The 144,179-nt window shown below is 48.5% G+C and overlaps 1 protein-coding gene, 2 non-coding genes and 1 pseudogene across 3 annotated transcripts; all 4 read left to right on the top strand.

Moving 5' to 3' along the window:
- The first annotated feature begins 36,438 nt into the window (after window positions 1-36,438).
- PAXBP1 (PAX3 and PAX7 binding protein 1) lies at window positions 36,439-136,653 on the top strand. The gene is made up of 18 exons (XM_063956452.1): window positions 36,439-36,794; window positions 55,122-55,247; window positions 55,581-55,751; window positions 55,996-56,217; window positions 87,775-87,878; window positions 88,806-89,026; window positions 90,666-90,855; window positions 98,872-98,995; window positions 101,858-101,960; window positions 102,630-102,745; window positions 104,676-104,875; window positions 112,504-112,645; window positions 112,861-112,982; window positions 113,697-113,773; window positions 114,064-114,130; window positions 116,499-116,645; window positions 122,953-123,107; window positions 136,031-136,653. The coding sequence occupies exons 1-18, from the start codon at window positions 36,557-36,559 to the stop codon at window positions 136,152-136,154; spliced, it is 2,649 nt and encodes an 882-aa protein (XP_063812522.1). The 5' UTR covers window positions 36,439-36,556; the 3' UTR covers window positions 136,155-136,653.
- On the top strand, window positions 59,514-59,704 carry LOC135052838 (U2 spliceosomal RNA). Its single transcript, XR_010242298.1, has one exon. It is a non-coding gene; the product is annotated as a U2 spliceosomal RNA (small nuclear RNA).
- Window positions 74,433-74,554, top strand: LOC135054181 (U5 spliceosomal RNA; annotated as a pseudogene).
- Window positions 93,111-93,231, top strand: LOC135054167 (U5 spliceosomal RNA). Its single transcript, XR_010243404.1, has one exon. It is a non-coding gene; the product is annotated as a U5 spliceosomal RNA (small nuclear RNA).
- Window positions 136,654-144,179: the final 7,526 nt, after the last annotated feature.

The raw sequence follows: 144,179 nt of genomic DNA, 5'->3' as shown, positions 1-144,179 counted from the left end.
TTTATTATTTACTGGTCACATTTCTTTTCTGAAGGTCCCCACTACTTACTATGAGAGAACTTATTTATTTATTATTTATTTATTAAGAGTTTCTTATATAGCGCAGCATATTCCGTTGCGCTTTACAATTAGAACAACAGTAATAGAACAAAACTGGGTAAAAACAGACAGACATAGAGGTAGGAAGGCCCTGCTCGCAAGCTTACAATCTATAGGGAACTTATCCCCCAATGTGTGTATTGTATAATAACAATGGACCCTTTGGGATAATTGTCATTATTTTAGGCATTTCCCATGTCCTCAGTAGTTAGAGTAACATATTATATAGAGATTTTTCTCTCTACACAACCACACCACTGTCTGCAGTTCATCTCTCTGCTTGTTCTTCCACTAACAATGATTTTTCATCTCTTTCTTTTCGTCTACACGTAGTGGGTGATCCCTGAATAGCTGCCCTGGGAGGAGAGCTGCGGACACATGCTCCAAATGTTGGGACATATGGATTACCTATTAGGAGATGCGGTAAAGATGCCGGCTGTCGGGTTTACGGCAGTCAGAATACTGACACTGGGATCCCGACACTCTTCAGAATCCCGACGTTGGAACTCCGAATGGGCAAGGATGCCGACGCCCGTATCCCTATGATCATAGGTTTATGGCTGGTCAAGGGGGGCTAGGTTTAGGCATCAGGCATGGGGGGAAGGGGGGGTTAGGCTGCGTAGGATGAAGGGTTAGGTTTGTGCGTCAGGCGGGGGGGTTAGGTTTAGGCGTCAGGCAGGGGGTTAGGGTTAGGCCGCAAGTGGGGGGAGATTAGGGTTAGGCTATGGATAGGGTTGGTTAGGCACCCATGGGGGAGGTTAGGCTGCGTGGGAGGGAGGGTTAGGTTTAGGCATCAGGCGGGAGGGTTAGGTTTAGGCGTTAGGCGAGGGGATTAAGTTTAGGCTGCGGGTGGGGGGATCTTAGGGTTAGGCACCCCCGGGGGTGGTTAGACTGCGGGGAGGGAGGGTTAGGTTTAGGCATCAGGTGGGGGATTAGGTTTAGGTGTCAGGCGCTGGGTTAGGTCTAGGCTGCGTGTTAGGCACCCCCGGGAGTGGTTAGGCTGCGAGGGATGGAGGTTTAAGTGTAGGCAGCAGGGACAGAGGGGGGGTGGTTGGGCTGCGGGGGAGGGAGGGTTAGGTTTAGGCATCAGGCGGGGGATTAGGTTTAGGTGTCAGGCGCTGGGTTAGGGTTAGGCTGCGGGTGGGAGGAGGATAGGGTTAGGCTGCGGGTAGGGTGGGTTAGGGACCCCTGGGGGTGGTTAGGCTGTGGGGGAGGATAGGGTTAGGTTTGGGCATCAGGTGGGGAGATTAGGTTTAGGCGTCAGGCGGGGGGGTTAGGTTTAGGCTGTGGGTGGGGGGAGGTTAGGTTTAGACAGTGGGTAGGGTTGGTTAGGGTTAGGCACCCCCGGGGGTGGTTAGGCTGCCGGGAAGGGAGGGTTAGGTTTAGGGCATCAGGCGGGGGCGTTAGGATTAGGCTGCGGGTGGGTGGAGGATAGGGTTAGGCTCCGGGTGGGGGGGTGGGAGTTAGGGTTAGACTGCGGGTGGGTGGAGGATAGGGTTAGGTAGCGGGTGGAGGGGAAGATAGGGTTAGGCTGCGGGTGGGGGGGGGGGGAGTTAGGGTTAGGCGGTGGGTAGGGTGTGTTAGACACCCCCGGGAGTGGTTAGGCTGCGGGGAAGGGAGGGTTAGGTTTAGGCGGCAGGGACGGAGGTTAGGATTAGGCATCTCCATGGGAGGGTTAGGCACAAAGGGGGGAGGTTAAGGTTAGACTGCGGACAGGCAGGGTTAGGGGGGGTGGGGAAAGGGGAGAACACCCCTTACTCACCCCTGTCGGTCTTTTCTGTACTGGGATCCCGGCATCGGTATGACAACCACCGGGATCCCATGCGCTGGGATAGCATACTGGCCCCTCTATTAGTACACCTCTTAATGCCCAGAGGGAAGGGCGATCCTGAGGCCATGGTTCCCCAGAGGTTTCCCCCCAAGGGGGTTTTCCTCTCCTGAGTGCTGAAGGATGACTCTTTGTGAGTCCAGAGGTGTAGCTTTTATGCCATAATGAGTACCAATCTCATGCCCGTCCCTGCAATGTATAAGAAGTAAAATAATTGCTAATGCGATCACTTTACTTCTGGGTTTAGGCCCCGGCTGCGCTAGTTCACATGTGCATTCGTCAGACTGCGTATGTGAGAGCAGACAGTAATGCAGGGGGAAGCCATTTAGAAATGGCATTAGCTGCCGGGCCAAGCTCAGAAATGCTTTGCATTCTGGAGTTTGGTGAGTGTCACAGTTTACCATCTGCCGTAGAAACTTTTGGTGGCTGCTTTTGTGTTCAAAATAGGAGGAACGCAATAGATATCTCAAATATCCATTGCAGTCCCCAATACATACATTCAGGTGCTGGTTAATATTTGTGGGCAGCCCCCAAAACCGACTGTTTTTGGAGATGTCTCACAAATATTATTTATTAAATATTCCACTTAATAAACTTTTTATATTTTAACATAAACTAAAAATTGTTTTATGTATTCATTGACTGAGGCTCCGTTCTTTATTGCATGCTAATTTCACAGGATCCACAAATTATTACTGATATGACTGTTACTCTACTGTCCTGCCGGTGCTCCTGCCCTGCTGTATAGCAGCCAGACATATATTTTATATACAGCAGTCTTGGGGAGATGTTTCAAGCCTTGGAGAGAGATAAAGTATAGATGTCCAAAGCACCCAATCATCTTCTGTCACTTATCTAGTACAGTACATGAAATGATACCTGTAGTTAGAAGCTTCATTTGATTTGGGCAAATACTCAACTTTATCTCTCTCCACGCCTTGATACATCTCCCGGAAAATATCATGTCTTCCTTTCACTTAATTAACAAGTTAAATTAATTAATTGTCTTGGAAACAGGGTAAGAAATTCACAGTATAAGATAATGTTATAAAGGCTTGTCAATACCTCCTGGTACATTTACATTGATTTATCATTCACATTTCTTCCATGCCAGACAGGGGTGGATTGGGAATGTAAAGTGGCCCTGGAAATATATGAAAAGTGGCCTCATGTAGGTTGGAGTAAGTCAGCAATAAGCGGGGCCCAACACAAACTGGGCTTAAGCAAACTGTTAGCATTACCCACAGTGGCAGTAAGGAAGACTAATGCAGCATGGTAGGCAGTCACAGAACCAGCAGTAGGATCGTGTAACAGGAGGTGGAGATCACACCAGTAGGTGGGGCATTGCACTGGTAGGCAGTCACAGCACCAACAGTAGGATTGTGTAACAGGAGGTGGAGATCACACCAGTAGGTGAGGCATTGTACTGGTAGGTAGTCACAGCACCTGCAGGAGGATCCTGTCCAGTGGCGCACCCAGGGGGGGTTTCCGGGCACCCAGAAACCTCCCTCCAGCAGAAAAATAAATAAAATATATATATATTTTTATTTTTTTTAGCCGCATGAGTATTATTAATGGCTGTCTAGCGTCCTCTGCAGCCTGCTGTCTTCCTGGTGGCACTTGTAAGTGCTTAATAAAAGTTTACTTTATTTTAATTATAGTACATATATATCTTAGAGATGTGCACTTGAAATTTTTCGGGTTTTGTGTTTTGGTTTTGGGTTCGGTTCCGCGGCCGTGTTTTGGGTTCGACCGCGTTTTGGCAAAACCTCACCGAATTTTTTTTGTCGGATTCGGGTGTGTTTTGGATTCGGGTGTTTTTTTCAAAAAACACTAAAAAACAGCTTAAATCATAGAATTTGGGGGTCATTTTGATCCCAAAGTATTATTAACCTCAAAAACCATAATTTCCACTCATTTTCAGTCTATTCTGAATACCTCACACCTCACAATATTATTTTTAGTCCTAAAATTTGCACCGAGGTCGCTGGATGACTAAGCTAAGCGACCCTAGTGGCCGACACAAACACCTGGCCCATCTAGGAGTGGCACTGCAGTGTCAGGCAGGATGGCCCTTCCAAAAAACACTCCCCAAACAGCACATGACGCAAAGAAGAAAAAAAGAGGCGCAATGAGGTAGCTGTGTGAGTAAGATAAGCGACCCTAGTGGCCGACACAAACACCTGGCCCATCTAGGAGTGGCACTGCAGTGTCACGCAGGATGGCCCTTCCAAAAAACACTCCCCAAACAGCACATGACGCAAAGAAGAAAAAAAGAGGCGCAATGAGGTAGCTGTGTGAGTAAGATAAGCGACCCTAGTGGCCGACACAAACACCTGGCCCATCTAGGAGTGGCACTGCAGTGTCACGCAGGATGGCCCTTCCAAAAAACACTCCCCAAACAGCACATGACGCAAAGAAGAAAAAAAGAGGCGCAATGAGGTAGCTGTGTGAGTAAGATAAGCGACCCTAGTGGCCGACACAAACACCTGGCCCATCTAGGAGTGGCACTGCAGTGTCACGCAGGATGGCCCTTCCAAAAAACACTCCCCAAACAGCACATGACGCAAAGAAGAAAAAAAGAGGCGCAATGAGGTAGCTGTGTGAGTAAGATAAGCGACCCTAGTGGCCGACACAAACACCTGGCCCATCTAGGAGTGGCACTGCAGTGTCACGCAGGATGGCCCTTCCAAAAAACACTCCCCAAACAGCACATGACGCAAAGAAGAAAAAAAGAGGCGCAATGAGGTAGCTGTGTGAGTAAGATAAGCGACCCTAGTGGCCGACACAAACACCTGGCCCATCTAGGAGTGGCACTGCAGTGGCACGCAGGATGGCCCTTCCAAAAAACACTCCCCAAACAGCACATGACGCAAAGAAGAAAAAAAGAGGCGCAATGAGGTAGCTGTGTGAGTAAGATAAGCGACCCTAGTGGCCGACACAAACACCTGGCCCATCTAGGAGTGGCACTGCAGTGTCACGCAGGATGGCCCTTCCAAAAAACACTCCCCAAACAGCACATGACGCAAAGAAGAAAAAAAGAGGCGCAATGAGGTAGCTGTGTGAGTAAGATAAGCGACCCTAGTGGCCGACACAAACACCTGGCCCATCTAGGAGTGGCACTGCAGTGTCACGCAGGATGGCCCTTCCAAAAAACACTCCCCAAACAGCACATGACGCAAAGAAGAAAAAAAGAGGCGCAATGAGGTAGCTGTGTGAGTAAGATAAGCGACCCTAGTGGCCGACACAAACACCTGGCCCATCTAGGAGTGGCACTGCAGTGTCACGCAGGATGGCCCTTCCAAAAAACACTCCCCAAACAGCACATGACGCAAAGAAGAAAAAAAGAGGCGCAATGAGGTAGCTGTGTGAGTAAGATAAGCGACCCTAGTGGCCGACACAAACACCTGGCCCATCTAGGAGTGGCACTGCAGTGGCACGCAGGATGGCCCTTCCAAAAAACACTCCCCAAACAGCACATGACGCAAAGAAAAAAAGAGGCGCAATGAGGTAGCTGTGTGAGTAAGATAAGCGACCCTAGTGGCCGACACAAACACCTGGCCCATCTAGGAGTGGCACTGCAGTGGCACGCAGGATGGCCCTTCCAAAAAACACTCCCCAAACAGCACATGACGCAAAGAAAAATGAAAGAAAAAAGAGGTGCAAGATGGAATTGTCCTTGGGCCCTCCCACCCACCCTTATGTTGTATAAACAGGACATGCACACTTTAACCAACCCATCATTTCAGTGACAGGGTCTGCCACACGACTGTGACTGAAATGACGGGTTGGTTTGGACCCCCACCGAAAAAGAAGCAATTAATCTCTCCTTGCACAAACTGGCTCTACAGAGGCAAGATGTCCACCTCATCATCATCCTCCGATATATCACCGTGTACATCCCGCTCCTCACAGATTATCAATTCGTCCCCACTGGAATCCACCATCTCAGCTCCCTGTGTACTACTTTGTGGAGGCAATTGCTGCTGGTCAATGTCTCCACGGAGGAATTGATTATAATTCATTTTAATGAACATCATCTTCTCCACATTTTCTGGAAGTAACCTCGTACGCCGATTGCTGACAAGGTGAGCGGCGGCACTAAACACTCTTTCGGAGTACACACTTGTGGGAGGGCAACTTAGGTAGAATAAAGCCAGTTTGTGCAAGGGCCTCCAAATTGCCTCTTTTTCCTGCCAGTATAAGTACGGACTGTCTGACGTGCCTACTTGGATGCGTTCACTCATATAATCCTCCACCATTCTTTCAATGGGGAGAGAATCATATGCAGTGACAGTAGACGACATGTCCGTAATCGTTGTCAGGTCCTTCAGTCCGGACCAGATGTCAGCATCAGCAGTCGCTCCAGACTGCCCTGCATCACCGCCAGCGGGTGGGCTCGGAATTCTGAGCCTTTTCCTCGCACCCCCAGTTGCGGGAGAATGTGAAGGAGGAGATGTTGACAGGTCGCGTTCCGCTTGACTTGACAATTTTGTCACCAGCAGGTCTTTGAACCCCAGCAGACTTGTGTCTGCCGGAAAGAGAGATCCAAGGTAGGTTTTAAATCTAGGATCGAGCACGGTGGCCAAAATGTAGTGCTCTGATTTCAACAGATTGACCACCCGTGAATCCTTGTTAAGCGAATTAAGGGCTCCATCCACAAGTCCCACATGCCTAGCGGAATCGCTCCCTTTTAGCTCCTCCTTCAATGCCTCCAGCTTCTTCTGCAAAAGCCTGATGAGGGGAATGACCTGACTCAGGCTGGCAGTGTCTGAACTGACTTCACGTGTGGCAAGTTCAAAAGGTTGCAGAACCTTGCACAACGTTGAAATCATTCTCCACTGCGCTTGAGACAGGTACATTCCACCTCCTATATCGTGCTCAATTGTATAGGCTTGAATGGCCTTTTGCTGCTCCTCCAACCTCTGAAGCATATATAGGGTTGAATTCCACCTCGTTACCACTTCTTGCTTCAGATGATGGCAGGGCAGGTTCAGGCGTTTTTGGTGGTGCTCCAGTCTTCTGTAGGTGGTGCCTGTCCTCCGAAAGTGTCCCGCAATTCTTCTGGCCACCGACAGCATCTCTTGCACGCCCCTGTCGTTTTTTAAAAAATTCTGCACCACCAAATTCAAGGTATGTGCAAAACATGGGACGTGCTGGAATTTGCCCATATTTAATGCACACACAATATTGCTGGCGTTGTCCGATGCCACAAATCCACAGGAGAGTCCAATTGGGGTAAGCCATTCCGCGATGATCTTCCTCAGTTGCCGTAAGAGGTTTTCAGCTGTGTGCGTATTCTGGAAACCGGTGATACAAAGCGTAGCCTGCCTAGGAAAGAGTTGGCGTTTGCGAGATGCTGCTATTGGTGCCGCCGCTGCTGTTCTTGCGGCGGGCGTCCATACATCTACCCAGTGGGCTGTCACAGTCATATAGTCCTGACCCTGCCCTGCTCCACTTGTCCACATGTCCGTGGTTAAGTGGACATTGGGTACAACTGCATTTTTTAGGACACTGGTGAGTCTTTTTCTGACGTCCGTGTACATTCTCGGTATCGCCTGCCTAGAGAAGTGGAACCTAGATGGTATTTGGTAACGGGGGCACACTACCTCAACAAATTGTCTAGTTCCCTGTGAACTAACGGCGGATACCGGACGCACGTCTAACACCAACATAGTTGTCAAGGCCTCAGTTATCCGCTTTGCAACAGGATGACTGCTGTGATATTTCATCTTCCTCGCAAAGGACTGTTGGACAGTCAATTGCTTGGTGGAAGTAGTAAAAGTGGGCTTACGACTTCCCCTCTGGGATGACCATCGACTCCCAGCAGCAACAACAGCAGCGCCAGCAGCAGTAGGCGTTACACGCAAGGATGCATCGGAGGAATCCCAGGCAGGAGAGGACTCGTCAGAATTGCCAGTGACATGGCCTGCAGGACTATTGGCATTCCTGGGGAAGGAGGAAATTGACACTGAGGGAGTTGGCGGGGTGGTTTGCGTGAGCTTGGTTACAAGAGGAAGGGATTTACTGGTCAGTGGACTGCTTCCGCTGTCGCCCAAAGTTTTTGAACTTGTCACTGACTTATTATGAATGCGCTGCAGGTGACGTATAAGGGAGGATGTTCCGAGGTGGTTAACGTCCTTACCCCTACTTATTACAGCTTGACAAAGGCAACACACGGCTTGACAAATGTTGTCCGCATTTCTGGTGAAATACTTCCACACCGAAGAGCTGATTTTTTTGGTATTTTCACCAGGCATGTCAACGGCCCTATTCCTCCCACGGACAACAGGTGTCTCCCCGGGTGCCTGACTTAAACAAACCACCTCACCATCAGAATCCTCCTGGTCAATTTCCTCCCCAGCGCCAGCAACACCCATATCCTCCTCATCCTGGTGTACTTCAACACTGACATCTTCAATCTGACTATCAGGAACTGGACTGCGGGTGCTCCTTCCAGCACTTGCAGGGGGCGTGCAAATGGTGGAAGGCGCATGCTCTTCACGTCCAGTGTTGGGAAGGTCAGGCATCGCAACCGACACAATTGGACTCTCCTTGTGGATTTGGGATTTCGAAGAACGCACAGTTCTTTGCGGTGCTTTTGCCAGCTTGAGTCTTTTCAGTTTTCTAGCGAGAGGCTGAGTGCTTCCATCCTCATGTGAAGCTGAACCACTAGCCATGAACATAGGCCAGGGCCTCAGCCGTTCCTTGCCACTCCGTGTGGTAAATGGCATATTGGCAAGTTTACGCTTCTCCTCCGACAATTTTATTTTAGATTTTGGAGTCCTTTTTTTACTGATATTTGGTGTTTTGGATTTTACATGCTCTGTACTATGACATTGGGCATCGGCCTTGGCAGACGACGTTGCTGGCATTTCATCGTCTCGGCCATGACTAGTGGCAGCAGCTTCAGCACGAGGTGGAAGTGGATCTTGATCTTTCCCTAATTTTGGAACCTCAACATTTTTGTTCTCCATATTTTAATAGGCACAACTAAAAGGCACCTCAGGTAAACAATGGAGATGGATGGATACTAGTATACTTATGGATGGACCAGCGACTGCCGACACAGAGGTAGCTACAGCCGTGGACTACCGTACTGTGTCTGCTGCTAATATAGACTGGATGATAATGAGATGAAATTAATATATATATATATATATAATATCACTAGTACTGCAGCCGGACAGGTATATATATTTATTATGTAATGACTGATGACAGACCTGCTGGACACTGTCAGCTCAGCAGCACCGCAGACTGCTACAGTAAGCTACTATAGTAGTATGTATCAAGAAGAAAGAAAAAAAAAAAAAAACACGGGTAGGTGGTATACAATTATGGATGGACCAGCGACTGCCGACACAGAGGTAGCTACAGCCGTGGACTACCGTACTGTGTCTGCTGCTAATATAGACTGGATGATAATGAGATGAAATTAATATATATATATATATATATATAATATCACTAGTACTGCAGCCGGACAGGTATATATATTTATTATGTAATGACTGATGACGGACCTGCTGGACACTGTCAGCTCAGCAGCACCGCAGAATGCTACAGTAAGCTACTATAGTAGTATGTATCAAGAAGAAAGAAAAGAAAAAAAAAACACGGGTAGGTGGTATACAATTATGGATGGACCAGCGACTGCCGACACAGAGGTAGCTACAGCCGTGGACTACCGTACTGTGTCTGCTGCTAATATAGACTGGATGATAATGAGATGAAATTAATATATATATATATATATATATATAATATCACTAGTACTGCAGCCGGACAGGTATATATATTTATTATGTAATGACTGATGACGGACCTGCTGGACACTGTCAGCTCAGCAGCACCGCAGACTGCTACAGTAAGCTACTATAGTAGTATGTATCAAGAAGAAAGAAAAAAAAAAAACACGGGTAGGTGGTATACAATTATGGATGGACCAGCGACTGCCGACACAGAGGTAGCTACAGCCGTGGACTACCGTACTGTGTCTGCTGCTAATATAGACTGGATGATAATGAGATGAAATTAATATATATATATATATATATAATATCACTAGTACTGCAGCCGGACAGGTATATATATTTATTATGTAATGACTGATGACGGACCTGCTGGACACTGTCAGCTCAGCAGCACCGCAGACTGCTACAGTAAGCTACTATAGTAGTATGTATAAAGAAGAAGAAAGAAAAAAAAAAAACACGGGTAGGTGGTATACAATATTATATATATATATTATATACAATTATATATATATATATATATATATATTAAACTGGTGGTGATTATTAAACTGGTGGTCAGGTCACTGGTCACACTATCAGCAACTTGCAAGTAGTACTCCTAAGCAGACAATCACAATATATATTATACTGGTGGTCAGTGTGGTCACAATGGCAGTGTGGCACTCTGGCAGCAAAAGTGTGCACTGTACGTTATGTACGTATGTACTCTGAGTCCTGCTCTCAGACTCTAACTGCTCCCCACTGTCAGTGTCTCCCCCACAAGTCAGATATACATTATACAGTCACACTATCTATCTATCTATCTATCACTTCAGCAAGTAGTAGTACTCCTCCTTAATGCTCCCCAAAATTACTACTGTGTCTCTCTCTACTCTAGTCTCACTCTCTTCTTCTCTTCTCTATAAACGGAGAGGACGCCAGCCACGTCCTCTCCCTATGAATTTCAATGCACGTGTGAAAATGGCGGCGACGCGCGGCTCCTTATATAGAATCCGAGTCTCGCGATAGAATCCGAGCCTCGCGAGAATCCGACAGCGGGATGATGACGTTCGGGCGCGCTCGGGTTAACCGAGCAAGGCGGGAAGATCCGAGTCGCTCGGACCCGTGTAAAAAAACATGAAGTTCGGGCGGGTTCGGATTCCGAGGAACCGAACCCGCTCATCTCTAATATCCATGTGCATACATACATATAAACACACACACATATGATATATATACATGCGTATATACATGTACTGTATGTATATATATATATATATATATATATGTATGCATGTTTAATATGCTATGTGTATATGTATATATGTATTGTGTGTATATATATATGTGTGTGTGTGTGTGTGTGTGTGTGTGTGTGTGTGTGTGTGTGTGTGTGTGTGTGTGTGTGTGTGTATATACAGTATATATATGTGTGTGTAGAGATAGATATATATATATATATATATATAGGTAGCATGCCTTTCCCACCTGTGGCTCAGGTATATCTGGAAGGGACAGAGGCGGCACTCCAAGGACTTTGAAAATACTTTATGTGCAAAGCATGGCAAATCCAAAAAAACTGTGCAAACAATCAAAACATGGAAGTCTTACAACGTTTCAAGGCAAAGCCTTTTCTTCAGGTAAGTTAACCCATGTAGAGCGTGTAGTGAGGAACAGCAAGAACCAAAACATACCAAGAGAGAGACTCACCTTTTAAAGCCGTGCAGAGACAGGTGTTCCCGGCGTCCGTGTTCGGTGCTTCCGGGTGCGGCGCCCGAGTGGCGCATGGATGACGTCATCGTTGCTAAGCAACGTGAATGCGCACAGCCGCCGGGGAGACCCGTCAGATCTAAGAAAAATGTAAATAAGAGTGATACTAAATAAGAATGTACGACACCCAGACAGGGTGAATAATGCTAGTGAAAGTGAACAAGCAATTAAAACCAATTAAGAAGTTAAAAACTGAAGCTCCGCTGCAGATGCACTAGAGAAATGTAGCATGGAAAGGAAATTTAAAGAAAAACACCATATGGTCAACCAATATAGGTACATGCAAGATAATGATGCAATTGGCCCAAAGGGGCTAGCAGACTGTGGTGTAATCAAGATGGGTCCCCACAGGGCTACAGCACCCAGAATTAAGGAAAAACGGGGGTGAGGGTATGGGGGTCATGGAGGGGGATAGGTGGGTATAACAAATGGAAGAGAAAGGGGGGGGGGGGGGGGGGGGAAGGGGGGTTGGTGCGGGGGAGGAAAAGAGGGGGGTAGGGGGGGGGGAAAGGGGGGGGGGGTTGGGGGGAGGGAGGTAAGGATCAAGATTGGTGGGTATGGTGTTATAAGAACACCTTTCAAGTAGATTGTTTACAAGAACACATTCAAGTGAATTTTTCATTAAGTCCTTTTGGTGACAGAGTGTCCAACAAGAAAATCCACTTCGATTCACATCTGGATAATGCTGTATGGCGGTCACCCCCTCTCACAGGGTTAGGGATGTGGTCGATGATCTTGTATCGCAAGCTGGCAAGTGAATGGCCTTGAGACTTGAAATGACGTGCAACCGGTTGATCCACAGGTTTGCCCATAAGAGATGCCTTTGCCTTGATGGCCGATCTATGCAATGCCATCCTATCCTGAGGTTCCGGATTGTCTGTCCAACGTATAGTAAGCCACATGGGCAGATGATAATGTATACGATAAACGGTGTCGTACAGGTGACCACATGTCTGATTTTAAATTGTTTGCCTGTATGTGGGTTGTTGAAGATGTGGCCTGTTTCCAGATATTTGCAGGTAGTGCAAGCTGCACACCGGTAGCATCCTGGTCTCTTAACTTGCATTGAAGCCTTAGGGTTGGAGTGATGTTGGTTTTTACTAATAAATCCTGAGGTTAGGGCCCCTCTTGTAGCTAGGCATCAGAGAGGTATTTCTGAAACAGGGTAGGTCCTTGTCTCCAGACACAATGGGCCATAGGCCTTTGGTGGCGCGTGGAAGTACTATACTAGCTGTGGAAAACTGGGTAACAAAAGGAATCCGGGATTGTGCTGGCTTTTGAGGAACTTTATATAGCAATTGTTCTCTAGGGATTTGAAGCACTTCATTCTTGGCCTGTTGGAGCTCCAACAGGCCAAGAATGAAGTGCTTCAAATCCCTAGAGAACAATTGCTATATAAAGTTCCTCAAAAGCCAGCACAATCCCGGATTCCTTTTGTTACCCAGTTTTCCACAGCTAGTATAGTACTTCCACGCGCCACCAAAGGCCTATGGCCCATTGTGTCTGGAGACAAGGACCTACCCTGTTTCAGAAATACCTCTCTGATGCCTAGCTACAAGAGGGGGCCCTAACCTCAGGGATTTATTAGTAAAAACCAACATCACTCCAACCCCTAAGGCTTCAATGCAAGTTAAGAGACCAGGATGCTACCGGTGTGCAGCTTGCACTACCTGCAAATATCTGGAAACAGGCCACATCTTCAACAACCCACATACAGGCAAACAATTTAAAATCAGACATGTGGTCACCTGTACGACACCGTTTATCGTATACATTATCATCTGCCCATGTGGCTTACTATACGTTGGACAGACAATCCGGAACCTCAGGGATAGGATGGCATTGCATAGATCGGCCATCAAGGCATCTCTTATGGGCAAACCTGTGGATCAACCGGTTGCACGTCATTTCAAGTCTCAAGGCCATTCACTTGCCAGCTTGCGATACAAGATCATCGACCACATCCCTAACCCTGTGAGAGGGGGTGACCGCCATACAGCATTATCCAGATGTGAATCGAAGTGGATTTTCTTGTTGGACACTCTGTCACCAAAAGGACTTAATGAAAAATTCACTTGGAATGTGTTCTTGTAAACAATCTACTTGAAAGGTGTTCTTATAACACCATACCCACCAATCTTGATCCTTACCTCCCTCCCCCAACCCCCCCCCCCTTTCCCCCCCCCTACCCCTCCCCCCCTCTTTTCCTCCCCCGCACCAACCCCCCTTCCCCCCCCCCTTTCTCTTCCCATTTGTTATACCCACCTATCCCCCTCCATGACCCCCATACCCTCACCCCGTTTTTCCTTAATTCTGGGTGCTGTAGCCTGTGGGGACCCATCTTGATTACACCACAGTCTGCTAGCCCCTTTGGGCCAATTGCATCATTATCTTGCATGTACCTATATTGGTTGACCATATGGTGTTTTTCTTTAAATTTCCTTTCATGCTACATTTCTCTAGTGCATCTGCAGCGGAGCTTCAGTTTTTAACTTCTTAATTGGTTTTAATTGCTTGTTCACTTTCACTAGCATTATTCACCCTGTCTGGGTGTCGTACATTCTTATTTAGTATCACTCTTATTTACATTTTTCTTAGATCTGACGGGTCTCCCCGGCGGCTGTGCGCATTCACGTTGCTTAGCAACGATGACGTCATCCATGCGCCACTCGGGCGCCGCACCCGGAAGCACCGATCACGGACGCCGGGAACACCTGTCTCTGCACGGCTTTAAAAGGTGAGTCTCTCTCTTGGTATGTTTTGGTTCTTGCTGTTCCTCACTACACGCTCTACATGGGTTAACTTACCTGAAGAAAAGGCTTTGCCTTGAAACGTTGTAAGACTTCCATGTTTTGATTGTTTGCACAGTTTTTTTGGATTTGCCATGCTTTGCACATAAAGTATTTTCAAAGTCCTTGGAGTGCCGCCTCTGTCCCTTCCAGATATACCTGAGCCACAGGTGGGAAAGGCATGCTACCTGCATTAATTTAAGGAGGGCACCCAGGCATATCCTTTTTTCCATACTGAGTGCCGGATGTATACATCGATATATAATATTGGGAATTGGCTATATTTCCTAAGTATCAAGGCACCTTAGTTACACCCCAAGCAGGGTGACTATATAAGACTCTCATATTTTTTGTTCATCATTTGTTCTTTTTTTGCGACTACTGAACCTACCAGTGACTTTTACCAATCGGTCGCTCCAGCTGCAGTGAACATAGCAGCTGTATCCAGTAATCAGTTGGTATCCCCACACAGGCCGATATGACATCACCCACTACAGCTGGATCTCTGTCATTTATCGAACTTAAACAACATCTGGCAGAGACACTTAGTTATAATGAAACACAAGCCTCGCAGATCCTGTTTGGTACTGACCTCAACGTCCAACCAGAACCACTCTCTACGGAGGAGATCTTCCAAAAACTCCTTAAATTGCGAAACAAAGAGACCGATTATCTCCTACATGGCACATCATTATCCGACTACTATCGAGCCAAAATGATTCCACGTGGCTTCAGAATAAGAAACATGCCAACCATCGGGCGCAACAGTGCCGATTTTTGCCATAAATGGATCTCCATCCTTAATAAATGCAGCTCGGATCTAATGCTATTGGTCATCGATGAGGCTCGCACTATTCTAACCGAGACCAGATCTAAATTTGCGGAGGCTACCCTGAAATTCAAATCTCAATTAGATGACAAGAAATTACAAGCGCAATGGGACCGACTGGAACAACAGTGTAATACCTACAGACAAGATCTTGTAAAATTTAAACAGAAGAAACTCACAACGGTCCAAGCTGATTATGAAGACCAAAGGGTATATCGGTGGTTGAACGGTACAGATCCACCACCCCGCTCTAGATCTCGGATTTCTTGGAAAGATAGAAATCCACCAAATAGGAGAAATAGGTCACAATCCAATAGTGACAGTGATTTTCTAGTCACCGACTCGGAAGACCCCCAGACAACACGGACGGTCCCTTTAGCAAGGGCCACACGTTCAAAAGTCGACATGCGCGACCAGGAAGAACGCGACGTGGGGGCCAAAACCAAAGGATCTTCCAAGCCTCCCATCAACAGAGGGAGGAAGTAACCTTTAATTTATCTTCCCGTACCTTTTCACCCATTGAATTAGATGTGCTAAACAAAGGTTTATCCTTTGTCCCTACCCACCCCCATCGGGATCTAGATTGGAAGATTGATTTATATGGCCTTCACAGGTCTTTAAAAACCAAAGAATTTTTCCAACACCAACGTGACCAAGTGCCCTTTCACCAAACACCGGCAGTGTATAAAAAAAACAAGTTTGATCCTGTCTCGACAAATGCCTCTTTGAAGACATTTAATCGCCTGCTAGATACAGCAGTTACCAAATTCCACGCAGCTCAACCTACTGTTCATACCAACTTGTCTCGAGCTGAGCAGAAAGCACTACAGGATTTGTCGAAGTACCAGGATGTCATCTTCCGCCCCGCCGACAAGGGGGGCGGCATCGTTATACAGGATTCTGAAAAATACATTTCCAACATTGATCTTTTATTACAAGATTCCTCCACGTACCATCGGCTCCCCAAGAATCCCACGGAAGGGTTCAAACGAGACTTGGACTCTGTCCTGTTGGAAGCTCACCAAGCTGGACACCTCGATAAGAAAACATACAATTCACTACTCACTCCTTTTCCCATCACTCCGGTGTTATACACTATTCCCAAACTTCACAAAAACCCAGTGGATCCACCCCCCAGACCAATTATTTCAGCACGGGGGTCACTTCTTCAGCCTATTTCACAGTTCCTGGATCAGCTTATCCAACCATACATCATGGATCAGCCGACCTTCCTCAAGGACACTACACAACTTCTTACTAAACTCCATCATTTCACAACCATTCCTAGCAATTTGTTGCTATGCACTCTAGATGTCAAGAATCTTTATACTGTAATTCCACATGACAGCGGCCTTGCCGCCATGGAACTATTCTTGTTCAGACACCACTTTGACGCCATCCCCATTCCGTTGTCTCTGTCTTTGTTGTCGAAAACTTTAAAACAAAATTATTTCTTACACAATGGACAGTACTTCATCCAAACAACTGGGTGTGCGATGGGGTCCTCAGTGGCCCCATCGTTCGCTAATGTATTCATGTTTCTACAAGAGGAGGAATTCTTTTTCTCATCACGAGAGATAACCAATAAAATAGCACTCTACTCACGGTACATTGATGATTTACTGATCCTCTGGACGGGAACTGAACTTGAACTCATCACTCTCATCGAGCACATTAACTCACGTAATTCACCTATCAAATTCACATACCAGACCAGTTCCACAAGCATTAACTATCTGGACGTCACTATTGAAATCAAGAATAATGCCATTCATACTCAATTATTTTCCAAACCCACGGATCGCAACACGCTTTTACATCACAGCAGCTGCCATCCCCCAGCACTTAAACGTGGATTACCCAGATCACAAATGCTCCGTGCAGCCAGAATTTCTAGTGACCGTACTACTCTAGCTACGACCCTGGAACAGATGATCCTAAAATTCGCCCATAGAGGATATAAACTAAGGGAGCTCCAACAGGCCAAGAATGAAGTGCTTCAAATCCCTAGAGAACAATTGCTATATAAAGTTCCTCAAAAGCCAGCACAATCCCGGATTCCTTTTGTTACCCAGTTTTCCACAGCTAGTATAGTACTTCCACGCGCCACCAAAGGCCTATGGCCCATTGTGTCTGGAGACAAGGACCTACCCTGTTTCAGAAATACCTCTCTGATGCCTAGCTACAAGAGGGGCCCTAACCTCAGGGATTTATTAGTAAAAACCAACATCACTCCAACCCCTAAGGCTTCAATGCAAGTTAAGAGACCAGGATGCTACCGGTGTGCAGCTTGCACTACCTGCAAATATCTGGAAACAGGCCACATCTTCAACAACCCACATACAGGCAAACAATTTAAAATCAGACATGTGGTCACCTGTACGACACCGTTTATCGTATACATTATCATCTGCCCATGTGGCTTACTATACGTTGGACAGACAATCCGGAACCTCAGGGATAGGATGGCATTGCATAGATCGGCCATCAAGGCATCTCTTATGGGCAAACCTGTGGATCAACCGGTTGCACGTCATTTCAAGTCTCAAGGCCATTCACTTGCCAGCTTGCGATACAAGATCATCGACCACATCCCTAACCCTGTGAGAGGGGGTGACCGCCATACAGCATTATCCAGATGTGAATCGAAGTGGATTTTCTTGTTGGACACTCTGTCACCAAAAGGACTTAATGAAAAATTCACTTGGAATGTGTTCTTGTAAACAATCTACTTGAAAGGTGTTCTTATAACACCATACCCACCAATCTTGATCCTTACCTCCCTCCCCCCAACCCCCCCCCCTTTCCCCCCCCCTACCCCCCTCTTTTCCTCCCCCGCACCAACCCCCCTCCCCCCCCCCCCCCTTTCTCTTCCCATTTGTTATACCCACCTATCCCCCTCCATGACCCCCATACCCTCACCCCGTTTTTCCTTAATTCTGGGTGCTGTAGCCCTGTGGGGACCCATCTTGATTACACCACAGTCTGCTAGCCCCTTTGGGCCACTTGCATCATTATCTTGCATGTACCTATATTGGTTGACCATATGGTGTTTTTCTTTAAATTTCCTTTCCATGCTACATTTCTCTAGTGCATCTGCAGCGGAGCTTCAGTTTTTAACTTCTTAATTGGTTTTAATTGCTTGTTCACTTTCACTAGCATTATTCACCCTGTCTGGGTGTCGTACATTCTTATTTAGTATCACTCTTATTTACATTTTTCTTAGATCTGACGGGTCTCCCCGGCGGCTGTGCGCATTCACGTTGCTTAGCAACGATGACGTCATCCATGCGCCACTCGGGCGCCGCACCCGGAAGCACCGAACACGGACGCCGGGAACACCTGTCTCTGCACGGCTTTAAAAGGTGAGTCTCTCTCTTGGTATGTTTTGGTTCTTGCTGTTCCTCACTACACGCTCTACATGGGTTAACTTACCTGAAGAAAAGGCTTTGCCTTGAAACGTTGTAAGACTTCCATGTTTTGATTGTTTGCACAGTTTTTTTGGATTTGCCATGCTTTGCACATAAAGTATTTTCAAAGTCCTTGGAGTGCCGCCTCTGTCCCTTCCAGATATACCTGAGCCACAGGTGGGAAAGGCATGCTACCTGCATTAATTTAAGGAGGGCACCCAGGCATATCCTTTTTTCCATACTGAGTGCCGGATGTATACATCGATATCTCCTATATAATAGCCCAGATCTGTGACTTTGTGATTCATTTGCTAACGCTGGGCGGAGTCACAACAGTGGGCGGAGTTAGTTAAATGAGTCACAGATCTGGCCAAATCTACAGGAGACTAGGAGCAGAAGCAGATAGTATGGGCATGGCACAGGCAGGGCTGCATACCTCCCAGCTTTCTGCAGGAGCTTTCTTCAGACAGAAGGAGGGACACACACTCGGCGAAAAGGGGGCGTGGCTTCACAGGAGGGCCCCGTTTTCGTCAATGAGGGGGCATGCCCAGCGCTCTGTGAGCTGCTGGCATGCTCCCAGGGGCTGATTATGAGTCCGGGGGGGCCAGGGCACTTGAGACAGGGGAGCCCTGTCTCATTGCTGTGCCTGCTGTGGGTTGGGGGCGTGGCCTAATCGCGGGACGCGAGGCCACGCCCCCTTACGCAAATTCCGTGTTTTTTTTTTAAATGGAATTTTGGCCGCTCAGCTAGGGGTAAATCCAGAGGAGGTGGTCGCTCCCACCTACACACCCGCACAGGCAGAAGAAAGCAGGGAGACTGCTGCCTCCCTGCAACACCACAAACCTGCCAACATGCAGCAGCGTGTGCTGACAGTAGCACAATGCTGCCGTTGTTGCTGGCAGGACGGGGGGGGGGCTTCTGAGCTGGGACAGAGCTACTCGAGCCGGGGGGCCCCCTAAAACGGTGGGGCCAACGGTACGTGCCCCCTGCCCCCCCCCCTTAATCCGGCTCTGCTGCTGGAACCCCCCCTTAATCCATACCCCCTGATGCCCCCTCTCCCTCTGTCTCCACTATTCACCGCTGCTCTGCTAAGCAGAACAGCGAGTACAGGAGCTTTCCAACTGACCTCCCCGTTACCGCGGGACACTGCGACCCGCGGGTGGGACAGCGGGACAGACCCAAAAAAATGGGACTGTCCCGCGAAAATCAGGACATTTGGGAGGTATGGGTGTGTGTGAGGGGGTATGCCATACAGACAGACGGGCACCGGCTCACTGTGTGCTTGACCCCCCCCCCCTCTCTGGCGCGGAGGAGCGTCACTTTCAGGCACACTCCACGCTTCTTAGCTGCAGTTTTGTGGGGCACCTGCCGCTGTGCAGGTTCCGTACTGCCTCTGTTATCTCCAGCCCCGGCAACCCCACCGCTAGCTGCAGCGCTGCCACCCACAGTGAGGTGCGCCCAGCTCCTTCACACACTTTAGCCGGCGGGTAACGCTGCAGAAGTCCGAGCTGCTTGCAGGCTCCGACCCCCTCCTCCCTCCAGCCGCAGCATCTCCTGGGGGCTAACCAGTCACTCCCAGTCTCCCCTTACCACAGTGCCCAGCAGCTGCGCGAGGTCTGCGGTGTGTGACTGAGGAGGGGGGGAGGGATGCGGACGGGCAGAGGAAGCAGGACTCCAGCCTAAGAGTCAGCCATGCCAAGTCTCCACCAGCAGCAGATCCCAACAGGTTGGAGTGGAACAGCAGCAGCAGTGACTCCGGTAAGACACATCTGTCTGTCACCACTGTTTTGTCCCTAATACCAATCTCTCCCGTGCCCTGTGTTCTGTCATGTCCCTGTCACCCCTGGCCTTGCCCTGCCACCCTTATCCTGGCCCTGTCACCCTTATCCTGGCCCTGTCACCCTTATGCTGGCCCTGTCACCCTTATGCTGGCCCTCTTACCCCTATCCTGGCCCTCTTACCCCTGTGCTTGCCCTGTCAACCCTATACTGGCCCTGTCACCCCTGTCCTGTTCCTGCCACCCCTACCCTGGCCTGTCACCCCTATCCTGTCCCTGTTATTTCTGTCCTGGCCCCGTCGCCCCTGTCCTGGCCCCGTCACCCCTTTTCTGACCCTGTCACCCCTGTCCTGGCCCCGTCAACCCTGTTCTGACCCTGTCACCCCTGTCCTGGCCCTGTCAACCCTGTTCTGACCCCGTCACCCCTGTCCTGGCCCTGTTACTGCATACCCTCCAACTACCTTTTTGGCAGGTACAGTACCCGCAGTGCCTGCAGACCTCTCCCCAATGCACCACACCTCCGCACCTTCCCCTCCACCCCTCCCCCACACGCTGTGCCTCCAGACCCCCTACACCACCCGCGGCTCCCACTCCTCCGCCCCTTCACCACCCACAGCACCTCCAGGCCCCCTCCACCATCCACCCCCTTTATATGTCTCCCCCCACACCTGCCCCCCTCCACCCGCAGCATCTGCAGACACCCTCCTCCATCCGCGGTCCCCCCCTCACCCACCCCTCCCCCACCAATGGCACCACAGCACCTGCCCCTCCACCACCAGCAGCACCTCCGGACCTCCTTCCCTATGCGCCGCACCACCCGTACCTGCCCCTCCCCTACCCATGGCGCCTGCGGACCCCTACCCCACCCCCGGCACTCCCGCCCCTTCCCATCCCACAGCACCTCCGGAACCCTTCACCCATCCACAACATCCCCACACCTGCCCCTCTCCCACCCATGGCACCCCTGCCCCTCCCCCACCTGCAGTGCCTCCGGACCCCTCCCCAATCTGCATCCCCCACTCCTCTGCCCCTCCCCCACCCGCAGCACCTCCCGACTCTTCCCCATCCGGGCCCCACCCCCACTTCTGCCCCCCCTCCACCTGCAGCATCTACAGACACCATCCGCAGTCCCCCCCGCACCCGCTACATTCTGTACATCGTGCCCTGCAGGTGCTGTTCACGCCGTCGCAAGGGGCTGCGCCTCCTTCATCATCGCACGCCCTTTCATTGTGCAATATTTAACCACTAACAAAGGAATGCAGGTAATACTTTATATAATACAAATATTGAACCCCAGAAAGGCATGCAAGGGTTAAGGGGGCGTAGCCCCTTGCGACGGTGTGAAGAGCGCCCGCAGGGCGCGATGAAGCACCTAGTATATATATATATATATGCATACCTGCCAACTCTCCCGATTTTTGCGGGACAGTCCCATTTTTTGGGGACTGTCCCGCTGTCCCACCCGCGGGCCGCAGTGTCCCGCGGTGGGGGGTGGCAGTTGGGAGGCTCTGTCTCTCACTGCCCTGCTTAGCAGAGCAGCGGTGAATAGACGCTGTGCGCATGCGCACAGCATCTATTCACTGGAGTCAGAGGGAGAGGGGGCATGCCAGTGGCTCACAGAGCGCTGGGCATGCCCCCTTAGTGACGAAAATGGGGGGGGTGGCTCGCGATCGCGGGTCCTCCCTTGAAGCCACGCCCCCTTTTCTTAGGTCACACCCCTTTTCCGGGAGCGCACGCGTGTGTCCCTCCTACCAGATATGAAAAGTTGGGAGGTATGTATATATACACACAGACACACTAGTTTTACGGACCCAGCATACACTGGGTCACCTCAGTCCCCACCCCCGTGCTTGGCTCCACCCAGTTCTGGAAACCCCCCCATGCAAATCCTGCGTTTGCCACTGCTGTCACAGGAGGTGGAGATCACACCAGTAGGTGGGGCATTGCACTGGTAGGCAGTCACAGCACCAACAGTAGGATCGTGTCACAGGAGGTGGAGATCACACCAGTAGGTGAGGCATTGCACTGGTAGGCAGTCACAGCACCAACAGTAGGATCGTGTCGCAGGAGGTGGAGATCACACCAGTAGGTGAGGCATTGCACTGGTAGGCAGTCACAGCACCAGCAGAAGGATCCTGTCGCAGGAGGTGGAGATCACACCAGTAGGTGAGGCAATACACTGGTAGGCAGTTACAGCACCAGCAGGAGGATCTTGTCACAGGAGGTGGAGATCACACCAGTAGGTGAGGCATTACACTGGTAGGCAGTCACAGCACCAGCAGAAGGATCCTGTCACAGGAGGTGGAGATCACACCAGTGGGTGAGGCATTGCACTGGTAGGCAGTCACAGCACCTGCAGGAGGATCCTGTCACAGGAGGTGGAGATCACACCAGTGGGTGAGGCATTGCACTGGTAGGCAGTCACAGCACCAGCAGGAGGATCTTGTCACAGGAGGTGGAGATCACAGCAGTAGGTGAGGCAATACACTGGTAGGCAGTTACAGCACCAGCAGGAGGATCTTGTCACAGGAGGTGGAGATCACACCAGTAGGTGAGGCATTACACTGGTAGGCAGTCACAGCACCAGCAGAAGGATCCTGTCACAGGAGGTGGAGATCACACCAGTGGGTGAGGCATTGCACTGGTAGGCAGTCACAGCACCTGCAGGAGGATCCTGTCACAGGAGGTGGAGATCACACCAGTGGGTGAGGTATTGCACTGGTAGGCAGTTACAGCACCAGCAGGAGGATCCTGTCACAGGAGGTGGAGATCACACCAGTGGGTGAGGCATTGCACTGGTAGGCAGTTACAGCACCAGCAGGAGGATCCTGTCACAGGAGGTGGAGATCATACCAGTGGGTGAGGCATTGCACTGGTAGGCAGTCACAGCACCTGCAGGAGGATCCTGTCACAGGAGGTGGAGATCACACCAGTGGGTGAGGTATTGCACTGGTAGGCAGTTACAGCACCAGCAGGAGGATCCTGTCACAGGAGGTGGAGATCACACCAGTGGGTGAGGCATTGCACTGGTAGGCAGTCACAGCACCTGCAGGAGGATCCTGTCACAGGAGGTGGAGATCACACCAGTGGGTGAGGTATTACACTGGTAGGCAGTTACAGTACCAGCAGGAGGATCCTGTCACAGGAGGTGGAGATCACACCAGTGGGTGAGGCATTGCACTGGTAGGCAGTCACAGCACCTGCAGGAGGATCCTGTCACAGGAGGTGGAGATCACACCAGTGGGTGAGGTATTGCACTGGTAGGCAGTTACAGCACCAGCAGGAGGATCCTGTCACAGGAGGTGGAGATCACACCAGTGGGTGAGGCATTGCACTGGTAGGCAGTTACAGCACCAGCAGGAGGATCCTGTCACAGGAGGTGGAGATCATACCAGTGGGTGAGGCATTGCACTGGTAGGCAGTCACAGCACCTGCAGGAGGATCCTGTCACAGGAGGTGGAGATCACACCAGTGGGTGAGGTATTGCACTGGTAGGCAGTTACAGCACCAGCAGGAGGATCCTGTCACAGGAGGTGGAGATCACACCAGTGGGTGAGGCATTGCACTGGTAGGCAGTCACAGCACCTGCAGGAGGATCCTGTCACAGGAGGTGGAGATCACACCAGTGGGTGAGGTATTACACTGGTAGGCAGTTACAGTACCAGCAGGAGGATCCTGTCACAGGAGGTGGAGATCACACCAGTAGGTGAGGCATTACACTGGTAGGCAGTTACAGTACCAGCAGGAGGATCCTGTCACAGGAGGTGGAGATCACACCAGTGGGTGAGGTATTGCACTGGTAGGCAGTTACAGCACCAGCAGGAGGATCCTGTCACAGGAGGTGGAGATCACACCAGTGGGTGAGGCATTGCACTGGTAGGCAGTCACAGCACCAGCAGGAGGATCCTGTCACAGGAGGTGGAGATCACACCAGTAGGTGAGGCATTACACTGGTAGGCAGTCACAGCACCAGCAGAAGGATCCTGTCACAGGAGGTGGAGATCACACCAGTAGGTGAGGCATTACACTGGTAGGCAGTTACAGCACCAGCAGGAGGATCCTGTCACAGGAGGTGGAGATCACACCAGTGGGTGAGGTATTGCACTGGTAGGCAGTCACAGCACAAGCAGGAGGATCCTGTCACAGGAGGTGGAGATCACACCAGTGGGTGAGGTATTGCACTGGTAGGCAGTCACAGCACCAGCAGGAGGATCCTATCACAGGAGGTGGAGATCACACCAGTAGGTGAGGTATTGCACTGGTAGGCAGTTACAGCACCAGCAGGAGGATCCTGTCACAGGAGGTGGAGATCACACCAGTAGGTGAGGTATTGCATTGGTAGGCAGTCACAGCACCTGCAGGAGGATCCTGTCACAGGAGGTGGAGATCACACCAGTGGGTGAGGTATTGCACTGGTAGGCAGTTACAGCACCAGCAGGAGGATCCTGTCACAGGAGGTGGAGATCACACCAGTGGGTGAGGTATTGCACTGGTAGGCAGTTACAGCACCAGCAGGAGGATCCTGTCACAGGAGGTGGAGATCACACCAGTGGGTGAGGCATTACACTGGTAGGCAGTTACAGCACCAGCAGGAGGATCCTGTCACAGGAGGTGGAGATCACACCAGTAGGTGAGGCATTACACTGGTAGGCAGTTACAGCACCAGCAGGAGGATCCTGTCACAGGAGGTGGAGATCACACCAGTAGGTGAGGCATTGCACTGGTAGGCAGTTACAGCACCAGCAGGAGGATCCTGTCACAGGAGGTGGAGATCACACCAGTAGGTGAGGTATTGCACTGGTAGGCAGTCACAGCACCTGCAGGAGGATCCTGTCACAGGAGGTGGAGATCACACCAGTGGGTGAGGTATTGCACTGGTAGGCAGTTACAGCACCAGCAGGAGGATCCTGTCACAGGAGGTGGAGATCACACCAGTGGGTGAGGTATTGCACTGGTAGGCAGTTACAGCACCAGCAGGAGGATCCTGTCACAGGAGGTGGAGATCACACCAGTGGGTGAGGTATTACACTGGTAGGCAGTTACAGCACCAGCAGGAGGATCCTGTCACAGGAGGTGGAGATCACACCAGTAGGTGAGGCATTACACTGGTAGGCAGTTACAGCACCAGCAGGAGGATCCTGTCACAGGAGGTGGAGATCACACCAGTGGGTGAGGTATTACACTGGTAGGCAGTTACAGCACCAGCAGGAGGATCCTGTCACAGGAGGTGGAGATCACACCAGTGGGTGAGGTATTACACTGGTAGGCAGTTACAGCACCAGCAGGAGGATCCTGTCACAGGAGGTGGAGATCACACCAGTGGGTGAGGTATTGCACTGGTAGGCAGTTACAGCACCAGCAGGAGGATCCTGTCACAGGAGGTGGAGATCACACCAGTGGGTGAGGTATTACACTGGTAGGCAGTTACAGTACCAGCAGGAGGATCCTGTCACAGGAGGTGGAGATCACACCAGTGGGTGAGGTATTGCACTGGTAGGCAGTCACAGCACAAGCAGGAGTATCCTGTCACAGGAGGTGGAGATCACACCAGTGGGTGAGGTATTGCACTGGTAGGCAGTCACATCACCAGCAGGAGTATCCTGTCACAGGAGGTGGAGATCACACCAGTGGGTGAGGTATTGTACTGGTAGGCAGTTACAGCACCAGCAGGAGGATCCTGTCACAGGAGGTGGAGATCACACCAGTAGGTGAGGCATTACACTGGTAGGCAGTTACAGTACCAGCAGGAGGATCCTGTCACAGGAGGTGGAGATCACACCAGTAGGTGAGGCATTACACTGGTAGGCAGTCACAGCACCAGCAGGAGGATCCTGTCACAGGAGGTGGAGATCACACCAGTGGGTGAGGTATTACACTGGTAGGCAGTTACAGTACCAGCAGGAGGATCCTGTCACAGGAGGTGGAGATCACACCAGTAGGTGAGGCATTGTACTGGTAGGCAGTCACAGCACCAGCAGGAGGATCCTGTCACAGGAGGTGGAGATCACACCAGTAGGTGAGGCATTACACTGGTAGGCAGTCACAGCACCAGCAGGAGGATCCTGTCACAGGAGGTGGAGATCACACCAGTGGGTGAGGTATTACACTGGTAGGCAGTCACAGCACCAGCAGGAGGATCCTGTCACAGGAGGTGGAGATCACACCAGTGGGTGAGGTATTACACTGGTAGGCAGTTACAGTACCAGCAGGAGGATCCTGTCACAGGAGGTGGAGATCACACCAGTAGGTGAGGCATTGTACTGGTAGGCAGTCACAGCACCAGCAGGAGGATCCTGTCACAGGAGGTGGAGATCACACCAGTAGGTGAGGCATTACACTGGTAGGCAGTTACAGTACCAGCAGGAGGATCCTGTCACAGGAGGTGGAGATCACACCAGTAGGTGAGGCATTACACTGGTAGGCAGTCACAGCACCAGCAGGAGGATCCTGTCACAGGAGGTGGAGATCACACCAGTGGGTGAGGTATTACACTGGTAGGCAGTTACAGTACCAGCAGGAGGATCCTGTCACAGGAGGTGGAGATCACACCAGTAGGTGAGGCATTACACTGGTAGGCAGTTACAGCACCAGCAGGAGGATCCTGTCACAGGAGGTGGAGATCACACCAGTAGGTGAGGCATTGTACTGGTAGGCAGTCACAGCACCAGCAGGAGGATCCTGTCACAGGAGGTGGAGATCACACCAGTAGGTGAGGCATTACACTGGTAGGCAGTCACAGCACCAGCAGGAGGATCCTGTCACAGGAGGTGGAGATCACACCAGTGGGTGAGGTATTACACTGGTAGGCAGTCACAGCACCAGCAGGAGGATCCTGTCACAGGAGGTGGAGATCACACCAGTGGGTGAGGTATTACACTGGTAGGCAGTTACAGTACCAGCAGGAGGATCCTGTCACAGGAGGTGGAGATCACACCAGTAGGTGAGGCATTGTACTGGTAGGCAGTCACAGCACCAGCAGGAGGATCCTGTCACAGGAGGTGGAGATCACACCAGTAGGTGAGGCATTACACTGGTAGGCAGTTACAGTACCAGCAGGAGGATCCTGTCACAGGAGGTGGAGATCACACCAGTAGGTGAGGCATTACACTGGTAGGCAGTCACAGCACCAGCAGGAGGATCCTGTCACAGGAGGTGGAGATCACACCAGTGGGTGAGGTATTACACTGGTAGGCAGTTACAGTACCAGCAGGAGGATCCTGTCACAGGAGGTGGAGATCACACCAGTAGGTGAGGCATTACACTGGTAGGCAGTTACAGCACCAGCAGGAGGATCCTGTCACAGGAGGTGGAGATCACACCAGTAGGTGAGGCATTGCACTGGTAGGCAGTTACAGCACCAGCAGGAGGATCCTGTTGTGAGAGGTGCGGCTGCGGGGTGGTGGTGGTGCCTGCTGCCGTGCAGGTGTAGACTCTGTACTCACCAGGCGCCGCTCTCTCTCACCTTCAGGTACCGGAACCTTCAACGGACCTGGCAACTCTTCCGTCGGACCCGGACACGACGACCTAGGAGGAAAGAGATTGCTGAGTGCCGTCCTCCTACCTGTGGACCGAAACGCCCTCCGACCTCTAGAAAAATAGTGCTTTCGGGCTAGGTGGGGGTCATCATTGGCGTCCGCCTCAGAGCCCGAATTTCACCTATCGGCACTTTCGCACCAGGTGGAAATTCCGCCTTGCACAGCCGTGCAAGGCTCACCGTTGCCCTGAAGGCACTCGCCCCTCCCCGCCGGGATCCCGGCGTTGGTAAGCTGACCGGCGGTACACCCATGGTAAGGGTGTGTGCAATGATGTGGGGGGCCCAGAACATGTGCACACAGGAGCATGCCAAGAGAAAGGCCTGCACCGCCTTCACCCGCCGACACTCACCAGCATTCAGCGCCTCTGAGGTACGGACTCACTGGTGGCAGCTGCTGCTGATCTCCAGCCGGGCCTGGCTGCTGCTGGTTGGGGGTAGGTGATGAGCGGGAGCTGCTCAGCAAATACATGCAGGAAGTAGTAAGGGAGCAGGCCGAGCTCAGCACTCAGCGGCAGGGCCGGATTAAGCCTTCAGGGGGCCCATGTCATTTAACACAGGGAGCCCTTCCCATCTTGTAAACGCAGCCCCACTAGCTGTTCCCGGTGTGTGTGACTCCTTTCCCGGCACCTCCATCAGGCAGCAGTGCAGGTCGTGTCTGCACTCCTTCAGTGGGGACGAAGCTGAAGCCTCCTTTTGGGCAGCGTGCAAGCAGTGGTGCAAGTAGAAATATTTTCTTAGTGGTACTGAGTGACGTAAAAATGGGCGTAGTCATGTGCTGCAAGGGGGCGTGCTGGTAGTGGGAGTGGCTACATGACACTAGCGGTGAGGCCACATGACAGCCCCTTTTTGGGGGGAATCTGGAGGCATGGCTAAAAATATATAGTAATGCCTCCAGTAGTATAGAAATATATAGTAATGACCCCAATTTAATAACAATATATAGTAATGCCTCTATTATAACGGGAAAATACAGCCACTGTCGCACTCCCAGTAACCCTGACAAAGTGGGAGGAGCCGTCATGCTGCCACGCACCATGGTCTTGTTGCTTTGTGGCACATTATAATTGTGGTAATGGCAAAGTGTGTGGCAGGCAGGGACGTGCGGTGAGCTAAATGGCTCAAGAGGCACTGGCTTGCACCAGAGTCAGATTTACATGCAATATATGAGCCAAAGCGTACATCTGGGCATTATACACAGGTACAGCAGTATAAACTCCTGGAAATGTGGTGAGTTTTAATCAGAGATGTGCGGAAAAGTTAGCCAGGTGAGGCACTGCCTCACCTGCCATAGACTTTTTACTCCAGAGTTTTGGCTATAAAAATTATTAGAATAATGCAAATAAGATATTTCAAACAAATTCTTTGTATTTTTCATATACTTTATTCAGACAAAACTCTGCACAAACGTTAGTATGACAGAAATAGCTCTGCCTCACCCCACCGCACATCACTGGTGGCAGGTAGTACTGCGTACCTGCTGCCAAATTCTTAAGGGTACTTGCACCGCTGCGTGCAAGCCTGGCAGCAAAAATCTGAAGGCAGGGTACATGATTTGTGCGTGTTGTGTGTGTATATATATACATACATAAGCATTTTTTTCTATTGTCCCATATTGCATATGGATACAGAATGGGCTGTTTCACAAAGCCTTGTTAAATCATTATAATATAGTATTAATTCTGAAATTGAACCCAGGGCTGACTGTACTTCCAATGAAAGAATGTCCCATGATAACCGCCCTTCAATAAAATGAGACCTCAGATCTGCGGGGCGGCTCAATACATCTACTCACCCTCCTCCACATAGTACTGCTGTGCCGCGCTCCCTTCCATCTCTGGCAGCGGCTCTGTGCGAGCGCACTTTCACTGCAATGAAACATGGTTGGTGGATAGCACTAGCCATCCACCAATCACTGATATGATACTCCCATGACTGTGATTGGTGGATGAACGGCGCCATCCACCAGTCAACACTGCTAGCACCCGGCAGAGCAGCTGCGGTGTTGTGAATGTGGACAATGACTGATGCCATGCCTCTTGGCCGCGGCCCCAAATGCTTTAAAGAATACTGCCCCGGGTGTCTGCGGTGTCTCCTTCTCTCTAGGTGCCGCTTCCAGCAAGGAGGAGGTAGAGAGGGGGAGCCGCTCTTCATGCTGCCGGCGCTGTTGCCTACTATACAGTGTGACAGGCAGGCGCAGCAGCAGCTGGCAGCAAGAGCAGGGTTGTTGCAGAGCGGGGATAGCGCCTCTCCAGGTCGGCGCCTCCCTGCTTTGCAGACCCTGCTGAGCAGGTAGCGCCGGCACTAGCTGCATGATATGGTCACCCAGCAGTGATGAACCAGGGTCAGGAGGAAGGGAGAGTGAAGAAAAAAAATATGTGGCGGATATGTGTGGACTGTACAGTGGGGTATAATTGGATAGAAAACCTTATGAAGGTAATGTAAGCGGTTTGGGAATTTGATAGGCTTGTCTGAAGAGATGAGTTTTCAGGGAACGCTTGAAGGTCTGGAGACTAGGAGGGTCATTCTGAGTTGATCGCTCGCTAGCTACTTTTTGCTGTGCTGCGATCAGATAGTCGCCGCCTATAGGGGAGTGTATTTTCGCTTTGCAAGTGTGCAAACACGTGTGCAGCCAAGCGGGACGAAAAACTTTTTTGCAGTTTCTGAGTAGCTCAGAACTTACTCAGCCGCTGCGATCACTTCAGCCTGTCCGGTCACGGAATTGACGTCAGACACCCGCCCTGCAAACGCTTGGACACGCCTGCGTTTTTCCAAACACTCCCAGAAAACGTTCAGTTGCCACCCACAAATGCCCTCTTTCTGTGCGAATCAGGTCGGAATGACCCCCTAGAGGAGAGTCTTATTGTGCGTGGTAGGGCATACATAAGTATAACATTCAAAATTAGCATGATGAAACAGATAGATATATCTTCATATAGATGTATGTGTATATATATATATATATATATATATTTATAAGATCAATATTTTTATGAATTGTTCATTAATTATAATGTTACCCCTGCTTGCATGGGTGTGTGGAATAGTGTTTCCTCTATGACACGTAATTCACAGTGCTTAGGTAAGCCGCTCGGAGGTAGGGCCTAATTCAGACCTAGTCGCACGCAGGCTATTTTTTGCACTGCTGCGACCAGGTAATCCCCGCCTACAGAAGAGGGGGTAAGAGCTTTGCAGGGGTGCGATCGGCTGTGCAGAGAGCTGCATAAGCAAAAAGTTTGTGCAGTCTCTGCACAGCTCAAGACTTACTCAGCCGCTGCGATGATCTTTGCTATAGCTGACATCAGGAACCCTCCCTGGAAGCGGCCAGGCACGCCTGCGTTTTCCTGGACACTCCCAGAAAAAGGTGAGTTGACACCCTGCGACGGCCTCTTCCTGTCAATCTTCTTGCGTTCACCACTGCGAACGCGTTCTTCGTTCTTTTCTACGCTGCCCAGCGATGGCGGCCGACACGCCTGTGCATTGCGGCCCTTATGCATGCGCTGTTCAGACCCAATCGCTCGGCTGCGAAAAAAGTCAGCGTGCGATCGGGTCTGAATCACCCCCCGTAGTCTCCCCATGATCTTGGTATAATGGGTTGTATTTGGCAAAAAGTAGCTCTGGAATATGCAGGTGTTATATAGGTGAGATGTACATAGGCGTGCGCAGCACATTACATTAGGGTGTATACCGCAGGAGTGCCAACGCACCTATGTGGCACACATAAAACAGATATATAGGCACAAGTTCAGAACATGAGACCACTGGGCTAGCATAACTAAAGTGCCTCAGAACACTATCCATGTGGACATCTATTGGGAATAGCAACCTGTGGCGAGTGAGCCACCTCGCCCAAAGCTTGGCGAGTAAAGCGAGCCCGCGTGGGTACACGTGTTAATGTTCTGAACAAGTTTAATGATGTTCTGAAGCAGTTTAGTTGGGTGTAGTAGGGTATGCCAGCGGCCGGGCTCTCGGCAACCAGTATACCGGTGCCGGAATCCCGACCGCCGGCATACCGACAGCTGGGCGAGCGCAAATGAGCCCCTTGCGGGCATGGTGGCGCGCTACGCGTGCCACGCTATCTATTCTCCCTCCAGGGGGGTCGTGGACCCCCGAGAGGGAGAAAAAGTGTCGGTATGCCGGCTGTCGGGATTTCGGCGCCGGTATACTGTGTGCGCCGGGATCCCGACAGCCGGCAAACTGAAGACCACCCGTTTAGTTATGCTAACCCAGGGGGTCCCATGTTCTGAACTTGAATATATGTGCGTATATCATCTGTTTTAAAAGGCATTAGCATAATTATTATGAAACAAAAAGAAATTGGCATTTTAGGCAGGTATGAAAAAAGTGACACTGCTGCACAGTAAGAATGTTTACAAAATAGAAGTGTTAATAGTTTATTTTTATCAATTACCAAAATGCAAAGTGAATGATCAGAAGAGAATTCTAAATCAAATCAATATTTGGTGTGACACCCTTTGCCTTCAAAACAGCATCAATTCTTCTAGGTACACTTGCACACAATTTTTGAAGGAACTTGGCAGGGAGGTTGTGCCAAACATCTTTGAGAACTAACCACAGATCTTCTGTGGATGTAGGCGTGCGCAGAACATTTTATTAGGGGGTGCACTGTCAGAGGGGCGTGTTTAGCACCACCCACTGGACATGTCTAGCACCGCCTATTGGGCGTGTCTAGCACTGCCTATTAGCACTCAATGCAATATAAAACACATACCACAAGGGCCGTGGCCGCGGCAAACGTGGGCGTGTCAACATGACACGCCACCTGTTTCTCGTCACTCTAGGAGCATTCCATTCCATTCCATTCCATTCCATATGCACATTACCTACATGGTGGTTTCTCAGAATGGGGAACCTCTGAAGAAATGTCCTCCCTGGGCAGACAGCCTCTTCAGGTGGTAATCACTGTCCATGTAGGAAATGACATGATCCAGAAGATACCTGTTTGTTCAAGAATATAACAAAGATCATCATTATACAACAGAGGTACAACCAGACTCGTGTCACCTCCTGTCCCTGCGTTTCTCAACCACACCTACATCTCCGCCCTGTGTCTGTCAGCCACACCATCATCTTCCACCTGCGTCTCCCTGTTATGCATCTTTCCCAATCCACCTCACTTTGGGGGTCATTCTGAGTTGATCGCACGTAGCAACTTTTTGCTGCCCGTGCGACCAACTAGACGCCGCCTATGGGGGAGTGTATGTTAGCATAGCAGGGCTCCGATCGCTTGTGCAGCCCTGCTATGCTAAAAAAGATTCCTGTAAAAGAAGACCAGGGTAAGAGTTACTTACCCTGTGCGATCGATCCAGCGATGCAGGTCCCGGAATTGACGTCAGACATCCGCCCTCCAAACACCTGGACACGCCTGCGTTAGACTCACCACTCCCCGAAAACGGTGAGTTGCCGCCCGGATCCGCCTTCCTCCTGTCAATCTTCTTGCGGTTGCCGCTGCGACCGCTTTCATCACTAGCGGCATCGCCCATCGCCCGGCAACGACGCGCCTACACAATGCGGCCGCTGCGCATGCGCAGTTCCGACCCGATCACACGGCTGCGAAGAAGCGCAGTGTGCGATCGGGTCGGAATGACCCCCTTTGTGTCTCTGTCTCCCCCTTCAATATGTGCCTCTCAGTCCCCCCTTTACTCTGTGCCTATGTGCCTCCAACCCTTCTCTCTGTGTCTTTCAGACTCCACCTCCCTTAATTCTGTGTCTAGTGCTGCTTACACTAGATGTGCACAGTGGTAGTGCCCCTTACAGAAAACCCACAGCAGTAGTGCCCTGTACACAATGCCCACTGCAGTTGTGCCCCTTACACAATGCCCACACAGTGGTTGTGCCCCTTACACAATGTTCATAGTTGTGCCACTTACACAATGCCCACAGTGGTTGTGCCACTTACACAATGCCCATAGTTGTGCCCCTTACACAATGCCCATAGTAGTTGTGCCACTCACACAATACCCACACAGTGTTGTCCCTAACACAATGCCCACACAGTGGTGCCCCTTACACAATGCCCACACAGTGGTGCCCCTTACACAATGCCCACACAGTGGTGCCATTTACACAATGCCCACACAGTGGTGCCCCTTACACAATGCCCACACAGTGGTGACATTTACACAATGCCCACACAGTGGTGCTCCTTACACAATGCCCACACAGTGGTGCCATTTACAGAATGCCCACACAGTGGTGCCCCTTACACAATGCCCACACAGTGGTACCCTTTACCCAATGCCACACAGTAGTGCCCCTTACACAATGCCCACACAGTGGTGCCCCTTACACAATGCCCACACAGTGGTGCCCCTTACACAATGCCAACACAGTGGTGCCATTTACCCAATGCCCACACAGTGGTGCCATTTACCCAATGCCCACACAGTGGTGCCCCTTACACAATGCCCACACAGTGGTGCCATTTACCCAATGCCCACACAGTGGTGCCCCTTACACAATGCCCACACAGTGGTACCCTTTACCCAATGCCACACAGTGGTGCCATTTACACAATGCCCACACAGTGGTGCCCCTTACACAATGCCCACACAGTGGTGCCATTTACCCAATGCCCACACAGTGGCGCCATTTACACAATGCCCACACAGTGGTGCCCCTTACCCAATGCCCACACAGTGGTGCCATTTACCCAATGCCAACACAGTGGTGCCCCTTACACAATGCCCACACAGTGGTGCCCCTTACACAATACCCACACAGTGGTGCCATTTACACAATGCCCACACAGTGGTGCCCCTTACACAATACCCACACAGTGGTGCCCCTTACACAATGCCCACACAGTGGTACCCTTTACCCAATGCCCACACAGTGGTGCCCCTTACACAATGCCTATAGTAATGCCCCTGGCTGGCCTCCTCTCTCTCCCCTATAGGAACATGCTCAGTTACAGCACTTTACTTACTGTGTCACTGGGGCTGAGCACATATAACACATCCGGAACTGGTCGGCGGCCGCAGCGGTGGGGGGCACAGCCACACAGGAGTGAGCAGCAGGCTATGTGTGTGATCACATGCTCGGCGATAGTTCATAATGACATTGGCTGTATTTTTGGGGTCATTGTCCTGCTGCAGAATACATTTGGAGGATAAGTACCTACCTGTATTTCTCAGCATTGAGGACACTATTAATCCTGAGCAAATCCTCAACTTAATTTGCTGAAATGCAGCCCCAAACATGCAAGGGACCTCCACCAAGCTTCCCTGTTGCCTGCAGACCATATTTACCTACTGTTTGGCTGCCATATGCGGGAGGGGCAGCCAGGTCGGACCAGGGAGGGGCATGGTTTCATTATGGTATTATTAACACGTCATTGTGGCCCCCCACCCATGCTATTCAATTCCCAGATTGCAAAGTCAGGGGTGGGGATACGATGACGCGATTTAGTGTGAAACGCATCATCGGCCTCCCCAGACCGCTTACTTCCAATGGCGGCTATGGGGAGGTGTGGGAGGCTGAGAGGGGGGTGAGGAAGGCTTCCGGAGACTTGCCTTCCTTTCCGGGGGGCCGGGAGTGACACACGAATTTCAGAAGCCTCCTGGCCAATCCGGGAGGGTAAGCAAGTATGCAGACACTCATCAAATAATGACCAGGCCCCTATAAGTGTGTATGTTCCAAGCTTGCACGGCTCTCCTCCCAATATCCAATAACATACTGCTCAGTGTATTGTTATCTGATGAAAGGTGCCCATAGGTTGCTACCTTGCCACTTTACCCCATGGGGGTCAATCCAATTACGTGCAAGCTGGGTCAAATGCCGCTGTAATGGCGTGGAAACATCTGCACCAGCACCACATCTCGCCCCCTTTTCACCCTGGAGTCACAGAGACGGTAATAATTTGTCTGTTTTTCTCTGGTTATTTTTAATATATATGTGCTACAATACCCATCATGATAATGGTATCCGTTCACATGGTCGACCATGTTATGGTCGACAGTCATTAGGTCGACCACTATTGGTCGACATTGACATGGTCGACATGGACACATGGTCGACACGTGAAAATGGTCGACACATGAAAGGTCGACACATGAAAAGGTCGACATGAGTTTTTTTTTAGTTTTTTTTCTTTTGGGGAACTTCTCCATACTTTACGATCCACATGGACTACGATTGGAACGGTAAAGTGTGCCGAGCGAAGCGAAGGCACCATGCTCGAAGCATGGCGAGCGAAGCGAGCCATGCGAGGGGACGCGGTGCACTAATTGGGGTTCCCAGTCACTTTACGCAAAAAACGACACCAAAAAAAAGTAAAAAAACTCATGTCGACCTTTTCATATGTTGACCTTTCATGTGTCGACCATGTGTCCATGTCGACCATGTCAATGTCGACCAATAGTGGTCGACCTAATGACTGTCGACCATAACATGGTCGACCATTCATAAATCGAATTAATCATTCTCTTCAGTTCTTATGTATGTGTCTTCTATCAGTCAGGCGCTGGGTGGCGCTCTCTCCAAGCCTGACAAATCTGTCAGTAATGTAGCGTCGTTATCATCCACTAGATGCCGCTGCCCGCTGTGTAACCACTCCCCTTCTGTAGGTGCCGCTGTGTCTCCCCTCCCCGCCTGTAGGTGCCGCTGTTCTCCGCTCGCACAGGTAAGGAGCTTCTCCCAGCATGCGGCGTTGCTGTGTGCACCGCCGGGCAGCAGGGGTCGCTGTCACTAGTAGTCTCTCCGCCAGTGGTTGCTCGGTGCTGTCTCCCGCTGGCGGCTGTCCGTACGCCGGTCCCCGCCGTCATGTTCCGCAAGGCCCGGCGGGTGCAAGTGAGGAAGCGCAATGACTCGGAGGAGGAGGAGCGGGAGCAGGAGGCGGTGGTGCCCCAGGCCGAGCACCCCACCAGCAGCGAGCCGCTCCATCCGCCTCTCATCCCCGGGCTGCTCCAGCACGACAACGGGCTACAGCCGGCCCGGCCGCCGAGAGTTGCCAGAGAGCCCAAGGCGGCCAGCCTGCTCAGCTTCCAGGACGATGTGGAGGGTGAGCACATAGGAGGGCCCGGGGGTGGGTGGGGATCAGATGTGGGATAAGGGGTGGGAACACACATAGGGGTGACTGGGGGTGGGGGTCACGGTTGGCATAGTGATTAGTATTGCTGCCTCACAGCACTGAGGTCATGGGTTCGATTCGCATCACAGCCCAAAACTGTGTGGAGTTTGTATGTTCTCCCGGTGCTTGGGTGGGTTTCCTCTGGGTGCTCTGGATTCCTTTCACAGCCCAAAAATATACTGTTAGGTTAATTGGCTCCCAACAAAAATGTAACCCTAATGGGGGTGTGTACATGTGATGGGGAATATAGATTTGAGTGCCACTAGGGCAACTGGTAATTATATATTCAGTGTCGGTTTGGGGCGTGAAGGGCCCACCGGGGACATGCGGTGGTAGGGTCCCATGTTTTGGGGTGTGGTCAGTCTCCAAAGGGGGTGTGGCCAGCCGCTACCATTAGTGAGTGCATGGGCTGGGCCCCTTGACAAATATATAAATACTGCTAGTGCGCGCATGATCATGTACCAGATAAATATTGGCAATGCACTGTAGATAATACATCATAATCCTGTGCAGTATAAGGTAACATATGTATAACATAAAATTCAAGAACACAGTCTGGAACCTGATACCTAGAGGAGGAAGGGCCCCCAGGCAATGGGGCCCACCGGGGGATCCCCTGGGACCCTGTGGGTTAGTCCGCCCCTGTATATATTGTCTCTTCACAAGTAAATTGGTGCTGCTGCAGCGCTTCTTGATTAGGAAATGTATGAACTGTATATTAGTGCTTTTGTGTGTGTGTGTGTGTGTGTATATATATATATATATATATATATATATATATATATATATATATATATATATACACTAGGTGCTTCATCGCGCCCTGCGGGCGCTCTTCACACCGTCGCAAGGGGCTACGCCCCCTTAACCCTTGCATGCCTTTCTGGGGTTCAATATTTGTATTATATAAAGTATTACCTGCATTCCTTTGTTAGTGGTTAAATATTGCACAATGAAAGGGCGTGCGATGATGAAGGAGGCGCAGCCCCTTGCGACGGCGTGAACAGCACCTGCAGGGCACGATGTACAGAATGTAGCGGGTGCGGGGGGGACTGCGGATGGTGTCTGTAGATGCTGCAGGTGGAGGGGGGGCAGAAGTGGGGGTGGGGCCCGGATGGGGAAGAGTCGGGAGGTGCTGCGGGTGGGGGAGGGGCAGAGGAGTGGGGGATGCAGATTGGGGAGGGGTCCGGAGGCACTGCAGGTGGGGGAGGGGCAGGGGTGCCATGGGTGGGAGAGGGGCAGGTGTGGGGATGTTGTGGATGGGTGAAGGGTTCCGGAGGTGCTGTGGGATGGGAAGGGGCGGGAGTGCCGGGGGTGGGGTAGGGGTCCGCAGGCGCCATGGGTAGGGGAGGGGCAGGTACGGGTGGTGCGGCGCATAGGGAAGGAGGTCCGGAGGTGCTGCTGGTGGTGGAGGGGCAGGTGCTGTGGTGCCATTGGTGGGGGAGGGGTGGGTGAGGGGGGGACCGCGGATGGAGGAGGGTGTCTGCAGATGCTGCGGGTGGAGGGGGGCAGGTGTGGGGGGAGACATATAAAGGGGGTGGATGGTGGAGGGGGCCTGGAGGTGCTGTGGGTGGTGAAGGGGCGGAGGAGTGGGAGCCGCGGGTGGTGTAGGGGGTCTGGAGGCACAGCGTGTGGGGGAGGGGTGGAGGGGAAGGTGCGGAGGTGTGGTGCATTGGGGAGAGGTCTGCAGGCACTGCGGGTACTGTACCTGCCAAAAAGGTAGTTGGAGGGTATGCAGTAACAGGGCCAGGACAGGGGTGACGGGGTCAGAACAGGGTTGACAGGGCCAGGACAGGGGTGACAGGGTCAGAACAGGGTTGACGGGGCCAGGACAGGGGTGACAGGGTCAGAAAAGGGGTGACGGGGCCAGGACAGGGGCGACGGGGCCAGGACAGAAATAACAGGGACAGGATAGGGGTGACAGGCCAGGGTAGGGGTGGCAGGAACAGGACAGGGGTGACAGGGCCAGTATAGGGTTGACAGGGCAAGCACAGGGGTAAGAGGGCCAGGATAGGGGTAAGAGGGCCAGCATAAGGGTGACAGGGCCAGGATAAGGGTGACAGGGCCAGGATAAGGGTGACAGGGCCAGGATAAGGGTGGCAGGGCAAGGCCAGGGGTGACAGGGACATGACAGAACACAGGGCACGGGAGAGATTGGTATTAGGGACAAAACAGTGGTGACAGACAGATGTGTCTTACCGGAGTCACTGCTGCTGCTGTTCCACTCCAACCTGTTGGGATCTGCTGCTGGTGGAGACTTGGCATGGCTGACTCTTAGGCTGGAGTCCTGCTTCCTCTGCCCGTCCGCATCCCTCCCCCCCTCCTCAGTCACACACCGCAGACCTCGCGCAGCTGCTGGGCACTGTGGTAAGGGGAGACTGGGAGTGACTGGTTAGCCCCCAGGAGATGCTGCGGCTGGAGGGAGGAGGGGGTCGGAGCCTGCAAGCAGCTCGGACTTCTGCAGCGTTACCCGCCGGCTAAAGTGTGTGAAGGAGCTGGGCGCACCTCACTGTGGGTGGCAGCGCTGCAGCTAGCGGTGGGGTTGCCGGGGCTGGAGATAACAGAGGCAGTACGGAACCTGCACAGCGGCAGGTGCCCCACAAAACTGCAGCTAAGAAGCGTGGAGTGTGCCTGAAAGTGACGCTCCTCCGCGCCAGAGAGGGGGGGGGTCAAGCACACAGTGAGCCGGTGCCCGTCTGTCTGTATGGCATACCCCCTCACACACACCCATACCTCCCAAATGTCCTGATTTTCGCGGGACAGTCCCATTTTTTTGGGTCTGTCCCGCTGTCCCACCCGCGGGTCGCAGTGTCCCGCGGTAACGGGGAGGTCAGTTGGAAAGCTCCTGTACTCGCTGTTCTGCTTAGCAGAGCAGCGGTGAATAGTGGAGACAGAGGGAGAGGGGGCATCAGGGGGTATGGATTAAGGGGGGGTTCCAGCAGCAGAGCCGGATTAAGGGGGGGGGCAGGGGGCACGTACCGTTGGCCCCACCGTTTTAGGGGGCCCCCCGGCTCGAGTAGCTCTGTCCCAGCTCAGAAGCCCCCCCCCCCGTCCTGCCAGCAACAACGGCAGCATTGTGCTACTGTCAGCACACGCTGCTGCATGTTGGCAGGTTTGTGGTGTTGCAGGGAGGCAGCAGTCTCCCTGCTTTCTTCTGCCTGTGCGGGTGTGTAGGTGGGAGCGACCACCTCCTCTGGATTTACCCCTAGCTGAGCGGCCAAAATTCCATTTAAAAAAAAAACACGGAATTTGCGTAAGGGGGCGTGGCCTCGCGTCCCGCGATTAGGCCACGCCCCCAACCCACAGCAGGCACAGCAATGAGACAGGGCTCCCCTGTCTCAAGTGCCCTGGCCCCCCCGGACTCATAATCAGCCCCTGGGAGCATGCCAGCAGCTCACAGAGCGCTGGGCATGCCCCCTCATTGACGAAAACGGGGCCCTCCTGTGAAGCCACGCCCCCTTTTCGCCGAGTGTGTGTCCCTCCTTCTGTCTGAAGAAAGCTCCTGCAGAAAGCTGGGAGGTATGCAGCCCTGCCTGTGCCATGCCCATACTATCTGCTTCTGCTCCTAGTCTCCTGTAGATTTGGCCAGATCTGTGACTCATTTAACTAACTCCGCCCACTGTTGTGACTCCGCCCAGCGTTAGCAAATGAATCACAAAGTCACAGATCTGGGCTATTATATAGGAGATGTATGTGTGTGTGTGGCCTGTCACGCCTGACCTGACCCCCCCCCCCCCCCGCTACCGGACTACTGTTAATTATCCTTTGTAATCCCTATGGTATGTACTGTCCGTCGGCCACAGCAGTGAGACCTACTGCACGTCAGTCCATAGTATATATGAGGGGGCAATTCTTTTTTTTTTTGCCCACCTGATCACCCGTCTAAAGTGATGGACTGATATTCAATTCTTTCAGGTTTTCGTGCCAAATGCTCAAGGTTTTGGGCATGTAAAGTTGCTAAACCTGTCTAAACCATTGGGCGCGATAAGGGCAGTGCACTTTAGGTGCCCAAAAGCTGTACTTTTCTCCTTCATCCACTAGGGGCCACTGGAGCGTAGTTACAATGGGGAAATAGTAGGCAGTAATTGGGAGCTGGCACTTTAAAATTCTCACACTGTGGCTAGCTCCTCCCCTACTATCTCCCCTCCAAGCCAGTCTTAGTTTAGTGCCCGAGGTAGCTGGTTCACTTGGGTTTAGCTGAAGAATTTTTTTCTTTATTATTTTATTTTTCTTACTTACACTCACAGACTGGCAGTTTTGCCACTGCCAGTCTGCACCGCGGGAGCTGCCGGCGGGGTCCCATCGCAGCTGCGTGCGGCTCGGGATGGGCCCTGGCTGAGGGAGACACTGAGCTCTCCTGAGTTGGCCGGACACCGCTGCGTGCGGCGCGTGTCGGGGCCGCTCCACCAGCAGAAGATTCCGGCAGCAGGGCAGCGGTAAGTCTCAAAAGTGGCCGGACACCGCTGCGTGCGGCGTGTGTCGGGGCCACTCCATCAGGAAATGCTACAGCGGTGAGTACAGACACTGAAACTGTGAGGATGTGTGCTGTGTCTTATATTCACTCCCCGCTCCCATACATGTGGGCCACACTCAGGGTCCCTGATCTAACCCCCCTCCACTCATATAGGGGCTGTGTATAAGGGCTGTGTACTGTGTATTGCAAAAAAAAAAAAAAAAGAGATTTTTATTTTGCAGGGCACCTTTATATTTAGGCGCCATTACCAGGGGGGGCGGAGCTTAATCCCGCTCGACCCGGCGGCAAAGCGCCCCCGCTCCCCGGCCGCAGACTTGCGCGGGAGCTTCAGAGAAGCACAGTTACAGAAAAGGGGGCGGTGCTTTCTCCCGCTCTGCTCGGCGGGCTCAGCTCCCCGGCAGCGGCTCACAGGACAGGCGCTCCCCGCTAAGTTTGCGCGGGAGCTTCAGAGAGCACAGTTACAGAAAAGGGGGCGGAGCTTTCTCCCGCTCTGCTCGGCGGGCTCAGCTCCCCGGCAGCGGCTCACAGGACAGGAGCTCCCCGCTAAGTTTGCGCGGGAGCTTCAGACAGCACAGTTACAGGAAAGGGGGCGGAGCTTTCTCCCGCTCTGCTCAGCGGGCTCAGCTCCCCGGCAGCGGCGCGTGTGATCAGCGGGGGAGGCAGAACGCTCCCTGCTGTCTTAAGAAGGATGGCTGCAATTTGTAGATTGCTAGGCAACCCCGGTTTTACTCATCTGTGTATCACCAGGCACCCGGGTTGCAGTGCACATAACGGGGGGCGGGGCTTCCTCCCGCCTTGGATCTCGGCTCACGGAGGCCACCTGCGGCTTGGTCAGTGCTGGCGGCCATTTCCTCTCTGAGAGGGAAACCTATACCCGGACTCCACTGCTGGCGGTGAGTGTCTGGATCTTCTTGTCACTGCAATGTATATATATATATTTGTGCTGGGTATGTATGTATATATGTGTATATATACATATCTTGTATGTAGATTATATTATGTTTTATATATAGTGTTATATATCGGATTATATCCATATATGCATATATAATCAACTGGCGCCGTTGATTTTAAAGTTAGGCGCCATAGCAGTGCCCCTTTGTCAGGGGGGCTAGTGCTGTTAATTCAACACTGAGTCCCCTGTTTATGGAATATGTAGTCAGCTCACTACTGCTCTGTATCAGGGCACAGTTAGGCTCACTGAATATTTACAATAAGATAGAACTACAAGCTCCACCGACATTTATTATAATAACACAGACCTGGGTTCACGTCCCACATATCTTCACCCTGCCATGTTGATTTTTCACCCGGCTTTACTCACAGGCTGTCCACCATTTTGCTCAACAGCGGGGGCAGGTGTTGTCACCCCTTTATTACTCCTTTGTTTCACTTGGTAATAATACTGTGTGTAATTTGGGGGAATTTGTGTGGTATCGGCCAAATAGCCCCTGTGACTCGGTACGCTTATAGCGGGGATATCTGAGATTGAATTCCACCAAACACAACTTTAGGGGATATGTGCCTGTCACTGCACGTTCTAGTGCAGAGTTTATAGAGGGTTACACTTCTTTAACCTGTCTTTTTCTTTTTTCGTTTAACTAAACGTAACACCCAGGACAGAGAATTCCCTGTTATGTGTAGATTGTGCGGTGGAGCCATGTAATTATCCCTCAATGCAGTTGCAGGACGTTCCTGTTTGAACAGCTCAGCTTATGCAGGTAAGGTCACCGTTCCCAGAGACCCCGTCCGTCCTTTCTTCCCAGGTTGCTAAACGACGCTGCGGATGACAGACCTCTCTGGAAGGAGGCAATGAATGTCCGGGATACTAAGGATGTCTATTTTCGGTGGAGTCCGACCAGTGTCTCTGGGTCCTGGAGACATCCGACTGCACATTTTCACTGAACCAGTATCTCAGGATATTGAGGCGTATTGTACAGCAGTTCGTCTGGTGCTGCAGGTAAAGAGGTTGGACACTTCAGATCCCTCAGGGTTTGACGCCAAGGAAGAAATGACAGCGACTTGTTCAGTTTCGGATGAGCTGGGCATGCTCCGGTAGGCGGCCGGGAGACATTCGAATTCACAATTTCAGGTATCAAACAATGTTTGTTTGCCTATCCTTTTCCCGCAGATAGCAGGATACGATATCAGACCTCTCCAGGTATACGTCTCAATGTAGCGCCGGTCCAACAAGCTGCCGTTTTCCTGGGCCAGCCTTGCTGAGGGATCCATCTGAGAGACAGATGCGACAGCAGGGGTTCGACCTTATCCGGAGCAGGTAGGTTGCGGAACAATGGTCTTCTAGGTTACTGGATAATCCGCATCAGGATCAACTGATTCTTTGGGACACATCAGAATCACGATTCGGCTTTATATTCTTTTGAGGTCTCCAGGTCTGTATACTCGGAACCTGCATTTTCACTTGGGCTGTCTTAACCCGACGACCTTTGGGGCTTCACCAGTGACAGGTGAACATGAAATCCTAAGGGGCAGCGGGTTCAGAGGAAGGAACTTCCGGCATCATTTCACTAACCGTTGGGGGTAAGTCCATTTTTCTTTCCCCTACTGCTGCCCCAGCTCCAAGGCGGACCTTTACTGGTCTTTCCTTTAGATCTTTATGTGCCTTTTCAGGCTTTCGACTCCACACGGGCGGCGGTATGTCCGTCGCCAAGGGATCTCATGGTAACAGGCTGAAGCAGAGGTTCAGCAACCTTGGTCCAGTCTGATTTTAGGTCATCCTACACATCCACTACAGGTCAGACCTTCCTACCACCTGGAGGGTCCCAGGGTAGGGGCAGGTCGGTGGTCCTACTGGGAGGACTGAGAAGGCTTGGGCGGTTACAGACTAGATTTTGGAGTACAACCGTCTCAGGGGTCCCTCAGCATGGGTCGACCGGTTTACGATGACAAGAGAGTCAGACTGCAGGCGGTGCTCCATATGCTTCTAACCGCAAAGGGTGTTGATCCCTGTTTTCACATATCATTTGAATCGGGACAGTTCTCAGGTCTTTGTTTTCTTTTCACGTGCCGAAGCCAGATGGCTCGGCCACGCCTAGTCTGGCCTTACAATCCTTTCAGTCTGTGAACAGATTCGCATTACAGGATACTCTTTTTCACTGTCAGTCTCTTACGCTCCCACAGTGTTCAGGAAGATCTCAGAATAACTCTTTTTCAAGGGCAGGAAGTGACGTTTGTTCCCTAATTGGACAATCTACTGCTAGTATCTCACTCTGCAGATTAGGTGGCTTCTGAATATCCGGAGGATCCAGGAGTTTCAGGGTCGACACGGATCCAATTTATGCTCCTCGTAGACTTTTCTCAACACGGTCCGTCAGAGGATTTTTCCTTCCTCGGCACCAAGTACTCTTTCTTCAGTCAAGTTGCGACGCAATGAGTGGTCGCCTACATTCCCCTCTGAGCAGAGGACAACAATCTTCTTTCCAGGTCAAGCCGCCAGGTCAGACTCCCGGGTGAGAGGACATCCCCCAGTGTTTTGTCAGCTGGTCCGCTGTTAGCGGAGATTTCGGATCAACCTCCGGGCGTTCTGTCTGACTCTTTAACCCTCTCGGACGTGAGCTCTGGCGGCAGTAGCCGAGGATGCCCTCAGGGCTCCTTGGAGTTTTTGGTTAGTCTATCCTGCCTCCTTTTCTATTTCTACCTCACTTTCGGTAACACAGGAGGGGAGGATGCGCGCTAGTCCTCTCGGTCGCTCTGGTTGGGCCACGCATGACTTAAAGATCCAGCCTGTACCGGTTGTCAGTAGCGGAGCCTAGGCTCCTACCTCGACTGGACTGTCTACTTCAACAGGGTCCTTTTCTTTGTTCAATCTTACACTGGTTGCATTTAACCGCGTGACTGTTCACGAGACCTCAGAAGGGAGGAGTTCCCTAGTTCGGTTATGCCTACTGGGCCCCGATTTTAGAAGTCGGGTACCTCTTCTCGCTTTTGCCACTTTTGGAAAACTTTATGGGGCATAGTGAGGATAACAGGGGTTTTCTCCTTCTTTCAGTTACCATTCAGCCCTCATCTCTGGTTTCTCTGGGAGCTTTCGCTCGGCTGCGCTTCAACCTACATTGACCTGAATTTTAGGTCTCTGCCCTTTAGGTTTTCTTCCAAAAGAGATTAGCCTGGCGGCCGTAAGTTTGGGCTCTCTTTCAGGGAGTACTCTATTGACAACTCCCCCGACGGAGCTTCAGACTCAGCGGTCTTTTCTTCCAGAGGGGATGTCCGTTTTTCATATATGTCTGACACTAGTGTTTTTCGGCCCTCTTTGAATGTTGTCAGGGCTCGCCGACTCTCTCTACAGAGGTCTTAGGCTATTCGACGAAGTGTTTTCTTCTTTGTTTCTGTACGATGCTCCCGTACTAAATAACTGGAGTCCCAGCATACACTGGGCCGTTGGATACATCTGACCATCAGAGAGTCTTCTTGGCGGTTGCTCGAGAGCCTCCGTTTTCCATTTCAGCGCACCCTACGCGCGTTGTGGGACCTTCGTGGGCGGCTGCCCGTGGGGGTCTCCATGAATACTTTGTCGGGCGGCTACTGGGTCGGACCGACATTCGTTTTGTCAAATTCTACAAGTTTGACACTTTTGCGGCCTCGGCATCACAGATTGGCCGAGCGGTTTTACAGGATTCTCAGCGCTCTCCCACCCGTTTTGGGAGCTCTGGGACGTCCCCATTGTAACTACGCTCCAGTTGCCCCTAGTGGATGAAGGAGAAATCAGGATTTTGGTACTTACCGATAAATCCCTTTCTCCGATTCCACAGGGGCCACTGGACGCCCGCCCAGCGCTGTTCCTCCTTGATTTTTGCTTAACGGTTTGCAGATCACCATATGACTGCTTGTTGAGTTCGGGCTAGCCGGTTGTTTGTTAGGTTCTGTTCCAGGTTTGGTTTGTGTTATCCTGGTTTACGGGGCGTCATTAACCTCCTCTACCTTATAAGGTTTGTTTATTCCAGCTCTCCTCGGGCACAGTTTTACGTAGACTGGCTTGGAGGGGAGATAGTAGGGGAGGAGCTAGCCACAGTGTGAGAATTTTAAAGTGCCAGCTCCCAATTACTGCCTACTATTTCCCCATTGTAACTACGCTCCAGTGGCCCCTGTGGAATCGGAGAAAGGGATTTATCGGTAAGTACCAAAATCCTGATTTTGCCGATTTCTGCTTGCCATCTCAGAAGTCTGCGTGCAGAAATAATGGGCACTTGTGACAATCACAGCAATAGGTGAATTGGTCCATTGGGCGCCTGTTTGTTACAGCCGCGCTAAAAACGATTGACGTCCCCAGAGAGTAAGCTGTCACACTTAACTAATCTCATTATTTGTTGTGCAAAAGTCGTAAAACAATGATGTATCACACTCACCCTGTCGTGCAAGAGGGAAGGATATGCACCAACATTGTTGAAGATAAAGTCGCTCATTAGTGATAAACCGCTTTCTAATAAACGTTTTTCTACAATGTTGGTGCATTTCCTTCCCTTTAATTGCAAGACTGGATGAGTGTACATAGCTATATACAGATGTATATTTTTTATGCCAGAATACCAACACCATACTCCTGGTGCTGTATTATGTAAGTGTTTTCGGCAAACTGAGATTACACTAAAGGGCCCTACACATTGAGCGATCCGCCGCCGAGCTGCCCGACGGCGGATATTGGCGACCTGGCGGGGTGGGGGGGGGGGGGGAGTGAAGTTTCTTCACTCCCCCCGTCACCCGGCTCCATAGAAGTGCAGGCAAATATGGCCGCGCATCGTTCATCGCTGGTGGCTCCACACTCAAAGATATGAACGGTATCATCTCGTTCATTAATGAACAAGATCGTTCATATCTTTGAGTATTATCGCCCGGTGTGTAGGGCTTATTAAACCCATGGCCGTAGAGTGAAATCTTGGTTGCATTACTTGGGCAGGGTATTCCACCCCTGCATTCCCTTTTGCTGCGATGAGTGAATTGTGCTATGAAACACTGTACGCTTTGCTGGTGGCATGGTCTCGGAGCCTATAAAGAGCCCGAGTATCTTCTGTTCCATTTATTGCCTCTCGCCAGTCTATAATAGCGGCGGTGGGGCTTGTGTGCGAGGGGACCAGTCAGCCTCGTAGCTGTGAGAGGATGGCGGAGCCCTGTACGTCTGTATGCCGCAGGCGTCAGGCTGGTGCGTGTCAGGAAGATCTTAGTGTTCATTCTAGGATTTCTCTATCGTCCTAGTGGATGCTGGGGTTCCTGAAAGGACCATGGGGAATAGCGGCTCCGCAGGAGACAGGGCACAAAAGTAAAGCTTTCCGATCAGGTGGTGTGCACTGGCTCCTCCCCCTATGACCCTCCTCCAAGCCAGTTAGATTTTTGTGCCCGGCCGAGAAGGGTGCAATCTAGGTGGCTCTCCTAAAGAGCTGCTTAGAAAAGTTTAGCTTAGGTTTTTTATTTTACAGTGAGTCCTGCTGGCAACAGGATCACTGCAACGAGGGACTTAGGGGAGAAGAAGTGAACTCACCTGCGTGCAGGATGGATTGGCTTCTTGGCTACTGGACATCAGCTCCAGAGGGACGATCACAGGTACAGCCTGGATGGTCACCGGAGCCTTGCCGCCGGCCCCCTTGCAGATGCTGAAGTAAGAAGAGGTCCAGAATCGGCGGCAGAAGACTCCTCAGTCTTCTAAAGGTAGCGCACAGCACTGCAGCTGTGCGCCATTTTCCTCTCAGCACACTTCACACGGCAGTCACTGAGGGTGCAGGGCGCTGGGAGGGGGGCGCCCTGGGAGGCAAAATGAATACCTATTTTGGCTAAAAATACCTCACATATAGCCTCCGGAGGCTATATGGAGATATTTAACCCCTGCCAGAATCCGTTAAGAGCGGGAGACGAGGCCGCCGAAAAAGGGGCGGGGCCTATCTCCTCAGCACACAGCGCCATTTTCCCTCACAGAAAGGCTGGAGGGAAGGCTCCCAGGCTCTCCCCTGCACTGCACTACAGAAACAGGGTTAAAACAGAGAGGGGGGGCACTAATTTGGCGTTAGAAATATATAAAAAAGATGCTATAAGGGAAAACACTTATATAAGGTTGTCCCTATATAATTATAGCGTTTTTGGTGTGTGCTGGTAAACTCTCCCTCTGTCTCTCCAAAGGGCTAGTGGGTCCTGTCCTCTATCAGAGCATTCCCTGTGTGTGTGCTGTGTGTCGGTACGTGTGTGTCGACATGTATGAGGACGATGTTGGTGAGGAGGCGGAGCAATTGCCTGTAATGGTGCTGTCACTCTCTAGGGAGTCGACACCGGAAGATGGCTTATTTAGGGAATTACGTGATAATGTCAACACGCTGCAAGGTCGGTTGACGACATGAGACGGCCGACAAACAATTAGTACCGGTCCAGACGTCTCAAAAACACTGTCAGGGGTTTTAAAACGCCCGTTTACTTTAGTCGGTCGACACAGACAGGGACACTGAATCCAGTGTCGACGGTGAATAAACAAACGTATTCCTTATTAGGGCCACACGTTAAAGGCAATGAAGGAGGTGTTTCATATTTCTGATACTACAAGTACCACAAAAGAGGGTATTATGTGGGATGTGAAAAAACTACCGTAGTTTTTCCTGAGTCAGATAAATTAAATAAAGTGTGTGATGATGCGTGGGTTCCCCCCGATAGAAAATTATGGGCGGTATACCCTTTCCCGCCAGAAGTTAGGGCGCGTTGGGAAACACCCCTTAGGGTGGATAAGGCGCTCACACGCTTATCAAAACAAGTGGCGGTACCGTCTATAGATAGGGCCGTCCTCAAGGACCAGCTGACAGGAGGCTGGAAAATATCATAAAAAGTATATACACACATACTGGTGTTATACTGCGACCAGCGATCGCCTCAGCCTGGATGTGCAGAGCTGAGGTGGCTTGGTCGGATTCCCTGACTAAAAATATTGATACCCTTGACAGGGACAGTATTTTATTGACTATAGAGCATTTAAAGGATGCATTTCTATATATGCGAGATGCACAGAGGGATATTTGCACTCTGGCATCAAGAGTAAATGCGATGTCCATATCTGCCAGAAGATGTTATGGACACGACAGTGGTCAGGTGATGCAGATTCCAAACGGCACAAAGGTGTATTGCCGTATAAAGGAAGAGGAGTTATTTGGGGTCGGTCCATCGGACCTGGTGGCCACGGCAACTGCTGGAAAATCCGCCGTTTTTACCCTAAGTCACATCTCTGCAGAAAAAGACACCGTCTTTTCAGCCTCAGTCCTTTCGTCCCTATAAGATCATATCTGCCCAGGGATAGAGGAAAGGGAAGAAGACTGCAGCAGGCAGCCCATTCCCAGGAACAGAAGCGTTCCACCGCTTCTGACAAGTTCTCAGCATGGCGCTGAGACCGTACAGGACCCCTGGATCCTACAAGTAGTATCCCAGGGGTACAGATTGGAATGTCGAGACGTTTCCCCTTCGCAGGCTCCTGAAGTCTGCTTTACCAAGGTCTCCCTCCGACAAGGAGGCAGTATGGAAAAAAATTCACAAGCTGTATTCCCAGCAGGTGATAATTAAATTACCCCTCCTACTACAAGAAAAGGGGTATTATTCCACACTATATTGTGGTACTGAAGCCAGAAGGCTAGGTGTGACTTATTCTAAAAAAATTTTTGAACACTTACAAAGGTTCAAATCAAGATGGAGTCACTCAGAGCAGTGATAACGAACCAGGAAGAAGGGGACTATATAGTGTCCCGGGACATCAGGGATGCTTACCTCTATGTCCCAAATTTGCCCTTCTCACTAAGGGTACCTCAGGTTCGTGGTGCAGAACTGTCACTATCAGTTTCAGACGCTGCCGTTTGGATTGTCCACGGCACCCCGGGTCTTTACCAAGGTAATGGCCGAAATGATGATTCTTCTTCGAAGAAAAGGCGTCTTAATTATCCCTTACTTGGACGATCTCCTGATAAGGGCATAGTCCAGGGAACAGTTGGAGGTCGGAGTAGCACTATCTCGGATACTGCTACAACAGCACGGGTGGATTCTAAATATTCCAAAATCGCAGCTGATCCCGACGACACGTCTGCTGTGCCTAGGGATGATTCTGGACACCGTCCAGAAAAAGGTGTTTCTCCCGGAAGAGAAAGCCAGGGAGTTATCCGAGCTAGTCAGGAACCTCCTAAAAACAGTGCATCATTGCACAAGTGTCCTGGTAAAAATGGTGGCTTCCTACGAAGCAATTCCATTCGGCAGATTTCACGCAAGAACTTTTCAGTGGGATCTGCTGGACAAATGGTCCGGATCGCATCTTCAGATGCATCAGCGGATAACCCTATATCCAAGGACAAGGGTGTCTCTCCTGTGGTGGTTATAGAGTGCTCATCTTCTAGAGGGCCGCAGATTCGGCATTCAGGATTGGATGCTGGTGACCACGGAGCCCAGCCCGAGAGGCTGGGGAGCAGTCACACAAGGAAAAAATTTCCAGGGAGTGTGATCAAGTCTGGAGACTTTTCTCCACATAAATATACTGGAGCTAAGGGTAAATTTATAATGCTCTAAGCTTAGCAAGACCTCTGCTTCAAGGTCAGCCGGTATTGATCCAGTGGGAAAAACATCACGGCAGTCGCCCACGTAAACAGACAGGGCGACACAAGAAGCAGGAGGGCAATGGCAAAAACTGCAAGGACTTTTCGCTGGGCGGAAAATCATGTGATAGCACTGTCAGCAGTGTTTCATCCCGGGAATGGAAACTGGGAAGCAGACTTCCTCAGCAGGCACGACCTCCACCCGGGAGAGTGGAAACTTCATCGGGAAGTTTTTTCCACATGATTGTAAACCGTTGGGAAATACCAAAGGTGGACATGATGGCGTCCCGTCTGAACAAAAAACGGGACAGGTATTGCGCCAGGTCAAGAGACCCTCAGGCAATAGCTGTGGACGTTCTGGTAACACCGTGGGTGTACCAGTCGGTGTATGTGTTCCCTCCTCTGCTTCTCATACCTAAGGTGCTGAGAATTATAAGACGTAGAGGAGTAAGAACTATACTCATGGCTCCGGATTGGCCAAGAAGGACTTGGTACCCGGAACTTCAAGAGATGCTTACAGAGGTCTTATGGCCTCTGCCGCTAAGAAGGGACTTGCTTCAGCAAGTACCATGTCTGTTCCAAGACTTACCGCAGCAGCGTTTGTCGGCATGGCGGTGGAAAGCCGGATCCTAAGGGAAAAAGGCATTCCGGAAGAGGTCATTCCTACCCTGGTCAAAGCCAGAAAGGAGGTGACCGCACAACATTATCACCACATGTGGCGAAAATATGTTGCGTGGTGTGAGGCCAGGAAGGCCCCACAAAGAAATTTCAACTCGGTCGTTTCCTGCATTTCCTGCAAACAGGAGTGTCTATGGGCCTCAAATTGGGGTCCATTAAGGTTCAAATTTCGGCCCTGTCGATTTTCTTCCAGAAAGAATTGGCTTCAGTTCCTGAAGTCCAGAAGTTTGTCAAGGGAGTATTGCATATACAACCCCCTTTTGTGCCTCCAGTGGCACTGTGGGATCTCAACGTAGTTCTGGGATTCCTCAAATCACATTGGTTTAAAACCAGTCAAATCTGTGGATTTGAAGCATCTCACATGAAAAGTGACCATGCTCTTGGCCCTGGCCTGGACCAGGCGAGTGTCAAATTGGTGGTTTTTTCTCAAAAAAGCCCATATCTGTTTGTCCATTCGGACAGGGCAGAGCTGCGGACTCGTCCCCAGTTCTCTCCCTAAGGTGGTGTCAGTGTTTCACCTGAACCAGCTTATTGTGGTGCCTTGCACCTACTAGGGACTTGGAGGACTCCAAGTTGCTAGATGTTGTCAGGGCCCTGAAAATATGTTCCAGGACGGCTGGAGTCAGGAAAACTGACTTGCTGTTATCCTGTATGCACCCAACAAACTGGGTGCTCTTGCTTCTAAGCAGACTATTGCTAGTTGGATGTGTAATACAATTCAGCTTGCACATTCTGTGGCAGGCCTGCCACAGCCAAAATATGTAAATGCCCATTCCACAAGGAAGGTGGGCTCATCTTGGGCGGCTGCCCGAGGGGTCTCGGCTTTACAACTTGCCGAGCAGCTACTTGGTCAGGGGCAAACACGTTTGCTAAATTCTACAAATTTGATACCCTGGCTAAGGAGGACCTGGAGTTCTCTCATTCGGTGCTGCAGAGTCATCCGCACTCTCCCGCCCGTTTGGGAGCTTTGGTATAATCCCCATGGTCCTTTCAGGAACCCCAGCATCCACTAGGACGATAGAGAAAATAAGAATTTACTTACCGATAATTCTATTTCTCGGAGTCCGTAGTGGATGCTGGGCGCCCATCCCAAGTGCGGATTATCTGCAATACTTGTACATAGTTACAAAAATCGGGTTATTATTGTTGTGAGCCATCTTTTCAGAGGCTCCGCTGTTATCATACTGTTAACTGGGTTTAGATCACAAGTTGTACGGTGTGATTGGTGTGGCTGGTATGAGTCTTACCCGGGATTCAAAATTCCTCCCTTATTGTGTACGCTCGTCCGGGCACAGTACCTAACTGGCTTGGAGGAGGGTCATAGGGGGAGGAGCCAGTGCACACCACCTGATCGGAAAGCTTTACTTTTGTGCCCTGTCTCCTGCGGAGCCGCTATTCCCCATGGTCCTTTCAGGAACCCCAGCATCCACTACGGACTCCGAGAAATAGAATTATCGGTAAGTAAATTCTTATTTTTTTTAGGGCAGGGTGCTGATCATTGAGGAGGGCACATTTTCATTTTGAAGGGCACATTTTTGATGTGACTCTGTGCACAAAGCATAGCGCATATGTTTATAGTTTTTATACATATATATTCCCCTTAATGTATCATTTACCCCTACGTACATATAGGACACCCATGTAACACCCAACATCTGTACTGAGAAAAATACTATATTTGTCCAGTCTTCTTGAAAGAACGGCTACAGTATATACATAATAAGTAGATAATAATAAATGTCTCCTCCACTGCTGAAGCCGTTATAATCCTTATGCGTTATAAAACAGAAAAGTTAAGCAGAGGTAGTGTTCACTCTACAACTGACATGGGGCAGGGCGCCGGACTCCGGGGGCATATGTGCTCGTGCTCTGTGAATTAGGGGGCGTGGCCACGCCTACATAATTTTAGTGGGCGGTTTGGCCCACAGACGTTGTTGTAGGAGGCGTCCGTTGCCGGCGGCGTCACTGTTGGGGGTGTGCCCAGCACCTCCGTCGGTGCTGGGCTTCCCCCAGCTCTCCCATCTTTACACGCTGGGAGGGCAGGAGGCGGGCGGCTGTTCTAGCAGGGTGCCGCAAAAGGGGCAGGGCGGGTTTTGCCTTTTAAAAAACGGGCAGGGTGCGGCGCCCTGCTAAAACAGCCTAGAGTGAACACTACAGAGGGTTAAAATATACAGTATAGGTACAAAATAAGTCTGTTCTACTAAGGAAATAGTGTAAGCAGTACATGCTCACTGCTTACCCTGTTCTTTCCCTCTATATCAGAGTGCTGTGTTATGCCAGCAGCCACTGCAGTGATGCCATTTACAGTGCATCCTCTGCCATCCATTTCATTAAGGATAGAAATTGTTTCCAATTTCAGAGATAGGCAAGGAGTAGACAACTACATTGTAACATGCACTCTGACTGTTGCATTCTGTATACAAGGGGGCGATTTATGATCCTGCAGGGTGCTTTTTCACATTTCAAAAATGGGCAGGGTGCAGCACCATGCTAAAACAGCCTAGAAGGAACACTAAGATCTTATTCGTAGGTTGCAGTTCTACATGTGTAAACATTTACACCGCGTTAATTAAACACACACAAGCAGAATGTGAAGACTGCACTGTGTGTCACAGGTACTCGTTATTAAATAAATAGGAAGTGGAGCTATTACGTAGAACAATCTATTTACTCTCAGGTAATCCCAACGTCAGTGGTCGGATATTTATAGCACTGTGGTGGAAAAAAAACATCCAGTCTTCCAAGGTTATGAGTGAACCTGGACTCCACTCCCTAATTATCTACCTGTAGCCACTGTCCCTCTTCCCTGTATGTACATATGAGGTGTCTGCGTATAAGTAATAATGAGGACAAGGTCCCATATAAAAGGGTAACCTCTCACCTGAGCACCAACCTGCTCTATTCCTCTCCTGCCCCCTCTGGTCCCTTCTTATCATGTGACAAGTTGCGCTCCGTCCCGAATAAGCCCCTAAATTTGGTCTCTATTCTTCTGTGCATCCCACTGCTTTAAAGGGGGGTACACACAGAGGGATGTATGCTTCAATTCTAAGCAATCTGACTAGTGTCCTTCCATCCCCCCCCCCCCCCGCGCTCAGCACACATCGTGCTGAGTGGAGGGGGGGGGGGGAGATGTGTGCTGAGCGTTGTGTGATAGGTCGCTCAGCACACATCACCCCGTTTCCCCCCCCCCCCCCATCATTTCCATCTGTAATCTCTCCGGTCGTTTTTGCCCCTGCATACAGTAGTTGTAATGCGTATTGTTTATACTATACACCTTGTGATTTAAAATATTGTAAGTGTTAAAAGCACTAATCGGGACAATGATTATACACGTGGACTACTATTGGCAATAGTATGTGTTGGGGGGGGGGGGGGGGGAAGGGGGGCTGACCATGAATTCACTAGTGAGAATAGTACTGGTGCTGGATGTAGTCAGGCTAACTGTTGCCCTGAATTCCCTACCTGCAAATCTCTGCCCAGAGCTATAGATTTCTGATACTTTCTTTATTTGCATTTATCGTACTGAATGTCCTGCTTTTTGTTTTTTTCACATAGAAGAAGAAGTTTTTAAAATAAAGAAATCAACTCACAGCAAAAAAATTGCAAAACTTCTTAAAAAAGAATATAGAGATGACCTGGAGAAAGTGAGGCCCGGAAGTGACGGTTTCTCTGGATTGGATGGTAAGGACGAGATGCATTGGGTATTGGAGAATCGGCGAATGCGTTTTTATGTATTCCTGTCACCTGCGCACAGTAGAGGCAGCTAGATTGTGGGCTCAGCTAATATGAATCCTTTCAGCTCACTGAGAACTAGTAACACCCTGTGCCCATAGTCTGGAGGCATGGCAGCCCCTACTAAGTGTAGGTGATGGGTGGCAGTTACAAGTCTCTCCTTTTTCTCTAGCACCTCTTGAGTAATGTCTGATTTCTGGGGCTCAGGCTGCGCAGCAGTCGTCTGCGTTTCAGTCCACCTCTCTGTTTTTATTTATCGGTTTCTGTTTTCTTTTCTTCCAGGAGATCAGTCACACAAAAACGCAGCCTATAAAGATGGCATCCAAGACGAGGTGATGGCCGGCAGCGACCTGGGCGAGGAGGAGATGGAAGTAGAAAGTGAAAAGGAAGAGGAGAAGCCAAAAGCCGGCTCTTTCGCCAACTCTCTGTCCTCATTAAATGTTCTGCGTCCAGGTATTTCACCAGTGGTGATATAGACATTTGTAGCTGGCTGAAGCGATTAAAGTGGTGATTTGAAAATGCCCCATAACTGCCGGTGCTAGGGGAATGACAAAGACCATCTCCTGCTGCCAGGGCACATCTATAAGTCCAGGATTTAGCCACCCCTGTGTTAATAAGAGACTGCTTTAGAATTGACACAGTAACACGGGGTTCACAGTTCACCGATCATCTAATTTTATTTTTGTTTCTCCTTTAGGAGAGATCCCAGATGCAGCTTTTATCCACGCGGCTCGCAAAAAGAGGCAATTGGCTCGGGAACTTGGGGACGTGCCGTCTATAGATACTGACGGCGGGAAAAGCCGCCTGGTGCGCGAGGACGAGAACGATGCCAGTGATGACGAAGACGATGATGAGAAGAGGCGTATAGTCTTTTCCGTGCGGGAGAAGACGCAAAGGCAGAAGATAGCGGAGGAAATTGGTAGGTTATAGTGTGTAACCTCATACTCCCTTCACCCATTTTATGATTATTTAAATATATATATATATATATATATATAGACAACTAAACTGATTGGACCTTAGAAATAATTGCTAATTATTAACTCGGTAAACATGAAATATTTGCTGTTTGATAAATTTCCTGAAGATTGTATTGCTGTTATTTCTGCAGCGTGGTACACTGGTATTCCACAGGGAATAACATCAGGGTGTAGAGTTGGATCTTGATCCGAGGCACCAACAGGCTAAAGCTTTGACTGTTCCCAGGATGCATTGCACCGCCTCCTGGCACTGGAGCTCAGTTTGTAAGTAGGTGCCTGCAGAGAAGGCAGCTAACAGGTGGGGCTGCGCTAGGAAGCCCTGAAAAGAGCCTTTTAAGAAGACTTCAAGGGTTGCAGCACTATTTGTCAGGCTGACATTCTGTGCTACGGCTCCAACACCTCCCCAGCAGTGCTGCGTAATCCCGCAGCTGGGTTCCCGGGTACTTGCAGCGGAGGCGCACCGGTCATCATGCACACCACCGCTGACGCTCTCCAGGATCGCGTGGCTGCACATCAGGGAGGAGGTAAGAGGTCCCAGGAGAGGGACCGCGCCGCTGGTGTGGACACTGTACTGCACAGGGACCCCACTATATCCACCAGGGCAGGGGAGCACAGGCCGGATTTACTAAAATCTGTTTGGTGTAGGCTCCACAGTACCCGTGGTGAGGACCAGCATAAGAGAGAAGGCGCTGACCTGTAGCCCCTCCCCCAGCTCCGGGTGCCATCTACTGCTGGTGTACCCGCCCTGGAGCTGCATTTTTCTCTCCCTCACTCCCTGACAGAGATTTTGGCGCCATCTTTATTACTAGCTGGGCTGATCTCCAGGACTGCTGGGCACTGTCTCCTCTGTAAAGCCGCCTGCCTCATCAGCACTAGGCTTTTACAGACACTTAAGTATTGTACATGTCATTTTAGACAGTGTTAGTTAAGAACAAGTGTACTGCTATCTGAATATTTAGTACAAGTATTCTGTGATATACATCTAGTAGTTACTGTGCATTGTCATATCTATACCCATACATATCTATATGTAGTTTTACTAGTCCAGTGCAGTTTTATTGTTTATATGTAATAACTTCTGCATTGTACCTGTGACTGAGTGTGCCTGTAGCTGCTGTGTGGGATTCCATTCTCCTGTATCACATATTGCTATTCCGTGCCCTGAGGGAGTAGGTGCGTCAGGGTCATCTATCTATCTATCACCCCATATCGGTTAAATCCTCTGTTCTGTGTCCTGTATTTACGGTCACATTACATAGGGGGTTATTTGCAGGTATTTTGTTTGTCTGGCTATATTGTACTGTTACACCCTAAGGCTACATTCCCTATGCCTGCCACACAGGGCGGGAAATCCGCTGATGCTTCTGCATCCTGCAGTACTGATGCCAAGGATTTACCTGAGGGAGAAGTTTCTCTTTCATCCATCTGGGGGACGCTGCGCACTTACTAATGGGGTTAGAGTGTGTGGGATGGGAGTTTGGCACAGAACCTATAAAAAAACTAACTCCTCCCCCCTCTAACCCCTCCCATCTCCAGCCTGACCAGCAGATTACCTCAGTTTTAGTTTTGTGCCTTGGAGGAGAGGCACAGTTTCCTTTGCTCTTAGATTTTAGTAGGTTTTTGTTTCCTATCTGTTTTGATTTTATGTTTAGTCCCTGTATACAGGCGACAAGCATATTGTGAGTGGGGTTAAGTTATATAGAAGGCGGCTGTGTGCCTTATTTCTCACTCACCCAGCCTCTAGAAAGTCACCATGCCAGAGGTCTCTGGGGCTTTCTGTTACCGGACACAGCACCGAGGAGGCACTATATCAGGTAGGACAGACAACTTGCCCTGGCAGTGTTGGACAGTGTCCCATTATTACTATTTCCATTTAGACAGTGACGCGCAGCAGGGTACTGAGAGCGGCTAGGATCACGCCGCTGACATGCCGCTCACCGCTACTTCGGATCCTGCCATTTCCGCTTCAGGGCAGGCGGCGGCGGGACTGCAGAAGGGGAGCAGTAGTCGCGTCTGTATAACTGAAGGAGTTTTACGGCTGCTAAACAGGCCGTTCTCCTAAAGGGGCTTCCCGCCGTGCTCTTCCCGCATTGCCGGTCTTTACTGTTCCGCCCATCACTGTCTGTGGGGACGGACTCAACCAGCGGGCGCCATTTTACTACCCACTCCCTCTGTATCAACGCTGTCTGAACAGGGAACGCTGCACAACAGAGGAGGAGATTATCTGACAGAAACCTGACTCGCCCTGTTATTATACAGGCGGGGATCGGAAAATACAAGTGTTATTGGGTTAAATCGGAAATCTGCATCTCCCAATTTTATGTCTTGTCTGCCTATATTTCGGTAGTCTCACTGTAATAAAGTTATTTTTATCTCACCCTGTTTATTACACAGGCGGGGATCATTTCTTAACTAGTGTTGTGCTATTCTGACATAGACAACAGTTTTTTGTTTTTTACCTGTTTACAAACATCATGTTATAAAAGGAGCGTTATAGCTCAGTCGGTAGAACTGGACCACAGCACACAGAGTTAAGAGGAACATTATTGTGTGCTTTGGTTGTGGCCTTGTATATTCCATGGTCTGTAAACCAGCAAATCTCCTAAAGGAACGGCAAGTTCAGTAGTTTACTACACAGGAGCTCCAATAGCGTGGTGGGCTAATGCTGTGTATTGGCAAGATAGAGTACACAGGTATGATTCCCATATACATTTAATTGCATGTTCCCAATGTGGCTCCAGACTTCCTTAAGGTAGCACGGACACAGGTACCCCATGCTCCGGGACACTAGTTGCGGAGCAGCCGGGAGGGTTCCAGGGATCAGTTTATGCCTCTGTGGACCAGACACACCCCAATCCAGAATAATACGGATGGGGTAGTGGTTAGCATTGCTGCCTCACAGCACTGAGGCCATGAGCTTGTTTAAATAGAAGTATATGCGTATACCAAGCAGGTTTAAATTGCTCTACAGTCTTAGCCTCTACCACCGCTCATGGGAGGCTATTCCACTTATCCACTACCCCTTCTGTGAAGAAATTTTTTCCTTAAATTTTCCCTGAACCTAACTCCGTTCAGTGTATGCCCATAACTGTGTGAAGTTATATATGTATATATATTCCCTGTACTTGCAGGGATTGGGGTTCCAGGACCGGTCCACAAATACCGGTATTTTTTTGAGTCTACTTTTCCTTACACTATGTCAATGTAATGGGTCTGGTACTCTGTTTATTACTTAGCCGCTTCTTGGTCTTTTGGCTAAGATCAGGTGTAGTATCTATTCTTATCAGTTTAATATCTGATACGCCCCCTATCTGGGGGCCATGTATTAAATGGATTTTTAGAACAGGGAGATGGAAGAAGAGCTTGCTCTGTCCACTCCACGCATTGACCCGGTATTGCAGTACCTCCGGGACCGGTGCACCTTTCAAACAGACTTTTTCTATTTCTTGTACTCTATGTACTCATGAATTGCCAAATGGCTTGACAAAGCTCCTTAATCAGTTCATACTGTGCAATGAAGCTGGTCTTTGACAGACAATATAGCTCCTTTACTTCAGAGGCATTTTGAGGCTTCTTCTAAAGAAAATGGTGAGATAAATCCTGTCAGTGAGGATCCTTTAGGATAGAAATAAGAAATAATCTACTGAATTTCTTGGTTTCCACCTCTTCCTTCACGTTGAGAGAATGTGATGGAAGTCTGACTACACACCTGATGCAAAAAGTTTATATTTCCAGGGAAATGTGTCTGTCTCTAGTACATACTGTTTTCGGTTCAGTTTCGGTGTCTCATTATTAGAGACAGTACAGGTCGAGTATCCCATATCCAAATATTCCGAAATACGGAATATTCCGAAATACGGACTTTTTTGAGTGAGAGTGAGATAGTGAAACCTTTGTTTTTTGATGGCTCAATGTTCACAAACTTTGTTTAATACACAAAGTTATAAAACATATTGTATTAAATGACCTTCAGGCTGTGTGTATAAGGTGTATATGAAACATAAATTAATTGTGTGAATGTAGATACACTTTGTTTAATGCACAAAGTTATATAAAATATCTGCTAAAATTACCTTCAGGCTGTGTGTATAAGGTGTATATGTAACATAAATGCATTCTGTGCTTAGATTTAGGTCCCATCACCATGATATCTCATTATGGGATGCAATTATTCCAAAATACGGAAAAATCCCATATCCAAAATACCTCTGGTCCCAAACATTTTGGATAAGGGATACTCAACCTGTATTTCTTTATCCTTTTCGCTGATAAAGACACTGATCTAATGAAGGTTCCACTAATAATTAGTGGACGCATCCATCATGGGAGAGCCTAAGGCGACTGTCCTTTACTAAAGTACAGTATGTGACCTTAACAGTCATCACAGATTGACAACAGTGAGACCGTTATTATATTGGTATTCATTCTGACAGGAATATTACTACGCGCTCTCCTGGCTTATGCATGAATTTTTAAACCGTTTGCAGGTTGCATAATGCAAGTTGTCCATTCTTGTGGCAGCTGATCCTTTTCAAATTATCCATTGACAGATTTGGTCTCTCAGGCTCTATTCCCTATCTACTCAATGTTGCATCTTTCTTTTTCATCCACTAGGGGTCACTGGAGTACTCTTGGGATATGGACGGGCTTCCGTAGGAACACAGCACTGAATATTTAAATTTAGTAACACTCCACCCCTCCATATCCCTGAGCACTTACTCAGTGTTTTTTCTGTGCTGAACGTGGCAACACATGCTTAGCTGAAGTCACGGTTTTGTTGAAGAAACTTTTATTTTTAATTTTTATTTTTTCTACTGTTTGACCACATCCCTGTCCCCCTTCCAAAAGGCAGGGTCAGGGATAGTGCAGCTGCTGATTGCAGCACGGGCGTGTCGGGCCTCTCTGAAAGAGCTCCCTCACAGCCCTCACATCCTCCTGCACTGGCTGGCCGGCGCTTACTGAAAAGCCCCGTCGGAGCCTCCGCACGTCTGCAGGAGTGAGGTATGTGAAACGGGGCGGTCAGCTCCCGCTGCCGCCCCGACGTGTGGAGACATAGTGCTGGGTGACGGCAAGGAGCGGCTCTCCCCTCTCAGCCTCCGGCATCTTCCCGCTCAGGCGCCCGCCCATTCCACCCCGCTCAGGCGGCCGCACGTTCGTCCACAGACCTCCGTGCAGGCACCGCGGCTCTCTCCACTCAGGCGCCCGCACGTTCGGCCACAGACCTCCGTGCAGGCGCAGCGGCTCTCTCCACTCAGGCGCCCGCACGTTCGGCCACAGACCTCCGTGCAGGCGCCGCGGCTCTCCCCGCTCAGGTACCCGCCCGTTAGGCCACAGCCTCCGGCCAGGCACCTCGGAACGACCCTCACTTCGCCGCAGCGCTACCTTGGTAGCTGACACGCTATTATACAGGAGCCCACCGCTGGGACACACGAGGCACATAGCGCTCTACGATACCCGCTGGGGGCCCACACGCTGCGCTGCCGCTGTAATAAGATAAACAGCCATTACAGGGGGGACATATCAGTGAAATACTGCAGCAGCAGAGGGATTATTACAGTATAATCAGTGAATGCAGCACTGTGATTATATGTATAAGTATAGCAGGGCAGCCATTTTTAACATGCTTCCTGTGTCTTCCTCTGTGATTCCAGAACGTTCCTGTCCTACATCTCTTCTCCACCGGAGGCGCAGGGGTGTTCGTGGGAATTTGGGATCAAAATTTATAGTACTGGCCACGTGTATTGCACTGGGCCAGATATATATACAGAGCCACCTTATTGCTATTTTACTGAGTCGTGCAGGTGTCTGTGTTTTGTGTATTGTATTGTCTGTCGCCATAATGAGTAAGGCACCAGCAAAAACTAAAAAGCATATTTGCAAAGTATGTGGCAGTGTGTTACCGGATGGATCTACCACATGTAACGTATGTTTTGTGGATTCCGTTCAGAATACCATTTCTGCTCCGGTTTTGCAACCAATTTCATCACCGGATCCTCCGTGGGGTATGTTAGTAAATGTACTGGAGAAATTTCAGACAGAAATGACCGCTGCTCGTCTGGAGCGAGAAACGCTAAGATCTGAGTCTAGGGTGAGACCGCCAGAACTACCGGAGGCGTCTCAGCCTTGCGTAGGGTCCAAATCCATTTTGGGCAAACGGGATAATTTTCATATGTCTTATGATTTTCCAGTGTCTGCTATGTTGCAGTCTGACGATTCCATCCCAGACCTCACGGAACACGATGAGGGGGAGGAGGGCGAAGTGGAGTCAGACGGCGAGGATGTTAACAGTTCCGGCATTGATGATCTCATCAGAGCGGTACGGCAGTCGCTAAGGTTTCCTGAAGCTGAGCAGCCTCTCACCAATGATCAGGTCATATTTACTAAACGACGGAAGACGCCAGTAAGTTTTCCTGTGTCGGATTCTCTAAATCAGATGTTAGTAGAATCCAGACAGAATCCAGATAAACGGTTTTCTATACCTCGCAGATTTAAGTCTAGTTATCCGTTTCCAGAATCGGTAACGGGTACATGGGAGAATCCACCAATAGTTGATTCTTCAGTGTCAAAGCTTACCAAGAAATTAACCATACCAGTGCCATCAGCTACTACGCTTAAAGATCCGTCAGATCGTAAGATAGAAACTATGCTTAAATCCATGTATGTAGCAGCAGGTGTGATGCTAAGACCTGGATTGGTTGGCATTTGGGTCACTAAGGCGCTCATAATATGGCTTACAGAACTCAAATCGGCTTTACATGACGAAAACCTGATAATTCAGGTGAATCAAATGATTGAGGCTGTAGAGTATCTCTGTACAGCGTCTACTGACGTCTGTCAGCTCACTTCTCGTATTTCATCTTCGCTAGTTACGGCACGAAGAGCACTCTACCTGCGTACTTATCAAGCGGAGGCAGAGGTCAAACGAAGTATAGAGGCGTTGCCTTACGATGGCAAGAAGTTGTTTGGTCCAGAATTGGACGCATGGATTAAGGAGGCTACGGGAGGTAAGTCTGTGTTCTTACCATTGCCTCCACCTGCGCCAAGAAGAAGGTACGCTGGACCTTCGTTCAAATCCTTTAGACCTCAGCCCTTTCGAGGACGTGGCAGAGGATCAGCCACGCCTGCTAGACGTGGTCGAGGACGTGGTTTCCATCAAACCAACACAACTCGCCAAGACGCTAAGGTTACCGACAAGCCAGTGGCATGACGGGTTACCAGCCCATCTCGGATCTCCAATTGTGGGAGCACGCCTTCACACGTTCCATGGGGCGTGGTTCCACACGTCCGCGGAGGGCTGGATTCGCAATTTAGTGTTAAAAGGTTACAAAATAGAGTTCGACTGTCTTCCGCCTCTGCGGTTTTTCAAGACAGGTTTGCCTCTGTCAGACGACAAGAGGACAGTTTTGCAAATTGCCATTCAGTCCTTACTGGATTCGGCAGTGTTGATTCCGGTCCCTGTACACCAACAGGGTCAGGGTTATTATTCAAGTCTATTTGTGGTCCCGAAGCCGGATGGCTCAGTCAGACCAATATTGAACTTAAAGGGCCTCAATCAGTACGTAACTTACTACAGATTCAAAATGGAGTCTCTACGGTCGGTGATTGCGGGGTTAGAGACCAAGGAATTTATGATTGCGCTAGACCTCAAGGATGCGTACTTACACATTCCAATTTGGCAGCCTCATCAGAAATTCTTACGATTTGCAATACGCCAAAACCATTACCAGTTTCAGGCTCTGCCGTTTGGCCTGTCATCAGCGCCTCGGGTATTCACCAAAGTAATGTCTGTGATGATAGCTCACCTCAGATCCCTGGGAGTGACGATAGTTCCGTATTTAGACGATCTGCTCATCAAAGCTCCGTCTCAACAGATACTTACCCAACATGCGCTGCTAACTTACAATGTACTGGTTCACCACGGTTGGATTGTCAATTTCAAGAAATCACATCTGATTCCGTCTCAACGCCTTCAGTTCCTAGGTATGATTCTCGATACGGTCAATCAAAGGATTTACCTACCACAACAGAAAGTACAAATGCTACGCCATCTAGTACAATTAGTACTCAAACCACGCACAGTGTCGGTACACTTGTGCATTCGCCTGTTAGGCACAATGGTGGCAGCTTTCGAGGCGCTTCAGTTCGGGAGATTTCACTCTCGTCCATTTCAGCTGAACGTGCTTGCCCAGTGGTCGGGCTCGCATCTGCAGATTCACCACAGAGTGATGTTGTCACCAATAGCAAGAGTTTCTCTGCTATGGTGGCTCAAGGAACACAATTTAACCGCAGGAAGACGGTTCGGAGTTTGCAATTGGATAATTCTAACTACGGACGCCAGTCTCAGAGGTTGGGGAGCGGTAATTCAAAATTGTCAGCTCCAGGGTCTCTGGGCGGATCACGAAAAATTGCTGTCAATAAATGTTCTAGAACTCCGCGCGATTTTCAATGCGCTACGACAAGCGGTGCACATGGTTCGCTCTCAGCCTGTCCAAGTGCAGTCGGACAATGCGACAGCGGTCGCATACATCAACAAACAAGGAGGAACGAGAAGCCGCATGGCAATGCGGGAAGTAGCTCGAATCCTCAATTGGGCAGAATACCACCAGGTGATATTGTCGGCCGTGTTCATTCCGGGAGTGGACAACTGGGAAGCGGATTATCTCAGTCGTCGGGATCTTCACCCAGGCGAATGGTCATTAAATCCAGAAGTGTTTCACATGTTGGTTCAGCGATGGGGTTATCCTCAGGTGGACCTGATGGCATCTCGACACAATCATCAAACGCCCCAGTATGTGTCCAGAACAAGAGATCCAAAGGCAGTCGCGGTGGATGCTCTCACTGTCGCGTGGCCGTACAGTCTGGTGTATCTGTTTCCACCGTTTCCGCTGCTCCCTCTGGTGCTAAAACGGATCAAAAGAGAGTCGCTCACAGTCATACTAGTGGCGCCTCATTGGCCTCGGAGAGCTTGGTTCTCGGATCTTCGAGGATTACTCGCAGACGATCCGTGGCCACTCCCGATACGTCCAGACCTGTTACAACAGGGTCCTTTTCTTTACCCCGATTTAGCGCGGCTGCGTTTGACGGGGTGGCTGTTGAGACCGCCCTCTTAAAAAGAGAGGGCATTCCAGATTCAGTTATACCAACCATGTTACGGGCTAGAAAGCCGGTTACGGCAGCTCATTATTACAGAATATGGCGTGCCTATATAGGTTGGTGTGAAGCTCGGAAATTTCCGACATCAGCTTTCAAGTTATGCCGCCTTTTGTTGTTTCTACAATCAGGCTTAGATGGAGGATTGCGTTTATCTACACTAAAGGTGCAGGTATCTGCTTTGTCAATTTACTTTCAAAGACGATTGGCTCTATTGCCGTCTATACGCACCTTTCTCCAAGGTGTAATCAGGGTACAGCCTCCTTTCATTCCACCTACAGCGCCATGGGACTTGAATCTGGTTTTGGAGTTCTTACAGTCTTCATATTTTGAACCCTTACAACAAGTGGATATAAAGTTTCTCACTTGGAAAACAATTTTTCTCTTAGCCTTAGCTTCGGCAAGGCGTGTTTCGGATTTGGGTGCCTTGTCCTGCAAGCCACCGTATTTGGTGTTTCATGATGACAGAGCGGAACTTCGGACGAATCCCGCCTTCTTACCAAAGGTAGTGTCATCTTTTCACATCAATCAACCAATAGTAGTTCCTGTGTTGACAGCACATTCTGGAACTCTGGATGTGGTTCGTGCGTTACGCGTTTATGTAACCCGAACGTCTTCAGTTCGTAAGACGGATACGTTATTTGTTCTCTATGATGCTGCCAAGATGGGTTGGCCAGCATCTAAACAAACTTTATCCAGATGGATAAAACTGACCATACGCCAGGCTTACCTTCATGCTAGGTTACAACCGCCTACGTCAGTAACCGCTCATTCCACACGTTCTGTGGGAACTTCATGGGCAGCTGGTCGTGGGGCTTCTGCGACGCAGCTTTGCCGGGCGGCTACATGGTCTTCAGTGCACACGTTTGTGCGCTTTTACAAGTTTGATACTTTTGCGGCATCAGCATCTAGCTTTGGCCGCCTAGTGTTACAAGTGCCAAACTGCTCTCCCGCCCACGGGGGAAGCTTTGGTACGTCCCAAGAGTACTCCAGTGACCCCTAGTGGATGAAAAAGAAAATAGGATTTTGGTACTTACCAGGTAAATCCTTTTCTTTGAATCCATAGGGGTCACTGGACGCCCACCCAGAGCAGTTTACTTACTTGGGGTTAGTTCTGAGGATCTTATGGTAACACATTTTCACCGACTGGTTCAAGTTACAAGTGCTGGTTAGGGTGTCAACTGTTAGTTGTCAGTAACGTTATGGGTTAACTTCGTTATTGTCAGTTATGTTATATGTAATACTCCATTATTAACCTCTCTTAATTCCTGTTCGGCTCAGTAAAAAACACTGAGTAAGTGCTCAGGGATATGGAGGGGTGGAGTGTTACTAAATTTAAATATTCAGTGCTGTGTTCCTACGGAAGCCTGTCCATATCCCAAGAGTACTCCAGTGACCCCTATGGATTCAAAGAAAAGGATTTACCTGGTAAGTACCAAAATCCTATTTTTCCCTGGCTATGACACCCTTCTATTCATTATGGTTGCGAATCGTGAAATTCTGCTTCCAAATTACAACGTACTTTGCAGGCAGGAGCAAATAACTCTATCAGTAAGGTGTATGCCTGCGGTATAACAGGTCGTGGGTTCTCATCCTGAGTAAATAGCTGAAAAATGGGTATTTTAACCTATGTCAGGAAAATGTGTATTCTTTTGGGAGGCATTTGTCTGCCTAGAACACGGCCTTCCGAGGTGCCCTCTGCAGGGGCCACGGAGTCGGACACGCTGGTTCCCAGTGGGGAAGATACCAACTTTCTCAGAGTCCACTGGTCCATTGGTTGTAGTGAATTTGTATCACGAACATATATTCTGAATCTTGGGGAACACGTACCAAGCAAAATTCTTTAGTGCCCATCTTGTTTATGTTGCATCCAAGAGACGGGCTCTAATCATTGCAGTCTGTTCGCTATCCGCCACAGGAGTATTCAGTCCAATCCTTTTCCCATCATCTGGGCATCGCTGCCATTTTGGGTCAGTTGTTAAAAAAAAAAAAAAAAAAAAAAAAAAAAAGAGCTCTGTCTCATGCACTTCGTTCTACAGCGGACCTTGGTTCTGGATTTCTTCCTTCGCAGATGATGTTATTCATGGGTGGTATTCTTTTCGATACCTGGTATCTCGAACTTTGGAGGAGTGCAGGATTTACTGACCAGAATAGATTCAGGGGTCAGGCATACACTTCCTCTGCAGGACAGTGGTGATTTTACAGGTGGCTCCATTCCCCCGATCTTCTGCCGGGTTTCTTCAATCTCAGTTTCAATGTTATTAATCTCAGGCAGGATTGAGTTTACATAAACAGCAGTTAGCTTCTCAATTAAATACGAAGATATTTTCATTGGTCGATCTTTTCGTTACACAATACAGATCTGACTCATAGGACTTCATTCTGTCTCGACATGGAGGGTCATACCTACAGTCAAAAGTTTCACACATTACGGTTTTTGGTTTCAACTCTGTCATTTTCAATGAAACTGATGTCCGAAGTGGAAATGTCACTTCCGATCTACGGGCGATCTACAACGCCTTGACTCCAGCTCAATGTCTTCTATAAGGTCTGTCCACTGTGGCCTATATCAATTGTTCTGTGGCACTTGTAGCTGGAGAGCCATCGGAACAGTATCTAACATATGCAGAGGGCGGAATTTTGGATTCCGGCAATATCTGTCATCTCCAGTTGCAGAATGGGCAACTGGTGAGCGGACTTCCTGGATCGTCAGGCTGTTCTTCCTTAATGTATGTGAAATCAGCTGGGATTTCTGGCTTTGGTGTGTCTATGACTAGCCGACATAGACCTCAGGGCTTCCTTGGTACTGTGATCGCTCCGGGGATCCTCTTGTGGCAATCATGGATGCTGTGTCAGCTCCTTCTCACTTTCATCTAGCATATTTATTCTACCTCTGGCAAAATCTAGTGAGTACTTCAACGCATTTGACCAGTGGCTCTTTCGGTTTTCCTAATCCGCTTCGGATTTGCCTGTTGACTATGTTCTGCAATGCTTCAGGCCAGGGTGACCAGGGCTCCTTACAGGGTACCTTTCCGGCCAGCTTTCCACTCTCAAACTTTGCGTCATCAACGGGCTTTTGTCTCTTCTGACTGTGACGGCGTGATTGTGGAGAACAACGTCATCAAGCCCTACTACGTTTCTGGGTCTCTAACCAATCACAATGCCAGAACACTTGTCATCGTTGGTGTGTATTTAACGGTCACTCAGCTGGAGTTCTTAGTCCTTTCAGCCTCTTATCTTTTCTGCAACACAGTTGTCAGAGCTACATTGTCTTCTTGTCTTAGGAGACAGGGTTCTGCTCTAGAATTTACTTTCCAGAATGGCTCCTGTTTCTCCTTTCCGGCCTCTGGACTCTTGTTGAGTTGCGGTTTCTTTTCTCTTACAGTGTTTTTGTTTATGCAGTTAGGGTGGTTTTACTTACAAACCACAAGTTGTAGTTGTTTTTTCCTCTCCAACACATTGTGCTTTCTGTGTCGTCCCGGGCTCATCCGGGGCGGGTCGGTAATTGGCCTTATTGGTTGTCGTTCGAACCTTACATATTACCTTGTTGGGTTTGTTTGCTGCGCCCAAGCGTGGCTGGCTGACCTCTAAGAACACGGTGACGTGCTGGGTTAATTCTGCTATTCAGCAGGCTTATGTTTCTTAGGCGTTGCCTGTTCCTGATTCCTTAGGGGCTCATTCGACTCGACCTGTTGGAGTCTCTTGTGCTGTTCGCGGCGGTGTATTTGTCAAACAGCTGTGTAGAGCGGCGACCTGGTAGTCCGTACATACCTTCACAAGGTTCTTCAGTTTTTCATACTTTTGGTTTGGAGACTGCCTCTGTTGGGCATCAAATTTTGCAGACTGCTATGTCGTCTGTATCTCCCTCCTCTAATTAGCTTGCTTTGGGAAATCCCATTAGTAAGTGCGCAGCGTCCCCCAGATGGATGAAAGAGAAATAGGGATTTTTGTTTACTTACCGTAAAATCTCTTTCTCTGATTCCATCTGGGGGACGCTGCGCACTTACTAATGGGGTTAGAGTGTGTGGGATGGGAGTTTGGCACAGAACCTATAAAAAAAACTAACTCCTCCCCCCTCTAACCCCTCCCATCTCCAGCCTGACCAGCAGATTACCTCAGTTAACGTTTAGCAAAGCCGGAAAAGGCAGAACAGAACATATATACGGGAGGGATCGCAGCGTCCCCCAGATGGAATCAGAGAAAGAGATTTTACGGTAAGTAAACAAAAATCCCTATTTTAGCTGCTGGTTCAGGTGCTGAGTGCCATACACCTGGTCAACCTGCAGCACCTATGGCCAATCAGGACCCAACTTGGGCAGCGTTCTCAAGTATGCTGACTACACTTGTGACGCGTCTTACGCCCCCTGTGGGACCTCCTGTGCCATTGCAGCCACATACTGTCCCTGTAGTATATCCGCCCTGGGCGGATACTCTGTCTACCCAATTACAACAATTAAATCAATCTTTGGCTAGACAAAAGTCTACCCCACGCACCTCTGGGGTCAAGGGGTCATCTAAGCGGGCCATTTCTTCCTCACAATCCACTAATTTTTCCAGATGAGGATGGGGAATATACTGATCCGTCAGACACTGATACAGCTGCTTCTGATGAGGAATCTACAACCCAGGTTGATGATCCTGACCTAGTGGAGGCTATTAAGCTAATTCTTCAAATAGATGATGACATTGAGCCTACTACTGCGTCTAAGAAACCAGATAAGTTCAAACGTCAGAAGGTTACTAAAGTAGTCTTACCACATTCTGACCATTTAATTGACCTACGTATGTAATCCTGGTCGTCACCAGGAAATACATTTTCTCTGTCTAAAAAGATGCTAGCTCGTTATCCTATTCCTGCGGAGTTGAGTGACAAGTGGGAAACTCCACCGCTGGTGGACTCTCATGTCGCCCATCTTGTGGTGTCCTCTACTCTGCCTGTCACCACTGTCACCTCACTGAAGGAACCGACGGATAAGCTTGTGGAGGGATGCCTGAAGTCTATTTACTCCCTTACGGGTGCTGTACATAGACCCACTATGGCAGCCTGGGCTGCGAAAGGTATTGAAGCATGGGTTCAGGCAATTGAAGATGAGCTGGCTCAGGATTTTTCTGACACTGCCAGACCGTATCTGTCCTATATTACCACAGCCTCCCACTATATTCAGGATGCGTCCTCTGATGCAGGTGTAATGGCGGCCAAGGCTTCTACTACGTCTGTCCTGGCTCGTCGAATTAAGTGGTTGAGGTCCTGGAATGTGGACCTGGATTCCAAGAAGACCTTGGAGGTGCTCCCTTTTAAGGGAAACATCCTATTTGGGGAGAATCTGAACAAGATTGTAACTGACTTGGCTACTGCCAAGACTGCGTGTCTCCCAAATACTAATCCTTCTGCGCCGAAGACCACCTTTCGTTCCTTTCGACCTCCAGGGAAAGCAAAGGGTCAAGCGTATGAGCGACAGGCTCGTGCTTCCAAAACCACTAACTAAATCTAAACAATCCTGGGCTGCCCGTCAGCCTGCTTCCAAACAAGACAAGCCTGCTGCATGATGGGGCGGGCCTCCCCCTGGGGGACCCCACGGTGGGAGGCCGACTTCTGCAGTTCGCCCAGGCCTGGTTAAAGACCACTTTGGACTCCTGGGTGCAGGAAGTTGTCTCTCACTGGTACGCAATCTCTTTCAAGAGACGTCCCCCTCGCTAGTTTTGCACAACGGTAATCCCTGCGGGATCCGTTAAAAGTGCAAGCTCTACACTTGGTTGTACAATCCCTCCTGGACACAGGATTGGTCGTGCCGGTACTTCTGTCCCAGAGAGGCAGGTGATACTATTCGACCCTGTTTCTAGTTACGAAGCCAAATGGGTCCTTCCGGCCTATACTTAATCTCAAATCATTGAACAAATTTACGGGAGTGTCCAAATTCTGTATGGAAACTCTGCGCTCTATTGTACTGGCCGTGCGTCCAAAGATTATATGGTATCCCTGGACAAACGGGATGCTTACCTGCATACTCCTATTGCCATGTCGCAGTATCTGCGGTTTCCTATTGGCAACCTACATTATCAATTCCAGGCCCTGCCATTTTGATTGACCACGGCCCCTCGGATATTCACCAAGGTAATGGCCGTGATGACAGCTCATCTCCGTCGTCGGGTAATCAGAATCCTGCCGTATCTGGACGACTTACTGATCCTGGCGAACTCCCAAGAGGTTCTCCTCAGTCATCTGGAACTGACCATCTAATTCCTACAAGCCCACGGGTGGCTCATCAACTGGAAAAAGTCCTCGCTGGTCCCTGCTCGGAGCATGGTGCACCTGGAGGCACTGCTGGACACACAGGGGGTCATTCCAAGTTGTTCGCTAGCTGCTTTCGTTTGCTGCGCAGCGTTCAGGCAAAAAAAAACGGTACTTCTGCTCATGCGTATGCGGCGCAATGCGCATGTGCGTCGTACTATTACAACAAACGATGTAGTTTCACACAAGGTCTAGCGAAGCTTTTCAGTCGCACTGCTGGCCGCAGAGTGATTGACAGGAAGAGGGCGATTCTAGGTGTCAACTGACCGTTTTAAGGGAGTGTTAGAAAAAACGCACGTGTGCCAGCAAAAATGCAGGCATGGCTGGGCGAACGCATGGCGTGTTCGTGACGTCAAAACAGAAACTGAACAGTCTGAAGGGATCGCAAGCGCGGAGTAGGTCTGAAGCTACTCTGAAACTGCACAAAATTATTTTGTAGCCGCTCTGCGATCCTTTCGTTCGCACTTCTGCTAAGCTAAAATACACTCCCAGTGGGAGGCGGCATAGCGTTTGCACGGCTGCTAAAAACTGCAAGCGAACAACTCGGAATGACCACCACAGCCCGAGATTGTTTCCGTCTCCAGAGAAAGACCTGAAACTTCAGGACCGGATCAGATGAAGTAGAGTCTTCATCCGGAAGTCTTTCGACTCCTAGTGGACAAGTGGGGCCTACCAGATGTAGACCTGATGGCATCTCGACACAATCACAAGGTTCCGGTCTTCGGATCAAGGACAAGGGATCCTCAAGCAGCGTTCGTGGATGCACTGGCAATTCCATGGAACCTTTGGCTGCCATACGTGTTCCCTACAGTGTCACTCCTGCCCAGGGATCTACGGGAGTTCAAGCAAGAAAGATGAATACTACTTCTAGTCGCTCCAGCGTGGCATTGGTTCTCAGACCTGCAGCGTCTATCGATAGAGCGTCCTCTTGTACTTCCTCGACGCCCAGACATCCTCGTTCAGGGCCCTTGTGTCTATCCAGACCTGGCCAGACTGGCTTTGACGGCGTGGCTTTTGAAGCTTCACTCCTGAGGGCCAAGGGATTCTGGGAGGCGGTTATTCTATGTTGAAGGCCCGCAAGCCGGCTTCTGCAAGGATTTATTACAGGGTCTGGAACTCTGACTTCACATGGTGTGCTGCTAAGAATTATGATGCCTATTTGTTCAGTACTTCTAGGCTTTTGGCTTTTCTGCAACAAGGCCTAGATTTAGGCCTTCGTCTGGCCTCCCTCAAGGTTCAGATATCTGCCTTGTCTTTATTAATTTTTCATTTTGATTTTTTTTTTTTAATTTTTAATTTTACACTTAGCACATCCCTTCCCAGTTTCTGGAAAAACATGGGTCCGGGATGGTGCCGCTGCAAGGCAGCGCATGGCGTGTCGGTCCTCACAAAGAGCACCCTCACAGCCACAGGCAGCCCACTGTCTCCTGCAACAGCTGGACGGAGCTTACAGAAAGAAGCCCCGTCACAGCCAGGAAGAAATGATCAAAGAGCTGGACGGAGCTTACATAAAGAAGCCCCGTCACAGCCAGCAAGAAGTTATCAAAGACGAGCTGGACGGAGCTTACAGAAGAAGCCCCGTCACAGCCAGGAACAAGCTGGACGGAGCTTACAGAAAGAAGCCCCGTCGCAGCCAGGAACAAGATGACTTGAAAGCTGGACGGAGCTTACACAGGGAAGCCCCGTCGCAGCCTTGAATAGGAGGAAGGTAAGCTGGGGAACGGGGCGGTCAGCGCAGGCTGCCGCCCCGCTAGGTGGGTCACAGTGAATGCCGCTTCCACGCACCGCCCGCCACAGCGCCCAGCCGCTACGTCTGAGACTCGCTCCAGACGGCAGCGCTACGTACGCCCGTCCCAGCCGCTCCGTCCGGCCGACAACATCCACCCGCAGACGCTCACTAACAGCGTTAACAGGGTGACAACCGGGCCGCTGCTCCGTCCGACCGCCCAGCACCGCAGATGCCAGCCTCCCTGCAAGCCTCCCTGCAAGTCTTCCCGGCTGTTCCTGAGAAGACACAGTGTTACAGGGGGGAAGGGGGGCGGTGGAATCGGGCGACTCACTGCTGAAAGGGTATGTAAAATACATATATAAACAGCAGTTATATATGCAGCTAGATGTGACAGTAAATAATGCAGACATGTATTATAACCTGTCCTGTGATATCAGAATATTAATGATTATCATGTATAATAGGCTATTGAGCCTATATATATTAATATCTGTGATGATCACTGTATAATAGGCTATTGAGCCTATATTAATGTATGTGATTATCACTGTATAATAGGCTATTGAGCCTATATATTAATATCTGTGATTATCAAATAGGCTATTGAGCCTATATTAATGCTGTATAATAGCCTATTGAGCATATATATAGTAATGTCTGTAATTATCATAGGCTATTGAGCCTATATATATATATATATATATATATATATATATATATATTTATTCATAGAGCATGTGTTGTACCCATACTGTGATTATACTGTATAAGAGGCTATATTAACACTGAACAATTGTAACTTGTTCAGGTGATTATCACAGTCAGCATGGCAAAGGGGCCATTTTAACATGCTTCCTGTTGTTTTTCCAGTTTGTAATTCTGGAACATTCCTGCCCTACATCTCTAAGCCACCAGAGGCGCAGGGGTGTTAGTGGGAATTTGGTTCGGGTTTCACATGCCCATGTGAATTGCTTTTCACATAAAGAATACTCTGGTTTCTCTTCAGATCGAATAAAGCTTTCGCTTTTTACTACAGATTTCCGTTGAGAGCAACAACCATGAGTTTCATATAAATATGCTTTTCAGCAATAAAATATATATATATGATAATAACTTCAATAAGTCGTGCAAGTGTCTGTCCGTTGACTATTGTGGTGTCTGTCTGCATAGCGAGTAAGGCTCTAGCGCAGACTAAAAATTGCATTGGCAATTCAAATTAAAAGAGCGGTAACGGAGTCTCGGAAGTTACTCCACCAGCACTAACGAAGGACAGTCTTTCCAAAGGGCCAATTTCCCTTTGGGTACCAGGGTGTTTATTTAACTGGTCTTATAATTTAATGCACGATTCTATGTCAAATCTCACACCGATAACTACGAGTGAGAAGGGTACATTAGTCCAGCACTCAGATAGTGCGGCCCAGTGAGTCAGACTGAGTAGACTCTAACCACTATTTAATCGTTTCCAAAATGACGCGATCCGCCATTGGTAAATGCGTCTGTGTCAAACATTATAAAGACCCAAGATACATTTGGGTCACTAGACTATGTATGGAAACAATAAACTGTTAAAAGAAGCTGCAGAGTATATCTGTAAAGCTTCTGCTAACGCCGGTTACTTCGATTCTCACTTTTCATCGTCGCTAGTTTAAGCGCGACAAGGCCAGAGCTTGTTTGGTCCTAAATTTGATATTCAGCCATTACCGCATCCAGTATCAAAACGGAAATACTGGTGCCGGCGTTTAATCCCTTTAGACTTCAGTTTTTTCAAGGCGGTGGTACAAAACAGTCACGCCTTGTAACGACAGGACGCTACAGTCAGCAAGCCAGTGGCTTGATGACATCTTAGGCCATCTCCATTTTCCAATGTGGAAGCGCGTCTTTACACGTTACATTTGCGGGGTTTCCAGACATCAACTCATGGATGTCTCAGTTATTTACAGATTAAAGGATAAGACTGCCTCTGTCGAACGGTTTGGCAGGTTGCCATTTAGTCTCTGCTAGTTTTCAGCTGTCTTTATAACCAGGCAGTAGTACACCAACAGAGTCAGGGTTACTTATTCCCCTCTGTTTGGGGTAACAAAACCAGACAGCTCCGTCGCAGTCTCAATCAGCAAGTCACTTAATGCAGTTTGAAAATGGATTTTCTGCGGTTAGTATTTGCATATTGGAGCCACAAAATTGCATAATTTCACTTGATCTTCACAATGCGTATTTACCCATTCCGGTTTGGTCATCACAGGTTCTAGCGTTTGCAAAACGCCACAACCATTAACCATTTCAGGTCTACCATTTGGCTTCTTGTCAACGCCTCGGGTATTTACCAAAGTGATGTTGGTGATGATGGCTCATCTCAGAGACCTGCCAGTGACAATCGTTCCATACTTAGACGATCTGCTCATAAGAACTCTGTCTCAACAAAGTTCCTTTAACTTGCGCTACTAATGTATACTGCGGTGGCAGATCAAGTTAAAAAATAATCGCATCTAATTCCGTCTAAACGACGTCAATTCCTAGGTAAGATTATAAATCCGGTAAATCGAAGACATTTACCTACTACACCAGCAAGAACAAATGTACATCTAGTAATTAGTGCAAAACACGCACACTAGCGGTACATTGCTGTATTTGCCTGTTAAGAATAATGATGTGTTTCAAAGCGATTTAGTTCGCCGGCCTTCACTCGCGTTTCCCACAGAGGGGCGAGGGTGTATATAATCTGGACGAGAGTCTCAGAGGTTCAGGAGTTGTAGTTAAAAAAGATCAGCGACAGAGGTTCTGAAACGGATCACGACAGATTGCTGTCGATAAATGTCCTGGAACTCCGTGCATTTTACAATGCACTACATGCTTCGCTTTCAGTCTGACCAACAGTCAGACAACGCAACGGGAGTTGCATACACAACAACCAGGGAGAAACAAGAAGCCGCATGGCAATGCGGCAGGTAACTCGAATCCTCAATTGCCCAGAACACCATTATGTGATAATGTCAACGGGGTTCATTCCGTGAGTGGACATCTGTTAGACAGATGATCTCACCCGTCAGGATTTAGATCCTGAAAACTGGACATTAAATCCAGAGGTGTTTCATATGTGAGTCCACAGAAGGGGGTTACCCTCAGGTATACATGATGGCATCTCGCCACAATTACAAAAGCTCAGTATGTGTACAAAACAACAGATCACAAGGGCAGTGGCGGTGGAGTCTCTCACATTCGTGTGGTCATTCAGCATCGTGTATCTGGCTCCACCATTTTCCGCTGCTCTCTCCGTTGCCAAAACGGATCATAAGACAGTTCGTCATAGTCATACTAGTGATATCTCATGGGTTTCGGAGAGCTTGCTTCTCGAATCTCCAAGGAATACTTGCACACGATCTTGGCCCGCTCATAATACGTCCAGCCTGTTACAACAGGGAACGTTCTTTTACCCATAGTTACCTATGTACCTATTACCTATGTACCGCAGCTGCGGTTGACGGGGTGAGGGTTCAGACCGCCCTCTTAAGAAAAGAAATAGGGCATTACAGTATTATACCAACTTGAGGTTGGGTTCAGATTTCTTACAGTTTTCATATTTTGAACCCTTACAATAAATGGGGATTAAGTTTCTCACTTGGGAAAACATTTTTCTTCTAGCCTTAGCTTCGGCAAGGGTTTTGTTTTCATATTTGGGTGCCTTGTATTCCAAGCCACCGTATTTGAGTTTTCTCATGACAAAGCAGATCTTCGGACGAATTCCGCTTTCTTATTCTTCACATCAATAAACCAATAGTGGTTCCTGTGTTGACAGCACATTCTAGAATTCTGAATGTGGTACACGCATTATGCGTTTATATATGTTCCGAACGTCTACAGTACGTGATACGGATACGTTGTTTGTTCTCTATAATGCTGCCAACTGGGGTTAGCCAGTTTCTCAGCAGACATTATCCAGTGGGATAATAATAATGACTACAAGTCAGGCTTACTTTAAGGCTAAGTTACAATCGCCTACGTCAGTAATAGCTCATCCCACAGGTTCTGTGGGAATGTCAGACCCAGCGGGTCGTGGAGCGTCTACGACGCGGCTACATAGCCTTCAGTGCACCACGTTTGTGCACGTTTACACGTTATGAATGGTTGCGGCATCAGCATCTAGCTTTGGCTGCCTACTGTTACAAGTGTCAAACAGCTCTCCCGCCCACGAGGGAAGCTTTGGTACGTCCCAAGAGTACTCCAGTGACCCCTAGTGGATGAAAAAGAAAATAGGATTTTGGTACTTACCAGGTAAATCCTTTTCTTTGAATCCATAGGGGGCACTGGACGCCCACCCAGAGCAGTTTTACCTGGGTTGTTTTAAGCTCAGAGGAGCTTAGGGTAACACGTTTTACCTGGTTTGTATTAAGCTCAAAGGAGCTTATGGTAACACATTTTAACCGATTGGTTCAAACTATAAAGGTCTATCGGTTATGCTGTCAACTGTTTAGTTGACACTAACGTTATGGGTCAACTTTGTTGTTGTCCGTTATGTTATAGGAATTCTCCATTGTCAACCTCTCTATAGTAGTTCGCTCAGTAAAAACACTGGGTTCGTACACTGAGGTACTCTAGGGATATGGAGGGGTGGAGAGTTCTAAATTTAAATATTCAGTGCCTTTGTTCTGCTACGCCGCCCATATCCCAAGAGTACTCCAGTGCCCCCTATGGATTCAAAGAAAAGGATTTACCTGGTAAGTACCAAAATCCTATTTTTTCATTGTGACCGGGCAGTTCTTTGTACTCTCCCTGGTTATCTACCTAAGGTGGTATCATCTTTTCATCTTAACCAAGAGATTGTGGTTCCGGCCTTTATCTCTTCTGGTTTGTCCTCCAAAGAGTGGTCTTTGGATGCAGTATTTACGTAGAGAGGACTGCCTCCCTCAGGAGTTCAGATACCCTTTTTGTACTTTTTGGTTTTCACAAACGTGGCTGGCCTGCGAATTAACAAAGCTTGACCAGATGGATTAGAATGGTGATTGCACAAGCATATGCACAAGCTGGTCTCCCAGCTCCTGTGGCTATCAATGCCCATTCTACTCGGTCTGTTGGACCTTCTTGGGCGGCCCGCCAAAGCACGCCCGCTAAACAATTGTGTAAGGCGACTACGTGGTCCTCTGTGAACATGTTCATCAAATTCTATGCCTTTGATACTTCCGCCTCCCAGGATGCTTCCTTTGGACGCCGGGTTCTTTTGCCCGCTACAGTGCGTCCCCTCCCATGAGGAACTGCTTTAGGACATCTCTGATGTTGTTCCCTGTGGAATCCCAGTGTACCCCGCTGCAGAAAAGGAGATTTATGGTAGACTTACCATAGTTAAATCTTTTTCTGCGAGGTACACTGGATTCCACAGGGCGCACACCCTGACGCACTTAGCTTCTTTGGGTGTGTATGGCATTAGCCGCGAGTCCCTTCTCCTGTCGTGAGAATGTGGTTCTATGTGGCGAACTACTATCGTCTCTCTTACCTGCTACTGCGTTGGACTGGTTAACGAGACTGAGCTCCTGTGCCTGGAGGCGGGGATATAGAGGAGGCGGCGCTGTGCATCCTGGGAACAGTCAAAGCTTTAGCCTGTTGGTGTCTCGGATCAAGATCCAACTCTACATCCCGATGTTATTCCCTGTGGAATCCAGTGTACCTCGCAGAAAGAGATATAACTATGGTAAGTCTTACCATTAATCTCCTTTTTCTCTGACGTCCTAAGTGGATGCTGGGACTCCGTAAGGACCATGGGGAATAGCGGCTCCGCAGGAGACAGGGCACAAAAGTAAAGCTTTAGGATCAGGTGGTGTGCACTGGCTCCTCCCCCTATGACCCTCCTCCAAGCCTCAGTTAGATTTTTGTGCCCGAACGAGAAGGGTGCAGGCTAGGTGGCTCTCCTGAGCTGCTTAGAAGTAAAGTTTAAATAGGTTTTTTATTTTCAGTGAGACCTGCTGGCAACAGGCTCACTGCATCGAGGGACTAAGGGGAGAAGAAGCGAACTCACCTGCTTGCAGAGTGGATTGGGCTTCTTGGCTACTGGACATTAGCTCCAGAGGGACGATCACAGGTACAGCCTGGATGGGTCCCGGAGCCGCGCCGCCGGCCCCCTTACAGATGCTGAAGAGTGAAGAGGTCCAGAAATCGGCGGCAGAAGACGTTCCTGTCTTCATTAAGGTAGCGCACAGCACTGCAGCTGTGCGCCATTGCTCCCAGCACACTTCACACTGCGGTCACTGAGGGTGCAGGGCGCTGGGGGGGGGGCGCCCTGGGCAGCAATGTAAATACCTCCTATGGCAAAAAATACATCACATATAGCCCCTGGGCTATATGGATGTATTTAACCCCTGCCAGTTTTCCAGATAAAAGCGGGAGAAGAGCCCGCCGAGAAGGAGGCGGGGCCTATCTCCTCAGCACACGGCGCCATTTTCCCACACAGCTTCGCTGGTAGGAAGGCTCCCAGACTCTCCCCTGCACTGCACTACAGAAACAGGGTACAACAGAGAGGGGGGGCACTTATTTGGCTAAAAATATATATAAGCAGCTATAAGGGATAGACACTTATTATAAGGTTGTCCCTATACAGTTTATAGCGCTTTGGTGTGTGCTGGCAAACTCTCCCTCTGTCTCCCCAAAGGGCTAGTGGGGTCCTGTCCTCTATCAGAGCATTCCCTGTGTGTGTGCTGTGTGTCGGTACGTTTGTGTCGACATGTATGAGGAGAAAAATGATATGGAGACGGAGCAGATTGTCTGTAATAGTGATGTCACCCCCTAGGGGGTCGACACCTGAGTGGATGTACTGTTGAAAATTACGTGACAGTGTCAGCTCTGTATAAAAGACAGTGGTTGACATGAGACAGCCGGCTACTCAGCTTGTGCCTGTCCAAACGTCTCATAGGCCGTCAGGGGCTCTAAAGCGCCCGTTACCTCAGATGGCAGATACAGACGCCGACACGGATACTGACTCCTGTGTCGACGGTGAAGAGACAACCGTGATTTCCAATTGGGCCACACGTTACATGATTGAGGCAAGGGAAAATGTTTACACATTTCTGATAATATGAGTACCACCAAAAAGGGGTATTATGTTGGGTGAGGAAAAACTACCTGTAGTTTTCCTGAATCTGAGAAATAAAATGATGATGCGTGGGTTTCCCCCCGATAACAATTGATAATTTCTAAAAAGTTATTGGCAGTATACCTTTTCCCGCCAGAGGTTAGGGTGCGTTGGGAAACACCCCCTAGGGGGGATAAGGCGCTCACACGCTTGTAAGAACAAGGGCTCTACCCTCTCCTGAGATGGCCGCCCTTAAGGATCCTGCTGATAGAAAGCAGGAGGGTATCCTAAAATGTATTTACACACATACTGGTGTTATACTGCGACCAGCAATCGCCTCAGCCTGGATGTGCAGTGCTGGGTTGGCGTGGTCGGATTCCCTGACTGGAAATATTGATATCCTAGATAAGGACAGTATATTATTGCCTATAGAGCATTTAAAATATATGCGAGATGCACAGCGGAATATTGCCGACTGGCATCAAGTATAAGTGCGTTGTCCAATTCTACCAGTAAAGTGGTCAGGTGAGGCGGATTCCAAACGGCATTTGGAAGTATTGCCTTAAAAAAGGGGACATTTGGGGTCGGTCTTTCAGACCTGGTGGCCACGGCAACAGCTGGGATATCCACGTTTGTACCCCAGGTCGCCTCTCAAAATAAGACGCAGTATTATTAGGCGCAGTCCTTTGTTGGCAAGCGGACAAAAGGTTCCTCTTTTCTGCTCGTGACAGAGGGAGAGGAAAAAGGCTACAGAGATGAGCCAGTTCCCAGGAACAGAAACCCTTTCCTGCCTCTGCCAAGCCCTCAGTATGATGCTAGGGCTTTACAAGCTCAGGCACGGTGGGGGCCCGTTCTCAATGAATTTCAGTGCGCAGTGGGCTCACTCGCAAGTAGACCCCTGGATCCTTCAGGTAATATTTCAGGGGTACAAATTGGAATTCGAGACGTCTCCCCCTCGCCGTTTCCAAAAGTCGGTTTTACCGACGTCTCCCTCTGACAGGGAGGCAGTTTTGGAAGCCATTCACAAGCTGTATTCCCAGCAGGTGATAATCAAGGTACCCCTCCTGCAAAAGGAAACGGGGTATTATTCCACACTATTGTGGTACCGAAGCCAGACGGCTCGGTGAGACCGATTCTAAATCTAAAATCTTTGAATACAGAGGTTCAAATTCAAGATTGAGTCACTCAGAGCAGTGATTGCGAACCTGGAAGAAGGGGACTACATGATGTCTCGGGACATCAAGGATGCTTACCTTCATGTCAAAAAATTTACCCTTCTCACCAAGGGTACCTCAAGTTATGGTACAGAACTGTCACTATCAGTTCAGACGCTGCCGTAGGGATGGTCCACGGCACCCCGGGTCTTTACTAAAGTACGGACCGAAATGATGATATTCCTTCGAAGGAAGGGAATTTTAGTTATTCTTTACTTGGACGATTCCCTGATAAGGGTAAGATCCAGGGAACAGTTGGAGGTCAGTGTAGCACTATCTCAGGTAGTGTTGCGGCAGCACGATTGGATTCTCAATATTCCAAAATCGCAGCTGGTTCCGACGACTTGTCTTCTGTTCCTAGGGATGATCCTGGACACAATCCAGAAAGAAGGTGTTTCTCCCGGAGGAGAAAGCCAGGGAGTTATCCGAGCTAGTCAGGAACCTCCTAAAACCGAGCCAAGTCTCAGTGCATCAATGCACAAGGGTTCTGTGTAAAAATGGTGGCTTCCTACGAAGCAATCCCATTTGGCAGATTCCACGCAAGGACTTTCCAGTGGGACCTACTGGAAAAATGGTCCGGGTCGCATCTTCAGATGCATCAGCGGATAACCCTGTCACCAAGGACAGGGGTATCCCTCCTGTGGTGGTTGCAGAGTGCTCTTCTTCTAGAGGGCCGCAGATTCGGCATTCAGGACTGGGTCCTGGTGACCACGGATGCCAGCCTGCGAGGCTGGGGAGCAGTCACACAGGGAAGGAATATCCAGGGCTTATGGTCAAGCCTGGAGACATCACTTCACATAAATATCTGAAGCTAAGGGCCATTTACAATGCTCTAAGCTTAGCAAGACCTCTGCTTCAAGGTCAGCCGGTGTTGATCCAGTCGGACAACATTACGGCAGTCACCCACGTAAACAGACAGGGTGCCACAAGAAGCAGGAGGGCAATGGCAGAAGCTGCAAGGATTCTTCGCTGGGCGGAAAACATTGTGATAGCACTGTCAGCAGTATTCATTCCGGGAGTGGACAACTGGGAAGCAGATTTCCTCAGCACGACCTCCACCCGGGAGAGTGGGAACTTCACCCAGAAGTCCTCCACATGATTATAAACCGTTGGGAAAAACTCGACAGGTATTGCGCCAGGTCAAGGGACCCTCAGTCACTAGCTGTAAAGGCTCTGGTAACACCGTGGGTGTACCAATCAGTGTATGGGTTCCCTCCTCTGCCTCTCATACCCAAGGTACTGAGATTGATAAGATGGAGAGGAGTAAGCACTATATTCGTGGCTCCGGATTGGCCAATAAGGACTTGGTAACCGTAACTTCAAGAGATGCTCACGGTGGATCCGTAGCCTCTACCTCTAAGAAGGGACCTGCTCCAGCAAGGACCCTGTCTGTTCCAAGACTTACCGCGGCTGCGTTTGACGGCATGGCGGTTGAACGCCGGATCCTGAAGGAAAAAGGCATTCCGGATGAAGTCATCCCTATCCTGATCAAAGTCAGGAAGGATGTAACCGCAAAACATTATCACCGCATTTGGCGAAAATATGTTGCGTGGTGCGAGGCCAGTAAGGCCCGACGGAGGAAATTCGACGATTCCTACATTTCCTGCAAACAGGAGTGTCTATGGGCCTGAAATTGGGGTCCATTAAGGTTCAAATTTCGGCTCTGTCAATTTTCTTCCAAAAAGAACTAGCTTCAGTCCCTGAAGTTCAGACGTTTGTAAAAGGGGTACTGCATATACAGTCTCCTTTGGTGCCTTCAGTGGCACCTTGGGATCTCAATGTAGTTTTTGGGTCCCAAAAGTCACATTGGTTTGACCCACTTAAATCTATGGAGTTAAAATATCTCACAGGAAAAGTGGTCATGCTGTTGGCTCTGGCCTGGGCCAGGCGCGTGTCAGAATTGGCGGCTTTATCCTGTAAAAGCCCTTATCTGATTTTCCATTCGGACAGGACGGAATTGAGGACTCGTCCTCAGTTTCTCCCTAAGGTGGTTTCAGCGTCCACCTGAACCAACCTATTGTGGTGCCTGCGGCTACTAGGGACTTGGAGGACTCCAAGTTGCTAGACGTTGTCAAGGCCGGAAAATATATGTTTCCAGGACGGCTGGAGTCAGAAAATCTGACTCGCTGTTCATCCTGTATGCACCCAACAAGCTGGGTGCTCCTGCTTCTAAGCAGACGATTGCTCGTTGGATTTGTAGTACAATTCAGCTTGCACACTCTGTGGCAGGCCTGCCACAGCCAAAATCTGTTAAAGCCCATTCCACAAGGAAAGTGGGCTCATCTTGGGCGGCTGCCCGAGGGGTCTCGGCTTTACAACTTTGCCGAGCAGCTACTTGGTCAGGGGCAAACACGTTTGCTAAATTCTACAAATTTGATACCCTGGCTGAGGAGGACCTGGAGTTCTCTCATTCGGTGCTGCAGAGTCATCCGCACTCTCCCGCCCGTTTGGGAGCTTTGGTATAATCCCCATGGTCCTTACGGAGTCCCAGCATCCACTTAGGACGTCGGAGAAAATAAGAATTTACTTACCGATAATTCTATTTCTCGTAGTCCGTAGTGGATGCTGGGCGCCCATCCCAAGTGCGGATTGTCTGCAATACTTGTATATAGTTATTGTATATAGTTATTGTTACAATAACATCGGGTTATTGTTACAATAACATCTTTCAGAGGCTCCTACGTTTTATCATACTGTTAACTGGGTTCAGATCACAAGTTGTATGGTGTGATTGGTGTGGCTGGTATGAGTCTTACCCGGGATTCAAAATCCTTCCTTATTATGTACGCTCGTCCGGGCACAGTATCCTAACTGAGGCTTGGAGGAGGGTCATAGGGGGAGGAGCCAGTGCACACCACCTGATCCTAAAGCTTTACTTTTGTGCCCTGTCTCCTGCGGAGCCGCTATTCCCCATGGTCCTTACGGAGTCCCAGCATCCACTACGGACTACGAGAAATAGAATTATCGGTAAGTAAATTCTTATTTTCTTTATACTCTTTACAGCCTAGATATCTATATTGACAGGTAATTGTATAGCCTCATTGTCAGCGCATAATCATAGTGTATTAGTCTCCTTCACACACAGCGTTGTGTAACATAACCTATTGCCACAGTCCTTTGCTTCCCCTTAACCTTTGTTCTCAGTACACCACTCCCTCGCTCTTTCTTAGCCACTCCTGCCCTCTGTCTCCTTTCTTCTTGTCCTCCTGCTCTCCGTGATCAACAAAACCCTGTGTCTGGCATTCTTCATGCGTGGTCTCTTCTTCCATAACTCCTTTTCCCTATTTGCGGTCCATCTTTGTTTTCTCTCTGTCCACCTCTTTAGTCAAGGTCATCCACCGTCCCACAGGCCACACACAGGTTCTGCTGTATAAGTAGCATACACAGTATTAGCGTAACCTGTATCAGGAGAAACATTCAGCAATAAAATGGCAGACTAGGTAGTAAGAGGACACGGGGGGCCGGATGTAACGGCTTGCGAGACTCTGGCCGAACTTGTATGTTGTTTTTAAAGCAGCAAGCATTTACAATGCAAAACCTGGTTGGTTTTGCCTTGTAAACATTTGCTGCTTTAAAAAAACGTACAAGTTCGTCCGGAGTCTCTGATCTCCGGCCGTCTCGCATTCCAATACATCCGGCCCAGGGTGTGGGTAGGGCCGATTGCTATTATATATCAGATTAGTTTCAGTTTATTGTTACTTTACATCCACGGGCTCTGGCACACAGTTTAATGCAACAACTGGTGTGTTACGGAGAAAATGTGATTTTCAGTGGAAGAAAATACGACAATGCTGATATTATGGAGAATGGTAGGTCAGGTTCCTAACGGTAAACTGAAAGTAATCTGATACATAATAGTAACATTATGGTATTCTCTACTGTTGACTGCTACATTCCCTCAAACACAAAAACACAATTGAGGAATATAGAGGGATTTGTAGAAAATCCAGCAGTGATAATGGTACCTGTATTTAAGAATCGTTTTAATCTAGCTGTACACAGCTGGTGATTGAGAATGTACTCTGTCTAGCCAGTTTCAGCATAGGCTGCACAGCATCATGTACAGTATGGGGTATATTCAATGAGAGTCGGGTCCATTCTGATAAGCGGTTGTCGGAATGGACCCGACAACACCTATTCAAAAGAGTGTCCAAATCCGACTGTCCGTTTTGGCCGTTTCCAGACCTGCTGCCGCGGTCAGCGCTGCGGGTGCTCTGACAGCAGCGGCAGAGGGAGCGGTCAGCGGCGCCGGGGGTGAGGGGGGAGCAGTCAGCGGCGCCGGAGGTGAGGGGGGAGCGGTCAGCGGCGCCAGAGGTGAGGGGAGAGCGGTCAGCGGTGCCGGAGGTGACGGGGGGGGGGGGAGCGGTCAGCGGTGCCGGAGGTGAGGAGATGTCTGCGGGGGTGGGGGGAGCAGTGGAGGAGATGGAGAGGAGGAGACGGGGGAGCAGCGGCTGCAGCAGCGGAGGCTCACGGTGGCATCCACCCGGCTCCAGCAAGCGTGACCTCGCTTGCTGGAGCCGGGTGGACGCTGCCGCTGGGTTCCTCCCCCGTCTCCTGGTCTCAGCTCCCTCATCTCAATCCGACTTTTTTTAAAGTCGGATTAAGATTGTCGGAAACTGGGCTAAAACCTGTCGGGTTTTGCCCCGCTTCCGACCATGCACGCTGAACGGCGGTTGAAGCCGCCGATCAGAGTGCATTCCAACAGCATTCCTTCAAGTCGGGTTTCCCGACTTGTCGGAATAAATGGGGCCGTAATGAATAGGTCGGAACCCCTTCCGACCTAAACTGTCGGAAGCTGCCGTCTTCCCGACAAAACGGCAGCATCCGACAGTTATTGAATATACCCCTAACACTTTAATAGGCATTAGATAACCATAAAATAAATGTGGGCAGATGACATATTATAAACAATACCCATATACCAATATTTGATCATAAATATAACATTGTCGCATAATATAGCTTGGTTTTTAACGCCCTTTTTCCTGTATTAATCGCATACCTTTACTATCTCTTACAATATTGCGCTCTTTGTGACTGATCGGATCTCCATTTGATATGATTTTTAAAGAATTTGTTCATGAAGTATTAATAATAGTTATCACTACATGTAAACCCTCCAGTGCGCTTATTTTTTGTAAAAAAATGTTTTCTTTATGTGTGTGTGTTATTTACCTTTAACACCTGCCACCCCCTTCCTCTATCGGTCACTGTTTCCTAAGGCTCCATCCTTGGTCCCCTCCCTTCTCCGTGGAAAAGCTCATCAGTTCCTTTGGTTTCCAATACCACCTTTATGCTGCTAATACCAATTCAATCGATACAACCTCATCTCCCTCCCTCCCCCCCCAAACCACCCCATCCTCCTAGACAGTGACCACCACTCTCCCCACTGATAACCTCCTCTAACACCTTCCTCCCAAGACTTCTCCAGCACTGCTCCCTGTTTATGGAAAGCTCTCCCATGCATCATCCTACTCCCAACCCCTCCCCTCCTCTCCCTAATTCTCCAGTGCTTGAATTTGATCCCTTTAAACTCGCTCACTTAAGCAAACCAATCCACTGCTTTCTCCTGTCCACCTGCCCCCTGTACCCTCCTACTTGTATTCCAACCTTTCTCCTTGAGAAAGAATGCAGCTTTTCCCTCTTGTTTCCTCCCCACTCCCCCTTGTTAATGTTATAGGCCCTACACATTAGGCGATTGGCCACCGAGGTGGCCGATGCTGGCGACCCGGGGGGGGGGCAGTGACGGCTGGAGTGAAGCTTCTACGCTCCACCCGGCTCCGTAGACGTGCAGGCAAATATGGACGATCTCGTCCATATTGGCCTGCATGCACAGCCGACATGGCACCAGCGATGAACGAGCGCGGGGCCGCGCATCGTTCATCGCTGGTGCCTCCACACTGCACGATATGAACGTTATCTCGTTCATATCGTGCAGTGATGTCGGCCAGTGTGTAGGGCCCATTACACTGCTTGCATTACTACTTGGTTTCTGTGTAATTTCCTATTTTGGGTGTACTATAAATAACTGCTAATACCGTATGTGTCTGATCTCCCTGGCAGGTATTGAGGGGAGCGACGACGAAGCTCTAGCATCAGGGGAGCAGGATGAGGAGCTCAGCCGCTGGGAGCAGGAACAGATAAGGAAAGGCATTAGCATACCACAGGCATGTATTCTCAGTTACCGCATCGAAGGCCCACTCCCACAGTTATGTCAGCAAAGCTTCCCAATGTGCTTCTAAATCTGTCACCCATATAATCCGTGATCGTTGCCGAACATTCTCCCCACAAACAGACGTTGGTTCCCACCACCATGTCACCAGACTGCTTGGGGCTTATATAGTTTCAGATGCACTGCCGTTTAACGGATGGTGCAGTATCCTGGCCAATCCTGTGCAGAGTGCTACGTACTGTACGGTCTGTGTTTGTTACGGTTAGATCCACCCTGCTAGAGGGTTTATATAAGGGAGGTGATTGATAGACAGTTAAAAGGTCAACAGTCAATAGGTCAAAACCATAGGGTCGACAGGGTCAAAAGGTTGACATGAAGAAAAGGTCGACACATGGAAAAACACGAAACGTGTTGACCATCTTTTTTTTTTTTTTTTTTTTTTTTTTTTTTTGCTGCATCCATCCAACTATTACCTGCAGTTACCTTGTGGTGAGCCCTGTAAGTCACCAAGGCCAAAGTGTGGCGAGCGAACGCATTTCAAGAAATTGGGTAAAAAGAAAAATGTTTAAAAACACAATAACACCCCCAGAAATTTTTGTGTTGACTTTTTGCCCCTGTGACCCTATGGTATAGACCTAATGACTGCCTATCTTTTTAATGTCTTACCTTCTGTATCGCACCCTTATCTAACCGACTAGACAAGTTTGATTGGTCGTTTTGGGAAACTTTATCCTCTTTGAGTCTTTTTCGTTAAGCATAACTTAGAAAAAGAACGTTTCCAAGGGGCAAGACCATTCCTTAAAAAGACTACCACTTTAATTAGACATGTATGAAGTATATATGATATTATTAAGGCTACTGGAAGCCAGTTTGATGAGTTGCCATGGTCAAGGTGTAATGTGTTGTTTTTTTTTTTTCCCAGGTTCAAGCACACCCACCCGCAGAAGCGAACAATTTGTTCTACCCCAGCACCTACCAGGGAATACCTTACGGTTCTTCTTACAATGTTCCTTACACCTACTCTGCCTATGGATCTGCTGAGACAAAATCTCAAAAACCAGATAGTTCTGTCACTTTCAAAACTCCCAGTAATGAGATGACTCCTGTTACTATTGATTTGGTAAAGAAACAGCTTAAAGACAGGTAGGGCAGACGCTGTTTCTTTTTTGGGGGGAGTACCACAGGCTTTCAGTTTCCCTGGCTCATGTTGTGTGGGGCCAGGAACGTAGACCTGTTGTGTAACGCCGCAATGAACTGCTCGAAGAACGTGGATGGAATCAAGAATTGAGCCAATCCCTCGGAGAACTTTAAAAACATAGCGAAGTGAGATTGCGTTCTGTGCCAGAAACTCGGGCCTGTGTCAGTGCCACTTTCTGGGCAGTTGCACATAGAGGCCAGTAATATATGAAGGAGAAATGACTTTTCAGTCCACAGAGGGCCACAGGTATACAGGGCTTAAACCTAGAAGCCAAAAACAAAGTTTCAGCTGTGGTGTACAAGTCAAGAATTGGATTTAAAAATGTGAAAAAAGGAAAAAAAAAACTCAGTTTTTCCATATATTGTGATGTGGTTCTCTGGGTATCTTAAACATGTCTCCCCTTAACTCCTTTCTAGATTTGATTTTATTTTTCTAGAAAAATGGGTACAAACTTTTGACATTGGGTTGGTTTCTGGTTCGTTATAATTGACCTATGTATATCGCTAGTTCCTATCTGTTGGTTGATGGGACTATATGTTCCAAAAAGGACTAAAGGAGGAATTAGTGTTATTCTTTTATGTTAAATATACTACATATCTCTAATAAGATCCTCACCACAAAAAAGTAAAAGTGGCAAAAAGTTTTTTTGGAGAACATGGAATCTTTACTACTATTCTGGTGCCTTATCCTGCTTATGCCGTTTTTGGAAAACCTGTGGTTTAATGGGAGATGTATCAAACCTTCGTGAGAGATAAAGTGGAAAAGTTGCCTATAGCAATCGGCTTCTATCATTAATTTAGCACAGTCTATAAATGGCTATGAGCAACTTCTCCACTTTATCCGTTTGAAGATTTGATTCTTCCCCTTTGAGTTTCCGGCAACTAATGTAAATGATACAGTTTCATAATGTGTAATCCGTTGTATCCTGCATCTGTTATGTTAGTAACACCCCTTTCAGGCCACATATGGTGGGACGCACCCGGGAGCTCGCAGGGTGCGTTCCGCTGCCTCTGTAAGCAACCCGGCATATTGCCAGGTTGATGACGTCAGCGGGGGCGGCGCTTGGAGATCACATGATCTCCAAGCGCCGCCCGTCCACACACAGTGAACAGGAAACGGGTCGCATCGACCCGGCTCCCGTTCACATCGCACAGCGAGCCGGATTGAACACGAGTTCAACCCTGCTCGCTACCCGAGTTGGAATACTGGGTCGCTCGACCCGGTATTTCACACCTGCTACCTTGCAGACCGCACATGAACGTGGGTTATGCGCGCTCATGTGCCAATAACCAGTGTTCATAGCCGGCGGTCTGAAAGGGGTATAAGAGGCTTATATAAGCTACACAAGTATAATATACAAAGTTCAATTTTTTTTTTTTATTATGAGAATTGACATTTGGTATTATGTCAGCATTAATTTTGAGGCTATGTGACATGTATTTATACCTGTGTAGCTGCTATTTTACGTTTGACCTAGCCACACGTGATTAATGTCGGTAATTAAATCCATATACTTTATAGCTGGCTGTTCCCAATTCGCTATGCCACACACCCACTTGTCACTGTGTTGTATGCCACATGTAGGCTCCGCGCAATGGAAGAAACTCACGAAGCAAACCTGGAACTTTATGAGAAGCACGAGAAAAGTCGGGTAGACTCCAATAGCGCAATTAACCGCCTGGAAGGGTGTTCTGGGGGCAACGGTGAGCGGTATCAGTTCTTGCAAGAATTGCGAGGGTATGTCCAAGACTTGCTTGAGTGTTTCCGTGAAAAGGTAAGAATGCACCGATTCTTCTCTCTTTCTATAGCAATAAAATGTTCCTAGCTCTTCTCGTTTTTGCATCTGTAAAACCTGAATTTTCAAGTTGTGCAAAAATTGCCTGTTTGCCTAACAGTTACTTTTGTTTTCCTGTTCCAACCATAAGGTCGCACTTTATTTACGCCATTGCTTTACTGCCTCTGTGCTCTTGATGCTGTAAAATGTGATATTTTGGCACATGGTGGTCAGTGAGTGGGTACAAAGAAGCTGTATTGTAATGGGAGCAGCCGGCTGTACTGGGTCCACCTGTGTAAAATGGACTTTTCTGCTTTGTGCTTCGATGTCATTTGTACCAGGTGTTGACATGGAAGTGGTTTTACCGTTTGTGAGTTGCGGAGTTTTCATGCATTTCATTAGGTTATTGCTTTCTTTATCATCCACTAGGGGTCACTGGAGTACTCTTGGGATATGGACGGGCGTAGCCGAACAAAGGCACTGAATATTTAAATTTAGGACTCTCCCCCCCCTCCATATCCCCGAGTACCTCAGTGTACTCTCAGTGTTTTTTCGGTGCTCACAGCACGAACATCGGCTTGTGGTATACCCACACTTGGATTTTTATTTTTAATTTTTATTTTTATAGCACATCCCTTCCCAGTTTCTGGAAAAACATGGGTCCGGGATAGTGCCGCTGCAGGGGCAGCGCATGGCGTGTCGGTCCTCACAAAGAGCACCCTCACAGCCACAGACAGCATGGCGTGTCGGTCCTCACAAAGAGCACCCTCACAGCCACAGACAGCTCACTGCTTCTAAAAGAGCAGCCAGGACTAGAGAGCTGGACGGGCTTGCACAAAAGAAGCCCGTCGCAGCCATAGATCACTGGGACGCTGACTGGAGCTGGACGGGGTTTACACATAGAAGCCCCGTCACAGCCAGGACTACAAAGCTGAACGGAGCTTACACAAAGAAGCTCCGTTGCAGCCAGGACTACAGAATGACAACCATGAGTCACATCAATGAAGACTGGACGGAGCTTACACAGAAGAAGCCCCGTCACAGCCATGACTCACTTCACTGAAACTGGACGGAGCTTACACACAAGAAGCCCCGTCACAGCCAGGAGTTACAGCGTCGCAAGGAAGGTAGGCTGGGGAACGGGGCGGTCAGCGCAGGCTGCCGCCCCGCTATGTAGGGGTTAACATGCCTCGCGCTCATACTGAGCTCCGTCCGGCAGCACAGCAGGGGGAGCTCAGACGCGCTATGCCCAGCCGCTACGCACAAGGTAAGCGCTCCGTTCGGCCGCTGCTTCGCCCGGCCGCACAGCACGCGGCTGCTCTCCCCACTCAGACACAGCAGAGCAGGGGGGAAAACCATATTTATCAGCCGCTCCGCACAAGGTCTGACAAAGACGGTGAGCGCTCCGTTCGGCCGCAGCTTCGTCCGGCCGCACAGCACGTGGCTGCTCTCCCCACTCAGACACAGCAGAGCAGGGGGAAAACCATATTTATCAGCCGCTCCGTCCGGCGTCCGTGTTTCCCAGCGGTGGAAAGCGCTCCAGGCACGCCGCTGCTCTCCCCACTCAGGCGCCCTCACAACGGCCACTGTAGACCTCAGTGCAGGTGATGACAAAGGCTGTCGGCCGCCGCAGCTCTCTCAGTCTCAGTACAGAGACGGTGGGGGGAAGAGACCCGGTGGAAGTTGCCAGGTTAAAATATAAGATATTTATAAGGATGGCCTGATAGTAATGGGCTATTAAATCTATATTACTGTCTGTGATGTAGCAGTATAATAGGCTTTTGAGCCTATATATTAATGGCTGTTATTAACATTGTAAAAAGGCTATTGAGCCTATATATTGATGCTGTATAAATATATTAATGTCTGGAATATATATATATATTTATTCATAGAGCATGTGTTGTACCCGGCCTGTGATTATACTGTATAATAGGCTAGATTAACACGGGAACATTTGTAATTTGTTCTGTGATTATCACGGTCAGCATGGCAAAGGGGCCATTTTAACCATGCTTCCTGTTGTTTTCCAGTTTGTAATTCTGGAACATTCCTGCCCTACATCTCTAAGCCACCAGAGGCGCAGGGGTGTTAGGGGGAATTTTTGGTCAACATAAGTTAGCCATGTAAACTGTATTTTTACATAATTCTAGAACATTCCTGCCCTACATCTCTAAGCCACCAGAGGCGCAGGGGTGTTAGTAGGAATTTGGTTCGGGTTTCATATGCCATGTGAACTGCTTTTCACATAAAGATTACTCTGGTTTCTCTTCACAGCCAATAAATCTTTCGGTTTTTACTAAAGATTTCCGTAGAGAGAAACAACCATGAGTTTAATATTAATATGCTGTTCAGCAATAAAATATATATATGACATGATAACGTCATAAGGCGTGCAATGGCTGTCCGTTGCCTATTGTGGTGTCTGTCTGCATAGCGAGTAAGGCTAGCGCAGACTAAAAATAATTTTCAAGTCCTATTTTAATGGCAATTCAAATAAACATCGGAGTCTCGGAAGTTATTCCGCCAGCTCTAACAAAAGACAGTCTTTCCAAAGGGCCAATTTCCCTTTGGGTACCATAGTGTTTATTTAACTGGTCTTATAATTTAATGCACGATTCTATGTCAAATCTCACACCGATAACTACGAGTGAGAAGGGTACATTAGACCAGCACTCAGATAGTGCAGGGTTGTTGCCAACATACATTGATAAATTACAGTGAGTCAATGTCTCCATTGTTACACTTAGTAGACTTTGACCACTATTTAATCGTTTCCAAGATGACGCCATCCGCCATTGGTAAATGCGTCTGTGTCAAACATTATAAAGACCCAAGGAACATTTGGGTCACTAGACTATGTATGGAAACAATGACATTACTGTTAAAAGAAGCTGCAGAGTATATCTGTAAAGCCTCTTCTAACGACGGTACTTCGATTCTCACTTTTCATCGTCGCTAGTTCAGCACGACAAGGCCACAGCTTGTTGGTCCTAAATTTGATATTCAGCCATTACCGCATCCAGTATCAAAACGGAATACTTGTGCCGGCGTTTAATCCCTTTAGACTTCAGTTTTTCAAGGCGGTGGTACAAAACACTCACGCCTTGTAACGACAGGACGCTACGGTCAGCAAGCCAGTAGTTTGATGATCTCTTTTCCAATTGTGGAAGCGCGTCTTTACATGTTACTTTTGCGGGGTTTCCAGACTTCAACTCATGGAGGTCTCAGCTAGTTACAAATTAAAGGACATGACTGCCTCAGTCGAACGGTTTGGCAGGTAGTCATTTGGTCTCTGCTGGGTTTTCAGCTGTCTTTATAATACAGGCAGTAGTACAACAACAGAGTCAGGGTTGCTTATTCCCCTCTGTTTGGGGTAACAAAACCATACAGCTACGTCGCAGTTTCAATCAGCAAGTCACTTACTGCAGTTTGAAAATAGTTTTGCTGCGGTTAGTATTGGCAGATTGGAGCCACAAAATTGCATACTTGCACTTGATCTGCACAATGCAGATATACCCATTCCGGTTTGTTCATCACAGGTTTTAGCGTTTGCAAATCGCCACAACCATTAACCATTTCAGGTCTACCGTTTCTTATACTCTGGTATTTACCAAAGTGATGTTGGAAGATGATAGTTCATCTCACATAAGAACTCTGTCGCAACAGAGTTTCTCTATCTTAGATGATCTGCTCATAAGAACTCTGTATCAACAAAGTTCCTCTAACTTGCGCTACTAATGTATACTGCGGTGGCAGATCACGTTCACAATTCCTAGGTAAGATTATAAATACGGTAATTCAAAGCATTTACCTACTACACCAGCAAGAACAAATGTACATCTAGTAATTAGTGCAATTCACGCACACTAACGGTACATTGGTGTATTCACCTAGTTAAGATAATAATGCGTTTTAAGCGATTTAGTTCGCCGCCCTTCACTCGCGGTTCCCACAGAGGGGCGAGGGTGTCTGGACGAGAGTCGCAGAGGTTCAGGAGTTGTAGTTTACAAAAAAATCAGCGACAGAGGTTCTAAAACACGATAGATTGCTGTCGATAAATGTCCTGGAACTACGTGAATTTTACAATGCACTACATGCTTCGCTTTCAGTCTGACCACGGGCAGTCAGACAACGCAACGGCAGTTGCATACAGAGAACAAAAAAGCCGCATGGCAATGCGGCAGGTAACTCCAATCCTCAATGGCTCAGAACACCATTATGTGAAGATTATTCCGTGAGTGGACATCTGTTAGACAGATGATCTCACCCGTCAGAATTTGGATCCTGAAAACTGGACATTAAATCCAGAGGTGTTTCATATGTGAGTCCACAGAAGGGGGTTACCCTCAGGTATACATGATGGTATCTCGCCACAATTACAAAAGCTCAGTATGTGTACAAAACAACAGATCACAAGGGCAGTGGCGGTGGAGTCTCTCACATTCATGTGGTCATTCAGCATCGTGTATCTGGCTCCACCATTTTCCGCTGCTCTCTCTCTCTCTCTCCGTTGTCAAAACGGATCATAAGACAGTTCGTCACAGTCATACTGATGGTATCTCATGTGTGTCAGAGAAGTTGCTTCTCGAATTTCCAAGGAATACTTGCACACGATCTTGGGCCGCTCATAATACGTCCAACCTGGTACATCAGGGAACGTTTTTTTACCCATAGTTACCTATGTACTTGTTACCTATGTACCGCAGCTGCGGTTGATGGGGTGAGGGTTCAAACCGCCCTCTTAAGAAATAGAGCATTACAGTGTCGGTTATACCAACCAGGTTACGAGCTAGTAGACCGCTTAAGGCAGCTCATTATTACAAAATTTCGTGTGCTTACATAAGTCGTAAACCTCGGAAGTTTCAGACATCATCCTTCAAGTTATCCGTATTCTGTTAAACGGGGTGGTATGGAAAACTGCGTTTACTTGCACGGAGGGTGCAGGTATCTGTGTAGTAAACTTATCTTCAAAGACGTTTGTCTTTATTGCGTCTGTACACACCGTTATACAAGGTGTCACCAAAGTTCAGATTCTATTTATCTCACCTACAGCGCCAGGTGGCTTGAGGTTGGGTTCAGATTTCTTACAGTTTTCATATTTTGAACCCTTACAACAAATGGGGATTAAGTTTCTCACTTTGGAAAACATTTTTATTCTAGCCTTGGCTTCGGCAAGGGTTTTGTTTTCATATTTGGGTGCCTTGTATTCCAAGCCACCGTATTTGAGTTTTCTCATGACAAAGCAGATCTTCGGACGAATTCCGCTTTCGTATTCTTCACATCAATATACCAATAGTGGTTCCTGTGTGGACAGCACATTCTAGAATTCTGAATGTGGTACACGCATTACGCGTTTATATATGTCCCGAATGTCTACAGTACGTGATATCAATACGTTGTTTGTTCTCTATGATTCTGCCAACTGGGGTTAGCCAGTTTCTCAGCAGACATTATCCAGTGGGATAATAATAATGACTACAAGTCAGGCTTACTTTAAGGCTAAGTTACAATCGCCTACGTCAGTAATAGCTCATCCCACAGGTTCTGTGGGAATGTCAGACCCAGCGGGTCGTGGAGCGTCTACGACGCGGCTACATAGCCGTGCACGTTTACACGTTATGAATGGTGGCGCCATCAGCATCTAGCTTTGGCCTGCCTACTGTTACAAGTATCAAACAGCTCTCCCGCCCACGAGGGAAGCTTTGGTACGTCCCAAGAGTACTCCAGTGACCCCTAGTGGATGATAAAGAAAATAGGATTTTGGTACTTACCAGGTAAATCCTTTTCTTTGAATCCATAGGGGGCACTGGACGCCCACCCAGAGCAGTTTTACCTGGGTTGTTTTAAGCTCAAGGGAGCTTAGGGTAACAAGTTTTACTTGATTGATATTAAGCTCAGAGGAGCTTATGGTAACACATTTTCACCGATTGGTTCAAATTATAAAGTTCTATCGGTTATGGTGTCAACTGTTTAGTTGACCGTAAGGTTATGGGTCAACATTGTTGTTGTCCGTTATGTTATGGTTATGGTGTCAACTGTTTAGTTGACAGTAAGGTTATGGGTCAACATTGGGGTTGTCCGTTATGTTATAGGTATTCTCCATTGTCAACCTCTCTATATAGTTCCTGTTCGCTCAGTAAAAAACACTGAGAGTACACTGAGGTACTCGGGGATATGGAGGGGGGGGAGAGTCCTAAATTTAAATATTCAGTGCCTTTGTTCGGCTACGCCCGTCCATATCCCAAGAGTACTCCAGTGCCCCCTATGGATTCAAAGAAAAGGATTTACCTGGTAAGTACCAAAATCCTATTTTTCGGATTGAGTGCTTTTTATGGCTAGAGACTAGAAGAGGTTTTTTTTTTTTCTAAGCATCGCCGTGTCTAGTGTTTATTGTGGAGAATTGTTTAGAGTTGCAGTGCGCCCCTTTTCATTCTGTTTGAAGTAAATGATGGTGTCCTTGCACTGTCTGATAATGTACAGCTGTTACCTATGGGTGTAGTATGGTATGCCGGCGACCAGCATACTGACGCCGGGATCCCGACCGCTGGAATACCGACAGCGTGGCCAGCGCAAATGAGCCCCCTTGCGGGCTCGCCACACTGCGGGCACGGTGCGCTATTTATTCTCCCTCCAGGGGGGGTCGTGGACCCCCAAGAGGGAGAAAAAGTGTCGGGATTCCGGCGCCGGGAATCTGTGCGCCGGGATCCTGTCTGCCGGCAAACTGAAGACCACCCTTCCCTATAAGCCCTGAAAACACCTCCAGTCCAGACGTAGAGCTATTTATTAGATGCCAGGGCGGATGTTACAGCAGCTGCACTAATGGTCCCCAGCCAGATCCAGTAGTTTGGCGCAGGACGTGTGTAGCCAAAGATGACTGGTGAAGGGACTCTGTCATTCTTCTTAAGGGCTATAGGTATCCACAGGAATAACCTTGGGGCATGCTTACTTGTGTATTGTTGCCTCACTTCTGTTATCGGTAAAAATCTTGATATTAAGTAATGTGCAGCTTATATAGATGTGTGGTAGCAGCTGATTTTAATATTGTTCAGCGAGTCCTATACCTGCAATGGTGATCAAACCTATCACTTTATTGTATTCCCTGTCTGATTTAATAGGGCTAGTACCAGTGACTTAGTGTAATTTGGCTTCGTATACCATTTAATTAGAAATGAATGTGTTTGTGCGCTACAGCCTGAGCGTGCGGAAGTTAGGAAGAAATGTTGAAGTCTGTTATTCGAAGCGTTCCCTCACCTGCTCCCACTTGAACATTGTAATAGTTATTACTTCCCGTATCCAGCCTGAGGTGTGACTCTGCTCCCAATTCCCTCTGTCAGAGGCTGGGATAAGTGCGGTGAATATGTTGCCGTCAGTCAGTGGGAAAGTGCCATGGCTTAGCAGCTATAACACCATTCCTGCACTTACCCCTGCGCACAGATCCAGGTAAGTCTCACGGTGAAGGACAGACGTCACATCTTGGCTGGAAGCTGTTTTCAAAAGGGAAGCTGGAATCACCATGGTCCGTGGGGGGAGTGTACTGCCAAATAAAGTGAATAAGTCTCTAAAGTTTATAGGATTTTATACTCTGAGACCTTAATGATGGTACAAATGTTTATCATGTTGCTTTATGTCATATGTGGTACCTGCTTTCTATTGTATTATGGCCCCCATACATCAGGTGGGCCCGTTTTCCCCTATTCCCCAATCAGCAGCCATTGATGTTTGACGATCTATTGGAGAATCTGGAAAGCTCTTCATTTCACAAGTGCAGATCTACCGATCCCGACCGAAAACAGTCGGGATGGTGGAATCTGGATCTTTAAACAAGTTTACTATTCCCCAACCCAGCACAATTTCTCGCTGATGTATGGGGGCCCTTAGCCATTTATGCAGTTGGTTGGAAATAATATTGTGGCCTGCTGTCGGGAAGTCTGCTTTGTGCTTGGCGTAACCTGCCCCCTCCCCGTGATCCTGGCGCGCAGAACGGGTATTATGAATGTTGTTGTATTTTTTCAGGTCCCCCTGATAAACGAGCTGGAATCTGCCATGCACCAGCTGCACAAACAACGAGCCGCCCGCCTTGTCCAAAGACGACAAGATGATATAAAAGATGAATCTTCGGAGTTTTCGAGCCATTCAAGTCAGTCCATCTTGAAGGTTTTTATTATTCATTAAACAACCTTGTTAGTAAATCACCTAACATGCATGTGACGTGTTTGTATGGGAGACATTCCCTAAACACAAGAACCAGTTCTCTCCGTCTCCCAGTAATAGGAATGCCGTCATTTTATGTTCCTCCTAGATAACGTAGACCACATAACCGTAGTAGCCTGTTGTACTGTAATCTGGTGACTAGTAAGGGGGAGAAGAAATCCAGCCACTATAATATCAGTACAGGGGATTGTACCTTGAAACATCCACTTGTATATGATGCGCTTGTTTGTGCTTTCATCGTTTTACCTATGTGCGGTAACCACGTGCTATGCAAGAAGGAGCATAATCTGCAGTGCTAAAACATACCGCATCAGTGCTTACTGTTTGCCTTCAGCAGGCCGTGGCTTCATGTGACAGAGGAGAGGTTATCCATAGCATGTCATGTCACACCATTTACTGATCAGCTGGCACTGCTACTTATCATGGAGACTGATCAGAGTACACTATTGAGGATCATTTTCATCTCTATTATTAATCTTTGGGAATCGGCTTCTTGACAGTAACTGTATCCGGCCTTGTTGTCTGCGCTCATATTAGTACCTGCGTATAATCAGCGTGTATTATCCCCGTTATGGTGTGCCCTTTCTGAAGTGTGCACAATGACATATAACCTATGGCCAGAAATTGTATTCGGAGAATGTGATTTAACAGACTAAATCAAAGGTTCTCAAACACCGTCCTTAAGGCACCCAGCGGTCCAGGTTTTCAGAATATCCATGGCTCTGCACAGCTGATTAAATCAAATGGACCGAGGTGTTATTTAAGTCACCTGTGGCCAAGCATGGAGAAGCTTAAATCCTGGACTGTTGGTGTGTCTCAAGGAACGCGTTTGAGAACCTCTGGTCTAAATGAATCTGTGCTACAGTTAGATGCAATTTGGGAAGTTGGCCAATGCCTGCACCCATTGTTACCGATCTGTCTCTATCTTACTTTAGGGAAGATGAACCAAACCTTTAATGGTAAACTTGCCTGTAGCATCTAATCGGCCTCCTGTCACTTTATATACTGTATAGATGATCAAGAACTAGAAGCAGCTTCTCCACGTTATCTCTCTGTGGTCGGAATAATCTCCTGCCTGTATAGCCTGACAATAAGAGAATACTGCCAGCTATGTGTCCTGAGATAAGAAGTCTGCTCGTAGTCACTGTTCTCGGGCTAAGACCTGGGGCCGGATGTAATGTCACCAGAGTTCAGCGGCCGTGCGAGATGCCGGCTGAACTCGGAAATTTTTTATAAAGGGGCAATCACTTACAAGTCATGGGTTTGACTTGTAAGTGATTCCCCCTTTAAAAAAACGTCCGAGTTGGGTCGGCATCCCGCACGGCCGCCGAACTCTGGTGACATTACATCCGGCCCCTGTTCTGAGTGCAACCTGTAGGAGTCATTTACATGGTGGGTGCTGCTCCAGTCACCTCACTCACCGACCATTCATTGCCTGCAGCTTATGGCCCTCATTCCGAGTTGATCGCTTGCTGCCGTTTTTCGCTGCGCAGCTAGTAGGTTACTACTGCGCATGCATATGCACCGCAATGCGCACGGGCGTCGTACGGGTACAAACGGCATTGTCGCGGTGCAATGCTTCTAGTGAAGAATCCATTTGCACAACCGATCGCAAGGAGATTGACAGGAAGAAGGCGTTTGTGGGTGTCAACTGACAGTTTTCTGGGAGTGGTAGGGAAAACGCAGGCGTGTCGAGGCGTTTGCAGGGCTGGTGTCTGACGTCAATTCCGGGACCGGACCCGCTGAAGTGATCGCAAGGGCTGAGTAAGTGCAGAGCTACTCAGAAACTGCACAAAACTTTTTGGTCCCGCTCGGCTGCACAAGCGTTTGCACACTTGCAAAGCGAAAATACACTCCCCTAGAGACGGCGACTATCTGATCGCAGCGCTGCAAAAAAATAGCTAGCGAGCGATCAACTCGGAATGAGGGCCTATATTCCATCCCTCTCCCTGCTGTTTACCAGCCAGAGTTGCACGTTCTCCTCTGACATGTGATTCTCTGTAATGCCGCAGCGCTTCAAGTCCTATTGTACGAGCTCTAGTTTCATAGGGAATCTGTAGAATACTCAGTCCTGACTTGGAAGAGGCTCGGAAACAGACTTGAAGCTCTCCTTTGAAGTATGTTGCAGACTGTCCTTTAGCATATATGTGTATGCACTTGTTGTCCAACCTCCTATAACCATACAGGGTACTACAGCATTGTGCTAAAGGGATAACCATTTCAGAGATCTGTTTCTTAAGATGCTCCTATTGAAGAAAATGTCCTGGTACCTTGTACTAGAATACTGCTGTACGGCGCTCACAACTCGCTGGCAACATCTGAAAACCCATGCTAACGGAAAAGCTGGTGGTGCCCTCAGCAGCCAATCACGTTTGCTTTAATTTCCTAACCCGTACTACAGAAATTACAGAATCTTCAACTTTTTTTTTTTACTTTTTTCTTTTCTTCCTATTAAATAAAAATGATTTTTATGCGGGATTATCGTTTATATGGGGATAGTCTGGCTAGATTAGGTTAGGTTGCTTCATGTACAAACATTGAATTATGCTGAGAATCTAACCAGTGTTTCAGAGACCGTCCATCCTTCCTACAAAGTAAAACAGGAGAGGTGTGAGGCTGCAGTGCCCCGACCTCCGTGTGACATCACTAATGCGCTGTGTGTTTCTTACATCTCTCTGGCGTTATTTTTGCCTTTGCACAAGTGTTTAGGGACATTTAAGAGCAAACTAAGTGTTGAAGTTGTTCATTGACTTGTACTTGAACAGCTGTCTGTTGTGTGAATTCACAGGTAAAGCTGTAATGGCCCCAAATCTGGACTCTTTTGGACGTGATAGAGTGTCTTATCAAGAACACGCAAAGCAGAGGAGGATAGCTGAAAGAGAGGCCAGAAGGTAAATGAGGCGCCCTGTTTATGTATCTGCTCACATGCCTAACAGTGAGACTTATGGTGGGTACACACTGATAGATATATCTGCCGATCAGTTGATCATCTAGGGACGGATCGGGCAGTGTGTTGAGCATACACACTGCCCGATCCGTCGGGGACTGACGTCATGAAAGTTCAGCTGTCAGTCACCGCCGGCTGCCGCAGTTGTGTATGTGCACACACAGCGATGCGCCAATATATTGGTAGATATATTGGCCGTCGGCTGTACTGTGGGGCCGACGCGATATGTCTGTGAACGACGGAGTTCGCAGACATATCGCCCGTACACACTGGCCGACGGACCCGCGATATATCGGCCGTTCAATAGAACGGCCGATATATCGCCCAGTGTGTACAGGCCTTTAGACTGCCCTCTTCTGGAAATACTAGTACAGACATTAGTTTCTGCCTTCATCAGAATAGGATGGACATGGGGTATAGATTGCCTCTTTGTCTATGTGCTTAGCCGGCTTTCTGCATAGATTGCGGCACAGTTTTGCCATTTTGTATCACTTACAGATTAGTTCCAGAGCATAATAACATGAATGGGGGCTTTCTGAGCATGAACTAGACTGACTCTGACTAGATAATCCTAAATCAGCCCCCATCGGTAACACTGTGTCGCTTATTTTAGAGCACGGCGGCGGCAAGCTCGCGAGGTAACTGGTAAGATGGCCGAACACCTTGAAGGTCTTTCCAGTGATGACGAAGAGACTTCCACTGACATCACCAATTTTAACATGGAGAAAGGCGAGTTCACGCAACATTCTGCAGCAATTTTTATTATCTTTGTACTTAGTTCCCCAAAGCATATGCGACATAGGGATAACTTCACTATAACAGAGTATCAGAGCAAGAAGTACTATACACAATGATATAGCATAAGCACCAAATACTAATATAACACCACAGATGCGGATAGCAGGAGTATACAGTGGCGAATCACAGGTGGGGTCAGTTCAGTACTCTGATCCTGTACCCAACGTATGGGCAAGCTGACAGGGTAGAGTGGCTGAAGGGGAGAAGATGACAAGGTAGCAGAGCACAGGACAGAGATGGGGGTGGGGGGTGACTTAAGGTTTTTTAAGTGTGGGTGAGCAATTCGAATTGGATTCTGAGCAGTTTAGAGCCAGTGGTGTAAGTTACAGAGGGGAGGCAGATGCCTTAAAGCAAGAGAGTAAAATGAGCTGAGCGGCAGCCGTAAGTGTAGTTTAAAGTGGCTATCGTAGTCTAAGCATTTAAATGCTGAGAGCGTGAATGAGCTTTGGTGGCATTACATGATGAATTCTGGCGATTTTCTGGTCAGGCCTGAATGTACGGAGTGAAGCAGAGAGCTGAGCTGAGGATGACACTGAAGCAGAGGCCTTGGGGGAGAGCAGACAGGGTGATGGTGGAATCCTAAGATAGAGAAAAACAATGTGTTCTGTCTGGCCATGGTTAAGTTTGTGATGAGCTGGGACATGCATAAGAAGATGGAGGAAGAGTTGTCAGGGTAGGAGAGAGCTTTGTATGTCATCAGCGCATAGATTGTATTGAAGGTTGAAGAAGCTGATGAGATATTTAAGGGAAGAGGCGTAGAGGAGAAAGATATGGGTTCAAGAACGGACCCTTGGGGGACACCTTCAGGTAGAGGTGGAGACAGGTACAGACAAAAAAGGAGCAGTTGGCGAAGTAGGAGTCTTCAGTGCTGAGAGAGTGGTCAACAGTGTCACAGGTGGCAGACAGATCAAGAAGTAGGAGGAGAGAGAAGTGACCCTTGGATTTGGCAATGAGAGGGTCATTTGTGACCTTGGGGTGGGAAGTTTCAGTGGAGTGTTGGGAAGGCAGATTGAATTGGGTGGAAAAGAATGTGTCGAGCTAGAGGTACACCATTCTTTGAAGGAACTTGGAGGCAAAGAGTATAAGAGATTTGGCGGTAGTTAGAAAAGGGAGTCCAGGTTAAGTGAGGGTTTCTTAAAGATTGTCGAGACAAGGGCATGTTTAAATGAAAGGGAAAGGAGCCGAACGAGATAGAGGTGGTAGCAAGCATCAGCTGTGCGGGATCATATTGTAGGATAACAATGAGTCGAGAGTGCTAGGGCTGGGGAACAGCAGAGCCTGAGAATGACGGCTGCCGCAGCAGTGTGAAGAGCAGATGTGAAGGTGGAGTTGTAAAGGGGGGTACACACAGAGCGATATTCTAAGCAATCTGACTAGATTGCTTAGAATATAAGCCTGATCGCTCCGTGTGTACCCCTTACAGCGATAGGGCTGCGCATCGCTATCGCTGCTGCTAGATTGGCCAATCTAGCGGGTCGCTCACTTCACCCGCTGGGTGAAGTGAGCGCCCCCCCCGTCACCCCCCGCACGCTCAGCACAGATCGCGCTGTGCTGAGCGGCGGGAGAGATGTGTGCTGAGCGGTTCGCTCAGCACACATCTCTCCCGCATCTGCCCGTGGGTACTGGGCTTTAGAAGAGACTGCTTGGTTAAAGCAGAAGAGAGAGGGAATGGGAGAGAGAAAATCCTTTTCACAGCTATTTCCTGTAACATTTTACAGAAAGCTGCAAGTGTTTGGTCACTTATTGGGGTAACTAATAGGGTGCGAGAAGCCGGATTTTGAGGTTTCTTAATACTGTAATAGTAGATATGAATAAACCATTTTATGATAACATTTTAAACCCTTTTTTCCCCTTTTTACAGATCGGATTTTGAAAGAATCCAGTAAAGTTTTTGAAGATACTCTGGAAAATTTTCATTCTATTGACTGTATCAAATCTCAGTTTGAAACCTGGCGCTCTACTTACTATAACACATATAAAGATGCTTACATTGGTCTTTGTTTACCAAAATTATTAAACCCCCTAGTACGTCTTCAGCTTTTAACTTGGAACCCCCTGGAGGTAGGTTACGAACACTGGGTGGTGTTCTGTAGATCTGACACAGATTTCCTTGTTGTCTGTTTGCAAACTTGTCCAACAACTTTTTGCAGTCTTCTGATATTACCTAAGCTTCTTGTGGTTACACAGTTTGAACATGTAGAAGGAAAAACCATTGTTTCTGGTATTCCTCTGCGTACAGTCGCCGATATAGCGTTCAGGCTTTTAGCCTGCATTAGCTGTGTGACATAAGAGTTAAAGGGGGGTACACACGGAGAGATCCGTGTTTAAAATCTACGCAATCTGACTTGATTGCTTAGATTTTAAGCACTGATCTGCCGTGTGTATGCCCCCCAGCGATAGCAATGCGCAACCCAGTGCATCGACATCGCTAAATTGAGCCATGCAGGCGCCCCAAACCAACCCCCCATCCCTGTCGTTCAGCACACATCGCACTGTGCTGAGCGGGAAGAGAGATATGTGCTGAGAGGACTGTGTTAAGATCGCTCAGCACACATCTCTCCCGTCAGGCCTTTTAAGGGGGGTACTCGCGGAGCGATATTCTAAGCAATCTGACTAGATTGCTTAGAATATCAGCCTGATCGCTCCGTGTGTAGCCCCCTCAGCGATAGCGATGCGTGGCCCCGCACATCGCTATCGCTGCTGCTAGATTGGCCAATCTAGCGGGTCGCTCACTTCACCCGCTGGGTGAAATGAGCGCCCCCCCCGTCTCCCCCCGCACGCTCAGCACAGATCGCGCTGTGCTGTGCTGAGCGGCGGGAGAGATGTGTGCTGAGCGGATCGCTCAGCACACATCTCTCGTGCATCGGCCCGTCTATATGGGCCTTAAGACTACAAACAGACTAATCTCTTCTGGTATCTCTTATGCCTTAAGGGAGTGAAGTTTTCTCAACAGCATCAAATACATCTAGTCTAGATAATCTGTATTGTTGATTTATACTTCTTTCTTTTATTAAAATGTATTCCTCACCTGATTGCAGAATGGGGGGGATTATTGCCAGATAAAGAACTTTGTGGAGCGGAGGTGGGGGGTGGGGGGGGTGATGACGACGTGAACTGCCAATACTATTATTGGGCTGCTAGTTCCTCTAGCAGAGTGGGTGGAGATTTAGCAAGCACTACGGGTATGCTGAGCTCTACGGGTGGGTAACTGTCCTGGGCACCTCAAGAACTTAATCTCATTTTCTCCTCCATCCACTAGGGCAGGGGTTCTCAAACTCGGTCCTCAGGACCCCACACAGTGCATGTTTTGCAGCTAACCCAGCAGGTGCACAGGTGTATTAATTACTCACGGACACATTTTAAAAGGTCCACAGGTGGAGCTAATTATTTCACTTGCGTTTTTGTGAGGAGACCTGCAAAACATGCACTGTGTGGGGTCCTGAGGACCGAGTTTGAGAACCTGTGCACTAGGGGACACTGGAGCATAGACACTTGGGTATAGACAGGTGGGTAATTGGAGCCTGGCACTTTAATAGTATACATTTTTTTTTTTTCTCATACGTCCTAGAGGATGCTGTGGACGACATAAAGACCATGGGGTATAGACTGGATCCGCAGGAGACATGGGCACTCTAAAGACTTTTCATTGTGCGTGACCTGGCTCCTCCCTCTATGCCCCTCCTCCAGACCTCAGTTTTAGAAATGTGCCCAGGTCGACTGGATGCACTCTGAGGAGCTCTACTGAGTTTCTCTGAAAAGACTTATGTTAGGTTTTTTATTTTCAGGGAGATCTGCTGGCATCAGACTCCCTGCTTCGTGGGACTGAGGGGGCAGAAGTAGGAACCAACTTCCTAAAGAGTTTCATGGCTCTACTTCTGGCTGACAGGACACCATTAGCTCCTGAAGGGAACTGAACGCTAGCCGTGCCTAGATGCTCACTCCCACAGCATGCCGTCACCCCCCTCACAGAGGGTATCTGTTTAGATGGTCGACCATGTTATGGTCGACCGTCATTAGGTCGACCACTATTGGTCGACATTGACATGGACACATGGTCGACACATGAAAATGGTTGGCACATGAAAAGGTCGACATGAGTTTTTTTACTTTTTTTTTCTTTTGGGGAACTTTTCCATACTTTACGATCCACGTGGACTACGATTGGAACGGTAATCTGTGCCGAGCGAAGCGGTAGCGGAGTGAAGGCACCATGCCCGAAGCATGGTGAGTGAAGCGGTGCACTAATTGGGGTTCCCAGTCACTTTACGCAAAAAACGACACCAAAAAAAGTAAAAAAACTAATGTTGACCTTTTCATGTGTCGACCATGTCACTGTCGACCAATAGTGGTCGACCTAATGACTATCGACCATTACATGGTCGACCATTCATACCGGAACCCTCACAGAGCCAGAAGACAGGTGAGTGTTAGAAGAAAGATCTTCAATCAAGAAAGTGCCGGCTAAAGGTACCACCCCGCTGGCGGGAGCGCAGCGCGCCATGTTGCCCACACATACACAGGCACTGCAGGGTGCAAGGCGGGGGGGGGGGGGGGGCGCGTGCCCTGGGCAGCATGAAACCTATGGAAACTGGCATAAATAAGGGGCATAAGTTGCTGAGGCACAGTCCTACCCCCACCAGTATAAAAAATGACCTCCTAAAAGCTGAGGAGAAACACACGATTGAAGAGTGGAGCTTCCTCCTCAGTCAGCCAGCACACTGCTCAGCGCCATTTTCTCTCTCTCCTCAGGCTGCAGAGACAAGGCTGCTCCTCCTCCACTACTGAACAAGTATCAGGGTGCAAAACAGGGGGGGGGGGCACAGTGAATTTGGTGCTATATAATTGTGTGATTAACATTATAAAAGCGCTGAATGTCAGTGGGCATTTTGTGTTCACAGACATTGTGTTACTGGCGCTGGGTTATGAACTGGCAAATCCCATCTGTGTCCCTCTGACAGATTTTACTGTGGGTCTGTCCCCTATAAATCCCAGAGTGTCTGTGGTGTGGTTCTGCAAGTGTGTGACATGTCTGTGGGAGGGAACTCGGTGGAGACATGTTAGGGACACAGAGGTGTAATGACACCAAGAGACTGACTGGGTGAAAGGTCATATGATAGTGTGAATCATATCAGTAAGAGGTTGGACTGAATCGCATACAGAAAATGAAAATAATCTGTTGAAGATGTGATTTTTAATAGTTCTGCCTTTCATCCACAGGGACCTTTCTGGGTCACATACAAATTTGCACAAGTAGTACAAACTGATACCGACACGGACTCTGATTCCTGTGTCGACACTAGTGATTCCAGGGAAATAGATCCTAAGTTAGCAAAAAAGCATTCAAAACCTGTTTTAGCTATAAAGGAGGTGTTAGAAGTTACGAAGCCCCTCTTTTACCACAAGGAGAGGGTTTACTTTAGTAAAGAAGTAATGTCATTTCCCCTCCACCTCAGGTCTGATTTAACCTGAAAAGAAATTTCAGATTCCCAAAAGGAATTCAGGCAGCTTACCTTTTTCCAAAAAACGTGGGAGTCACCCCGCATTTTAGACAGGGCCCTGTCATAAAAGAGAAAAGGTGTTTCTCCATGCGCCTGAAATGGCTTCACTTAAGGAGCCGACAGACAGCAAGTGAGGGATGTGATTAATTGATGTGGCCAATGGGACACTACTCAGGCCTACCATTGGTTGTGAGTGGGTGAGTAGTGCTATTGAAAAGTGGTCAGAAAACTTGTCATTAGACATTGATACAATAGATGGAGACGAGATACTCCTAATGTTAGGTCATATCAAAGATGCTACTGCGTACGTACTAGAATCCATGAAATATATATGTTTCTTGGGATCAAGAACCGCTACCATGGCAGTATCGGCTCGGAGGGCGTTGTGGATTCGCCAGTGGAATGCTGATGTAGATTCCAAAATAAAATATGGAGGCTCTCCCGTATAAAGGTGAGGCCTTGTTTGGTGATGGGCTGGATGCGTTAGTCTCGGCGGCTACCGCAGGTAAGTTGACATTCTTGCCTTATGCTCCTACACCGGCGAAAAAAACACATCACTCTCACATATAGTCCTTTCGGCCCAACAAATACAAAAAGGCCAAAGGTCTCCCCTTTTTTTGCAGGAAGGGAAAAAGGAAAGAAATCCGCAGCGTCTCACGGATCGCAGGACCAGAAGTCCACCCCTGCTTCTGCCAAATCTGCAGCGTAACGCTGGGGCTCCCTTGCGGGAGTCCGCTCGGGTGGGAGCACGTTCTGAAACTTTTTAGCCAAATCTGGATTCAATCTGGCCTGGACCAAATGGGTCTTACAAATAGTGTCCCATGGGTACAAACTAGAGTTTCAAGACGTTCCCCCATGCCAATTTTTCAAATCGACCTTGCCAGCTTCTCTTCTGGGCAGAGAGGCAGTAACAACGGCAATTTCAAAAATTGTCAGGATCAGGTCATTGTCCTGGTACCCTTGGCACAGTAAGGATAAGGTTTTTTTATTTAAGCCTCTTCGTAGTTCCGAAGCCGGACGGCTCGGTCAGACCAATTTTAAACCTGAAAATCTGAATCTCTACCTGAAAAGGTTCAAGTTCAAGATGGAATCCCTGAGGGTAGTGATTTCCAGTCTGGAAGAGGGGGACTTCATGGTGTCAGTAGACATAAAAGATGCTTACTTGCATGTTCCCATTTATCCTCCTCACCAAGCTTATCTGAGATTCGTAGTACAGGATTGCCATTACCAGTTTCAGACGTTGCCGTTCGGACTCTCCACGGCACCGAGGGTATTCACCAAGGTAATGGCGGAGATGATGGTCCTCCTTCGTCAAAAAGGAGTCAATATAATTCCTTATCTGGACGATCTCCTGATAAAAGCGAGATCCAGGGAACAGTTGGTGCAGAATATCGCACTCTCCCTGTCAATACTCCAACAACACGGTTGGATCATGAATTTTCCAAAGTCGCAGTTGGAACCGACGACAAGATTGTCCTTTTTAGGGATGATTCTGAACACAGAAGTATGGAGAGTATTTCTTCCAGTGGAAAAGGCTCTGGAAATCCAGAAAATGGTCAAACAAATATTGAAACCAACAAGCGTGTTGATCCATCAATGCATTCGGTTGTTGGGGAAAATGGTAGCAGCCTACGAGGCCATACAGTGTGGCCTATTTCATGCCAGAGTATTCCAGTGGGACCTGTTGGACAAGTGGTCCGGATGCCACCTACACATACCCAAAGCCAGGATTTCGCTCCTGTGGTGGCTACACAGTTCTCACCTACTAGAAGGACGCAAGTTTGGGATTCACGACTGGGTCCTAATAACCACGGATGCAAGTCTCCGAGGCTGGAGAGCTGTCACACAGGGGGAAAGCTTCCAAGGAAAATGGTCAAATCTGGAAGCTTGCCTACACATAAACGTTCTGGAATTGAGAGCCATTTACAACTGCCTTCTACAAGCGGTACATCTTCTTCAAGATCCCGTGCAGATCCAGTCGGACAATGTAACAGCAGTCGCGTACATAAACAGGCAAGGCGGATCGAAAAGCAGAGCGGCAATGGCAGAGGTGACAAGGATTCTCCTCTGGGCAGAAAGACATGTAAGAGCTCTGTCAGCAATTTTCATTCCGGGAGTGGACAACTGGGAAGAAGACTTCCTCAGCAGACACGATCTCCATCCAGGAGAGTGGGGCCTCCACCAAGAAGTCTTCGCAGAGGTGACGAGTCTTTGGGGAGTTCCTCAAGAAGACATGATGGCATCTCGTCTAAATAAGAAGCTTCAGAGATATTGTTCCAGGTCGGAGCCCTCAAGCAATAGCAGTGGATACACTGGTGACCCAGTGGGTGTTTCGGTCGGTATGTGTTTTCCCTCCACTTCCACTGATTCCAAAAGTTCTCAAAATAATAAGAACAACAAGAGTTTGAGCAATCTTCATTGCCCCAGACTGGCCAAGGAGGGCTTGGTATCCAGATCTTCAGGAGTTGCTCATAGAAGATCTTTGGCCTCTTCCTCCTCGAGAGGACCTACTACAGCATGGGCCGTGTGTGTATCTAGACTTACCGCGGCTAAGTTTGACGGCATGGCTGTTGAGTGTCGGATCCTAGCCCGAAAGGGTATTCCCAAAGAAGTCATCCCCACTCTTATTCAGGCCAGGAAAGGAGTAACGTCTAAACATTACCACCGTATTTGGAGAAAATATGTGTCTTGGTGTGAATCCAAGAAGGCTCCTACAGAAGAGTTTGAGTTGGGACGTTTTCTCCATTTTCTGCAGGCTGGTGTGGATGCGGGCCTTAGATTGGGGTCAATCAAGGTCCAGATTTCGGCCTTATAAGTTTTCTTTCAAAAACAATTGGCCTCCTTTCCAGAAGTTCAGACGTTCGTGAAAGGGGTTCTGCACATCCAGCCTCCAGTGGCACCATGGGACCTTTAATGTGATGTTGCAGTTCCTTCAATCGGGTTGGTTTGAGCCTCTACAAGAAATAGAGTTGAAGTTTCTCACTTGGAAAGTGGTGATGCTTTTGGCGTTAGCATCCGCAAGGCGGATGTCTGAATTGGGGGCCTTGTCCCACAAGAGCCCTTACCTGATCTTCCATGAAGATAGGGCAGAGTTGAGAACTCGTCAACATTTTCTTCCAAAGGTGGTTTCCTCTTTCCACATAAACCAACCTATTGTGGTGCCAGTTGCTGCTGACATGTTCGCTGAGTCAAAGTCTCTAGATGTGGTCAGAGCTTTGAAGATTTAGGTCGCTAGAACAGCTCGAATACGGAAAACAGAGGTTTTGTTTGTCCTGTATGCTCCCAACAAGATTGGGTGTCCTGCTTCCAAGCAGACTATTGCGCGCTGGATCAGAGGTACGATTCAGCAAGCTCATATTCGGCTTTATTGCCGTTACCGATGTCGGTGAAGGCACATTCTACTAGGAAGGTGGGCTCCTCCTGGGCGGCTGCCCTGGGGGGTCTTGGCATTACAACGTTGCCGAGCAGCTACTTGGTCAGGGTCAAACACATTTGCAAAATTCTACAAGTTTGACACCTTGGCCGATGAGGACCTAAAGTTTGGTCAATCGGTACTGCAGGGTCATCCGCACTCTCCTGCCCGTACTGGAGCTTTGGTATAGACCCCATGGTCTTGATGTCGTCCCCAGCATCCTCTAGGACGTATGAGAAAATAGGATTTTGAAAACCTACCGGTAAATCCTTTTCTCCTAGTCCGTAGAGGATGCTGGGCGCCCGTCCCAGTGCGTACTTTACCTGCAGTTTAGTTATTACAGTTACACCAGTTGTGTTATCTTGGTTTCAGCATGTTGCTGCAATTAGTTTATGCCTGTTGGCGTGTTATGTTGAATGCCATGTGTGCGGCATAGCTGAGGGTGTGAATTGGTAGATATCTCACGACTAGTAAAGTAATTCCTTTCATCGAAATGTCAGTCTCCCTGGGCACTGTTCCTACAACTGAGTTCTGGAGGAGGGGCATAGAGGGAGGAGCCAGTTCACACCCAATGAAAAGTCTTTAGAGTGCCCATGTCTCCTGCGGATCCAGTCTATACCCCATGGTCTTGATGTCGTCCCCGGCATCCTCTACGGACTAGGAGAAAAGGATTTACCGGTAGGTTATCAAAATCCTTTTTTTTTTTTTTTTATAATATACGTTTCTGTTGGTATGGAAAGTGTCAGGTCCCTAATTTTAGATGCTACATTTTGTTTTAGCCAAAATGTTGTGACTTTGAAAGCATGATGTGGTTTGAGGCGTTGCTGTTTTACGGCTGCGAGGAGAAAGATGACAAGGAAGACGTGGACCGGGCGCTGTTACCGTCCATAGTGGAGAAAGTTATCCTTCCCAAGCTAACAGGTATCATTTCTACATTTCCTTCCATGTGATGAATGTGGCAGCATATAATGGGATCGTGCAGCTGCTTAATCCTGTTAACCAGTTATTTGGAAACTTGGCTAGACAAGAGACCCTATGTGAATATAAATACTCTGCGCCTTGTGTAGTCTGCGTGGGCACGTGTTCTCACCTGTTTCTCAGCTTCTGTCTTACCTTCTGTCTCCGCCTCCCCCCAGGTATCGCTGAGCACATCTGGGACCCCTTCTCAAACACGCAGACAAACAGGCTGGCAGCAGTGCTGCAGAAACTAATTACTGGATACCCCACCATCGTAAATTCTGACAACAAAAGCACAGAGGTATAAATAACGTGCGGCTCTAGAACATGCTCTTAGCACACCACAGAGATTTAAGTGATCAATTCCGATGTAACTCTTCCCAAAAAAATGTTTTTCCATTAGTTTACTTCACGCTTCTGTTCAGTATATGTCACCAGCCGCCCCCTGCAGGCTTCGTTATTTATAATATATGTTTGGAAACATTTTCTGTATAAAGCAAAGTTCTGGCACACATTTTAATAGATTTGTAAGTTCAGAAAGTATTGTAACTTTCCCATAACAATTCAGCTGCTAGGGTTTGTTTTCCATGTATAGTCTGTGGATGATATACCAGTGTCTCACATGTCCTCGCGGCTGACCATGGAACCTAAACTGCGTGCCATGGGGCTTTATGGCAAGCTGTACCACACTAAGGTCCAATCCTAGCACGTACCAAAAAGATAAAGTAGAAAAAATTAATTCATACAGAGAAATACTTGGCCGTAGGGAGAAAGGATCTACACCCAGCCTCTGGGTCCAGTGTCCTAGAAGGGCAGCACCCCATTCCGTGAAGGTGGGGCACCTGTATTATTTGTATAGGTTAGGCATGTAATTGTTGATCATTTTGTGTATAGCCTTTCTCTTTCATCATTCTGGGGGACACTGCGCACTTACTAATGGGGTTAGAGTGTGTGGGTAATGAGTTTGGTACAAAACTAATTATTTTATGTAATTGCTCTTTTTTTTTTTTCTTAGGCACTTCTGAAAGCGTTGCTAATGAGGATGAGGAGAACCTTGGATGATGATGTCTTTATGCCTTTGTATCCCAAAAAGTATGTGGTGGTGTATTTACGTCTGGGTGATGTGTGTTGCTGCTGCAGCACCTCTTTGCTGGTTACTGAGGCTGGATATTAGCAGCATGGTAGCAGGCAGAAGGTAGCCTCGGGGCTCTGGGTTCAACATAGTATAGGCGGGGACTCGTTAGATTGGTTGGCTTATCTGTAAATCATGGGAGTAAGAACTAGCTAGGCAAAAGTATATGTGCTTTTTATTTAGGCTTATGTTACATGTTATTTTTTTCCATTCAAATGTGACATGGGAAATGTTGTCTTTGTATTCATAGTGTGATAGAAAATAAGAACTCGGGACCCTGTGTGTTCTTCCAGCGACAGTTCTGGTCCTCTGTGAAGGTAAGCGCTTTGTAGAATAAACCACAAGAATGCCTTCTTAAATGCAAAAGATTTTTGTGCCAGGTATATTCGTAAAAGCATAAGGCAGAGAAAGCTAAAATAGTTCCCCGTGGAATGGGACAACGTACACATTCATAGTATGGACACACCCAAAGATAAAACAAAGTTATATGAAGGTCTTCTGAAAAAACGCAATAGAAATAGATGGCGGTGTCAAGGTGGGTACACATTAGGCGATGTGCTTGGTGAGCGACATTGCTTAGTGTTTCCCCTCCTGAGCTGGTCCGCCTGACGGCGACCGTACACACTGTGTAATATCGTGCGGTGACATCATGCCGTGGCCTGCCGGATCATGCCGCTTTGGACGATGAGTCCAAATTGAGCTGCATGCACAGCCGAGACCGAGGGTCGTTAACGACCCTCGCATCACTCGTCGTAGTCTGCGTACATACTGGGTGATATAGTTTACTATATCGCTAAGTGTGTACCCACCTTTACTGTTGCAGAAAGATTTTGCCTTGTAATTGCTGTGAATGGAAAATGTCATGTGTCACCCACACTAAATGGGAAAGATACCCCATGCAATAATGGGACACTCAGATTTCAGGTCCATTGAAAGTACGTGTTCAGATTTATTCTTAGAGACTAGCACCATATTCATTTAGTCCTACTGCTATGAGACGCAAATCTATTTCTTACAGAAGAAATTGAAATATTAAAATAGGTAAGTCAGCGGGTTCATATGTTGTACATCACAGTATTAAAGGAATGGATAGTCCTGTTTGCAGCATCATTGAATAAACTTTTGAACCAATTACTGGTGAGCAGTGTGAGATTAGGTGATTGGAGAATGGCAAATACAGTTCCACTGCACAAAGGCAGACGTATAAACTATAGTCTTGATTCTCCTCAATAATGGGAAAATGAATTTAATAAGAGAAAAAAAGAAAACTGTTGAGTTAGACAAATTAATTTTAGTGCTTTGAGGAGATCATGTTAAACAAATTTAGCTGATTTTGTTTTGTTTTTTTCACTCTAAAGTGACGTCTTTGTGTAGAGTATATATGCAGTATACCACAATATATACATTTGGAAGCTAAAAATCCTTGCATATTATGGGCCCTACACACTTGCCGATAACGATGATCGATATGAACGATATCGTTCATATTCGTCAGTGTGTATGCATGAACAATGCACGCCCACGCTATCGTTCATCATTGATCTATCCTCGTTTATACACGCAAGTCAGTTTTGACGATATAGATGTATGTACTCTCATATCGTCCAAATTGATCATCGATATCGGCCAGTGTGTAGGCAAAGCGTCGGCGGCGGCAATATCAACCATTGATTATATTGTTGGTCGATAAAATCGTTAACATCGCCCAGTGTGTAGGGCCCATTACTCAGATGGTGGATTGGCTAAAGAAGCTCAGTAGAGGTACTGGTGACCAGTGGAGGATCTCGCCATCGTCCTGGTTACTGATGTAGCACTAGTGACATTACGTATGGTCTCCATGGAAGAAGGAAAGGAGGAATTACTTAATGTATTTAATACAAAGACTTTGTAACAAGATTGATTCCTTGGGAGAGATGAAACACATGCGATAAAGATTTAGAGAAAACAGCAGTGGACTAAATTGTGGATCTTAAGTTAATAAAACGTAAATGAATGCTTGTGGGCCTAGTAATTATTATTTCCGAAGACTTGGAGGGTAGTCTAGCAGTGGGAACAGCCAGCAGAAAACTTGGCTGTATAGTAAGGAGGATGTGTTTCTGACACACAATAATATCTGAGGGGGTTACAAGGCAAAGACTTCAAGTTGCAGTAACCTCGCTTACAATAGAGAGGTGATCTGATAGAACATTCAGGTGTATACTAAGTTCAAAAAGGCATCATTTAAAATAATAGGATTTCTAGAACATGGGAACATATTTTGAGCTGAAAGGTAACATAAGGAAGAACTTACTGGAGAGGTGATCAACGGGACGGGTACCCAGCAGCTTATAAAGCAGGGATGGGGAACCTTCGGCCCTCCAGCTGTTGTTGAACTACACATCACAGCATGCGCTGCAACAGCATTAGCATGGCCAAATAGCAAAACTGTAGCAAGGCATGCCTGTATGTGTAGTTCAACAACAGCTGGAGGGCCCCATCCCTGTTATAAAGGCTGTAAACTTAGGAACTGGACCTTCTCATCTTTCTGTCTTTGAATACCCAGCTTATTTTTATTTCTGTGTTTGTTCCAAATTGCAGTCAAATGTGAATAACAATAGTGCTATTTGTAGAATGATAAGGTGCCACTTGTGATGCTTTATAAATGTAATAGTAATAATAACAACCCATCTCGCATTGATGTCTCAGTTACTAGGGAACTTCCTGAAGTGGCACGGCATCCTCTCCAACAGGAGCTTGCAGGAGCTGGCAATAGACGGACTGCTGAACAGATATATCCTGATGGCGTTCCAGAATAACGAGAATGGAGAGGACAGCATTAAGAAGGCCCATAGTGTAAGACCTTTCATGGCCCCTCTTATGGTTCAGACATTTCATGGCCCCTCTATGGTTTAGACAAATCATGGCACCTCTATGGTTTAGACCAGTGGTTCTCAAACTCGGTCCTCAGGACCCCACACAATTCACGTTTTCCATGTTACCCAGCAGCTGCACTGTGTATCACTAACTGTCACATTTTAAAAATCTACAGGTGACCTGCAAAACATGAACCGTGTGGGGTCCTGAGGACCGAGTTTGAGAACCTGTGGTTTAGACAAATCATGGCCCCTCTATGGTTCATTCTAACAAACAGAGTTTCTCTATCGTCCTAAGTGGATGCTGGGGTTCCTGAAAGGACCATGGGGAATAGCGGCTCCGCAGGAGACAGGGCACAAAAAAGTAAAGCTTTTACCAGATCAGGTGGTGTGCACTGGCTCCTCCCCCCATGACCCTCCTCCAGACTCCAGTTAGATTTTGTGCCCGAACGAGAAGGGTGCAATCTAGGTGGCTCTCCTAAAGAGCTGCTTAGAGAAAGTTTAGCTTAGGTTTTTTACTTTACAGTGAGTCCTGCTGGCAACAGGATCACTGCAACGAGGGACTTAGGGGAGAAGTAGTGAACTCACCTGCGTGCAGAGTGGATTTGCTGCTTGGCTACTGGACACTAGCTCCAGAGGGACGATCACAGGTACAGCCTGGATGGTCACCGGAGCCGCGCCGCCGGCCCCCTTGCAGACGCTGAAGAGAGAAGAGGTCCAAAATCGGCGGCTGAAGACTCCTGAGTCTTCATAAAGGTAGCGCACAGCACTGCAGCTGTGCGCCATTTTCCTCTCAGCACACTTCACACAACAGTCACTGAGGGTGCAGAGCGCTGGGGGGGGCGCTCTGAGAGGCAAATAAAAACCTTATTAGAGGCAAAAAATACCTCACATATAGCCCACAGAGGCTATATGGAGATATTTAACCCCTGCCTAACTTCAAAAATAGCGGGAGACGAGCCCGCCGAAAAAGGGGCGGGGCCTATCTCCTCAGCACACAGCGCCATTTTCTCTCACAGAAAAGCTGGAGAGAAGGCTCCCAGGCTCTCCCCTGCACTGCACTACAGAAACAGGGTTAAAACAGAGAGGGGGGGCACTGATTTTGGCGATATTGTATATATATAAAAGATGCTATAAGGGAGAAACACTTATATAAGGTTGTCCCTATATAATTATAGCGTTTTTGGTGTGTGCTGGCAGACTCTCCCTCTGTCTCCCCAAAGGGCTAGTGGGTCCTGTCCTCTGTCAGAGCATTCCCGGTGTGTGTGCTGTGTGTCGGTACGTGTGTGTCGACATGTATGAGGACGATGTTGGTGAGGAGGCGGAGAAATTGCCTGTAATGGTGATGTCACTCTCTAGGGAGTCGACACCGGAATGGATGGCTTATTTAGAGAATTACGTGAGAATGTCAACACGCTGCAAGGTCGGTTGACGACATGAGACGGCCGACAATCTATTAGGACCGGTCCAGGCGTCTCAGAAACACCGTCAGGGGTTTTAAAAACGCCCATTTACCTCAGTCGGTCGACACAGACACAGACACGGACACTGAATACAGTGTCGACGGTGAATAAACAAACGTATTTCTCATTAGGGCCACACGTTAAGGGCAATGAAGGAGGTGTTACGTGTTTCTGATACTACAAGTACCACAAGAAAGGGTATTATGTGGGAGTGAAAAAACTACCTGTAGTTTTTCCTGAATCAGATAAAATAAAATGAAGTGTGTGATGATGCGTAGGGTTACCCCGATAGCAAATATTGGCGTTATACCCTTTCCCGCCAGAAATTAGGGTACGTTGGGAAACACCCCTTAGGGTGATAAGGCGCTCACACGCTTATCAAGTGGCGTTACCGTCTCCAGATACGGCCGCCCTCAAGGAGCCAGCTGATAGGAAGCTGGAAAAATATCCTAAAAAGTATATACACACATACGGTGGTTATACTGCGACCAGCGATCGCCATCAGCCTGGAGATGCAGTGCTGGGTTGGCTTGGTCGGATTCCCTGACTGAAAATATTTTATTCATGTAGAGCATTTAATAGGATGCATTCTATATATATGTATGTGAGATGCACAGAGGGATATTTGCTCTCTGGCATCAAGATAAGTGCGTTGTCCATATCTCCCAGAAGATGTCAGGGACACGACAGTGGTCAGGTGATACAGATCCCATACGGCAGATGGAAGTATTGCTGTATAAAGGGAAGGAGTTATTTGGGGGTCGGTCCATCGGACCTGGGGACCACAGCAACAGCTGGGAAATCCAACCTTTTTTACCCCAAGTTACATCTCAGCTAAAAAAGACACCGTCTTTTCAGCCTCAATCTTTCCTTTCCCATGAGGGCATGCAGGCAAAAGGCCAGTCATATCTGCCCAGACATAGAGGTAAGGGAAGTAGACTGCAGCAGGCAGCCCTTTCCCAGGAAAAGAAGCCCTCCACCGCGTCTGCCAAGTCCTCAGCATGACGCTGGGGCCGTGCAAGCGGACTCAAGGTGGGGGGGTAGTCTCAAGAGTCTCAGGGCGCAGTGGGATCACTCGCAAGTTGACCCCTAGATCGTACGAGTATTATCCCAGGGGTAAAGATTGGAGAGTCGAGACATCTTCTCCTCGCAGGTTCCTGAAGTCTGCTTTACCAACGGCTCCCTCCGACAGGGAGGCAGCATTGGAAACAATTCACAAGCTGTATATCCAGCAGGTGATAATCAAAGTACCCCTCCTACGACAAGGAAAAGGGTATTATTTTTCCACACTATATTGTGGTACTGAAGCCAGACGGCTTGGTGACACATAGTCTAAATCTAAAATGTTTTGAACACTTACATAAAAGGTTCAAATCGAGATAAAGTCACTCAGAGCAGTGATAGCGAACCGGAAAAAAGGGGACTATATGGTGTCCCTGGACATCAAGGATTACCTCCATGTCCAAATTTTGTCCTTCTCATCAAGGGTACCTCTGGTTCGTGGTACAGAACTGTCAATATCAGTTTCAGACGATGCCGTTTGAATTATCCACGGCACCCCGGGCCTTTTTACCAAGGTAATGGCCGAAAAGATGTTTCTTCAAAGAAAAAAGGCATCTAAATTATCCCTTACTTGCACGACCTAAAAAGGGCAAGTTCCAGAGAACAGTTGGAGGTCGGAAGAGCACTATCTAAAGTAGTTCTTCGACGGCACGACTGGATTCTAAATATTCCAAGAATCGCAGCTGTTTTCCGACGATACGTCTGCTGTTCCTAGGGATGATTCTGGACACGGTTCAGAAAAAGGTTTTTCTTCCCGAGGAAAAAGCCAAGGAGTTATCCGACCTGTCAGGAACCTCCTAAAACCAGGAAAGGTGTCTGTACATCAATGCACAAGAGTCCTGGGAAAAATGGTGGCTTTTTACGAAGCAATTCCATTCGGCAGATTCCATGCAAGAATTTTCCAAAGGGATCTGTTGGACAAATGGTCAGGGTCGCATCCTCAGATGCACCTGCGAATAACCCTGTCGCCAAGGACAAGGGTATATCTTCTGTGGTGGTTGCAAAAGGCTCATCTATTGGAGGGCCGCAGATTCGGCATACAGGATTTGATCCTGGTGACCACGGACGCCAGCCTGAGAGGTTGGGGAGCAGTCACACAAGGAAGAAACTTCCAGGGGGTATGGACGAACCTGGAAAAGTCTCTTCACATAAACATTCTGGTACTAAGAGCAATCTAAAATGCTCTAAGCCAGGCGGAACCACTCCTGCAAGGAAAACCGGTGTTGATTCAGTCGGACAACATCACGGCGGTCGCCCATGTAAACAGACAGGGCGGCACAAGAAGCAGGAGTGCAATGGCAGAAGCTGCCAAGATTCTTCGCTGGGCGGAGAATCACGTAATAGCACTGTCAGCAGTGTTCTTCCCGGGCGTGGACAACTGGGAAGCAGACTTCCTCAGCAGACACGATATTCACCCGGGAGAGGGGGGTCTTCATCCAGAAGTCTTCCACATGCTAATAAACTGTTGGGAAAGACCAATGGTAGACATGATGGCGTCTCGCCTCAACAAGAAACTGGACAAGTATTGCGCCAGGTCAAGAGATCCACAGGCAATAGCTGTGGACGCACTGGTAACACCTTGGGTGTACAAATCAGTATATGTGTTTCCTCCTCTGCCTCTCATACCAAAGGTATTGAAGATTATACGGTGAGGAGGAGTAAGAACAATACTAGTGGCTCCGGATTGGCCAAGAAGGACTTGGTACCCGGAACTTCAAGAGTTGGTCACGGACGACCCGTGCCCTCTACTTCTGAGAAGGGACCTGCTACAACAGGGTCCCTGTCTCTTTCAAGACTTACCGCGGCTGCGTTTGACGGCATGGCGGTTGAACGCCAGATCCTAAAAGGGAAAGGCATTCCAGAAGAAGTCATTCCTACCTTGATTAAGGCAAGGAAGGAAGTCACCGCGAAACATTATCACCGCATTTGGCGAAAATATGTCGCGTGGTGCGAGGATCGGAGTGTTCCGACGGAGGAATTTCAACTGGGTCGTTTCCTACTTTTCCTACAATCAGGATTGTCTATGGGTCTCAAATTGAGATCTATTAAGGTTCAAATTTCGGCCCTGTCAATATTCTTCCAAAAAGAATTGGCCTCAGTTCCTGAGGTACAGACTTTTGTTAAAGGAGTACTGCATATACAGCCTCCTGTGGTGCCTCCGGTGGCACCGTGGGATCTAAATGTAGTTTTAGATTTCCTCAAATCCCATTGGTTTGAACCATTGAAAAAGGTGGATTTTAAATATCTCACATGGAAAGTGACTATGTTACTGGCCCTGGCTTCCGCCAGGAGAGTATCTGAATTGGCGGCTTTATCTTATAAAAGCCCTTATCTAATCTTCCATTCGGATAGGGCAGAACTGAGGACTCGTCCGCATTTTCTCCCTAAGGTGGTATCAGCGTTTCACCTGAACCAACCTATTGTGGTGCCTGCGGCCACTGGCGACTTGGAGGACTCCAAGTTGTGGGACGTTGTCAGAGCCTTAAAAATATACATTTCAAGGACGGCTGAAGTCAGAAAATCTGACTCGCTGTTGATACTATATGCACCCAACAAGTTGGGTGCCCCTGCTTCTAAGCAGACGATTGCTCGTTGGATTTGTAACACAATTCAACTTGCTCATTCTGTGGCAGGCCTGCCACAGCCTAAATCTGTTGAGGCCCATTCCACAAGGAAGGTGGGCTCATCTTGGGCGGCTGCCCGAGGGGTCTCGGCATTACAATTCTGCCGAGCAGCTACGTGGTCGGGGGAAAACACGTTTGTAAAATTCTACAAATTTGATACCCTGGCAAAAGAGGACTTGGAATTCTCTCATTCGGTGCTGCAGAGTCATCCGCACTCTCCCGCCCGTTTGGGAGCTTTGGTATAATCCCCATGGTCCTTTCAGGAACCCCAGCATCCACTTAGGACGATAGAGAAAATAAGAATTTACTTACCGATAATTCTATTTCTCGGAGTCCGTAGTGGATGCTGGGCGCCCATCCCAAGTGCGGATTATCGGCAATACTGTACATAGTTATTGTTAACAAATTCGGGTTATATTGTTAAGGAGCCATCTTTAAGAGGCTCTTTCTGTTATCATACTGTTAACTGGGTTTAGATCACAAGTTGTACGGTGTGATTGGTGTGGCTGGTATGAGTCTTACCCGGGATTCAAATTGCCTCCCTTATTGTGTACGCTCGTCCGGGCACAGTACCTAACTGGAGTCTGGAGGAGGGTCATGGGGGGAGGAGCCAGTGCACACCACCTGATCTGGTAAAAGCTTTACTTTTTTGTGCCCTGTCTCCTGCGGAGCCGCTATTCCCCATGGTCCTTTCAGGAACCCCAGCATCCACTACGGACTCCGAGAAATAGAATTATCGGTAAGTAAATTCTTATTTTCTCTGGATTGTGTTTAGTTCCAGTTCAACTTTACTGTGACCAGTACAACTATATAACAGAACATGGAGGATTAGCATAAAGTAGATTGGAGAGAGTGATCACTTAGGTCACAGCGCCACCTACTGTTCCTCCAGTATAGTTACTAAAATACTTAGGCTGTAAGCTGTTGCTACACTCCAACAGCCACTCGTTAGCTCAGCTCATAATTTAGCTGCCACTGCTATGTCGGGCAGACAGATACACTTTAATTCAGTCTATTGCTTTGTGAGAAAATAAATAGGGAGCTTTTCCCTAGTGACCCTTTCCGTTGCCTGTTCACTTTTGTCAGACTGGTGTTCCTCGTATATACAGGTTTTACTTTGATTTATTTATTTCTCCAGGTTATCACATATTTTCCAAGGCAATGGTTTTCAAATCTTAAAGGAGGGAAAACCATTCCACAGCTAGAAAACTTTGTACGGTATCTCACGCACCTGGCTGGTTTCATCTATCGGCAAAATGTTGGCTGCTCAGACATGGAGAAGAGAAACGCCAGGTGAGATTATGGTATATCGTAAGACTTTTACTGTGTACTTCCACTGGTATCTGCATGTAGTTGCAAGTATTCCTTAAAAGTGATCTCCACAGTGATCTCTCTGCTGCTTAGTGTGGTGTAGCCTGTAATGGCAGACCGGTCTTTCCTTTCTGTTTAAATGGTATCCTGAAAATGGCAGCAGGGGTCCAGCCAACCTCTGCACCCATTGTCAACTTCACCAGGTTCAAAGGTCTCTTTGAATCGTCATGCAGTGGCCATTTCAAACCTGGTCACCACAGGGGTATATTGTTGCTGAGGGCACTGGGTAGAATGGCTACCTCTGATACCGCGAGCAGAACTAGGTCCCCCCCCCATGTGATGAATGAGGTAGAATGGTAGGTAGGCAGTTGTAGTCACAAAGTGTGTGAGATTTTTTTTTATGTCCTGTAAAATACAATATAACATGACGTTGGCCACAAAATGACACATTAGTCACAGTATTGAGCCCACATTCAGGAGAGGACAAGCAGGCCCTAAGGGTTTACTCAGTGCTGTATTATCTCAGGAGTTTGATTATCACTTAGATTAGATTGGTGCATCCAATACTATCTAGAGTTGGGCAGGTTTAAGCTTGTAATCAAAGGAGGAATGTGTTTCATTAGCTGATGGAGTGGTGACTACGTGCGAAACATTGTACAGTCTTCGATCTGTTTAGTATATACAGTCCACTTCAATGGCAGAAGCCATCTTGCTTGTGTAAGTACGTTTCTAGAGTTCTGCTGAACCAGTCTCCCTTATGTTTCTATGCGTGGTTGTCTACAGGCATTATAGAGGAGCAGCCACCAAAGGAGGAATTACAGTAATTCATGTGTTAGCTCACACAGGGCGGGATGTACTAAAAGAAAAATGCGATAAAACCTCCGAAAACGGGTTTTATTGCATTTTCTCTAACGTCCTAAGTGGATGCTGGGGACTCCGTAAGGACCATGGGGAATAGCGGCTCCGCAGGAGACTGGGCACAAAGTAAAAAGCTTTAGGACTACCTGGTGTGCACTGGCTCCTCCCCCTATGACCCTCCTCCAAGCCTTAGTTAAGATTTCTCTAACGTCCTAAGTGGATGCTGGGGACTCCGTCAGGACCATGGGGAATAGCGGCTCCGCAGGAGACAGGGCACAAAAAGTAAGCTTTTAGGATCACATGGTGTGTACTGGCTCCTCCCCCTATGACCCTCCTCCAAGCCTCAGTTAGGTTTTTGTGCCCGTCCGAGCAGGGTGCAATCTAGGTGGCTCTCCTAAAGAGCTGCTTAGAAAAAGTTTTTTAGGTTTTTTATTTTCAGTGAGTCCTGCTGGCAACAGGCTCACTGCATCGAGGGACTTAGGGGAGAGAATTTCAACTCACGTGCGTGCAGGATGGATTGGATTCTTAGGCTACTGGACACCATTAGCTCCAGAGGGAGTCGGAACACAGGTCTCACCCTGGGGTTCGTCCCGGAGCCGCGCCGCCGACCCCCCTTACAGATGCTGAAGATTGAAGGTCCGGAAACAGGCGGCAGAAGGCTCTTCAGTCTTCATGAAGGTAGCGCACAGCACTGCAGCTGTGCGCCATTGTTGTCACACACTTCACACCAGACGGTCACGGAGGGTGCAGGGCGCTGCTGGGGGCGCCCTGGGCAGCAATATATAATACCTTTTATGGCAAAAGAATACATCACATATAGCCATTAAGGCTATATGTATGTATTTAACCCATGCCAAATGTCTAAAACTCCGGGAGAAAAGCCCGCCGGAATAGGGGGCGGGGCTTATTCTCCTCAGCACACAGCGCCATTTTCCTGCTCAGCTCCGCTGTGAGGAAGGCTCCCAGGACTCTCCCCTGCACTGCACTACAGAAACAGGGTAAAACAGAGAGGGGGGGTATATTTTGGCGATATTTTTATATATTTAAGCGGCTATAAGGAACAACACTTATATAGGGTTGTTCCCATATATATTATAGCGCTTGGGTGTGTGCTGGCAAACTCTCCCTCTGTCTCCCCAAAGGGCTAGTGGGGTCCTGTCTTCGATAAGAGCATTCCCTGTGTGTCTGCTGTGTGTCGGTACGTGTGTGTCGACATGTATGAGGACGATGTTGGCGTGGAGGCAGAGCAATTGCCGATAATGGTGATGTCACCCCCCAGGGAGTCGACACCGGAATGGATGGCTTTGTTTATGGAATTACGTGATAATGTCAGCACATTACAAAAATCAGTTGACGACATGAGACGGCCGGCAAACCAGTTAGTACCTGCCCAGGCGTCTCAGACACAGTCAGGGGCTGTAAAGCGCCCTTTACCTCAGTCGGTCGACACAGACACTGAATCTAGTGTCGACGGTGATGAAACAAACGTATTTTCAAGTAGGGCCACACGTTATATGATCACGGCAATGAAGGAGGCTTTGCATATCTCTGATACTACAAGTACCACAAAAAGGGGTATTATGTGGGGGGTGAAAAAACTACCTGTAGTTTTTCCTGAATCAGAGGAATTAAATGATGTATGTGATGAAGCGTGGGTTAACCCAGATAGAAAAATGCTAATTTCAAAAAAGTTATTAGCATTATACCCTTTCCCGCCAGAGGTTAGGGCGCGCTGGGAAACACCCCCTAGGGTGGATAAGGCGCTCACACGCTTATCGAAACAAGTGGCGTTACCGTCTCCTGATACGGCCGCCCTCAAGGATCCAGCTGATAGGAGGCTGGAAACTACCCTGAAAAGTATATACACTCATACTGGTGTTATACTGCGACCAGCCATCGCCTCAGCCTGGATGTGCAGTGCTGGGGTCGTCTGGTTGGATTCCCTGACTGAAAATATTGATACCCTGGATAGGGACAGTATTTTATTGACTATAGAGCAATTAAAGGATGCTTTCCTTTATATGCGAGATGCGCAGAGAGATATTTGCACTCTGGCATCGAGAGTAAATGCGATGTCCATATCTGCCAGAAGGAGTTTATGGACGCGACAGTGGTCAGGTGATGCGGATTCCAAACGACATATGGAAGTATTGCCGTATAAAGGGGAGGAATTATCTATCGGATCTGGTGGCTACGGCAACTGCCGGAAAATCCACTTTTTTACCTCAGACCCCCTCCCAACAGAAAAAGACACCGTCTTTTCAGCCGCAGTCCTTTCGTTCCTATAAGAACAAGCGGACAAAAGGACAGTCATATCTGCCTCGGGGCAGAGGAAGGGGTAAGAGAGGGCAGCAAGCAGCCCCTGCCCAGGAACAGAAGCCCTCCCAGGGTTCTGCAAAGCCCTCAGCATGACGCTGGGGCCTTACAAGCGGACTCAGGAACGGTGGGGGGTCGACTCAAGAATTTCAGCGCACAGTGGGCTTGCTCACAGGTGGACCCCTGGATTCTACAGGTAGTATCTCAGGGTTACAGGTTGGAATTCGAGAAGTCTCCCCCTCGCCGGTTCCTAAAGTCTGCTTTGCCAACGTCTCCCTCGGACAGGGCGACGGTATTGGAAGCCATTCACAAGCTGTTTGCTCAGCAGGTGATAGTCAAGGTACCCCTCCTACAACAGGGAAAGGGGTATTACTCCACGCTATTTGTGGTACCGAAGCCGGACGGCTCGGTAAGACCTATTCTAAATCTCAAATCTTTGAACCTGTACATACAAAAATTCAAGTTCAAGATGGAGTCACTCAGAGCAGTGATAGCGAATCTGGAAGAAGGGGACTTTATGGTGTCCCTGGACATAAAGGACGCTTACCTGCATGTCCCAATTTGCCCTTCACATCAAGGGTACCTCAGGTTCGTGGTGCAAAACTGTCATTATCAGTTTCAGACGCTGCCGTTTGGATTGTCCATGGCACCTCGGGTCTTTACCAAGGTAATGGCCGAAATGATGATCCTTCTACGAAGAAGAGGCGTATTAATTATCCCTTACTTGGACGATCTCCTGATAAGGGCAAGATCCAGAGAACAGCTGGAAGACGGAGTAGCACTAACCCAACTAGTGCTGCAACAACACGGGTGGATTCTGAATTTTCCAAAATCTCAGTTGACCCCGACGACACGTCTGCTGTTCCTGGGAATGATTCTGGACACGGTTCAGAAAAAGGTGTTTCTTCCGGAGGAGAAAGCCAGGGAGTTATCCGAACTTGTCAGGAACCTCCTAAAACCAGGGACAGTGTCTGTGCATCAATGCACAAGAGTCCTGGGAAAGATGGTGGCTTCTTACGAAGCGATTCCATTCGGCAGATTCCACGCACGAACTTTTCAGTGGGATCTGCTGGACAAATGGTCCGGATCGCATCTGCAGATGCATCAGCGGATAACCTTATCGCCACGGACAAGGGTGTCTCTTCTGTGGTGGTTGCAGAGTGCTCATCTGTTAGAGGGCCGCAGATTCGGCATACAGGACTGGGTCCTGGTGACCACGGATGCCAGTCTGAGAGGCTGGGGAGCGGTCACACAAGGAAGAAACTTCCAGGGAGTATGGTCAAGCCTGGAGATGTCTCTTCACATAAATATACTGGAGCTAAGAGCGATTTACAATGCTCTAAGTCTGGCAAAACCCCTGCTTCAGGGTCAGCCGGTGTTGATCCAGTCGGACAACATCACGGCAGTCGCCCACGTAAACAGACAGGGCGGCACAAGAAGCAGGACAGCAATGGCAGAAGCTGCAAGGATTCTTCGCTGGGCGGAAGATCATGTGATAGCACTGTCAGCAGTATTCATTCCGGGAGTGGACAACTGGGAAGCAGACTTCCTCAGCAGACACGATCTACACCCGGGAGAGTGGGGACTTCATCCAGAAGTCTTCCACATGATTGTGAACCGTTGGGAAAAACCAATGGTGGATATGATGGCGTCCCGCCTCAACAAAAAACTGGACAGGTATTGCGCCAGGTCAAGAGATCCTCAGGCAATAGCTGTGGACGCTCTGGTAACACCGTGGGTGTTCCAGTCAGTGTATGTGTTCCCTCCTCTGCCTCTCATACCAAAAGTACTGAGAATTATACGGCAAAAGGGAGTAAGAACGATACTTGTGGCTCCGGATTGGCCAAGAAGAACTTGGTACCCGGAACTTCAAGAGATGCTCACGGAGGATCCGTGGCCTCTACCTCTAAGACGGGACCTGCTTCAGCAGGGACCGTGTCTATTCCAAGACTTACCGCGGCTGCGTTTGACGGCATGGCGGTTGAACGCCGAATTCTAAAGGAAAAAGGCATTCCGGAAGAGGTCATTCCTACACTGGTAAAGGCCAGGAAGGAGGTGACTGCACAACATTATCACCGCATTTGGAGGAAATATGTTGCGTGGTGTGAGGCCAGGAAGGCCCCCACGGAGGAATTTCAACTGGGTCGATTCCTACATTTCCTGCAAACAGGATTGTCTATGGGCCTCAAATTAAGGTCCATTAAGGTTCAAATTTCGGCCCTGTCGATTTTCTTCCAGAAAGAATTGGCTTCAGTTCCTGAAGTCCAGACTTTTGTAAAAGGAGTACTACATATACAGCCCCCGGTTGTGCCCCCAGTGGCACCGTGGGATCTTAATGTAGTCTTGGATTTTCTCAAATCCCATTGGTTTGAGCCGCTCAAATCGGTGGAGATGAAGTATCTTACATGGAAAGTAACCATGCTACTGGCCCTGGCTTCAGCCAGGAGAGTATCAGAATTGGCGGCTTTATCATATAAGAGCCCATATCTGATTTTCCATACGGACAGGGCAGAACTGCGGACGCGTCCTCATTTTCTGCCTAAGGTGGTGTCAGCGTTTCACCTGAACCAGCCTATTGTGGTGCCTGCGGCTACTAACGAGTTGGAGGATTCCAAGTTGTTGGACGTGGTCCGGGCATTGAAAATATATATTTCAAGAACGGCTGGAGTCAGAAAGTCTGACTCACTGCTTATATTGTATGCACCCAACAAGATGGGTGCTCCTGCTTCTAAGCAGACGATTGCTCGTTGGATTTGTAGCACAATTCAACTTGCACATTCTGTGGCAGGCTTGCCACAACCTAAATCTGTCAAGGCCCATTCCACAAGGAAAGTGGGCTCATCCTGGGCGGCTGCCCGGGGAGTCTCGGCATTACAACTCTGCCGAGCTGCTACTTGGTCAGGGGCAAACACGTTTGCAAAATTCTACAAATTTGATACCCTGGCTGAGGAGGACCTTGAGTTCTCTCATTCGGTGCTGCAGAGTCATCCGCACTCTCCCGCCCGTTTGGGAGCTTTGGTATAATCCCCATGGTCCTGACGGAGTCCCCAGCATCCACTTAGGACGTTAGAGAAAATAAGAATTTACTTACCGATAATTCTATTTCTCGTAGTCCGTAGTGGATGCTGGGCGCCCATCCCAAGTGCGGATTGTCTGCAATACTTGTACATAGTTATTGTTACAAAAAAATCGGGTTGTTATTTGTTGTGAGCCGTCTGTTCAGAGGCTCCTACGTTTGTCATACTGTTAACTGGGTTCAGATCACAAGTTATACGGTGTGATTGGTGTGGCTGGTATGAGTCTTACCCGGGGTTCAATATCCTTCCTTATTGTGTACGCTCGTCCGGGCACAGTACCTAACTGAGGCTTGGAGGAGGGTCATAGGGGGAGGAGCCAGTACACACCATGTGATCCTAAAAGCTTACTTTTTGTGCCCTGTCTCCTGCGGAGCCGCTATTCCCCATGGTCCTGACGGAGTCCCCAGCATCCACTACGGACTACGAGAAATAGAATTATCGGTAAGTAAATTCTTATTTTTGTGCCCGAACGAGAAGGGTGCAATCTAGGTGGCTCTCCTGAGCTGCTTAGAGAAAAAGTTTAAAGTAGGTTTTTTTCTTTCAGTGAGACCTGCTGGCAACAGGCTCACTGCATCGAGGGACTAAGGGGAGAAGAAGCGAACTCACCTGCGTGCAGAGTGGATTGGGCTTCTTAGGCTACTGGACATTAGCTCCAGAGGGACGATCACAGGCCCAGCCATGGATGGGTCCCGGAGCCGCGCCGCCGTCCCCCTTACAGAGCCAGAAGACTGAAGAGGTCCAGAAAATCGGCGGCAGAAGACGTCCTGTCTTCATTAAGGTAGCGCACAGCACCGCAGCTGTGCGCCATTGCTCTCAGCACACTTCACACTCCGGTCACTGAGGGTGCAGGGCGCTGGGGGGGGCGCCCTGAGACGCAATAGAAATACCTTTTTTTTGGCTAAAAATACATCACATATAGCTCCTGGGCTATATGGATGTATTTAACCCCTGCCTAAATTACAATAAAAAAGCGGGAGAAAGGCCGCCGAAAAGGGGGCGGAGCCTATCTCCTCAGCACACTGGCGCCATTTTTTCCTCACAGCTCCGTTGGAGGAAGGCTCCCTGACTCTCCCCTGCAGTCCTGCACTACAGAAACAGGGTAAAACAAGAGAGGGGGGGCATAAAATTGGCATATAAAGATATACAGCAGCTATATTAGGGAAAAACGCTTATATAAGGTTATCCCTGTGTATATATATATATATATATATATATATATATATATATATATATATATATATATATATATATATATATATAGCGCTCTGGTGTGTGCTGGCAAACTCTCCCTCTGTCTCCCCAAAGGGCTAGTGGGGTCCTGTCTTCTATCAGAGCATTCCCTGTGTGTGTGCGGTGTGTCGGTACGTTGTGTCGACATGTATGAGGAGGAAAATGGTGTGGAGGCGGAGCAATTGCCTGTGTTAGTGATGTCACCCTCTAGGGAGTCGACACCTGACTGGATGATCTTATGGAAAGAATTACGTGATAGTGTCAGCACTTTACAAAAGTCTGTTGACGATATGAGACAGCCGGATAATCAGTTAATACCTGTACAGGCGTCTCAAACACCGTCAGGGGCTCTAAAGCGCCCGTTACATCAGGTCGATACAGACACGGACACTGACTCCAGTGTCGACGGTGAAGAAACAAACGTATTTTCCAGTAGGGCTACACGTTACATGATCACGGCAATGAAGGAGGTTTTGAACATTTCTGATACTACAAGTACCACAAAAAAGGGGTATTATGTGGGGTGTGAAAAAACTACCCGTAGTTTTTCCTGAATCAGATGAATTAAATGAGGTGTGTGATGAAGCGTGGGTTTCCCCCGATAAAAAACTGCTAATTTCTAAAAAATTATTGGCATTATACCCTTTCCCGCCAGAGGTTAGGGCGCGCTGGGAAACACCCCCTAGGGTGGATAAGGCGCTCACACGCTTATCAAAACAAGTGGCGTTACCGTCTCCTGATACGGCCGCCCTCAAGGAACCAGCTGATAGAAGGCTGGAAAATATCCTAAAAGGTATATACACACATACTGGTGTTATACTGCGACCAGCAATCGCCTCAGCCTGGATGTGCAGCGCTGGAGTGGCTTGGTCGAATTCCCTGACTGAAAATATTGATACCCTGGATAGGGACAGTATATTATTAACTATAGAGCATTTAAAGGATGCATTACTATATATGCGAGATGCACAGAGGGATATTTGCACCCTGGCATCAAGAGTAAGTGCGATGTCCATTTCTGCCAGAAGAGGGTTATGGACGCGACAGTGGTCAGGGGATGCGGATTCCAAACGGCATATGGAAGTATTGCCGTATAAAGGGGAGGAGTTATTTGGGGTCGGTCTATCGGACTTGGTGACCACGGCAACGGCCGGGAAATCCACCTTTCTACCCCAAGTCACCTCGCAGCAGAAAAAGATACCGTCTTTTCAGGCTCAGTCCTTTCGTCCCCATAAGGGCAAGCGGGCAAAAGGCCACTCATATCTGCCCCGGGGCAGAGGAAGGGGAAAAAGACTGCAGCAGACAGCCTCTTCCCACGAACAGAAGCCCTCCCCCGCTTCTGCCAAGTCCTCAGCATGACGCTGGGGCCTTACAAGCGGACTCAGGCACGGTGGGGGCCCGTCTCAAGATTTTCAGCGCGCAGTGGGCTCACTCGCAAGTGGACCCCTGGATCCTGCAGGTAGTATCTCAGGGGTACAAATTGGAATTCGAGACGTCTCCCCCTCGCCGGTTCCTGAAGTCTGCTTTACCAACGTCTCCCCCCGACAGGGAGGCGATATTGGAAGCCATTCACAAGCTGTATTCCCAGCAGGTGATAATCAAGGTACCCCTCCTACAACAGGGAAAGGGGTATTATTCCACGCTGTTTGTGGTACCGAAGCCAGACGGCTCGGTGAGACCCATTTTAAATCTGAAATCCTTGAACACTTACATAAGAAGGTTCAAGTTCAAGATGGAGTCACTCAGAGCAGTGATAGCGAACCTGGAAGAAGGGGACTATATGGTGTCTCTGGACATCAAGGATGCTTACCTCCATGTCCCAATTTGCCCTTCTCACCAAGGGTACCTCAGGTTTGTGGTACAGAACTGTCATTATCAGTTTCAGACGCTGCCGTTTGGATTGTCCACGGCACCCCGGGTCTTTACCAAGGTAATGGCCGAAATGATGATTCTTCTTCGAAGAAAAGGCGTCTTAATTATCCCTTACTTGGACGATCTCCTGATAAGGGCAAGGTCCAGAGAACAGTTAGAGGTCGGAGTAGCACTATCTCAAATAGTACTACGACAGCACGGTTGGATTCTAAATATTCCAAAATCGCAGCTGATTCAGACGACACGTCTGCTGTTCCTAGGGATGATTCTGGACACAGTACAGAAAAAGGTGTTTCTCCCGGAGGGGAAAGCCAGGGAGTTATCCGACCTAGTCAGGAACCTCCTAAGACCAGGCCAGGTGTCAGTGCATCAATGCACAAAGGTCCTGGGAAAGATGGTGGCTTCTTACGAAGCGATTCCATTCGGCAGATTCCACGCAAGAACTTTTCAGTGGGATCTGCTGGACAAATGGTCCGGATCGCATCTTCAAATGCATCAGCGGATAACCCTGTCTCCAAGGACAAGGGTGTCTCTCCTGTGGTGGTTACAGAGTGCTCATCTCCTAGAGGGCCGCAGATTCGGCATTCAGGATTGGGTCCTGGTGACCACGGATGCCAGCCTGAGAGGCTGGGGAGCAGTCACACAGGGAAGAAATTTCCAGGGCTTGTGGTCAAGCATGGAAACGTCACTTCACATAAATATCCTGGAACTAAGGGCCATTTACAATGCCCTAAGTCAGGCAAGGCCTCTGCTTCAGGGTCAGTCGGTGTTGATCCAGTCGGACAACATCACGGCAGTCGCCCACGTAAACAGACAGGGCGGCACAAGAAGCAGGAGGGCAATGACGGATGTTGCAAGGATTCTTCGCTGGGCGGAAAATCATGTAATAGCACTGTCAGCAGTGTTCATTCCGGGAGTGGACAACTGGGAAGCAGACTTCCTCAGCAGACACGATCTCCACCCGGGGGAGTGGGGACTTCACCCAGAAGTCTTCCACATGATTGTGAACCGTTGGGAAAAACCAAAGGTGGACATGATGGCGTCCCGCCTCAACAAAAAACTGGACAGATATTGCGCCAGGTCAAGGGACCCTCAGGCAATAGCTGTGGACGCTCTGGTAACACCGTGGGTGTACCGATCAGTGTATGTGTTCCCTCCTCTACCTCTCATACCCAAGGTATTGAGAATCATAAGAAGGAGAGGAGTAAAGACTATACTCGTGGCTCCGGATTGGCCAAGAAGGACTTGGTACCCGGAACTTCAAGAGATGCTCACGGAAGACCCGTGGCCTCTACCTCTAAGAAAGGACCTGCTCCAGCAGGGGACCATGTCTGTTTCAAGACTTACCGTGGCTGCGTTTGACGGCATGGCGGTTGAACGCCGGATCCTGAAGGAAAAAGGCATTCCGGATGAAGTCATCCCTACCCTGATCAAAGCCAGGAAGGATGTAACTGTGCAACATTATCACCGTATTTGGCGTAAATATGTTGCGTGGTGTGAGGCCAGGAAGGCCCCTACAGAGGAATTTCAACTGGGTCGTTTCCTGCATTTCCTGCAAACAGGACTGTCTATGGGCCTAAAATTAGGGTCCATTAAGGTTCAAATTTCGGCCCTGTCAATATTCTTCCAAAAAGAACTAGCTTCAGTTCCTGAAGTTCAGACGTTTGTCAAGGGGGTACTGCATATACAGCCTCCTTTTGTGCCTCCAGTGGCACCTTGGGATCTCAATGTAGTTTTGGGATTCCTAAAATCACATTGGTTTGAACCACTCACCACTGTGGACTTAAAATATCTCACATGGAAAGTGGTAATGATGTTAGCCCTGGCTTCAGCCAGGCGTGTATCAGAATTGGCGGCTTTATCCTATAAAAGCCCTTACCTAATTTTTCATACGGATAGGGCAGAATTGAGGACTCGGCCTCAATTTCTTCCTAAGGTGGTTTCAGCATTTCACTTAAACCAGCCTATTGTGGTGCCTGCGGCTACTAGGGACTTGGAGGATTCCAAGTTGCTAGACGTAGTCAGGGCCCTGAAAATATATGTTTCCAGGACGGCTGGAGTCAGAAAATCTGACTCGCTGTTTATCCTGTATGCACCCAACAAGCTGGGTGCTCCTGCTTCTAAGCAGACGATTGCTCGTTGGATTTGTAGTACAATTCAGCTTGCACATTCTGTGGCAGGCCTGCCACAGCCAAAATCTGTAAAAGCCCATTCCACACGGAAAGTGGGCTCATCTTGGGCGGCTGCCCGAGGGGTCTCGGCTTTACAACTTTGCCGAGCAGCTACTTGGTCAGGGGCAAACACGTTTGCTAAATTCTACAAATTTGATACCCTGGCTGAGGAGGACCTGGAGTTCTCTCATTCGGTGCTGCAGAGTCATCCGCACTCTCCCGCCCGTTTGGGAGCTTTGGTATAATCCCCATGGTCCTTACGGAGTCCCCAGCATCCACTTAGGACGTTAGAGAAAATAAGAATTTACTTACCGGTAATTCTATTTCTCATAGTCCGTAGTGGATGCTGGGCGCCCATCCCAAGTGCGGATTGTCTGCAATACTTGTACATAGTTATTGTTACAAAAATCGGGTTATTATTGTTGTGAGCCATCTTTTCAGAGGCTCCTTTATCATGCTGTTAACTGGGTTCAGATCACAAGTTGTACGGTGTGATTGGTGTGGCTGGTTTGAGTCTTACCCGGGATTCAAAATCCTTCCTTATTGTGTACGCTCGTCCGGGCACAGTATCCTAACTGAGACTTGGAGGAGGGTCATAGGGGGAGGAGCCAGTGCACACCAGGTAGTCCTAAAGCTTTTTACTTTGTGCCCAGTCTCCTGCGGAGCCGCTATTCCCCATGGTCCTTACGGAGTCCCCAGCATCCACTACGGACTATGAGAAATAGAATTATCGGTAAGTGAATTCTTATTTTTATGTGTACTAACCCCCGTTTTCGTCATCTCTTGATGGCAATACCCTATAGAAGCCTATGGGCTTCTTATTGCCGGCCTCCGCCGCAGATGCTGAACCCCCCTCCCCCCCGGCATACCTTCCTCCAGGCAGCCCTGGTCCCAGAAGGTAAACTCCTCCTCCCCCTAGCAACACCCGGAGGTCTGGCTGCTGGGAGGAGGAGGAGGCGGCGGCGCCGGGGACAGCCTGCTTCCCGGCAGGTAAGCAGGTGGAGACCCCAGTGAGGTGACCCAGGTGGAGACCCTCTTCACACCACCTCACAGGTATTGCGGGGGGCCTCCGTCACCGCATTGCGATGTTAATCGCATATGTTAGTACATATGCGATCAACATCGCGTGTGGGATGTTAATGCATCCCGCCCTGAGGCTGATTTTGCACTCAGCCTGTGGAACAGAATCTGCAGTCCGCAAGAGACCAGGCACAAAGCGAGCTGTCAACGATGGCTTGCAGTCAGATAAATCTGCCTTTTGTGTGCAGTAAAGTAGCAAAGTGTTCAGAGATATCCGCTCACTGCACCTATTAATCGCTAATTTCATTATCTCTATTATTTTTTTTTCAATATCACTAATGATTTTCCTGTTTCTACTCAGGGACCAAATCAGACAGATCGTAAAATTACTAGCAAGCATGAGGGCACTGGAAATCGCTGCAGCTGTTGCCAACGACTACAATGTGAAAGATGTCAAAGCTTCATCCGATGGGAAACAAACTTGAACAGGCTGCAAGCTTTTAACTCATTCCTGTCTCTTTTTGTACATATCCTGTATGTAAAGTTTTCTTAACCTGTATAAAGTGGTGTTGCTTTTAATGCGAGAGTCAACATTTCTACAAGACAAAGGACTGACGGACAGTTGTAATATATTCACCTAGTCCCTTGTACATAGCTCCGCCCATGCATCAGTCCACACGTCCTGTATGAGTCTTGGGTGCCATGAGATGACGTGGCTGCAGTGCTATGCTTAACGTACGGAGACATGGCAGGCAGGAAGCGGTGTCTTCACTGGGACGTAAACAGGTTTTAATGATGCAGGATACCAGTGAATGAAACATTTTTACAGAATTACAGCCCGGAGCCACGAGAGCGGTTATTGGATATGAGGAACCCATGATGACTGTTCTGTCTCCACTTGCAAATGACTGAAGAAGTATTAAAGTCGTATCTATTGCTAAGTAAGGGGGGGTTATTTATCAAATTAAATCTTTCCTGATCCTTTGTAAGAGGTAATAGTGGTAGTACATGTTCTAGACGACTACTGGCAGATCTTACACCTCTGCTTACATTTAATCTTTGAGTGCACATTGTGGAGGCAGCTCTCATTGTGGTCCATGAGTGGAGCTTGCAAGGACCCTATGAAACCTCGTGCCCTAGTACCGTCTGTGTTATAAACTGATACATTCATATAAACGTTGTGTGGACTCGCATGATGATAGCCTCAGCCTTGTGTGTCCGGCAGACGCATTTTATTACACTAACACTGCCTTGATTCTCACATTGGCGCAGATGTATTAAGCCTGGAGACGTGATAAAGCAGTGATAAGTGCAAGGTGATAACGCACCAGCCAATCGGCTCCAATATGTAAAATGACAGGAGCTGACTGGCTGTTGCGTTATCACCTTGCACTTATCACTGCTTTATCACTTCTTCAGTTAATACATCTGTCCCATTGTGTCCTATCCCTTTTTTTTTTTTCTGAATTGTGTCGCTATTTTGTGTATTGTGTACAAAGAATACTTCAATGAATCGTGTACAGACTGAGCTTTATGAAAATTCATGTATTTTTTTTTAAATTTGCAAAACGGAGTACATTTCTTTCTTGGCTTTTTAAAAGTTGTGTTTTGTTTTTTGTTTTATTTTAGTTTTATTTCAAACCATGTTTAATGTACTGCTTTATGCTTAAGCTGCTTGCAGTGAGCGAGTTATTTTATTATGGGTTATCATTTTCTTGCTTCAACCCACAAAAAGTGAAAGTCTGTGTCAGGTAGAGTAACAAAAATAAAAGCCCTCCTACCGCGGTGCCAGTCATGAGTGGGAACCTCAATCCTATCTGTCAGTCACAGAGATTGCAGCCTCCACATTGCGTTATACAGATATATACAGTGATGAAATGGCCTGCTTTAACTCTGTCTTGCATCATATTTTCTCTTTCATCCACTAGGGGACACTGGAGCATCCTTATACAGTAGGGGTGTGAAGCTTGCAACCTCCTCCCTCAGTTTGGAAAATTGTGCCAAGGAGGTACAAGCACAGAAGGAAGCTCCTGCTCCATGAAGATTTATTTATGTATTTAATCATTTATGACTGGCCCAATCGCTCCTAACTAAAGGGAGGGTGCAGGTTTCTAGAGGAAAAGATGGTTAATGCCCGATCCCACCTAGATGAAAGGGGGTGCAGGCTTTACCAGATGAAAAAGCTGCGTCCCCCTAATAAAAGGGGGACAAAGTTCAGGTTTAAGATTAGTGCTGCGTCCACTAATGAAATAGGGGACAAAGCCAAGATGATTGTGTGAAACAAGATCCCTTGCATCTCTCTACAGGAGATCAGCATCTGTAAGTACTGGTCGTATATGAGATCCCTTAACCTCACGATCCCTCAGCCTAAAAACCCTCAAGTGTTAGTAAAGGTGCCCTGACAGTGAACACTGGCCTCCCCTGTTAAACTGTGGGGAGATCAAAAGCGCCGCACATAGCTCCCGTTTAACTAGCAGACGCGCTGCCCGGAGCCATTTCAGAACAGAGGACGGGCCAGCCGGAGCGCACAGCTCATTTACACATAGAGCTGCGCTCCGGAGGACGTCGGGGAAAGCACCGCTACGCGTAGACGGGGGCAGTGAGTGTCGGGCGCTACTAGGTTACACGCGCTGCGGGGGGGCGGATCCACTACACGCAGTGCCTCACAAACAACCGACTTTGTTAAAATGGAGGAGGCTGACAGCAGAGCAGCAATAAAGGGTTTATTTAATAGCGGCCCCCTAATATCTATTAGACTGGGTACACATGGATGTTACCTCATAATTTGAATGGTGGCCATTTTAGAAATTCAGTTTTGGCGCAAGGTTCGTTACAGTGGGGGGGGGGGGGTTTACTCCCTCCCTAATGAAGGCAGCCAATTAGCTCAGGGGGTGGGACCCTACATTAATTCAGGCTCCCTCTGCTGTTGAACATTATATAGGGAGATGCTAAAAGGGATCTCCTGTATTTTCATCATTCACTTTTTATATTTCTTTTTCATCCACTAGGGAGCACTGGAGTACTCTTGGGTTATGGACTGGGCGTAGCCGGAAATGGCACATATTTAAATTAGTAACTGGCCATCCCCTCCATAATCCCATAGAGCCTTCAGTATTTTTCTGTGCCTCTAGCGGAAGGTACTGAGGACTGAATGTCCTGTGATTCTTCAAGCAAGATTATTTTTGGTTTTTCTACCTGATCCCTTCCCAACTTATCAGAGAAGTTCGGGTTAGGGATCATTGGTGCTGCATTAGCAGCAGATGGTCTGCCGGCGCTCATACAAAGGGCCCCACCATTGACTAAAATCAGCGCAGCTGATTGCAGCCACGGGCTGCACAAGGACGCAGGACGGCGCTTACAGGAAAGTCCCGTCATGGCCTCCGCAGGTGGTGCAGGTACTGAGCGGTAGGCAGCTCTCACTGCCGCCGCTCACTTACTTACTTTTTCGATCTATTGCGGCCGGTCAGCTCACGCTGCCGCCCATTATGTGGGGACTGTGTGTATTTATATACTGTAACTGTAAATCCCCTGCTGCCTGCCACTTGTAAAATCCCTTGCTAATTCTTCACTTGCAGGGAGCCAGCGAGCGAACCCCGGCACTGCGCAGGCCGCTCGACGCTTCCTGGGTCACCCGGCGCCGCTGGCCGCTTGCAGGGGTAGCTAGCGAGCAGCTCCCGCCACTACCGCCGGAACGCTCGCCGCTCCCCGTCTTGCTGATCCGTCCTCCTCCCTACCCTGGTACGGCTCTGATGGGGTGTGCGGCCGAGCTGACCGCGGACAGCTGCTGCCGCGGCCCGCTCTGGCAGCCGCTCACCAATCTCCGACGTGCAGTCGGTAAGACTTGCACTCCCCGTCTCCCGTCTGCTGAACAATGGGGGGGGAGCAGTGTGGGGGAAATCGGCAGCCATAATAAAGGCTGCACCTGCAAATAATACTCTTCTGCAGGAGAGAGAGGGGGGGGGAGGAAGCCCGCAGGGAGGCCCCAATAACTAAGCTGCGTTTAGGCAGCAAAATCATCAGGCATTTTAAGCCTGTGGCCAATATCAGAGTCTCTGTTACATATACAATATAACTGTTGTGTGTATATATATATATATATATATATATATATATGTGTATATTTATATATATATATATATATATATATATATGTTTGTGTGTTTAGTGTACAGTGACAGTGATAGTATACAGTGTCTGTGTATATACATGTGCATGTATTAATATATATCTATGTGTTTATATATATATATATATATATTTATTGAATTGTTGAGGATAAGTGAGTTTACTTTGGTGAGTGCTGGGTTCTCTGTTTGTGTGTGTATATATATATATATATATGGAACTTGGTGTATCAGCAATCTTGCACTAAGCAAGCACATGGCCGGACACCATTTTAACATTACTTCCTGGTTCTTCCCAGGAAGTTGCTGCCCTACAACACTCGGCCTCTAGAGGAGCCGGGGTGTTAGGAATTTTATTTTCTTGGTTTTGTACAGCACAAGATGAACACGTGTGCTGTAATGTAGATTTATACACACTTTATTTACGTGGTACTAAGTCACGGTACTGGTCTATCCTTCTGTACTTGTTTGTCCGTGTACATTTAGGAGTAAGGCTAAGACATAGCAGCTTCGCTGCAGAGTCCGTCGGACAAATAAGACTGCACATACGCACTATTGCAGTTCCTCGTTGGGGGAGGCTGGCGTATATACTGACTGTGAACAATTGTTATTATTGTTTTCTAATTTGACAGTTTCAGAGATACCCGTCGCAGTGTGTCCTACAGTATACAGCAGTAGGGCTGTTGTTTAACCTGGTTTGGGCCCGGTTTCGGCTTAACAGGGCAGTGGTTGCATGGCAAAACTGTTCACGTTTGCCCTACAAGAAGCACACCTTACGCTTCTCGCTGATCACACTTGTGGATCTGCTCAATATCTAGGTACAGTTTCTGTGGACGTCAGCCAGTTTAGTTCTCGCTTTTCAGTTTCACTAGTGCGGCACGACGTGTTTTTTTTTCGCTACGTGCTTAACAGGACGGTGTCCGTTTCTAAACGAGAATAGAAACATTACCTTACGCTGCCCACATGTTTTGTCCTGTCTTGGACAAATTCCTGAATAAATAGATTCAGGATATAGTCGTTACATCTCGGTCCTTTTGGGCCCGTGCTACAGAAACAGCCACAGGCGGGTCAGGTGGTAGTGAACGTGGTTTTCGATAACTTCTACTTGTCTGATTGTCGTCAATATACGGTTAAAGTGCTGCCACCTACTTCCAGGCATCTTTAACCAGGGTTTCAGTGGCGTTTACAGCTAAGCCACTGAAAAGCCAGGGCTAGAATGAGTTTCCAGGCCATCGCCGATCGTCAGTTGTGGGCATCCACAGTTGGGGGATCCGCAATTTTTGGGTTCGCAGTTTACCAGACAAAGGTTGATTGTTTTCCACCATTACAATTTGCAAGACGGGTCTGCCTGGGTCATAAGACGCGGTTCTGCACACCGCCATACAAGCTCTAGTAGATTGAGCACTTTGACTGCAGTCAACAACATTATTCCAGTTTAGGGTAGTTCCAAAGCTGGCTGAATCTGTCAGTCCGATACTGACCCATCAGGTCAATCAGGGCGTTGCTTATACTACACATTCATGAATACCTGCAGTTGGTGACTACAGGTTGAAAATCACAGTGATTCTGGATTTCAACAAGAATAAGTACTTAGACGCATCAGGCCTACTTAAGTTGGCAGTAAAAACCATTCTCGTTTTCAAGCGCTACTGTTTTGGCTTCGTATGGCGCCTAGGGTTGTCACAAGTAATGGCTATCGTGATAGCTCATCCCCGGAAGTGATAACTGTTCAGTGTTTTGTAGATCTGCTCATTAAAGCTCCGTCTCAAAACTTCGTCATGCAACGGCCCTTACTAACGTACAAGGGTGTCGTTCAGCACGGTTAGATTGTTAACCTAGAGATATCAAGCCTCATTCTGTAACAACGGACTCATGCATAGGGATAATTCCGTGATTACACGGATTTACCTGCCTGAACATACCACACAAACTGTTCGTCATCACGTACAGTTCGTACGCAAGCCACGGACGGTCTTGATCCGTTTGGCCTTTTGCCTATTGGTAAGGAGAGTGACGTCTTTCGACGCACTCTACTTCGCAAGGAGTCACTCAGGTCATTTTCACCTGGAAGTTCTTGCACGCTCCTACAAGTTCATCAAATAGTACGGTTGTCTCTAAGGGCCAGAGTTTCACTACTCTAGTGGCTCCAAGTACATAATTTTACCGCAGGGACAATGTTTGGCGTCTGGAATTGGATAATTCTAAATATGAACGCGAGTCTCAGAGGTTGGGGACCTGGGGTCCCAAATGATTAACTTCACAAATCACGGAGATTTCGGTCAAACGCGCTGCAGCAAGTGGGCCACATGCTCCGTTCTCAGACTGTCCAAGTGCGGTCAGACAACACAACGGCGATCGCATACATCACCGATCAAGGACGGAATCAAAGTCGCATGACCATGCGGCAAGTTGCTCCATGTTCATTCTGGGAGTGAACAGCTGGAAGGCAGCTTATTCCAGGACACTGAGCATTGAATTCTTAAGTGTTCCAGCTGTTGGTCCAGCGGTGGAGTTACCCACAGGGGTATCTATTGGCATCTCGCAAAAACAAATAAAAAAAATAAAAAAAAACATCTAAGTATGTGTCCATCCCAAGGGCTCCGAAGGCAGCAGCTGTAGATGCTCTGATGCTCTCACGATCGCGTGGCTGTACAGCATTGTGAATCTGTTACAACGGTTACGCTGCTTCCTCGGGTACTAAAATGGATCATACAAGACTCCATGACAGTCATACTAGTGGCGCCACATTGGCCTCGGAGGCCATGATTCTTGGATCTCCGCGAACTACTCGCAGCCGATCCTTCACCGCTCTCGCCACGTCCGGACCTGTCCCACTAGGGTCAGTTCTTTTACCCCGATTTAGCGCGGCAGCGTTTGACGGGGTGGCTGTTAAAAGCGCTCTCAAGAACGGATGGCTTTCCAGAATCTGGTATACAAACCATGTTAGGGGCTGGGAAGCCAGTACGGCAGCTCATTATCACAAGGTTTAGCGTGCCTCTATAGGTTGGTGTGACGCTCAGAAGTTTCCAACATCATTTTCAAGTTATCCCGTCTTTTAATATTTTTACAGACTGGGTTTGGTGAAGGATTATATTCTACACTCAAGGTGCAGGTCTCGGCATGTCAATTTACCTGCAAAAGTGTTTGGCTCCTTTGCCGATTGTACACACTTTCCTGCACGGTGTCCTCAGACGACCTCCATTTATACCACCTACAGCGCCATGGGATCTGATCTGGTTTTACCACCCACAGCGCCAGGGGACGTGATCTGGTTTTAGGTTTTTTATTTACAGTCTTCATTTGTTGAATTCTTACAACTAGAGGATGTTACGTTTATCAATTGGTAAACACTTTTCTCTTAGCCTTAGCATCTCAGCAAGGTGTGTTTTAACATAGGGTGGCTTGCATGACAAGGCCCCAAATCTGGTGTTTTATGGTCATAGGGCGGAACTTCGCACAAATTCCGTGTTCCAGTCAAAGATCGTATAATGTCACGCATCAATTAACTAATGTAGTTCCTCGGTTATCAATATGTTCGAGAACTTAAGTTACTTTGAATGTGGTACGCGCACTACGCGTTTATGTAACCCAAACAATTGTACGTAGAACAGACACATTGTTCTCTATAATGTAGTGAAGATGGCTTTACAAGCTTCCAAGCAGTCCTTATGTCATACGTCAGGATTAGCTTCATAATAGGCTACAACGCCTACATCAGGGTCAGACCATTCCAAACGTTCTAGTGAACGTCATAAGCGGGCTTCAACCGCCTACATCAGCGTCAGATCATTCCATACGTTCTTTGGGAACGTCAGGAGCAGCAGGTCGTGGAGTTTCTACGAAACAGCGTAGACGAGCTGCTACATGGTCATCAGTGCATGACCATCAGTGCACATGTTGGTGCGCTTTTACAGATTGGCTACGTTTGCGGCATCAGCATTTAGTTTTGGCCGTCTAGTGTTACAGGTGCCAAACTGCTCTCCCGCCCAAGGGGGAAACTTTGGTACGTCCCAAGAGTACTCCAGTGACCCCTAGTGGATGAAAAAGAAAATAGGATTTTGGTACTTACCAGGTAAATCCTTTTCTTTGAATCCATAGGGGGCACTGGACGCCCACCCAGAGCAGTTGACCTGTTTTGTGGTAAGGTCTGTGGATCTTATGGTAACACTTTATCACCAATGCATTCGATGTTATGGTATCAACTGATTGTTATCAGTTCCGTTATGTGTCAACTTTAGGGTTGACCATTATATTATAATATTATAATGTTATAGGTTCATATAATGTTATATGTAATTCTCTATGGTTCATCCTCTCTATCACTCCTGTTCGGCCCAGTAAAAATACTGAAGGCTCTATGGGATTATGGAGGGGATGGCCAGTTAC

This window comes from Pseudophryne corroboree, chromosome 2 (assembly GCF_028390025.1).
Source record: "Pseudophryne corroboree isolate aPseCor3 chromosome 2, aPseCor3.hap2, whole genome shotgun sequence".
In the NCBI taxonomy this organism is placed as follows: Eukaryota; Metazoa; Chordata; class Amphibia; order Anura; family Myobatrachidae; genus Pseudophryne; species Pseudophryne corroboree.
Note: the sequence above shows the minus strand (reverse complement) of the source record. Positions and strands in the feature narration are given on the sequence as shown.

Excerpts from the sequence above, each read along its gene's own strand:
- PAXBP1 (XM_063956452.1), top strand. The coding sequence starts at position 36,557 with ATGTTCCGCAAGGCCCGGCGGGTGCAAGTGAGGAAGCGCAATGACTCG. Across the intron at positions 55,752-55,995 it reads ATTAAATGTTCTGCGTCCAG|GAGAGATCCCAGATGCAGCT; the intron begins GTATTTCACCAG and ends TTTCTCCTTTAG. Across the intron at positions 89,027-90,665 it reads AAGAAACAGCTTAAAGACAG|GCTCCGCGCAATGGAAGAAA; the intron begins GTAGGGCAGACG and ends TGCCACATGTAG.